The 144,179-nt window shown below is 35.3% G+C and overlaps 1 protein-coding gene and 1 pseudogene across 1 annotated transcript; both read left to right on the top strand.

The window, feature by feature from the left end:
• Positions 1–44,033: 44,033 nt before the first annotated feature.
• LOC149261467 (uncharacterized) lies at positions 44,034–44,864 on the top strand. The gene has a single exon (XM_089369330.1). The coding sequence runs from the start codon at positions 44,034–44,036 to the stop codon at positions 44,862–44,864; it is 831 nt and encodes a 276-aa protein (XP_089225456.1).
• Positions 44,865–45,664: 800 nt separating this feature from the next.
• On the top strand, positions 45,665–98,147 carry LOC149261466 (endoglucanase 3-like; annotated as a pseudogene).
• The last annotated feature ends 46,032 nt before the right edge of the window (positions 98,148–144,179 follow it).

Below are 144,179 nucleotides of genomic sequence, written 5' to 3'. Positions count from 1 at the left end.
TTGGAAACCCATTTTTATACGATTTATTTTGTTGCCAAAAGTATAAGGCATATATTAATAGATTTCACACAAAAACTAATCGAACACCCATTGTCTTTCGAGTAGAGAATTTATTTATGTCAAATTGAAACTCAAATTTATAGAGAAAGGGGGATTTTATGTCGTGGGATTCACTCAAATTAGTGAATATTTCGTTGCTGAAAAAATTAACAAATAGAGATTGGATTTTATGTCTATCTCAAATGAACAGAAATTTTGTTACATTTCAATTGTTTTATTCCAATTTATATATCAGATTCATCTTTAGACACCAATGTATGCAAGCATAATGAAAGTATGGAAAATCCCGTGAAAGTTATGTTCCATAACATACGAAATAATTGATGTATTGAAATACTGAATGTAAATGCATGGAGTTATTTACTGAAATTAAAGGACAATTCAAACAAATTAGAGAAATCAGCAAACATATCCTGCCCACCTATCAAACATACATGAACATATTCAACAAAACTATAATACATCAAATGCATGTAATACAGTAATAAATATTAAAATTAAATTGAAAACAAATGCATCACAACAAACCTAGAAAGACATGCATTATTGGAGCGAGGGTGACCTCGCTTGTTTAGTTGATAAAACTCAAATGGTTCATCTTCATCTACAATGATACTGAAGTAAATTTCCAATCTTGCATTTTGTTTTCATGTTTTTCTTCTCTTTTTGGGGCTCAGGAAACTCTTCTTCCTCTTCAAAGATGTCTCAAAAGCACCCAACCCACACGTGAATTCATAATCCATAATATGAAGATTGTTAGCATCATCCAACATTTTTTTAAACAAAGCAATCAACTGTTAAATCTTGGTTAAAGTAGCAAGAGGACTTCTTCAAACAAGGTTTATGTAGCCAAATAACTCCTCTTTGGCTAACTCAATTCCTTCAACATTGTGACTATCCATGGAAAATGTGTTTTCATTTTCACCAAGATTCGACATTTCCTCTATATTTATCTCCAGAGGGTCATTGTATGATTCAATTGTGCTTTGATGATTTAATACTTGGTTACAAGGGTCATTGCATGAATTAGTTGTGCTTTGATGCTTTAGTAATCGGTTTGAATCTATTGAACGGGAAGACAACCGACCCACCTTTATGGTATACTTGCAAATGTTGCCACGAATAGACCATGGGAAATCACAAGTTAGGAAATTTGTGCGAAAAAAAGTGACAAGATATTTCTTATTAGGTTTAGATTGACTCCTCACCGAAAAAGCATGAGACATTTTCTCATGAGGGCTACAATCACTATCTGGAATTATTTTTTCTTTTTTCCATTGATGATTCAAATTGTTTCTCTTTCTTGAAATTATTCAAAAAACCTTCCTTTTTTAGAATTTCCTTAAACCGGTAATAGGGTTCAACATTTTTTAGAAGAACATATATCAACCAATCCATCCTACGAGAACATTTCTTTCTTCTATCAGATAGAAAGTTTGTATTTAGGTAATGGTGATATGACTCCACAACATTCTTTGTTTCATGATTTTCATGGGGAAAATCATGACAACATTTTACCCACATCCCTAATTGCATAAAAATTGGGTTAATGAAGATATTTCATCCGTATGAAAACCAAAAAGAGAAATGTAAGAAAGAGTTTGTCAACTTACAAATCTTGTCACCAGTAACCCAATTCTTGTGGAAATAGTGTAAGAAATTCTCCTCATTAACAAATTTGTTGAAGAAAGCATTAATTGCATTTCTCACTTCAACACTGGAACAATAATTCATAATTAAACCCAAATCACTAAACATCTCTTTTGTTATTTTTGGACTACTAGCCAATCGATTCACATTTTTTAGCCATGCTCGACATATGTGCCAAACACACAAGATAACATTGCACCTTGTGATTCTCTTGCCACATTCAATTCATTTCAAGCATGTTATTTTTGTAATAAATGCAAGTTGTATTGTTAAATAAGAAGATTGACGTTGCCTTAAAGCACTGATTTCAGCTAATGCAACATCAACCATGAAGGCATTAACTTTCCAACTATGATAAACTTGGTGACACCTATGCATGAGGTGCTCCAACCATAGTGAAGTGTCATGTGATGTATTACGTGAGGCTACTACCCATGCAACTAGCACCCCACTTTGTTTCTCATCAAACACCAAAAGTGTGTACAACTCATACTATTGCATTCAAAAAACATTTGAAGTCAACTTCAACTCATTAATTATTGTCAATCATTATTAATCAAATTATTGTGCTAGATCAATCATTCTTAATACACTCACCCCATATTTATTTGATAGCTTCACCATGGTCTCCAACATCCACTTCATCTGAATTCCAACTATAAGAGGGATCTCTCCATCATTGGGATTTTGATAAAAGAAAAAATCATTTGGGTGTTTTCTATACCAAAGGTTCACATTGATTTCATCCTTCTTATGCAACTGATAATTTCATTTCATTAGGCAATTATATATGCTAACATATTTCCTACACAAAAAGAAATCCTTATCTCGAGTTGCAACATCCATGTCAACATATTTTTTAACATGCCTTTTGCAAATCGAGTTAATTGGCACTTACAAGAAGAAACAACACTCTACATAGGAAATGATGTCCCTTGATAACTTTGGTTGATGCAGGGACCTATCATGACCCGAAGTGTCATTTTTTCCATGACAAGGCCATCCTTGGCTATCTACATGCTCATACATGTTATATGTTATTATCGTTATCTCATGGATTTGAATTGTAACTTTTACAATGAAATGGCATTGGGAACCTCTCTTTTTCACAAATTAGTATCTACGCTTCATTTCATCTTGTCCTTTTTTTTCCTTAGGACCATATGTACAAGCATAACTGCATAAAAATGTTTGAAAAGTCAATACATATGAATCCATGAAAATTGGTTGAGCATTGTTAATACCAACATCTAAACAATGCATCTCAAAAAAATGTACATTTCATAATCCTAGGGGATGTTCATTTGGTTGTTTATGGCTAAGTAAATTGGCAAAGGCAATGGATAAGGATTTGGGAAGGAAAAATGTCATTTTTGGCACATTTATTTATGAAAATAATGGGATTAGGAGAAAATGAAGTTGGAAGGTTACAGGTTGCATGTAAGGAGGAAATTGGAGGAAAATAATGGAAAATGAAGAAAATAGAGGCCTCATTGATAAAAAGGATTATGAGGATCAGTTGGCAAGCTTGGTCAATTCAATGTTGGAGCTCCCCCGTTATTCTCTCTCTCTCTCATACTCTTGGAAATTTAGAGTTTTCTTGGAGCACATTGGCATTTGAGAAATAAAGGTAAAGACGACAAGAGGAAGCAAAGATCAAGCAAGGAAAGGTAGGATCAAGCAACTACAAAAAGCTTCATTGTAGGTATCGAATTGCATGTGTATTTTCCTTGCTATATTTAGAATTCATGGGTTGCTACCATGGCATGGGTTTTGCCAGGTGTGACAGTATTTTCAATCTAGCCTTGCCATTTCCTGATTGATTTGATGAGATGGGTTCTCTCATTCGGTTTATGTGCGATGGCCGGATTGTATTCGAATGTGAGTGGGGTGGATCTATGAATTGACAAACACATGATCTAGTGGTCCCTGAACCAGACTATGGATCACGAAGCCACTAGCCTAGTAACCCCTGAATACTAGACTGTGGGTTGTGGTAAAGCCAAATTGTGTGCCTCAATGGGCCTAGGAATCCTTGTCGGTGAATGGTGGGATATGCGTTAAAGCCAAGAGGTGGATTTTCTCTCTGTTGAGCCTAGTGGTCCCGGGATGGTGTGCATGGTAAAGCCTGGACAGTATGTCTCGGTGTAGGGCATGTTAGCTCTGCGACATATTTCTAGTATTCGAGGAGGAGAAGTGGGATCGATCCTTGGTTTTGCTCAAAGGAGGCCCATACCGGTCGCTCTCACCTTCCCCTTCACCCCATCCATCCTCCTTTCACCTCCATTTACCGAGACTTGTTGTTAAAAGTTATATAAAAAGCCTTCTACTCTTAAGCCCGAGCGCAAAGCCTAAACCCTCATATAACTGTGTTCACACGACCGCGCGCCTTCATAAGCTCTTTCCATATCACATTCGATGAAAACCCGTGCAGTCCCCCTCCCGCCGTCTGATCATCTCCGCCACGATCGGATCGCATTCGCTCTCCCCGCTCCCGCGAACCGACGACATGTTAACGCGCGATGGGAGGGTGGTTTTCCCTTTCCCCGCTGCCACGTGTCGCGCTCCGAGTGGTATCGCATGCCAATGTACGATTACCGCCCAACCCTCAATGATGGTGTGAGCAATACCATTTACTGCCGAAACCGTTTTCCCCGATCGTTAACCCCCGCGCGTCTCCTCCGCCCGATGGCCATCGGATTTTCTCACCCGAGATCCGACGACTCACAATCACCTTGTTCCCGATACCTCCCGCTGAATGATCTCCACCGTTTATTCGTTGGATCTGACGGCTGCTTTCCTCCTTCCGTCCCGCTCATACATCCGCCATGCACTCCCCTCGCCCTGATCTTTTCGTGCGTCCGAAGGACGAAGATGACCGTCTACCTGTACCTGGTGCATTTCTTCCTCAACCACCGCATTCAACAAACTGTATACCCGAGAAGGAAAAGGACAGAGCTGAGCAGGTGAATGCATTTAACAGTTATGGGACTTTATCCCATATGAGACTCCACCTGCCCGAGAAGGACAACAGAGCACCTGAGAAGATCAGATTTGTTCACTGAAGCAGGCAAATTGCACCAAAGACTCCATCAGGCAGTTAAAGCGGTTGGTGGTTGATTATGACCTCCTCATACTTAGAATGGCCGAGTGCCTTTGTATTCAAACTCTATAAATACCCAGAAAGAAGATGTAATCAGGGTTGATGGTTGTTGTTTTGATGTAAGGTTCAACTTCTAGAGACTGTAACTGCTTTGATACTTGCAGTGTCTCGTCTTCATTTTCAGCTAATACAAGCTTCTTTTGCTGTTAATTGCTCACTTTCCATTTCTATTTTGTTCTAGGTTGTGCCTGTTATGCAGTTTTCCTGAACTCTTGATGTTTAGCATTAGAGGAGCTGTCATCCTACCTCTGTGTTAGAATCTTGTATGTATCAGTGAATGTGTTATTCAGGTTTCTTTTCACCTAATGCCAGAGAGCTGTCATCCTGTCTGTGCCTTAGGGAATTAGATTTGTAGACCTCTTTACTGGTTGCAGTCAGCCATCACAAGGTCTTGTGCATCTGCTGGTGTGGTCAGTATTCTCCATATTCACCCAATCCTTAAACTGTGAGTAATTGGTGGTCTAAAGCCTTGTAGTCTAGGGGTGTTCACGCATGTCTGGAGTTAAGCATAGTAGAAGTGGTTATCTAGCTTGAACAAGCATCATTCCTTCCATTCATCCATTTCCAACATTAAGCTGAGTTTGCAATGTTCCCGAGCATCTCCGATCTACAACCTAGGAGAGTTTCTTGGGGTGATAACATGAATTGGCACCATTGCTGGGGAGAGGAGATTGAAGTTCAGCTTCCCTGGGAGAACGACACAGATCCATCTTTGATGATAGACAAAGTCTGGACACATTTCTGGTTGTAATCATCTATCTAGCTACTCTACTGGAGAACTTACCTGGTGGCGACTCCGCGTACCAGTTCTGGCTCAGTTTGTGAGGCACGCCCGGAGAAATCCTCAAAAATCACCAGCTGACCCAGTGCTTGACCTTGACAAGATTGCTAAGCAAAGGAAAACATCACATAAAGGAGCATCAAGATTAGGTAAGCCTAAGAAATCTTATGCATCTCTGAAAGAGAAGGTTATAGTTGAGGGTATACAGTTTGAAGATTTGGAGCCTAGCATTGTTAGTAAAGAAATACCTTTAGAGATTCATAAAGCTCCTTGTTCAGTCAGTGCCCCTTTGGATCTCAGTCCAAAGAAAGCCTCCCATATAGTCCATCATTTTCCTTCATTTCTGTCATCTATTCCATTACTTCCTACCATTCAATCTGCCAGTTTCCTTCCACCTATCCCAGTCATGGCAGGCCAGCAAGCTCCCACAAAGATGGAAAGAATCATAACTGCTAGGTATGGACCCCTGGTATTGCCTGTTCCTTTGAATGCCATGTCTGCAGGAGAATATCAGAAATATATGCCCAAATTCACTGGTACAAAGGGAGTAACAGCTAAAGAACACCTTGAATCTTTTTATAGCTATGCTGATAGCCTAGATATCAGTGAGGATGATGTGTGGATGAGAGTGTTTGTCTAGAGCCTTGATGGAGAGGCTAGAAAGTGGTTCAGAGAATTGCCCCATAGGTCCATAGCAGACATTGAAGCATTGGATGATGCATTCCTGAAACAATGGGGGGATAGGAAAGATCTGCTCTATTACCATATAGAGTTTGGAATCCTAAAGAGGGAAAATGGGGAATCATTGCCTAATTTTAATAAAAGATTTAACTGTATGTATGGTAAGATACCAGCTGAAGTGAATACTACCCCTACCTCTGCCAAGATCACTTATCCTAATGATTTTGACTCAGACTTTTGTCTGCTTTTGAGAGAAAGAAGATGTGCCACTTTAGCTGATATGCAAGATGCAGCATTGGAGGTGGAATCAAATATTATAGCTGCAAAAAAGCTTAAAATTCATGCTGACAGAAGGAGGCAGAGATGTGAGGCTTCTTCTTCCTCTGCTTCATCTTCAGAACCCAAATTAGATAATATGACTAAAATGATAGAGTCCTTGGTTGTTGAGATATCTAAGCTGAAGGTTGAGTAGAGCTCTGGAAAGACAAGGCTTCCAAACACATTTGCTCCAAGAAACCCAAATCCATTCAGAAGAGCAAATGAACAGTTGCAAATCATTCAAAGGGGTAAAGAAGCAAATGAAGAACAAGGAGTTAAGGCTCCTTTCTAGAACGTAGTCATGGAGGAGTAGCAGTTTGAAAAAGAGGATGAAATTCATTACATGGAAGATAAAGGCAGTGTTGTGTTTTTTACGTTGATTGCAAATGAAGAATCATTGTTGTAGGACCAAACCAGTCAAATATGGGATAGAGAGGCTGTTCTACAGACTGGCGAATAACAAAGATACAATCTAAGGTCAAAAGTAAACAATGTCAAGGAGAACCCTACCCAAAGTGCTGCTATCCCAATAGAGCAACAGAATATCAGATAGAAGAGGTTAGCAGCTGATCCAGTCATCCTCAAAGCACCAACACAAGAGGTAAGAGGTCCTGATAAATCCGCTTCCCCTTTTAGTTTTGAATCAGAAGTCTAGAAGTTAAAAATATCTATACCTCTAATAGAACTAGTAAAGAGTGAAGTTTTTAGAAAGCCTATCCTTGATGCCCTTGAGCTGAAAGCCATACAAACCCCCACCGACTACGTCAATTTGCAAGATGATAAGTCTGCAGTTGTGCTTAGCCCCATGATCAAACCTGCTGATAATAATTCTCCATCATTTTATGTCTCCTTGACCATTCATGACAAAATCCTCCACAATTTCCTACTAGACACAGGGGCCAGCCACAATTTGATGCCTAAAGCTGTCATGGAAGAGTTAGGCCTTGATATCACTAGACCATATCATGACTTATTCTCATTTGATTTAAGAAAGGTAAAGTGTCTAGGATTAATCAAAGACTTGGCCATTACCCTAACTCAGTTGCCCACGAAGAGCATGATGATGGATATTATGGTAGCAGATGTCCCTCCCAAGTTTGGCATGCTGTTGTCCATGGGATGGATTAATAGACTAGGTGGGACACTACAAAATGATTTATCTTATGCCATTGTCCGAGTCTTTGGAGGGGAAATCAGGAGATTGTACAGAGAATCACGGCTGGCCTACATCATTAGTGATGAGAGGAATCCTTCTAATCATCCCATATATGCTGTGGACACTGACTTTGGATCTTGTATTCTCCAAATTGAAGAATCCCAGAAGGCCTCAATGCAGATCAAGAAACCAGTGAATCGGGCCAAGGGAGAGCAAGGAAGTCAGGTTTGGGAAATGTTCTTTAAAGGAGCATGTTCTAGGGAGACAGCAGAAGCAGGGGTGGTGCTGATATCTCTAAAACAGGAAAGCACACACCTGTCTTTTAAGCTAGCCTTTCAAGTCACGACCAATATAGCAAAATATGAAGCTCTGATATTGGGTCTCAATGCAGCCAAAGACAGAGGAATCAAGAACATAAAGGTGTTTGGAGATGCTGATATGATCATTCAACAAGTGAATAAAACATACAAAGAAAAGCACCCAACGCTGAAAGCATACAGAGATGAGGTATGGAGACTCAAAGATTCTTTTGATAATTTTTGTATCTCATATATCCCTAGAGTAAAAAATCAGCTTATCGATTCCCTTGCTATGTCTACTAACATATTTATCCCTCCCATGCCTCCCATACTAGTTTATGAAGTTCAAATGAAATATAGACCATCCTTGCCTGATAATGTCCAGCATTGGAAAGTCTTTGAAGATGATGATGAAGTAAATGGGTTCCTGCAAGTCATTGACGAATTCTCTGAGATGCAAATTGACCAAGAAAATGAAGCCTCGGAAGAAAATCCCCAATCCTAGCTTAGCAACAGAATTGGTAAAGATAGCATTGTCCAACTGCCCAACAATCATATACCTAAGGGTTTGGTTCCATTAGAAAAGTTGTTTGACCAAAATGATGTGCCTTATAAGGCTGCCCAAAAAGAAGACAAATCTGCAGTCTGTAAGCATAATATAGGGAGTCCAGGTCAGCCCAGATACATAAATCTATCCACTCATCTGTTTGCTGCCCATAGTGCTGAATACTGCAATTTAATGAAGCAATTTGTTGATGTCTTTGCCTAGGAATATAGTGACCTGAAAACATATGACAAAAAGATCATCCAGCATAAAATTCCTTTAGAGAAAGACACCATCCCTTTTAAGAAAAAGCTGAGACCAATAAATCCTTTGCTCCTTCCTCTAATTGAAAAAGAAATCAAGAAGTTACTGGCTACCAAAATCATAGTCCCTCTCAGATATTCAAAATGGGTAGCCAATTTGGTAGTGGTGAGGAAGAAAAGTGGAGAAATCAGGCTATGTGTTGATTTCAAAAACTTGAACAAATGCTCTAAAAAAGACAATTATCCTCTACCCAAGATGGAGCATTTGCTGCAGAAGGTCTCAGGGGCCAAAGTGATGTCTTTCCTGGATGGATTTTCAGGGTACAATCAGGTTGTTGTACATCCAGATGACCAAGAAAAGACTGCATTCACCACTCCTTGGGGCACTTTTATGTATTCTAAGATGCCTTTTGGACTGATGAATGTTGGAGCCACCTTTCAGAGAGCTATGGATATAGCATTTGTGGGAGAGAAGGATAAGTTTGTCCTTGTTTACCTTGATGATATAACAATGTACTCCAGCAGCCATCAAGACCATTTACAGCATTTAAAGAAAGTGTTCCTGAAGTGCAAAAGGTTTGGGATTTTAATCAATCCTAAGAAGTCACAGTTTGCTTTAGAAGAGTGCAAGCTGTTATGACATGTTGTTTCTACTGCAGGTGTCTGAATTGACCCAGAAAGAGTAAGAGCAATACAGACCCTGTCTGTTCCAAGATCAAAGAAGGATATACAGTCCTTTCTGGGCAAAATAAATTTTGTAAGGAGGCTTATCCCAAATTTTATAGAACTTGTAAAGCATATTACCTCCATGCTGAGAAAGGGGTCGGAGATAAAATGGACTGATGCAGTAAGAAGATCCTTTGAGTCCATTAAGAAAGCTATTATGGAAGCTCCCACTTTAAGAAGTCAAGATTACAGCAAGGAGTTCCATATATTTTCATTTGCCTCTGAAGATACCCTTGTAGCAGTTTTATTGCAAGTAGATGAGGAAGGCTTAGAGCATCCAGTGGCCTTTTTTAGCAAAACATTAAGGGATGCTAAGCTGAACTATGATATCATCGAAAAACAAGCATATTCTCTTATCAAATCTTTAAAATCCTTCAGAATTTACATTCTACATTCCAAGATAATTGCACACGTACCCTCTGCTTCAATAAAAGATGTCCTAACGCAGCCTGATGCTGATGGAAGAAGGGCTAAATGGATTGCAAAGCTGATTGAATTTAACATAGAATTAAAGCCCACCAAACTGGTCAGAGGTTAGGGCCTTGCCAAACTAATGGCAGAAGAAAATTGCAGAACGGTGGACATAAATCTAATGAGAACAATTTTAGAAAATGGTCAGATAAAAGAAGAAACAGCTGAACCAAGAAAAAATCAGTCATTGGAAGAAAATCTAGCTTCTTGTGATTGGTACTATGCAATAGCTCAATTTTTTCTGAAGCTAGAAATTCCTCCAGGCCTTAGTTTAAGTCAGGCCAGAACTATTAAACTTAGGGTAGCCAAATACTGCATTCATGAAAATCTACTCTACTGGAGGGATCCCTCTGGAATTCTGCTAAGGTGTCTAGACAAAGAACAATCCATAGAAATCATGTAGCAGTTCCATTCCAGTATATGTGGAGGGCATCATTATTGGAAAACTAGAGCCCACAAAATCCTTAGAGCTAGGTATTATTGGCCCACCTTGTTTCCTGATGTCTTTTCATTTGTTAAATCTTGTGACAGCTGCCAAAGATTTGAAGGAAAATAGCAATTGAAGTCCCTGCCCTTAAAACCCATACATGCTAATGGACCTTTTCAGCAGTGGGGCTTGGATTTCATTGGAGAAATCAATCCACATTCCAGTGGCTAGCACAGATGGATATTAGTTGCCACTGATTACTTCACTAAATGGATTGAAGCAATCCCTACCAGAAAGGCTGATCATAATGTGGTCATGAGGTTCTTGACAGAGAATATCTTCACCAGATTTGGTTGTCCACATAAATTGATCATAGACAATGCAGCAGCCTTCAGGGCAAAAGAATTGGTGGACATGTGTGACTCAATGGGCATTAAGCTGGTTCATTCCACCTCATATTACCCTTAAGGCAATGGTCTAGCAGAATCTTCAAACAAAAGCCTGATAAGGATAATTAAAAAGCTGCTAGAAGACAACAAAAAGAATTGGGACTCTAAACTCAGGTATGCACTATGGGCTAACAAAGTAACCACTAAGAAATACACAGGGAATTCCCCATTCAAGTTGGTATATGGCACTGAAGCTGTATTCCCTATTCAGTTAACCCTCCCTGTGGCAAAGTTCCTACAAGAAGAGCAGAATGAGGAAGAGGACATGGCAAAAAGAATCATTGATTTAGTAGAGGTACACCAAATCAGAGAACAACTGGTGGAGAAGTCTACAGCATATCAAAAGAGGATCAAGGAAGCTTTTGATAGGAGGACAAAAACAGATAATTTTCAGGTTGGAGACTTGGTCCTTAAGTGGGATGCACTGAAATAGAAGAAAGGCAACCATGGGAAGTTCGATGCTTTTTGGACAGAGCCTTTTATCATTTCTCAGATCCAGGGGAACAATACTTTCATACTGCAAATTATGGGAGGGGAGATAGTTTTTTATGGCCCAGTTAATGGGCGTTTTCTGAAAATTTATGTTGCTTAAGGTTTTCTGGCCTTAAGGATGTAAATATGTTAGTTTATCAGTTTTTAGTATAAGCTCAGTTAGACTCCATGCCCAATGGGACACTAGGAAATTTTGCTAATTTGTTTTCATAGGAAAGGCAATGATCTATAGTTCTTGAGACCTCACGGGGAGGATCTCATCCCCAGAAGGAGCCAGTGTAGCTCTATTACATATTGCTAATATTCGAGGAGCAAAGTGGGCTCGGTCCTTGGTTTTTCTCAAAGGAGGCCCATACCGGTCGCTCTCACCTTCCCCTTCACCCCATCCATCCTCCTTTCACCTCCATTTCCTGGGACTTGTTGTTAAAAATTATATAAAAAGCCTTTTGCTCTTAAGCTCGAGCACAAAGCCTAAACCCTCATATAACTGTGTTCACACAACCGCACGCCTTCACAAGCTCTTTCCTTGTCACATGCAACGAAAACCCGTGTGATCCCCCTCCCGTCATCCGATCATCTCCGCCACGATTGGACGACATTCGCTCTCCCCGCTCCTGCGAACTAATGGCATGTTAACGCGCGATGGGAGGGTGGTTTTCCCTTTCCCCACCGCCATGTGTCGCACTCCGAGCGGTATCGCATGCCAATGTAAATTACCGCCCAACCCTTAACGGTGGTGCGGGCAATACCATTTACTGCCGAAACCATTTTCCCCAGCCGTTAACCCCCATGCGTCTCCTTCGCTCGATGGTCGTCGGATCTGCTCACCCGAGATCTGACGGCTCACGATCACCTTGTTCCCGATACCTCCCGCCGAACGATCTCCACCATTTATCCGCTGGATCCGACGGCTGCTTTCCTCCTTCCGTCCTGCTCGTACATCCGCCATGCACTCCCCTCGCCCTGATCTTTCCGTGCGTCTGAAGGACGAAGATGACCGTCTACCTGTACCTGGTGCATTTCTTCCTCAACCACCGCATTCAACAGACTGTATACCCGAGAAGGAAAAGGACAGAGCCGAGCAGGTGAACGCATTTAACAGTTATGGGACTTTATCCCATATGAGACTCCACCTGCCTGAGAAGGACAACAGAGCACCTGAGAAGATCGGATTTGTTCACTGAAGCAGGCAAATTGCACCAGAGACTCCATCAGGCAGTTAAAGCAGTTGGTGGTCAATTATGACCTCCTCATACTTAGAATGGCCAAGTGCCTTTGTATTCAAACTCTATAAATACCCAGAAAGAAGATGTAATCAGGGTTGATGGTTGTTGTTTTGATGTAAGGTTCAACTTCTAGAGACTGTAACTGCTTTGATACTTGCAGCGTCTCGTCTTCATTTTCAGCTAATACAAGCTTCTTTTGTTGTTAATTGCTCACTTTCCATTTCTATTATGTTCTAGGCTGTGCCTGTTATGCAGTTTTCCTGAACTCTTGATGTTTAGCATTAGAGGAGCTGTCATCCTACCTATGTGTTAGAATCTTGTATGTATCAATGAATGTGTTATTCAGGTTTCTTTTCACCTAATTCCAGAGAGATGTCATCTTGTCTGTGCCTTAGGGAATTAGATTTGCAGACCTCTTTACTGGTTGCAGCCGGCCATCACAAGGTCTTGTGCATCTGCTGGTGTGGTCAGTATTCTCCATATTCACCCAATCCTTAAACTGTGAGTAATTGGTGGTCTAAAGCCTTGTAGTCTGGGGGTGTTCACGCATGTCTGGAGTTAAGCATAGTAGAAGTGGTTATCTGGATTGAACAAGCATCATTCCTTCCATTCATCCATTTCCAAAATTAAGTTGAGTTTGTAATGTTCCCGAGCATCTCCGAGCTACAACCTAGGAGAGTTTCTTGGGGTGATAACAGGGCCTAGTGATCCCTGGATCAGATTGTGGATTTTGGTAAAGCCTGAGAGACTAGGAGGCACTCAAATTCCTCACGTTGTAGGCCGAGAACTCTAGTAGCATCCATGTTTATTGGTGTTTTTGGTGTATTCTATGAGTCCCATATTCATGCTTGGAATATGGCATGACGGTGATTGGTTGAAGAGGGACTTGGCTCAGCCAATCTATGGTCAAGTGGAACGTGGTAGTCCCATCTCTGGTTGGTTTATTGCATTCATTAATGAGAAATCCATTACCTTGATTTTCATGTGTAAATGTATTGATGTATATGTGGATTTTATGGCTTATATTTTTATGATATTTCTGTTCCTATTATGTTGGTTATATGTAAGTTTTATGACAACAACTATGTATGGCTCTCAGCATGCTTTTACTTGTATATGAATGGATAATGTGTCTATGACCTAATAGATGATAATGCAGAAAATGACATGAGGGAACAATGGTTCATAGCGATTCTCAAATAAGTATGAGATCCCTACACTTAATTTTGTTGTTTACACCTATAGGTTACATGTTGATGATATATTTGATGAAATGTCTGTCATGGCTAGTAGGGGCATGATTAAGATCTTGTTCAACTTATTGCTTTGGCGTCATTATTTCCCTGTAATTTTACTGATTTTAAGCTATCACTCCATTCTGGACAGTGACCTAGGCTCTGGGCCTAAAAAAATGGCTTAAATCCTGGGGTCGTTGACACAAAACTGGTAATTTTGGTCTCTGGTCACTGGAAAGCAAGCCTGTGAGAGTGACGTTTGGTTTCTGGTCGCTCCATTGCTTATAACATGAGAGCGACTGAGGCCTAAGATGTCTAGAACATCAGTGGGACCCAGGGGCAAGTTGTATGAGTGGCTAACATGTCTCTTGAGGATTCTGAAGCTGATGTTGGATGATTTTGTGTGATTTTTCTATTGATTCCACTTCCTTAAGGTCACATAGGAGGTTGAATCCAATCATAGTGGCCTCTTGTCTCATGTTTATCCTAGTTGGATAGTTACTTGGGTAGATGTGGGAGGAGGGTGTTATAGAGTGGTATCATAGCATGGTTCACCCCTCGGACTGGATGGGTTATGTGTTGGTCATGCATGCATGTCGGTTGCAAGTGTGTCTCTTACACTTGCATTCCATATGTTTGTTGCATTTGCATGATGTTGATAATGGTTGTAGCAAATTTGTCATGAGGAATTTGATATTGATTTTGTGGAATGCATCATCATGAGTATATGACTGGTTACATGTTATATGTTTCTTGATTACATCCTTGTATGTTAGGTTGCATTCTTGTATATTTGATTACATGTATTAGTCTTTTAGGTTTAGTTACAAGTATTGATCGCTTATGCTCAACTATATGTGTTCATGCGTATGTATAGTTGATTATGCATTTCTTATGCATGTTGATGGTTTCATGTGGAAATGTGTATAGTGGAGTAATGGTTGCTGTCATGCATGAGGTCGTGGTTTGTGAAGTTGATATGGTCATGCATTGATGACTTGATTCTAGCTAGAATAATGTGTATATGGTTTGGTACTCATGTGTTATATGTCTATATGCAGTTGTTATGCATGTATGGTCTTGGTTATAGTTATGCATGAATAGTAGGTCAAACATGCCTTGTGAAATCATTGTATGCATTTTAGGTCATCATGGTGTTATTGGTATGTTATGATGATAATGTGTTAAATGAGGTAAAGCAAGATATGCAGATCATCAAAGTGAAGTTGCAGCATTGGGTCTTGCAGCAAGAGCATGTCACCATATAGGTTTGTATGTTGATCATGCATGTACGTAGATTAAGGATTTTTATATGCATTAAGGTTATATACATTAGGTTTACGTACATGTCTTTTTATGTTATGATTACATTCATGATAGATGTTAGTTGATTAGTGTAGTTATATGCACATGTGTCGGATTGTCAAGAATGATAGTAACATGTAGTTGTACGCATTTCTATTGTTGTTTTATATTAGATAACTTAATGATTATGTTACATTTTGTTGATGAAGTATCTTATAGGTTAAATTTTTGTTGTTATATGCTATTAACTTGATGAGTAGGGTTATTTCATTGAGATTTTGATGTTGTAATTTGGATTGGTCATATGCGTGATAGTTATGTGCATTGCATTGAATATATTGATGTTATATGTATTGTGTTAACCTAGTTTGACCTATGCAGATGGTTATGGTTGTGATATTTAGGTATGAGCCGACATATTTGTGATATGGTGTTGTACTAATCTAGACTGATCATGCATATGTAATTGTTATGCATGAACGACAAATGCTTATGAGCTTATGATGTGAACATGTTAGTTAGTTATTGTTATGGATATCTTGATTTATGTTTGAGTTGATATGTTTGAAGTTGTATCGTGATAACCTAGATTGATTGTGCGGACAAGATAGGTTCCCCTAAAATACACTAAGGTATAAGTTTTCTTATGTAGTATATTGGGTGCTTCATTGTTGATTATGTCGTCTAGTTGATTTATCTGACATGGTGTGTTCATTGCTTTCTTGAGTGTTTGATTAATTGCATGATATGAGTATGAGTTTATAGGGATGCATGAAGAAATGATATTTTTTTAAGATGATTGTACTAATACACGTGTCAAGACAGTTGATACGTACTTGCGTGTAAGTAGGTGATAGTTGTAGCATTATGTCTAATGCCTATGAGTTGACTATGGATTACGACATGATTGCTAGTCTTGCTAAATGTTGATTTCAAATTGATAGATATGATTGTCTTGATATTTGAAACATGTGGTTGACATGTGTGAGCAGTTGTAGGAAGCATTCTAGTATTAGCCTAACAAGGTAATAGTTGATGTGTTTATATCACTAACAATCGGGTGATGTGACAGTGCATAGTAACACTCAATTTCCACAAGTAAAAGGTCAAAGAAAGGAATTGGGAAATAATTCCTTTGGATATGTTTAGAAACCCTAATTCCAAACGAATGAGTGCCTTGCCTATAGGAAGTATTCTTAACCTTAATCTTTTCTGACATTATGTGGATACATTTTATATTCATGAACATGTACTTGACAGATATATTAGTTAGTCTTTAGCTACAGGTGGATTTGTCAAAGGATTGGAGTCCCTTGAGAGATGGCATGGATGTGTTCAACTACAAGCAACGTGCTTGGCACAACAAGATGAGGTAACGGGTGTATTTTTATGTTTATTTATGCACTAACAGTTATGTGTTAATGATAGCATGATGCAAGGAGTTGCATGGCAAGAAATTTTGCCACGAAATCTCGAAGAGGGCTCAAGTTGAGCTTTCCTTGGAACCATGGGGATTGAGTCTGATGTCTGTTGTTAGTCTTGTACTTTTGGTCTTTTTTTATTGTTGCACTTGATTTTCGATTTTGATTGTGTCTGGTGCATAGCTATGCCGGTTTGTTGCAGTGTCATATTACTTTTGGTTTTCATGGTCTTCTTATTGTTGTTCCATTCTTTCCTTTTATTGTTTTGATTCTTGGGAATTGGATGGGGAAAGAGGAAAGTTAATGGAGCTCGGGGAGAGTTTTGTGGTACCCAACAGGTAATGTAAGACACGAATGATGCTCGCTGCATGAGTAAGCGCAACGGAAGGTAAGACTATGATAGTTGGTTGTATTGGTTGGGTCCATTGTGGTAAATGGACTGTGGCAGTAAAGTCATGAGAAAGGTAACTGAAAAGGTAAAGTAAATGGATTTGAGGTGTTGGATGCCTTGGCCATGTTGGGAACTATTCTTCTCAATGTCATGCATGTTGTGAATGAATAAAGGAAGTTCTTTTTACCTTGACTTTGATATCTGGTAATTATGTTATGATCGTGATTATGTTGATGTTTATATATGTATACATGTAGGTGTGTATGTAGGTCATGTCTGACAGGGTTATCGTGGATCATGATTAGTTTATGCTAATGTTTATATGTATGATGTTGACTAACAAGATCATTATTATTTTATGTTTATGTTTATGTATATGTATGTATGTATCCATGTATCTATGTCACTGTTTGATAGGGTCATTAGCGATCGTCCTTGTGGAGGAATGATTTATTACATAGGCGAATGACAAGAATATGTTCCTGGCTATGAGGAATCAAGTAGGAAGTGTAGTCATGATGAATATACGAGGTCTGTATCATGGGGTTGTGAATTGATATTATATGCTTGTATTATGCTTATGTTATGTTATGGACAAGTTATACGGAGGGATACATCAGCAAAGTGAAAACAGTGTGGTCTGCGACATGCTAAGATAAGCATGGATAAGGCACTGCAAGCAAGGTTTCTTGGTAGAGATAGTGTGCTTTTAGATGCGAGGTACTATTTTTTTATATGTTGCAACTATGATGTTGTCCGCATGCGGTGTTGTGTATACATAGTGTGTACATGTTGTTTATGAAATGTTATGTACATGATGGTACATATATTGTTCTGTGAATATTATATATGGTGTTGTGCGCATGACTGGATATGAAGTGCTATGTACATACAATGCTCTATTCATATTGTACATATGGTTTTGTGTGCATGATTGTACAAGTATTGTTGTGAGCATGTGGTGTCATGAACATGTTGTACATGTGGCGTTGTGTGAATGTGGTGTTATGTACATGTCACACATGTGATGCTATGTACATATGGTGTCATGTACATGTCGTGCATGTGGTATTGTGTACATGTGGTATTGTGTACACGTTGTATAGGTGGTGCAATGTACATGTGGCATTATGTACACGTTGTTCAGTTGGTTTCATGCACATGTGATGTTGTGCACACATTGTGCAGGTGGTGTGGTGTACAGGTGGTATTGTGTACATAATGTACATATGGCACCGATGTACATGTGGTATTATGTGCATGTTGTACATGTTGTGTTGAGTACATGCGGTACTATGTGTATGTGCACATGGTTGAGGAGAAGACATTTGGTGTTTATTGGGTGTGGAAATTGATCCAGAGTGCATGCAGAATAAGGACAAAGGTAGAAGCTAAGGATTGATTTCTGATTCTGGTTTATGATGATTACATCTGATGTATGATTTTGGTTTATGATGGTTACATGTGATTTATGATTTTGATCTATGATGGTTGTGTTTTGCACTAACATGATGTGATATGTTGTATATGATGATTTGGTAAAGATGCTAGATTGACTTGTTGTGACAGGAAGCGAATAGAGTTGCAAGTGTACCTTATTAACGAGCTACCAATGAGGTATGATGTGAATTTATTTCAATTTATTTTAATCTAATGGAAGTTATTTTCTTGTTATAGGAAGCATGGAAATGCCCAGTTGAGTGGATGAAATTGACTGGAAGAATTAGCAGCAACAGTGAAAAAAATTGGAACATGCAATAGTATGTTGGTAAAGCACTTCAAGAGCAAGGCCATTGTGGGACACTAGTACCCAATAGTGTCCATCGATTTGCATGAGCATGTTATGATCGCTATGATGGTTTTGGGGCAGGGATATGCCTTGGTTTTTGTATCTTTCGATGTGAGGAAGCCTTTCCAAGGGATGGGGGTGCCAATGGAACTTGGAAGGTGAGTGACTTCACAGAAGGGATTGACCAGATTGCCCGAGGGGCTGTGTAGAAGAGAAGGGAAGGCCGTGGATGGAATTTTTTTGTCATTAGCATTGCCATATGGAATTGAATACACATTGGGAGTGTGCCCTGGAACAATGAGTCGATAACTATTCACTGAGAGGACAAATGGCGCGGGATTGTAGCACTGGACATTAGATGCATCTTTGACTATGGCAGTGGATTCTAGACTTCCTGGGAAGGAGGTGAATCCTGGTATTATTTTGAGGGTGGAGGTGTGAGCCTCTAGATTCCCTTGTTGCGGATGCAAGAATCATATCATTTTCTTTGTTGCTTGAGAAAATGTGCATATGTGTGTATTATTGTAAATATTGTATCGATTTGGTTTATAAAGCTCCACAGACAGTATGGTTATTTGTTGGTTGAAGAAAATGTGTATGTGTATATGTGGTTAGTGTAAATACCGTAATGAGTTGTGTTATAAAGCTCTAGTAAACGATATGATTTTCATGTTTTAGCAGTGGTCATTGTAAATGCTACAACGAGCTATGTTATAAAGATCAATGGGCCGTATGTTTTTATTCCAACAGTCTTGTTTGTTATAGGTGCCATTGAACATCGAGGATGGTGTTTCCCCAAGGGGGAGGGCTCTATAACAGCGCTGGTGAAAATTCCATGTAAAAATATATAAGACCACGGCTGATGGGGCACATATTCCAAGCTTAATGTTGGGCAAGACATCCTAGGGGGTGTTCATTTGGTTGTTTATGGCTAAGGAAATTGGCAAAGGCATTGGCTAAGGCTTTGGGAAGACAAAATGGAATTTTTTGCACATTTATTTATGAAAATAATGGAAATTAGGAGAAAAGGAAGGTGAAATGTCACAAGTTGCATGTGAGGAGGAAATTGAAGGAAAATAATGGAAAATGAAGAAAATAGAGGCCTCATTGATAAAAAGGATTTTGAGGATCAGTTGGCAAGCTTGGTCAGTTTAGTGTTGGAGCTCTCTCATTATTCTCTCTCTCTCTCTCTCTCTCATACTCTTGGGAGCTTAGAGTTTTCTTGGAGCACTTTGGAATTTTAGAAATAAAGGAAAATAAGGCAAGAGGAAGCAAAGATCAAGCAAGGAAAGGCAAGATCAAGCAACTACAACAAGCTTCATTGCAGGTATCGACTTGCATGTGTAATTTCCTTGCTATATTTGGCATGCATGGGATTGCATGTGTTTCTTTTCTACCATGGGATGGTTTTTTGTAGGTGTGACAATATTTTCATCCTAGTCTTTCCATTTCCTGATAGCTTTGATGAGATGGGTTCTCTCATTCGGTTTATGTGGGATGTTCATATTAGATTCGAAGATGAGTGGGGTGGATCTCCGAATTGACAAACACATGGTCTAGTGGTCCCTAAATTAGACTATGGATCATGAAGCCATTGGCCTAGTAACCCCTGAACTAAACTGTGGGTTGTCGGTGAATTGTTGGATATACATTAAAGCCAAGAGGTGGATTTTCTCTCTGTTGGGACTAGTGATCCCGAGATGGGATGTGTGGTAAATCCTAGAGATTATGTCTCGGTGTAGGGCTTCGTGATCCTTAGATCAGACTGTGGATTGTGGTAAATCTTGAGAGACTAAGATGCACTCAAATTCCTCACGATCTACATGGATAACTCCAGTCGCATCCATGCTTGTTGGTGTTTTTGGTGTGTTCTATGAGTCCCACATTCATGCTTGAAATATGGAACATGGGTGATTGGCTAAAGAGATACTTGGCTCATTCAATCTATGGTTAGGTGGAACGTGATAGTCCCATCTTTGGTTGGTTTATTGCATTCATTAATGAGAAATCCATTCCCTTGATTTTCATGTGTAAATGTATTGATGTATATGTGGATTTTATGGCTAATATGTTTATGATATTTTTGTTCCTATTATGCTGGTTATATGTATGTTTTATGATAACAACTATGTATGGCTCTTAGCATGTTTTTACTTGAATATAAATGGATAATGTGTCTATGACGTAATAGATGATAATGCAACAAATGTCATGAGGGAAAAATGGTTCATAGCGATTCTCAGATAAGTATGAGATCCATACACTTAATTATGTTGTTTACACATGTAGGTTACAGGTTGATGATATGTTTGACGAAATGTCTATCATGGTTAGTAGGGGTCTGGTCAAGGTCTTGTTCAACTTATTGCTTTGGCATCATTTTTTCCTTGTACCTTTACAGATTTTAAGCTATCACTCCATTCTAGGCAGTGACCTGGGCTCTGGGCCTGAAAAAGTGGCTTAAATCTCGAGGTCACTGGCACATAACTGGGAATTTTGGTCTTTTGTCGCTAGTAGCAAATCTTGTGAGAGAGACTTTGGGTTTCTATTCGCTCCCTTTCAGTGAGCGACTGAGGCCTAATATGTCCAGAACATCAGTGGGACCCAAGGACTGGCTGTTTGATTGGCTGACATGTCTCCTAATGATTCTAAAGCTAATGTTGGATGACTGTGTGTGATGTTTCCATTGATTCCACTTCCTTAAGGTCACATAGGAGGTTGAATCCAATAATAGCAGCATCTCGTCTCATGTTTACCTCGGTTGGCTAGTTACTGGGGTAGATGTGGGGGTAGGGTGTTACACAATGCATCTAATTATTAGTAATGTTTCCAATCACAAATAGTAACTGAAGATAGAACAATATATGCAATGAAAAATAAGACAATAGCCCAACAACAAGAGAAATTGGATTGGTTAAGGACCAAGGAAAAACCCCCCAAGGGGGAAAACCCTTTCAAATATTCTTGTTATTATATTGTCATAAAATGTTTCATCGGAGAGTACAATGAAACCAATACATAATATTTCATCGTAAATTTACCCAATAAAAATCATAAATAGACATTCTGAATCATTGTACTATAGAGAGAAACCTGCTCACCTTTATACATCTATTGTCAATTATAGTTAACTATCAAACCCTATCTCAAAACTTAGGTCACACTCATCAAGAAATTATGTGAGCGATTGTTACCTCCCAGTCGCTCTCTAAGGCACTGCGAGCGAGAAAATTTGACTCCCAGTCGCTCCTTGAGAGACTGTGACTGTGGAGTAGAATAGACTCAATCCCTCGATCACTCCCTTCTACAAGTCATGTGAGTGACTATGATGCCCTAGTCACTCCTAGGGCCACTACAATCAGATCAACCCAGATTTTCCTCAGAGCCTCAGTCACACCCTTCTATATGATATGTGAGTGACTGTGGCTTCCCATTCGCACTCAGAGACATTATGTGTGTGCGACTATAGTCAGATCTGACCTATGGTGAGCATGCGACCGAAAAACAAAAACCCTAATTCAGGAAAGCCTCAGACCGTAAAATTTGGACTGTGAGCAAGCCTCCTCTGACGAACCTATGCGAGCCAAATAATAGACGAATATGCTTAATGATGATGATCAAATGAGCTTGAGGTCCCTTATATTTATAGGATTCCATGAGGGTTCATTTGATGTTGAGGTTGAACTAACTAATTGTATGTGTATAAGGTCGAGCTAATCCAATGTACATCGGTGGGTTCATAAATTCAAAAACCAACTTCTGTTTTTCCAAATGGGGTGATCTTGAGGTTTATTTTGGTCCTCTTGAAAAGAGGAATTAAATGCAATCATCATCTCTATAATCCAAGCTGTCCAAGCTGGAATTTGACCCTAGTTGCACAAATTAACACTCCCTATCGACTAGGAATAATTCCACCTGCCAATATCTATTAAATGATCATCAAAACATCTTGACATGTTATCGTCATGCCATGACCATATCTGCTCAATTCTATTTGCTAAAAAATTATTGAATCTAAAAGAAGAAGAATAGGGGAGCATTAGCTTCCACCATCTACTCGTGGGGGAGTCATATATCTCAACCCCATATCGAGCAATCAGATATCAAACACACACACAAGGGAGCACTTCTCAACCATGGTATCACATTGGAGAGCTTATTCTCAACCCAGAACCACATAGGGGATAAAATATCAACCCAATCTTATTTTTTGTTGATCTTCCCATAGATGACTTTAATTAGTCATGTGGTAGAAAACCTACATCATAATCTACTTGCGTTGTACACCCCAAGTACACTCTCAACCCATTGGCAAAACGGGGAGTGATATTCCCATCAAGCTTGACTTGTGGGTATGATCCCAACTAGGGTATACTCTGCATTGACCAAATAGGGGAGAAACATTTCCAACCCTATGTAGATAGGGGAGAAACATCTCAACCTTGTGGGTAACAGATAGGGGTGATCCCCTATTGTCTAGAGATCCATCGACCCCAAGAGCCCTCTATCTCAATTCCTCACCCTGGGAGCTCAACAAGGGGTGAGAGTTTGCTTAGTGTCCTCAATCAACACTACTAATTATCAGGAGGGGTTACATCCATCAGTTTAACCTGATCTCTAAAGACCAAGAACTTCCCTTTCTGTAAAGCATTAGTGAGAATATTTGCAATTTATTCATTTGTCGATATGTGATGGAGTCTAATATCTCCTCTTTGCACCATGTCTCGAATAAAGTGATATTGAATCTCTATGTGCTTGGATTTCTCATGAAATACAAGATTCTCTGCCAAACGGATCCCACTCCTGTTGTCACAATATATCACTGTAGTGTCTAGGACCTACTCAAATAGCTCTCTAAAGAGATTCCTCAACTAAACTTCTTCGTAACTATCCTTGTTAGCGGAAATATAGTTTGCCTCGACATTACCTAATGCTACAGACTTCTATTTCCTTCTCATCTAGAATATCATGGCATATCCAAGAAGAAAACAACATCCAGATGTACTCTTCTTATCGATAACATTTCCTGCCTAGTCATCATTGGTGTATCCATGAAGTCGAACATCTCCGGTAGAATATCTCAGACCAAGTGTGATCGTCCCATGCAAATATCTCAATATATGTTTGGCAACGATCCAATGTGCGTGGAGGGGCTCGGTCATGAATTGACTCAACGTGTTCACTACATAGCATATGTTTGGACGAGTGTTCACAAGGAACATCAAAGCCCCAATCAATTGTCTAAACTTGGATGGATTCACCAAATCAAGTCCTAAAGCTTCTCCACATAACTTCTTGAAGTTCATTTCCATTGGTGTAGCCATGGATTCGCATTTTGTCATTCAAAATATTTCTAGCAGCTTCACAACATATTTTCCTTGTGAAAGGAAAATCTCACTAGGTATTTGCCACACCTCAAGACCTAGGAAGTAGTGCATGAGTCCAAGGTCCTTCATCTCGAATTCAGAGGCTAGATCCCTCTTACACTTGATCATTAGATGCTCATTACCTATTAAGAATAGATCGTCAACATACAAAACCAAAATCAATGGCATATCTTGGACTACCTTGAAGTAGAGATTTGGATCGACATTTCTTCTTGTGAATCCTAGTTTCATCAAAAAACTATCTATGCGGGCATGCCAAGCTCTGGGGGCTTGCTTTAAGCCATACAATGCCTTCTTCAACCTGCAAACATGTGTTCTTCGATCCTCCACTTCAAATCCTTGTGGTTTCTCAACATAGACTTCTTCCTGTAATATGCCATGAAGAAATGCAGTCTTTACGTCCATATGCTAAAGAGTCCATCCTTGACTTGTGGCAAGGGCTACTATCGAACAAATAGTAGTGTATCGAGCCAAATGTACAAAAATCAGATACATATATTTCACACCTTGCTAACATATATTTTGCACCTTGCCTTATATTTCTCAATGCTACCATCAACTCCATGTTTAATCTTGAATAGCTACTTTGAAGTCACCACAAATTTCCCCTTCGATCTCAGCACAACATCCCATACATCATTCTTCATAGTCAATTCATATTCCTCAGCAATAACATCTTTCCAAACTTGTTCTTTTATGGCTTCTTCGAATGTATAAGGTTCGGCTTGAATCATAGTGCTCATGGATGAAAGATATCCCTGGTACCTACATGGATGCTTCCTTTCTCTAAATGATCTTCAATTTATGAGAACATGTCTCTTAGCATCTTGTAGAGTGTGATGGAGCCAAAGTGGTCTCTTGCTAGAAGGGGAATCACTTGGAGGAGGATCTAAGGGACCCATATGAATCACTTGGAGGAGGATCTAAGGGATCCATAGGCTCCATGGTCTCATCAAAAATTTCAGTCTCAAACTCAGGCACGGAAGGGCCATCTAGAATATCTGTGTCATCATTCTTCTTCTAAGGAGGAGGAGTTGGAGGAATGTCTCTTGCTTTTCCAAGAGCAGCATCTTCGTCCAATATAGTTACATCTCTGCTAATTTCAACCTTCCTTTGACCAAGAATATATATTCTATATGCTTTAAAATTTTCACGATAACCAACAAACATAGCTTATCTTCCTATAGCTTTCAACTTGTTCATTTTGTCCTTCAGCACATGAAAATATATAGGGCATCCAAAGATACGAAGATGGATAACATTGGGCTTAACACATGTGAACACTTCTTCGAGGGTCTTATTTTCCAAAGCTTGATGAGGTACCCTATTTTGAACACTTCTTCGAGGGTCTTATTTTCCAAAGCTTGATGAGGTACCCTATTTTGAACATGCACAACAACATGTGTGGCTTCTCCCCAAAGAAACTTTGGCACCTTTTGATCATGGAGCATGGCACGGGAAGCTTGTAATATAGATATGTTCTTCATTTCTGCTAATCCATTTTGTTTGGGTGTATATGAAACAATTGTTCCCTTCTTGATTCCTTATTTCTTGCAAAATGCTATGAATTCATTTGACATGTATTCCCCACCATTGTCAGACTTGAATACTTGGATTTTGTTCCTTGTTTGATTTTCAATCAAAGCTTTGAATTCCTTGAACATTTCAAAGTCTTCATCATTTTGCTTCAAATAGTATATCCATGTCTTTCTTGAAAATTCATCAATGAAGGTGATCTAGTAGAGATAACCAACAATAGAATGCATGGGCATCAGACCACATATATCATAATGAATGAGATGGAGGATGTCATTTGTCTTGTTCTCATTAGAGGGGGTTTGTCCCCTTGTTTTCTTTCCACTCACACAACCTAGACATACTCCATCATGATAGGATTGAACATTAAGAATACCTAAGACCAATTTCTTCAATTTCAAAAGAGCATCATAATGTAGGTGAGACAATCTTCGGTGCCAAAACTCACACAAATTATTGGTGTTATGAACCAATGCTAGAAGTGGCCTTCCAGTGACTCTACAAAGTCCTTTTAATCTTGATCCTAATGTGAATACATCTCTCATAGGTGAACTAGCAGACCAAGTCAGAACTTTTCCTTTGATGAAGGCGACCCTCATCCCATTATCTTCCAATGCGGATATAGATACCAATTTTTTCATTAATCCCAACACGTACATAACATCATGTAGAAAAACTAATTCCCTAGAATTCAAATGAAATTTGACAGACCCAAAACCTTTCATCTGGTGAGTGGAGTTGTCTCCAAGAATAATCCTCATCTTAGTCTCCATCTCTACTATATTAGAGAGGCCTTCCTTATATACAAAGAAATGATGAGTGGCCCCATTATCAACCAACCAACTATCCCACGAATGTAGAGGAGAAGAACTAGTAAGGGAATTAATAAGAATGTATTTAGATTTATTTACAGCATTATTGTCATACCTCGGAAATATTGACTTCTTTTGAGGATGATGACCTTCTTCACGATCGCTTGAGGTATCTCTTCTTCTTCTCTCATATTTTCTATCGCGGTTATTTATTCGATCATCTTTCCTTCTTTGATTATTGTATTTGTTGTTGTTGCTTCTTGTGTTGTAATGTGGTCCTTTTCTCTTCTCGGGACAATCTCGTGCATAATGGCCCTTCTTGTGAAAATTATAGCATTCAATATGAGATGAAGATCTATCATTCCTTCCTTTTGCATTTTGAGAAGGAGGCTTCCTTGATGGACCTCCTTTTCATTTCTTATTCTTTTGGTCATGAGAGATATATGCAGCGGGCTCTCCCTCTTCATGATTTTGAATTCTTTCTCTTGATATCATCCTTGATTCTTCTTGAGTAATCTTTCCAACAATTTCATCAAATAATGGGAGGACATTTTTGTTGCTTATCATCATAATGAAGGTTTCCCAAATAGGAGGGAGACCTCTAAGAGTCACAATAACTAATTCCCTGTCAGACACATTTTCCCCAACTCTTTGCAATTGATCTCTAAGGCGAGATATCCTCATGATATAGGATTTTACAACTTCTCCTTTGTTCATCTTGGTGTCTTTGAGTTGATCTTTCAAAGTGAAGATCTCATTCAAATTGTTGATTTCATACATGTTGGTTAGCTTATCATACATGTCTTTAGACTTCCTTAAATTCCAAACACATGCAAGTAAATGATCTTGGAAACCATCAGTTACAATTTTCTTTGCTTTGGACTCACCTTCCTTGTACTCATTTTTTAGGGAAGTGGAAGCATTTTTTGGTGGCTCGAGCATTCTTCCTTTAATGTATTCCAACACATCATTGTTTTTAGTTATGATCTCCAACCTAACTTTCCATGCAACAAAGTTTGATGTGTCACCCAACTTTTCATGCTCCTTGAATGTAGAGGAAGACATATTGACTTTGACTAGAAAAGCTCCTTCAAATTTCCAAGGAAGATAGCTTCAATGCTTGTCTCATTTTTGGCTTGTCCTTCACCTTAGCTTTGATACCATGTTAATTTTTCAAATTGTTCTATGTTGTTTGAATTACTTCAACCCAATTTAATTCTTCATTAAGAAATGCATCCAATTATTAGTAATGTTTCCAATCACAAATAGTAACTGAAGATAGAAAAATATATGCAATGATAAAGGAGACAATAGAACAATGACAAGAGACACAAGATTGGTCAAATATCAGAGAAAAATCCCACAAGGGGGAACACCCTTTCAAATCTTCTTATTATTATATTTTCATAAAATGCTTCAGCAAAGAGTACAATGAGCCCAATACATAATCTTTCAGCAGAAATTTACCCAATACAAATCAGAAACAAACATCTAAAATCATTGTATTGCAGAGAGAAACCTTTTCACCTTCAAACATTTTGTGGTCATATGTAGTCAACTGTCAAACCCTAGCTCAAAACCCAAGTTGCACTGATCAAGAAATTATGCGATTGATTGTGACCTCCCAGTCACTCTCTGAGGCACTATGAGTGAGCGAATTTGACTCCCAATCGCTCCTTGAGATACTGTGAGCATGCGACTGTGGAGAAAAATAGACTCAAGCCCTCAGTCGCTCCCTTCTAAAATTTATGCCACCGACTTAGATGCCCTAGTCGGTCCCAGAGGCACTGCGTGCGTGCAAATGCGGTAAGATCAGCTCAGACTTTCCTCAGAGCCTCGGTTGCACCCTTCTATATGATATGCAAGTGACTGTGACTTCCCAGTCGCACTCAGAGACACTGTGTGTGTGTGTGTGTGTGTGTGCGACTGCAGTTGGATCGGACCTGTGGCGAACAAGTGACCGGAAAACATAAACCCTAATTCGTGCGAGCTTCAGCCAGAAACTTCAAACCCTGAGTGAGCCTCCTTCGATGAACCTATGTGAGCTAAACAATAGACGAATAGAGAAGAAGATGCTTAATGATGATGATCAAATGAGCTTGAGGTCTCTTATATTTATAGGCTTCCATGAGGGTCCATTTTATGTTGAGGCCGACCCGACTAATTGTACAGGTGTATAGGGTTGACCTAATCCAATGTACATGAGTGGGTTCATAAATCCAAAAACCAACTTTTGCTTGTCCAAATGAGGTGATCTTTAGGTCAATTTTGGTCCTATCAAAAAGAGGAATTCAATGCAATCATCATCTTTTTCATATGAGTTGTCCAAGGTGGAATTGACCCTAGTTGCACAAATTAACACCAAAAGTTGTAAAGAGAATTTATGAGCTTCTAATTTTGCATGGCCACTTTGACCATTAACTTAAAGAGTGGTACTTCCCTCTTTTGTAAATGGAGTGTCTCTTTCAAATTTAACACACTAAGAACATTTTATCATCCTGTTACCATTACAATCTTTTATAAAATAAGCCCATGGAAATCTTGTCTTCCATTTAGATTTGAATATTCTTTTGCATTTCTTTGACGAGTTTTCTCTTTCAACAAGCTCTACGCTATCTAATTCATCATCTTCATGTGAATGGGCATCAAATTCATTTTGAATATTACATGGTTGATTAGAATATTGTGGGAGACCATATGCATCAATAATTGTCAATTAGTTTTTATCTTTACTAAAGTGACAAATAAGAGACACTTTTCAAGATTTACACATACTCATTCAATAAAAGCAATAGAATAAGTAAATACATAAATTAAAAAGAAATAACATATTTATAGGTGAAAGAAATAAAAACAACTTCACATTAATACAAAATAATTATAATTTTTTTAATTATGGTCAATGAGTTGATGGACATGGTATGATCACCTAACAAGATCAGTTCCTGTTAGGGTTCCAATTTCAAAATCTATTTGTTTGTCTCCCTTTACATGACGAAAGATAAGTTTCAAAAAGATCTATCACACAAGCAAAAAGAGTATAGGACTTTATTGATTTTTTCAAAAAGATCTATCAGACAAGCAAAAAGAGTATAAGACTTTATTGATTTCTTCTCCATATATGAAGTAGCTACACTTTTTTCCTTTTCATTAATATAAAAAATTAAATTAAATTAAAAAATCCATAGATTACCTTGCCAAACTTCAAAACTTCAATTTTATTTTTTTGCAAGTGTTTATTTTCTAATGTTTCCTCATTTGAAAATATGGGCTCTCATTAATAATGTTTTCAACACTAGCATGGCCAAATTATCATTTATCACTAACTGACCACATTCAAAGACCAAAGAAGGTAGAGATGAATGGGTACATGCCTCACCAATGAAGGACAATGCTAGCAGCCATGACTCTTTCTTAAATTATACTATTCACAACATTGTTATTGTTGTGCTACGAGTGATCTGTTCATTCCTTGTGAATGCAAAACTTCCTCACGCATGCAAAAAAATAAAAAACCAAAAGTAAACGTTGTAGTGCCCGCATCCATCTGATGTTCAATCCACTAACCACTGCAAGCCCACCATCAATGGTTAATTTCTTCCTATCAAGTTAAAGAACTTTAAAACAAATATTAACGGGTTATTAAAAATGTTTTCCTTCTTTCGCTTTTTAAATATATTTTACTATTTTTTTTTGGTAAAAGAACTTTTAGTAATTAAAATACAGATGTACATAGATTACAATCAGGAGATGGCTTGACCAAACTGAACTGACAGTTTTTAAAAATATGTTCCAATTATTGACTGTCTGACTGAGACAAAAATGACGGTCACCCTGTGATTACAAATCCTGAAGGTCCCAAATTTATGATTACATATCAGAACCATGATGTCCAAACTGTGATTATAGACCTGTTACATTTGGCATTGACAAAATGCATGGAGGAGACTTGGGGAGCCTGAGAGAGAACAAAAAAGCTGCTGCGAGCACGGGCCTATACTAGCTAGCCAACGCGTTGGGAGACTATTCATTAACAATGGGAACACGGCCAAAGTAGATTGGGTCTACCGAAGGTTGAGAAGGTGCAGAAGATGGCGCGTTGCTTCTCTCTAGAGGAGGTGCTGCCATGCAGTGTTACCTGAAGAATGCTTGGACCAAAGCAGTCTTTGTCGCTATCGTGTCAGGATGGGAGCGAAGGCCATCCACGACCTCGACTTGCTCGGTGAGCTCTGGTTCATTCTTGAACCATGATGCTGCGATTGGGGAGGATCTTGATGGGTGAAATTGAGAGGGTGGATGGAAATACCGGAGGGAGTGAAAGGGGTTCAGAGCGGCGCAAGGGAGCAATGCACAGGGCAGACTGAACAGGAGGGCGATACTCAAAAGCATGATGTCGAGGTGAGCGCCAGGGAAGGGATTTAATGCTGAGGGTTGTTGTCGAGGTGAGCGCGCCAGGGAGGGGATTTAATGTCGAGGGTTGTTGTCGAGGTGAGCGCGCCAGGGAGGGGATTTAATGCCGGAGTTGTCTATAATGCGACTTTTTGGAGATTCCGGTGACGGAATCAGGCGGAAGAAATTGAGGTTAAATCTTGATTTGTTGCAGTTAAAATGGTTTTTTAACTGCATATTTGGATTCAGCACTCTGGAAAACCCCTGGGACGCTTTCATTGTGCAGAAACTAACTATCAAACTTGCGATTCCAATAAATTCCTGCCGGATTTCGACCGGAAAAACCCGCCAGAAAGGCTTTCAAAAAGTCGCCTTATAGACAACTGCTTTAATGCCGAGGGTTGTTGTCGAGGTGAGCGCGCCAGGGAGGGGATTTAATGCCGAGGGTTGTTGTCGAGGTGAGCGCCGCCAGGGGGAGGTTTAATGCTGCTAGCCAAATGCCTATACGTGGAGCAATGTAGGAATGGATGCAGGAGCATTACAAATATGCCCATGGATTTTACCACTAGAGATAGAGATAGAGATAGAGATAGAGATAGGAGTCGTTTGAGAGGCTGAGGGATTTTTTAGACGGTTTTGGGTTAAAAAATTTCAAAAAATTTTGTAAAGACAGTGTTTGAATCGTATTTTTGATGGTGGAAATATATTCAACACCATCAAAAACATCTAAAACATCTAAAGTTTTGAAGTTTAACAACTATACCTTAAATTTACGAAAATCCTTGTCGAATTTTCTCTAAATATAACTGAAATTTCTATAACTTTCTCAACAACTCCTCCAGCTGGTTACTTAAAAGCTGCGGTTCTCATACACCGATGTTCATATCCTTTAATTCTTTAAGCATGGTAGTTATCCTTTAATTCTTTAAGCATGGTAGTTATGACTGCCTTGGGATTGGAAGCCACACGCATCTAGGGAAAAAATATTAAAATGTTAACAAGGAGAAGTGAAAAAAAAATAATAATCATTAGATGATAAAATTGAAGAATAAACATTTAAGTTAACTTTCCTAAATTCCAATCGCTATATAAATATATACTTTGATTTTGGATAAAACATTCCATTCTTTAGAGAAGAAGATTCGTTTATAAAGATGATTTATTATGTTTTCTTAATATTAACAAAACCTCTTTTGTTGATCTATATTTTTTAGTAGTAAATATTTTTTTGTCAAACATTATATTATATTATGAGAGGAAATTTGAGTACAAATTTTTTTTCCATGGTCTTATTTTAATTTTTCAACCAGGGTTTGGCACCTTAGAGCTAGAGAGAAGTTCATTACAATCACCATTTACATTTATGTTAGGCTTGAAGGCCATACCATACTAACATCAAAATTGAAATACATAACCAAGAAAAGACACCTGTCAAGGAGGCTGGTTTGGTGGAAAAGTGGGGGTGGAACAAAAATGGTAGTCCATTCATGCATATGGAAGTCGATATGCTCGACTCGCTCCTCCAAGGAGCGAAGATGCTCGTTAGTGCGATGGTGGTGGCGACACATACTTTCTAGATTATCCAATATTTTAGTTTGAACATGCTGCACATTGTTAATGTAGGCCACTAGCTCATTCTGGTCCTTGTAGCATTGGTCCCTCATAATGTCGATATTTAGTTGTATATGGTGCAGTTGATTAGCGATTGAGTCTAGGGTGGCCAGAGAAACAATTCGTCTTGGGGAGCGGGTCGACGAACTATCCACTGCTGCTACAGAGTCCCGACTTGTATTTGAAGAGGATTGGTTGTCAGAATCATTGGCTTGATGGCCTTCAGGGCAAGGAGCCCCTCCCCCATGTTGCGGACGACCCCTTTGATGGGGCATACTATCGAACCGAAAATGGCTAACCTGAACCGTGTGGACACGCTTGAGCCCCCAAGGCTACTCATTGAACTAGCAGAGGGTGCCAAAAGGCAAGAAAAACCAAATAGGAATAGTCAGGGGGGAGGGAAAACCGATACCGGAAATGATCACCGCGAACCCAAGGATGTGGGCTATCAAGCGTTTGCTCTCTTTTATGCCACCTCCCAACCTCTGCACACAGAGCTTGCTCCAGAGAAGAGTAGTAAGAGCTGCTTGAAACTTCAACCCCGAGGAGAAGCCAAAGACCAAGAGGCCAAGCACTAGAACATCAATGCCCACAGAGTTATTCTGAGGTTGTCCCTCTCGCAATCCCTAGCAGAAAGAGAGCCACGACCGAGTCAATTCCTCTTGCTAAGACAAGAAACCAAAGATGAGGAAGCAAACACTCTAGTCGCAAAGCTTATCCTCGATTGTCAGCAACGTACTAGGATCTCACAGGTCACCCCATAGAGAAGGCACGCCACAAGCCAACTCAAATCATTCCTCCTCCCCCTCACCGGCCTAGAGCCATACACGCTGTTGAGTGATCCAGATCTCAACCCTCCAATACACAATACACCAAACCTTCATCACCCACTACAATTCACTGTGCAAAACCTCAAGAGATACAAAATTTATAATATCGACGCTCGCGAACAAAGAATCTACATGCCACACATTAATTCATGTACCTACCACCATAATAAAACTTAAACATTTAACCTTGAGTGCGTAAATGTAAAATGTACATCATACGCCAACCTATCCAGCGTTCTATCCATCAGTCGATCACCCCATCAAAGATTCTCATTCGTAAATATTAATTTATATTTAATTCATTTTAATTCTCAATAGAATTTCTTAATGTTGAGATCCAACTTTGAAATTTTTGAATGTAAAATGTTGTTACCTAAAACTTGCCTATAAAACATTTTAACACTTATACATATGCCTAAAGCTTAAAATAGCAAACATGAAAAACAAGTAACCATCATTAAAAATTGAAAATTCACAGGCAGCACAAATTTCAATTTCCAGGCTTGACACGGAGTCAGAACGGTTTCGTTGTACTGACTCCACAAGTCAAGGGAACTTGCGTTAACGCAGTGAGCTGCGGGGAACTTAGGGATTGGTATCCGAAGAGGATGTTATAAATCAGACTCGGCCATTACTAATAAACTTCATGTTGCAAATGAGTATGAATAACTATACTCATCATTTTTTTCTTAAAATAATTAAATTAAACATTAACATGGAATTCTTTTATTAAAATGATTAAAACTAATATTAATGTTGGATAAACCATCACATTTGGCAGCTATTTCAAATACAAAATTCCTCTCCTACTTGGTATACCATATCCAAAACTAACATTAAAATCGGGGTTTGGAGATGCTCACACGCGAAGTGAATATGAAAAAAACTCGCGAGCCATACTCATCCGTATTCGACTCTACCCAAGTAAATATAAAGTTTCAGATTTTAATATTAAATATATTAATCTTAAGATTTATTAATCAGATTCAATAATAATAATATTTTTATAAATTTTTTTGAATAGTGTAATCACATTTAATCATTGTCCAATTATTTTAGTTATTGTTAATTATGGTCATTCATGAACATCGTCACCCATGTTTATCTATAGTCAAACATTGACACCTATGCTCAGTAATATCACAAATAAATAATAGTGTCTCAATGTATCAAACAAAAATCTTTCAATCTTTATGTACATAGATGTTGTCAAAAGGTCGTGAAATAGATAATATTGAGGAAAGTAAGTAGTTTTCAATTTAGAATAACTGAGTTTTATGTTTTAAAAACTTATAGCATTCTATTTATTATACACACTATTGTTTTAATGTACTAAGTATGCATTCATGCTTTCACAATATAAAATACACATCGAGACTTCATAACGTATACAATGCACATCGATGTATATCATAAATGTAGTGCACCAATGTGTATTATTGATATAATTCCTCTGTGCTTTGCATATCTAAAATGTTGATAAAGGTGATTAAAATATCTCACATGCATTGGTGCCTCATCGAGTGAAATAGATAAGGAGATGGATATAGCTAGTGAGTGTTCTAGTGTAGCTCCTAAATGTTGATAGAGGTGATTAAAATATCTCACATGCATTGGTGCTTCACTTAGTGCAATAGATAAGGAGATGGATATAGCTAGTGGGTGTTTTGGTATAGCTCCTTCTCAGTGTGACATCTATATTGGGCAAGAAAGTTACTTACCTATCTGGCTAGAGAATCACTTATGTCATAAGAGGGCTAGACATACCTTCGATATTAAAACTTTATAGACAGAAATAAAGACTTCACCAAGTGAGGGAGACATTGGTTCTGAGATACTTGCCTTGGCTCTCTTCTCTCTTGGCTCTAGTTCAAGTTTAAGATTTCCTAGAGGAGATATTTCAAGACTTTACATCAATATTTTTTATCAATTTAAGAACATTGTGGAAAAAACTTCTACTAGAATTTATCTAGATTTTTTACTTATAGTGAAAATCAATAAAACCTTCAGTATCAAGAGTGGATTTCTTTTAATAATTTTATCCAATCTCATAACACTATAAATCTTCACAAAAACCTCTCCTAAAAGGTGTTTTCATTGTAATGTTTATTTAATATTTATTATATCATATAAAATTTAGAAGATAAATAAGTGAGGTTTATATTGACCATTAGATGAAATTTTAGCCTAAAAGTGCCAATGAAATTTTCATGTAATTTCCATGTCATAATATGTAAACCAATCAAAATCCTTTAAATTTAAAAAGAGGTACATGTAAATATTTTGGAGGGGAAAAGAAAAAAAACTACTTTTTTTTACTTGTATTTTTAGCTTATCTCCTTATATGTTTACCCAAATTTCAAGCCCAGAGACTCATTGGATGTAGAATGAAATCCAACATCCAATGATCGCCCATTATGCATACTTTTGGGAAGACCCACATTGACAAAAATTGAATATACATTAAAAAAGTATGTTTAATGTATCTTCAATTTTTGTCAATTTGGGTCTTCTCAAAAGTATGCATAATGGATACTCGTTGGATGTGGAATTTAATTCTGCATCTAACGCGTGTCTACACTTGGAATTTAGATAAATTGATAAGTAGATAAGCCAAAAATACAAGTGAAAAAAATAGTTTTGTTCTTTTCTCTTCAAAATTCATAACTATTATTTTATTAGTTTTTCTTGGGAGGCCACTTTAAGGCTGAAATTTCCTATAATGAAAATAAGCAACATTGTAATAATTATCACATATAGTATTGACACTTAATAACCATGTCTCTTTGGGAAGGTGAACTATCTTGATACAACTTTAATTCAAACATGTTTAACCATAGTGATTTCCCCTAGAGTAAAGTTCTCATAACTTGCTACCTTGTTTGCAAAACATTGATAAGTATTGTAACTTGTTATGCCTAGAGAAGCCCCAAGGATGCTTCTTGGACAATTTGTTGCCTTTTTCTTCCATCATGTCCCTATACTCCTCAAATTTGTTAATGATAGTTTGCTTATTGTGGACATTCAATATTCTCTAGATTAGATGGAATTTTTCTTTTTCAACCACCTTGTTTAGAATATGACCTCAACCATGGTGCAAGCCAAATCTTCTTTACCTAGCTTTGGTATTATTTAAGATCACAATGCCAACAACAAAGGCTTTCATAAATAACTATTCCATGCTACCAAAATAAAATGATTGACATTCACAATTTAAGTAGCCCAAATTAAAATAAAATCATATCATAATTAACTCTCATAATAATATATAACAGGCATGCTATAAATTTTTGATATTCACAATGGAGACAACTCAAAGTAAGAAATTCTTAATTTTATGAATATTGGATAAATTATTGATATTCACAATGGAGGGAGTTCAAAGTAAGTCCAAGTAAAAATTTCTTAATTTTATGAATATTAGATTAGATTTGGATTACTTTAAGGAACATGTTCTCACACAGTGACGGTAATTTAATTTATGGTTTAGATGTTTTCAATATCTTAATTTAAAAGAGAAAACCCAAAATTCTATAAATATCAACCTTATTAAGTTCAACCTTATAACTTAATAAGACCAAACCCCCCCTCGACATATCAACCTTGTAACTCAATAAAATGAGTAACTTATCCATCATTAGAAAAATATTAAAAAGTCATAGTGCATATCAATGGATGATGCTTCAATGACCTACCACTTTCTACTCAACCAGAGAAAATGAACCTAACAAATAACCCACTTTTAAAGATTGGTTTAAAATATCAATTGGATCAAACACTAGATCCAACACCCCTGGTGTGGGAAGAAAATGTCAACACTACCAGTGGGGACCCAACAATGAAAGCAAGAGATAGATCTCCTAGACCCACGAAGACATTAAGTTGGCCACATTTGTCAATTGATTTTAGGGTTTAGATCAAACTCCCGATACAACTTGATTTTAATGTAATTAAAAATATAATTAAATTAATTTGAAGAAGAAAATTTCTCTAGAAAAAGTTTAGCTGAGTGATTAGGCTATTCTTGTTGTAGAATTCTATAGTGACTAATACCCATCCTTGGAAACCCATTTTTATACGATTTATTTTGTTGCCAAAAGTATAAGGCATATATTAATAGATTTCACACAAAAACTAATCGAACACCCATTGTCTTTCGAGTAGAGAATTTATTTATGTCAAATTGAAACTCAAATTTATAGAGAAAGGGGGATTTTATGTCGTGGGATTCACTCAAATTAGTGAATATTTCGTTGCTGAAAAAATTAACAAATAGAGATTGGATTTTATGTCTATCTCAAATGAACAGAAATTTTGTTACATTTCAATTGTTTTATTCCAATTTATATATCATATTCATCTTTAGACACCAATGTATGCAAGCATAATGAAAGTATGGAAAATCCTGTGAAAGTTATGTTCCATAACATACGAAATAATTGATGTATTGAAATACTGAGTGTAAATGCATGGAGTTATTTACTGAAATTAAATGACAATTCAAACAAATTAGAGAAATCAACAAACATATCCTGACCACCTATCAAACATACATGAACATATTCAACAAAACTATAATACATCAAATACATGTAATACACTAATAAATATTAAAATTAAATTGAAAACAAATGCATCACAACAAACCTAGAAAGCCATGCATTATTGGAGCGAGGGTGACCTCGCTTGTTTAGTTGATCAAACTCAAATGGTTCATCTTCATCTACAATGATATTCAAGTAAATTTCCAATCTTGCATTTTGTTTTCTTGTTTTTCTTCTCTTTTTGGGGCTCAGGAAACTCTTCTTCCTCTTCAAAGATGTCTCAAAAGCACCCAACCCACACGTGAATTCATAATCCATAATATGAATATTGTTAGCATCATCCAACATTTTTTTAAACAAAGCAATCAACTGTTAAATCTTGGTTATAGTAGCAAGAGGACTTCTTCGAAGAAGGTTTATGTAGCCAAATAACTCCTCTTTGGCCAACTCAATTCCTTCAACATTTACATCAACATTGTGACTATCCATGGCAAATGTGTTTTCATTTTCACCAAGATTCGACATTTCCTTCATATTTATCTCAAGAGGGTCATTGTATGATTCAATTGTGCTTTGATGATTTAATACTTGGTTACAAGGGTCATTGCATGAATTAGTTGTGCTTTGATGCTTTAGTAATCAGTTTGAATCTATTGAACGGGAAGACAACCAACCCACCTTTATGGTATACTTGCAAATGTTGCCATGAATAGACCATGGGAAATCACAAGTTAAGAAATTTTTGCGACAAAAAGTGACAAGATATTTCTTATTAGGTTTAGATTGACTCCTCACCGAAAAAGCATGAGACATTTCCTCAAGAGGGCTACAATCACTATCTGGAATTATTTTTTCTTTTTTCCATTGATGATTCAAATTGTTTCTCTTTCTTGAAATTATTCAAAAAACCTTCCTTTTTTAGAATTTCCTTAAACCGGTAATAGGGTTCAACATTTGTTAGAAGAACATATATCAACCAATCCATCCTACGAGAACATTTCTTTCTTCTATCAGATAGAAAGTTTGTATTTAGGTAATAGTGATATGACTCCACAACATTGTTTGTCTCCTGATTTTCATGGGGAAAATCATGACAACATTTTACCCACATCCCTAATTGCATAAAAATTGGGTTAATGAAGATATTTCATCCGTATGAAAACCAAAAAGAGAAATGTAAGAAAGAGTTTGTCAACTTACAAATCTTGTCACCAGTAACCCAATTCTTGTGGAAATAGTGTAATAAATTCTCCTCATTAACAAATTTGTTGAAGAAAGCATTAATTACATTTCTCACTTCAACACTGGAACAATAATTCATAATTAAACCCAAATCACTAAACATCTCTTTTGTTATTTTTGGACTACTGGCCAATCGATTCAGATTTTTTAGCCATGCTCGACATATGTGCCAAACACACAAGATAACATTGCACCTTGTGATTCTCCTGCCACATTCAATTATTTCAAGCATGTTATTTTTGTAATAAATGCAAGTTGTATTGTTAAATAAGAATATTGACGTTGCCTTAAAGCACTGATTTCAGCTAATGCATCATCAACCATGAAGGCATTAACTTTCCAACTATGATAAACTTGGTGACACCTATGCATGAGGTGCTCCAACCATAGTGAAGTGTCATGTGATGTATTACGTGAGGCTACTACCCATGCAACTGGCACCCCACTTTGTTTCTCATCAAACACCAAAAGTGTGTACAACTCATACTATTGCATTCAAAAAACATTTGAAGTCAACTTCAACTCATTAATTATTGTAAATCATTATTAATCAAATTATTGTGCTAGATCAATCATTCTTAATACACTCACCCCATATTTATTTGATAGCTTCACCATGGTCTCAACATCCACTTCGTCTGAATTCCAACTATAAAAGGGATCTCTCCATCATTGGGATTTTGATAAAAGAAAAATCATCTGGGTGTTTTCTATACCAAAGGTTCACATTCATTTCATCCTTCTTATGCGACTGATAATTTCATTTCATTAGGAAATTATATATGCTAACATATTTCCTACACAAAAAGAAATCCTTATCTCGAGTTGCAACATCCATGTCAACATATTTTTTAACATGCCTTTTGCAAATCGAGTCAATTGGCACTTCCAAGAAGAAACAACTCTCTACATAGGAAATGATGTCCCTTGATAACTTTGGTTGATGCAGGGACCTATCATGACCCGAAGTGTCATTTTTTCCATGACAAGGCCATCCTTGGCTATCTACATGCTCATACATGTTATATGTTATTATCGTTATCTCATGGATTTGAATTGTAACTTTTACAATGAAATGGCTTTGGGAACCTCTCTTTTTCACAAATTAGTATCTACGCTTCATTTCATCTTGTCCTTTTTTGTCCTTAGGACCATATGTACAAGCATAACTGCATAAAAATGTTTGAAAAGTCAATACATATGAATCCATGAAAATTGGTTGAGCATTGTTAATACCAACATCTAAACAATGCATCTCAAAAAAATGTACATTTCATATAGAAAGGAAGTAGTAGGCCTTGATCCTAGGCATTTATTTTGTACCCGGGTGAAAGAACATGGAGCATCTGAGTTCATTTCCTCTCCTCTAATAAAGTCTCCAACTCTAGTTGAAGGGATTTTTGCAATCTGATCAATCTCCATGTGTTTTCCATGTATTTCAGACCAATCTAAATATGTTCTAGGAAATATATTTTCTTTAGGGTCTTGCACCGGAAGGGCAATTATTGTTTCCCATTTGACTTGCTTTACCATTTTCTGACCCAATGAATTGTTACAACGATGAGACAACAACAATGGTTAACCAACATTAACAAGTGAGTTTCCGCAATGGTGAACAACGAGTTGTCACAATGGTTAATGAATGTTAACAAGCGAGTTGCCGCAATGGTTGACTAGCGAGTTGCCACAATAGTTGAACAAAAAATTTTGGGTCAAAACTAGTGGTGTGCAACCCAGAACAACATTTCCTTTATATAATAGTCTCAATAAATTTTGGTGCTCTCCTAACCTTGATAGACAAGCAACAACCAACTGTGTGTAACCCAGAACACCATTTCCTTTATATAATAGTCTGAATAAATTTGGTTTTAGTAATGTGTAGGATTCCGAGTTTTACAAGTTGTGTTTTGACCAACACCATAAAAAACAAAAACCACAACAACCAAACCACGAATCTGTGTAGATTTTGACATTTCCTATTTTGAACTTACAATATGGGCGATGTCCGGGTAGAGACGTTTGTCGTGCTATTTAAGCTCCATTCGCATTGAACTTTAGACTGATCTTTGCAATCTGATCAACACAGGTTGTTTAAATGTTTCAGTTTAAAAGAGAATATGATGAACACTGATAGTTTATGTATATTGGACTGATATTTGCAGTTCTTGAAAGATTCAACATTGATTAGAATGATATTTTCAATTCCTGAAATATTAACAAGACCATCAATTTATTAACCAGACCATCAATCTGCAATCCTCCCAATTTCCGTCATGTTGAATATTGGACCAATATTTGTAGGTGTTTTCAAGAAGCTCAGTTTGAGGGTGCAGGGGAATTCAAAATGATCCCAGATCAAATGGAATTCAGATAGACGAAGGCGTGAATTCCTATTGTGCAGTGGTTGCATGAGTTAGGTGACAAGTCATGTCGTTTGTAATCCAACAAGCTGGTTCACAAATGGGAGCTTCGCAAACAGAGTATCCGGACGAGCCACGAGGAGACAAAATTGTTAATGTTAACAGACAGGACGAAGTTGATCGCTATTAACATCGGCGAGGGATAAGACCTGGTCGTTGGAAAGACCTTGCTGGGAGTGAGAAGACATGAAACCCAAAAGATTTTTCGTCAACCCATTATCTTCCTCCAAAAGTAGGTAACCATCATGAAAATTTGAATTAACAAGAAGAACAAATTTGAAATTCCGGGCTTGACACAAAGAGAGAACGGTTTAATTGCACTGACTGCACATGAAAATGGAACTTAGGTTAACGGAGTAAGTTGTGAGGAACTTAAGGGAATGGTATCCAAAGAGGATGTCATGAAAGGGCCAATGGAATAAGCGTCCCTATTTTTAATTTTATTTAAAAAACATGAGAGGATTTAACCTTTATCCATTCTTCCTCATCCCACATCCTACATCTAGTATTGAAATTTATTTCAAAACCTTTGAGATTTTTCACTTTAATTTTAATTTAATAAATTTAATTTGGATGGTATTTTCTCTTAATCACAAGGCATGCAATCACTTGATGACTGGCACAATATTCTGGGGGATGACTGTGACAGATGGTGGCCATGCATCCCTGGATCCAAGGGGTGGCATGCATGCAAGGCATGAACAACGATCTGGACATCGCTTCTATTGTATTAAAAATACGTCCCCACCACTTGCCCTGGTTTTTGACATTGGGAGGTTAAACGATCGCATTACAAGCTTGTAGAAATGCACACTAGTTGGGCATTGGCATTTCTATGTGTGGAGAGATTCTGACATGAGAAAATGGGTAGAATTGAAGTGGAAGTCTATCCTGGGTTACATGCCGATGGTTGTGAGGTTGCTCCGGGGCTGGTATAGCTTCCACTTCCTTAGCCAAGAAGACCTGCAGAAGATAAAGGCTATTCCGTGGATTGATGGGCGCAGCTTTCTGGAACTCCACTCTTGGTTTATTGGATTCAATTCCCTCAACAACACCCCACAGAATAAGTTAATTTGGGTGAAGTTGCCTGGCCTGCCTATCGAGCTATGGACAAAGCAGGCTTTTGAGGATATTGGCAACGCTATTGGGAAATTTGTGTATGTGGATCCACATTGCCTTGGGGCCCTTGATAAGCGGGTTGCATGTATTCCTATTGAGAAAGAATACAGAGGTGGTTTCCCAGATCATATTGGGCTCCATTGGGGAGAGACTTACCTCACACAGAGGTTGGATTACTGGGGGGTTCCATTTTGGTGCTCTCTTTTCCACCACACTAGGCATGTCCTAGAAAATTTTCCGTGGCACATGGGTGGAAAATATAATGGATGGAAATGTATGGGGGTGCCGAAAAAGCCACATCAGGGTTATGCTTTCTCACGGGATAAAGGACCTCATCGTTTTTCAGGTATTCATCAAGGTTCCCATCCTCCACGTTTTTCTATTCATACATCTTCACGAAATGGAACATCTCCCATCACCACCCTGTCATCCCATTTTTCATCTGAGAAATCAGACTTACCTAGATCTTGTTGGCCTCGTCAGACCTCTCGACCTCCATCCTCAGGTTTCTCCCCCCTTGTCATGACAATCCCAAATTGTATCAGCCTCATGACATCCCATCCTCTTCATATGTGACCTATATTCTGTCCCCTTCGTGTATGCCTAAAATGCTGGGTCACCGTCCTAGTAGTAGCCCTACTAATACCTCGTTGGCATCTCCCACCAATTCTGTGGGTAGTGATCTGGATTACCTTCTCCAAAGGAAAACCCTTGATTTGAGGTCCCTTACCATCCATAAGCCATCGGGTTTATCCTCTCCTCATATCAGCCCCACCTCTGTTGGAAATATTACGGTCAGACGTAAGAAGAATAGTGGGAGTCGCCATTTTAGGGGTCGGGCCAAACTGAATATATCAAATTCTCTTATAGACAGATTTCTAGTTGACGTGCCTATTGATGATGTACCTTCCTCTTGGGCCCTTGGAGCATAGATGCCCACACAAGGTGTACCATGATTGCCATTCTATCGCTTAATATTTTGGGATTGGGAACGCCCTCTAAGTTCTCGCCTCTTAAGCATCTTTTTCTCTCTATGCATCCGTGTATCATTTTGCTTCAAGAAACTATGCATTTAGTTTCTCAAGTTATTGTATATTTCCAAAAAATGTTCCTGGAATGGTATATTGCAGCCATGGCTACAGCTGGTCTTTCTAGTGGTCTTGTGGTATTATGGAACCCACAATGGGTTCGGGAAAAGCTTTCTCCTGTTCGGCGGGAATCCTAATTGAAGGTTATTTTCGTGGGCATCGGGACCATATCCACATTTTGAACCTATATGGCCCATATAGGAACAGGATGGTATTCTGGGATGAACTGTTTGCATCTGGCATTATGGATCTTGCCTCTCTTATTATCGCAGGGGATTTCAATTGTATTGTTGGTCTGGATGAAGTATGGGGGATGTCGAGAAAAATAGACCCAATGGCGGGTATGATCCGTGAGGCTATTATTGAACACAATTTTATTGATATATGCCCATCGAAGTTGGTCCCCACCTGGGATAATGGTAGGAAAGGTGCGACATACATTGCGAAAAGGCTGGATAGGTTTATTATTCATGAGCGCTTGATGGAGCGTCTAGGAAATGTTCATACGGAAGTCATTAGCAATTATCTATCTAATCATAGGCCAATAACATTGCATTGGCAAGTGGGAGGATATAGGCACGGGTTTCCTTTTAAATTTAATCATACATGGCTAGAAGACCAGGACTTTAATGATTTTGTTCATATGATATGGACTCGGGCAAATGTTTCGGGGTCCTCTCCTATGGAAAACATTCTAGAAAAATTGGGCATCCTTCGGAATGAAGTAAAAACATGGCAAAAAAATAAAGTTAAGGCTCAACAGAAGGAATTGAAGGATATCCAACAGGAACTGGATGCCTTATTGCCATGGATGATATCGCAGTTTCTTCCAGTAGATATCAGGTCCCGTATTCATGAATTAGAACTCAAGAAAAAGGGAATCTTATCTGCTTTGGAAGCCACTTGGCACTTGAAGAGCAGGGCAATTTGGATAAAAGAAGGTGACAGAAACACAAAGTTCTTCCATCGCTATGCTAATCATAGGCGCAATATTAATTCTATTTGGGAAATACATGATGCAGATGGTGTGTGCTTCTAGTCACAAGAGGACATAAGTGGAGCCGCTGTGGATCACTTCTAAAATGCTTACAATCGAAAGGGGGAGGTTGATGTAGATGCTATGTTATGGGTTGTTGATATGTATCCTACTATGTTTGATGGCGGTGATAATGAACATCTCTTCAAGGCTATCACAGAAGTTGAGTTACTGGAGGTGTTAAAAGATTTCAAGAGGGATAAGAGCCCGGGCCTGGATGGATAGTCGGCTAAAATATTCACACATTTTTTTGATATTTTTAAAAGTGATCTTCTAAATATGGTGGAGGAGTCAAGGATGAAAGGGAAAATCCATCCTTGCATAAATTCGACTTATATAACTCTCATTCCTAAGTGTCGGCCATCATTGACTTTCAATGACTATAGGCCCATTTCGTTACATAATCTTATTTATAAGATCATTTCCAAAACCATTGTCGGCCGGATGCAAAATATACTGTCTAAATTTATATCTCCTGAGAAATATGGGTTTTTACAAGACCAACAAATACATGAAGCAATCTCCATTGCTCAGGAATGTATGCATTCGATACATTCAAAGCACATTAATGCTGCCATTATGAAGGTGGATCTGCAGAAGGCATTTTATTGTGTTGATTGGGGATATTTGCATTTGGTTTTACATAAGATTGGGGTGCAGCCCAGATTTGTGAATTGGGTCACGGCATGTGTTTTGAATATTAATTATGCAGTGATTATCAATGGATACCCTACTCGCTTTTTCAAGGTTGGATGGGACTGCGTCAAGGTTGTTCGCTATTACCCCTCATGTTCATCCTGGCTATGGATGACTTGAGTTTGCGGATCAAAAAAGCGGTGGTGGATGACCAATTTCAGGCTCTGGTAATGGGGATCAATATCAAAATTTCACATGGTTTTTTTGTTGATGATGTGCTCATCATGGGTATGCTAAATCGTCTCTCATGGCTGAATCTTTTTCATATATTTAAAAAATTTGAAAATGCTTCTGGTTTGGGTATGAATTTGCAAAAATCAATTGTATATCATGATATGGGGGATATGGAAGTCATCGATTATATTAAGAATCTGTTCAGTATTGAGGCGGAGTCGATGCAGAATGGTTTGCAGTATCTCAGTTATCACATTAAACCAAACTGCTATAGAAACATAGGTTGGCAATGGTTAATTGATCAATTTTTAAAACAAATTTCTAGATGGGAATTTCGTTGTTTATCATTGGGCGAACATGTGACTCTCACACAGGTTGTTCTTACACAACTGGGGGTATATTGGGCACATTTATTTCACATTACTATGGCAATAATTAATATCATATATGGGCTGGTGGCAATAGATAGAACAAATTCTACCTCACCAAATTGTCACATATTGCTTGCCCAAAAAGAATGGGGGGTGGGGTATTATGAATCTTAAATATTTTGGAGCTTCTTTGCTGATTAAATACTTATGGCAACCTATCATTAGGTCTGGTATATGGTGCAAGGTGATCAGACAAAAATATATGAAAGATCAGCATTTTCTATATTGGTTTCACAAGCACAGTATTGGAATTTCATGTGGATCGTCCATATGGCGTAGTTTTCAAAAGGTTACAAATTATTTTTTACAACATTTTGTGTGGAATATGGGTACTGGTCAGTGTATCATTATTGGGGTGGATCAGATTCAAGGAGCTGGTGGATTAATGTCTATCTGAATCTTTATTTGCTTTTTTATATCGAGAAGGCATAATATTCTGGAACCAACTAATCAATACATGGTGGGAAAGGTTCCCCATATGGAAGACATCACAAGATCCGGGGATGGTTGGTAATCTGGCTATGGAATGGATACAAATTTTTTCTTGCTTAAAAGCACTGGGTATATGCAGGGAGGTACAATGTGATAGACTAATGTGGTCGAGCAAAATGAAGTTCGGAAATGTTATGGTGGCTGGTGTATATAGTAAGCTGTGTGGTAGTGATGGCAGGTATATGGAGGATCCGACAATGTATGCCCTCTGGAAAAATCACATTCCTATCAAAATCATTTGTTTCTCATGGTTAGTATACCACAACAAGATTCTCACATGGGAGAACCTGAAAAAGCATCAATGGCACGGGCCAAGTATGTGTGTGATATGCAAGCAGGAGGAGGAAAACAATGACCATCTATTCCTCAAGTGTCACAACATAATCCAGGTATGAGAAAAATTAGCTTTGCATTTTGATTTCCCTTATAAACAATTTCTTGACATTGCAGATTGTATGGGGTGGTGGAGTAAACAAAAGCCTACCTGGAGGAATATTCCACTCTTTCTTTTCTAGTCCATATGGAAATGGAGGAATAAATTCATTTTTGAAGACTTGGCTGAAGACTTTGGACTGATACATGAGAAGATCATATCGTTATACTCATTGTATCCTGTTCAAGACATTGTACCAAAAAAAAAATCATCTTTCAAGGAGAAATTTCCCTCATATGGTGTTCCCAATTGCTTTCTTCGATGGTGCGCCACAAAACAATGTTTGCGGTTGTGGTATTTGGTTAGTAATGTCAAATGAACTACAAGGCTAAGGCAATGGCACTATGGGGTATCTTATGGCTTATAAAGTTTCTCAACATCCCCGAGATCCATATATATGGGGATTCTAAGATCATCTTGGATCATGTAAATGGCAAGGCACAGATCAAACAACCAACTCTTCTTGGCTGGTTAAGGAGAATTGATAGTCTTTGGTCTAAGCTCGGGAGACCTCCAATCAACCATACTGGTAGAGAACATAATCAGATTGTGGATGCGCTCTCAAAGAAAGGACTGCAAGGAAATGTGGGAGAAGTGAAGATGGACATAATTATGGAGGAGAATACTATGGCTACCGTGGAGTTCATGTTTCCGGGATAGTATTACATATAGAATTTGGCTTTTTTGTATAAAAGCTTTCACTTTTTTGTATGACAACAGGTAAAAATTGAACTCAGGATGATATGTTTTCTTATATGTTCCACTGTGAATATGGGCTAACGGTTTCATCAGAAAGTTTATATTTGATGAAATCTCTGTGGTGACTCCCTTTCATATCTGCTATACTCCATATGCAGCTCGCTCTTGTTTTTTCTCTCACTGGATGTACATGACTATAAATGGTCTGTTTAATGGGGTTAACTATCATAGCAACTTGGATTATCTGGTTTTATGATGAACATGCTAAGGAATGTTACTATGATATATATGATCCAACAGATTAATATAAATCATAGCAACTTGGATTATCTGGTTTTATGATGAACATGCTAAGGAATGTTACTATGATATATATGATCCAACAGATTAATATAAATATAGCTTTTTTCATACTGAAGAAAAAAAGAAAAAAAAAAAGAAAAAGAGAAAGAAAGAAGAAGAAGGGGAGAAAAAAAAATGAAAAAACATTTGAAAATGTGCTATTGCCAAATATGACAATAAAATCCTTTGTTAAGAGGTTAGAAAATAGTTGGAATTTATTTTTATTTTTATTTTTTTTAACTCAAAAAATTTAATTTAATTCATTCAAAATATTGAAATTTAATAATTGTAACTAAAATTTAATAAAATTCCTATGAAATTTTATCAAAAATTTACTGAAATTTCCATTATTTTCTAAATAAATTTAAACCCTAATTAGATTATTCACAGTAAAATAGTATTGAGAGGATTTTTGAGCATGTTAACTGTGTTTGTGATAGCCCATGCTTAGCTTCGTTCAATTCCATGCACAATTCCGCATCACGTCGGTTAACATCCACAGGCGGGCTCATCACCACTGTCATGGTGGCTTCCAAGTAAGCTAATTCCCCGAAGTCCGGTAAGCTAATTCTCTATTCACTACTCTAATTACCATATGCGGTCCTTTATTTCTTGTGTTTATAAAACCCATTATTTTCGAACATTAGTCTACGAATTCCTATGAGGCATGTAGGAGGTGTGATCAGCAAAATATATATGGAATTTTTATTTTAAAAAAGAATATATTTTTCAAAGAATAAATAGTATTTTTAATTAATAGTTATATGAAATTATATTTTTTTTGTTATTTAAAATATATTTTTGAATACATAAATATATCTAATATTTAAAAACATTCTAATTTTATAAATTAAATAATTTAAACATATTTTTTTAAAAATTTAGGTGATTTTTTAAAAAATATTTTAAATATAATCATCTAATTTATTAATCAAACTACATTATTACTGATGAACTTCATATTGCAGGGGAGTGTGAATGTATTTGAGAGTTATTGTAACCATTTGGAAAAAGAGGTGGCATTGGGAGCATGATTCCAAATAAAGAGAAACCTTTTTCCATACCATATCCAAAAATAACATTAGAATCGGAGTTTGGAGATGCTCAGAGGCCATATTCATTTGTATTTGACTCTTGTTAGGATATTCCGACACATAGGATATAGTTAAGTTCAACTTGGTCTAGTTTAGAGTTAGGTAAAGTGTGTTTCTTTACCGTTGTACATATTGTAACTTACAATCCGACGGTCACGATATGTAGTGTCCGACGGTTCACTCTCACCTCGGTATTATCGACACTTGATCCGTGGCTTGACACCCGATTGGTCCATGAGTTCTATTTAAAGCGCATGGAGGGTCATTGTTCGTGTAATCCGTGCATGAGAGAAGCTTATGTAAATTTTCATTCTTTGATTAATAAATTGCCTGTAGTACCCACGTTGGGACAGGCCGTGGACTGTTTCCCTCCTTGCACTCTGAGGGTTTTAACCACGTCAAAAATACTGGTGTATTGATTTGAGATCTGGTTGTGAGCGGTGTCCTTTTGGTATTCTTTCTGTGGAACTTACCCTGTAAATTCTTACATGGTATCAGAGCTATTTGAGGGCCGCGTCCGTTGGTGATCCAAATCTGAAGCCGGTAGAACTGCATGCGGCTGTTGTTTCCTAGATCTGCTGTTTCTGACTGCTTTCGGGCCGAGAGGACTGCTCTGTTGCGTTCGGAGCATCTGTTTCAGTGAGGAACCCCTTTCGTTTCACGCGAAAAGGTTTCTGGTAGCCCTAGCTGCGTCATTTTTCAGATCGGGAGGTATACAGTGTTTTTTGCAGTTTACTGTTATTTTCTCTCTGCTTATTTCGGTTTCGGTTTATTTAGCCTTTTTTTTTACCCGGATCTATACCTTTCATTTCTGCGTATGCTCTTTGCCCTGCGACTCTGTGCGATCTGGGCAAATCAGAAACAGAAAGGAAGGATTTTTCTCATGCGTATGCTCTTTTCCCTGCACCTTAGTGTGATCTCGGAAAATCAGAAACATTGAGAAAAATATTTAGTTTTTCGGCTAAAGCTAACTTTGAGATTTTTTTAAAATTTCTAGTTTTTTGGCTAAAGCTAACTTCGAGCCGCAAGGTTCGTTTTTCTTTGCATATTCGTGTTGGGTTTTGTGTTTTGTAGGGAAAAAGAGCTTTTCAAGGCAAGCACGCAAATCAAGGCCCCCCCCCGAAAAAGAGCTTTCTCAAGGCAAGCACGCAAATCAAGGCCCCCCCCCCCCCCCCCCCCCCCCTCTCTCTCTCTCTCTCTCTCTCTCTCAAATTTTTTGTATAGATCAATTGGTTCAAAGCTATCTTAAGAGAGTAGAGGTCTTGGGTTCAAGTCTCCATTTTGTGGGGGCGGATTTTTTCATTCCCGCACATTCGCGCACTTTGCCGGCAACGTCAACAATTTTTTTTAAAAAAAGCCATAACTTCTTCATCCGGAAGCCTTTTTCAGAGCCGTTTTTTTTAAAACCGCCTATTTTTTCGAGATCTATCCATTGGACCACTTACTTTCAGCATCTTCAGCTTCAGTTTTTTTTCAAAAAATGGAAAGTCCATGCCAAGTCATTCTTGACAGCACTAACTACTTCCAATGGGTAGCCTACATGGGAGATTTACTTAGAAGTAAAGGTCTCTTCAGAATAGCCACAGACCAAGAGAAGAAACCAAAAGATGAAGACAAGGCTGAAAAATGGGAAAATAGAAAAGATCAAGCACGTGGTTTGATAGGAATGTCTATTTCTCCTGATCTTAGATTCCACATTGCAGAACTTGAAACTCCTCATGAAGCATTAGAAAAACTTGCTAAAGTTTTTGGGATTAAAAATGAAATTAGAGCCCATCAACTTGAGAATGAGTTGCTTACTTTGGATCCTAATAATTTTTCTTGCATTGAAGATTTCTTGTCCAAATTCAAGACCCTTAGATATCTCTTGGAAGGTGTTAAAGTTAAGAAAGAAGATGGTAACCTTATTTATTCCATCCTTACTAAGTTGGGACCAGCCTACTCTGTATTTGTTTCCACTTTCCATTCTACAAGGGAAGCTTTCATTTGTCAAGGCAAAGACTACAAGCCCCCTTCCTTTGACTCCTTTTGTGATTCCTTAATAAGAGAACAAGAAAAACTCTTACACCTTGGTCTTCTTAATCTTGGAAACTCTTCCTCGAAAGCGTTAGCCGCCCAGCAGCAACCAAATTCAAAGAATCCTAAGAAGTCATATCCTCAAAAGAATGGTCCTAAACCAACTCAGCCTCAAAATGAAAGATCATTTCAGCAAAATGATAAGACCAATAAAAACAAATGGAAGAAGACTGATAGACATTGTAACTTTTGTAATCGAGATGGCCACTTAGAATCTAAATGCTTTAAGAAGATGGAAGCCTTGGAAGCCGCAATGAAGAAACATAACATCCATGTGGAGCCTACTTCAACTTCAACTTCCGGAATGGCACTTTCTGCATGTCATTGTCAATCATCTCAGTCTGGTTATGCATTAAATGTATCTTCTTCTTCTTCTCATTCTCATGAGTGGCTCATTGATTCTGGAGCCTCTTGTCACATGGCCAAAAACCAAGCCATGTTTTCTTCTTTAAATGATTGTAACACCAAAAATATATATATTGGTGATGATAGATCTTTTAATGTTGTAGGGACTGGAACTGTTCATCTAGACAATGGTCAGTTTAATGATGTATTATGTGTTCCAACCTTATCCTGCAACCTTCTATCTGTCTATCAGATAACTCATTCAGGTGAAGGTAAAATTGTTGAATTTTCACCTCATGATGTTGTAATCAAGGATCTAAAAGATCCTAAACAGATTCTAGCTACTGGTCTTGCTGATGATTCCAAAAGGTTGTATAAGTTTCACAACTTTGGGTCATCAAATCTTCCCTCAGTATTTGTTGCTCATAATGATGAAGTGAGCAAACTTTGGCATGAGCGATTTGGTCACTTAAACTATCGCTCCCTTCAGCATCTATGTAAAGAAAATATGGTGACAGGTCTTCCTATGGTATCTTGCAGAGATGGTGTTTGTTCCGGATGTGTACTCGGAAAACATCATCGGGACAGTTTTGACAAACGTGCCTCTTGGCACGCCTCAGCCCCTTTACAGCTTGTGCACAGTGATTTATGTGGTCCTCTTCCTGTTGCTTCATTCTCTGGCTGCAAGTACTTCTTAACTTTCATTGATGATTTCTCCAGACGCACTTGGGTATACTTCTTAAAACTCAAGAGCGAAGTATTTAACACCTTTTTGGCCTTCAAAGCCTTTGTTGAAAAACAATCTGGACATCAAATTCTTAAGCTAAGAACTGATAATGGTGGAGAATATGTTAAAAACACATTCATCAACTTTTGCACTGAAAATGGAATTCAAATGCAACATACTGTTCCATACACTCCACAACAAAATGGTGTAGCTGAAAGGAAAAATCGCACCTTAAAGGAAATGGCTAATTGTATGCTGCAATCTAAAGGACTCAGTCTTAGTTTTTGGGCCGAAGCAATTAATTGTGCAAATTATATAATCAATCGCACTCCTACTAAGGTTCTAGAGAATATCACTCCAGAAGAAGCTTGGAGTTCCATTAAACCAGATGTAAGTCACTTTCGTGTGTTTGGAAGTGAAGCATGGGCCCATATTCCAGATGAAAAGCATAAAGCTTTAGAACCTAAGAGTGAGAAATGTACTTTTGTTGGATATTCTGAAGATGTAAAAGGTTATAGACTTATTCCATTTAAGTCCAAAAATGTTATCATTAGAAGAGATGTAAAATTTGATGAAAATAAATCGGCCTGCGAGCCTAGTCCGGCGGATGTGCCACCTCTTCCTATCTCTTCTACTTTTGAAAACATTTCTTCTTCAGATGATGAAAGTGAGGATGACATTCCTCCCCCACCTTCTCAGGATCCTCAACTTCCAAGATGGGTCGTGCTACTCGAGATGCAGCAGGTGATCTTGCCGGTGATCCTACAGATCAGCGACGTACACGTTCTCAGTTTGAAAGAGCCTCTTCTTTACTGGCTCAAGCTCCAGTAAATCATGATCCTGACACTTTTGCAGAAGCTTCAGGCCATCCACATTGGGAAGCAGCTATGAATGAAGAATATCATTCATTGATGACAAATGATACATGGGATCTTGTTCCTCTACCAAAGGGACGAAAACTTGTTAGATGTAAATGGGTTTACAGAACCAAGTATGGACCAGATGGGAAAATTGATAAACATAAAGCTCGTCTTGTTGCTAAGGGCTTTTCACAGGTTGAAGGCATTGACTACACTGAAACCTTCTCCCCTGTTGCCAAAATGAACTCTATCCGCCTTGTTCTTTCCCTTGCTGCCTCTTTAAAATGGGAAGTCCATCAGATGGATGTTAAATCTGCCTTCTTGCATGGGGACTTGCAGGAAGAAATCTATATGGAACAACCCATTGGCTTCATACAAACAGACTCCAGCCTTGTGTGTCGACTTAAGAAATCCCTTTATGGTCTCAAGCAAGCTCCTCGGGCTTGGTATGCCAAAATGGATAGCTTTCTTTTAGAATCTGGCTTTTCTAGGTGTCATTCTGACAATACTGTCTACACCAAGAAAGTGGGTGACTCTCTTATCATCCTTGTTCTTTATGTTGATGATCTTATCCTTACTGGTAGTGATCCCAACCTTATAAACCATGTGAAGTCCAGCCTTAAAAAGAAATTTGAAATGACAGACTTAGGACACTTACACTATTTTCTCGGTCTTCAAGTCTTGCAATCCAAGGAGGGTATTTCCCTTTCCCAGTCCAAGTATGCTTGTGATATTCTTCGTCATTTTCACATGGAAGACTGTAAGCCAGCCCCTTCTCCCTTTCAGTCTGGAGTCAAACTTTCAGTCTCTTGTACTTCTCCTGAAGTTGATGCTACCTTATACCGTCAACTTGTAGGAAAACTCTTGTACTTAACCCATACTCGTCCTGATCTTTCCTTTGTTGTTGGCCTTGTTGCTCGTTTTATGCAAAACCCCCGTGAAAGTCATTGGAAAGCAGCCAAAAGAATACTTCGTTATGTTCGAGGTACAGTACAGTTTGGGATTCATTACAGTGCCAAAGCAGCTCCTCTGTTAGTTGGTTTCACTGATTCTGATTGGGCTGGTGACCCTGATGATCGGAAGTCTACTGCCGGTTATGTCTTCACTCTTGGTTCAGGACCTATTACATGGGCTTGTAAGAAACAGGCTGCCATTTCTCTTTCGTCAGCAGAAGCAGAGTATCGTGGTGCCGTGGAAGCTAGTAAGGAAGCCTTGTGGCTTCGTCAGATCCTATCAGAGTTTGGCTTTGAGCAGCAGCATCCAACCACACTTTGGTGTGATAATCAAAGTGCCATTCAGCTATGCAAAGATCCAGTCCAGCATCAGCGCAGCAAACACATTGAACTACACATGCACTTCATCAGAAAGCTCATTCATGACCATGTTCTTGAAGTGCAATATTGTCCAACAGATGATCAGGTTGCAGACATCTTCACAAAGGCTCTCACAGAGGCGAAGTTCACTAAACTTCGATATATGCTTGGAGTTCAGGAAGTTGTCACTAAGGGGGGATAGGCTCTAGTGCCTCCTTCCTTCTCCTATTGTGTCATATTTGTAAATCCTTCAATCCTATCCCAAGTTGTTCTTAAGGGGGGATGTTAGGATATTCCGACACATAGGATATAGTTAAGTTCAACTTGGTCTAGTTTAGAGTTAGGTATAGAGTTAGGTAAAGTGTGTTTCTTTACCGTTGTACATATTGTAACTTACAATCCGACGGTCACGATATGTAGTGATCCGACGGTTCACTCTCACCTCGGTATTATCGACACTTGATCCGTGGCTTGACACCCGATTGGTCCATGAGTTCTATTTAAAGCGCATGGAGGGTCATTGTTCGTGTAATCCGTGCATGAGAGAAGCTTATGTAAATTTTCATTCTTTGATTAATAAATTGCCTGTAGTACCCACGTTGGGACAGGCCGTGGACTGTTTCCCTCCTTGCACTCTGAGGGTTTTAACCACGTCAAAAATACTGGTGTATTGATTTGAGATCTGGTTGTGAGCGGTGTCCTTTTGGTATTCTTTCTGTGGAACTTACCCTGTAAATTCTTACAACTCTGCATTGAGTAAATATAACGTTTGAGTGAAATTTTATAATAATATTTTATAATATTTTAAAATAAATATTTTAATAATTTTATGAATCGTAGTTATAAAGTTTGAGTCAAATTTTATAGTTGAGAGGAAAGTTAATATTAAAAAAAAGGACTAAACTTTAAATAATATCAACATAGATCCATCTTAAATACGGCATGAGCTAAGAGGGATCCAATTCAATTTCTTTACATGCAAAGTTTTTTATGAGCCAAAATTATTTAAATGTTTTGTATAGCTATCTATTTATTTATTTATTTTTAGATTTTTTTTTTAAATTTATTTTGATCCACATGAACAAAATTTCAACTTTGATGATGTACGAATACCCTTACTCATCATACTCGGTAGAATGAGCCTCTCGGTTCAATAATATATTAAAAGAAAAAAAGATAGTAAAATGTATTATAACTTGTAAAATTTATTATAACTTAATTTTTAGTTAATAGTAATTAATTTTAAAGAAAAAAAATGAATGGTATGTAATTTGTTAATAGTAATGCAAAAAACAATCCTTATATTCATAGTTAGAACTATCTTCAATAAAATTATATTTTTCTGATAATATTTACATTTAATTTTATATATACATCAATACAAGAATAAGAAAAGAAATTAATATGAAGAATAGGAAGGTATAGTTGCAGAAAAGGAAAATCCTTGAATGGGGTTGAAGATCATGCAACATTCATAGCATCCTGACTGTCTCGCCAAATGCATTCCCCAACAAAAACACAATGATGATGATCTTGTAGCCAATACTTGATGATTGGAGTAATTATTATGAGTATAGCTACAACTGCCATGTTCATTAGATGAGATTTCTCTTTTAGATCTATGCATAACCCTCATGTTCCCATGGGCAACATCTGTAATATTGTACAAGCCTAACCCATAAGAGTCTATTCATGACCTCCTTTGAAACTACCCTTTGGAACTCACTACACTTGGATTAGTGGGCTCCTGAAACTTACCACCATCAAGCATCCATGTTACTGATTTTTTGAACTTTAATGTCCATGAAGATACATGATGAGGATGAGGAGGTGGATTCAAAGGAAGGACTTGTCTTTTATTTTTTTGGGTGTTAATAATGTTGTAGGAATGATGTTGGGCACTAAGAAGAAATATGAAATATGCATAATCATCTTTCCTAAAGCAAGATGGAATCTTTTGAGAAAAATAGTATAATTTGATCCCATTCCTAAAGTAAAATGGAATCTTTTGAGAAAAGTAATTGTATTATTTGATCCCATTGATTCAGTAGCTCCTACCGCTCTTCTACTTTATGAGCCTAATTAATTTTTTGTTGTCCAATCAAACCAAGAAGTAAACTACCACATCCATCTCATCCCATCCTAGTCCTATTTATTCAACTCATCTAGCATGGAAAATTGTGTTTATCCTCTCCATCCTAGAACCTATGGTCACAAAATCCCCATTAAGTTTCACTTGTACTTTTCCTTCTACACCACACTAATGTAGGTTCTTAGGGTTGCAATGTATTCATATTCAAAATCAATAATGCTAAATAATATATGAGTGTCAAGATAAAACATAGAATGGGATATAATCAATGAGCGTGGTTTGGGAATCTAGCAAAACATAGACAATTTTTTGGGGTGTGTGTTAAGTCGGGACTCAATGATTATGAGTTGAACCCCAACCTCAAATCTTGATACCATGGTAACTTTGTAAAGGAGTATAAGTTGTTCCAGTTGGGGACTTCAAATTTGGAGCATACATTTTTTCAATACACTTAACTAATATTTTATGTTTAGAATTGTCGAGGGACATAATATTTTATTTTTAGAATTGTCTGGGGACGTAGAACAGATGGTGACAGATGTTTTGTTAAGGTGCTCTGTGGTGTAAAGGTCATTAATTCGAAACTTTGTGGACAAAAATCCAACCATACTAAGTGCTAGTGTGGCCCAAGTCAGGTACGGTCATTGGGTGATTATAACAAGGTCATTAGTTCGAAACTTTGTGGATAAAAATCCAACCATACTAAGTGCTAGTGTGGCCCAAGTTAGGTATGATTATTGGGTGATTATAATGTCTTAGATGCCCCTAGAAGGTTAGGTATGTTAGTAATCTCGAGACTTATAACGTCTTAGAAGGTTAGGTATGTTGGTAATCTTAAGACTTATAACATCTTAGGTACAATCATTGAGTGATTATAATGTCTTAGATGCCCCTAGAAAGTTAAGTATGTTAGTAATCTTGAGACTTATAACGTCTTAGATGCCGCTAAAAAATTAGATGTACTAATAATCTCAAAACTTACTTAAACTAACAAACAAACAAAATTATATAATACTTTATTAAATTTAATAAAAATAATATATTTTATTGAGATCTTCATATAAAAATGAATTCTTGTTAATTTTACTTTATTTATCAAAATAAATATACAAACGTTTCTCTTTATGTTTTTCCAATTTTATATTTAAATTTAATACAAATTGATAATTTTTATGTTTTTTTTTAATAAAATATTCTCTTCCCAATAATGTTGTCGCTCGGACATACCCGTAGTTTACTATGTTGGATTGTGTGTACATTAGATGCAGACAGAAATGGGAATGGTTGTGGTTATGGTGTATTGGGGCTTAAAAGGTCAAATTAAAAATAAAGAAATAAGTGATTCCATTTTCTAAATCATCGGACCTCGACGTGCGCACCCGTTAGGCCTCCGACGACCCTTCCAAACGCCGGCAACGTCCGCCTCCTACTTTTGCCGACATCCGTTTCCGTTTCATGAAAAATTAACGTTCGTGCCTCTCATGTTAGGCCCGTCAGTGTATGTGTGTGCACGTTGAGAATATCACTTTTTCAACCCCACCATATCGGATTTTAACCTTGCCGAGAAAATCACGCTTTCAAACCCCACCATATCGGATTTCAACGTTGCTGAGAATCTCACGCCTTCAACACCACCATATCGGATTTTAACGTTCCCTGAAGCTACTTTTATGTGGTGGTGTTATTTTTTTGGAAGTTTTTTTTTATAGTTTTTTGTTTAATTTTTTTAAAATTTGGTAAGAATTTGTTGAAATCATAAATTTGATTTCAACCCTATAATATCTGATTTTAATGTGTGATTTTTTGAAAGTTTTTTTTTGAATTTTTGCGTTTAATTTCTTTAAATTCTGATAGGAATTTGTTGAAATCACAAGTTTGATAATAAACCTTACACAATCCAAGTGCCCCAAAAGTTTTTCAAGGTGTTGAATCTATATACGGTCAAAAAAACCAGTTTAAATAACACAAATTAAAATTTCACATCCCACTTTTCCAAATTCAAAAAATCACACTAAAAATAACTACTAAAGCAAATAATTATCTAGAAAATAATTTTATTATTTAATTTATAAAATAATTTTACTAAACACTTAATATATAAGGGGTATTAGACTACCACTACACAGGTATGTGATATCGTTTAAAGTAAGTACACATTTCAAAGAACTTGATTCCTTAGTATGTGATATCGTTTAAAGTAAGTACACATTTCAAAGAACTTGATTCCTTAATATGTGATATCGTTTAAAGTAAGTACACATTTCAAAGAACTTGATTCCTTATCATGTGTATTCATATGATTAATAATTGAAGTGTTCGAATGTTTTTAAGACGGTTTTAAATGATGAAATCGATTTCGTAAACATTAAGTTTAGAATATGTAATTATACATACATTATTTACATAATTATCATAATATTTAAAATAATACATTAAACCAAACCAAAAAATTATTTTCAATGATTTTGACTTTTTAAATACGTGTATATCATCATGTAATTATTAAAAAAATGGAAAGAGAAAATAATATTGTGATAATAGTTTTTATTTATTGTCTTTCAAATGTTATTTAACATAATTTCTTTACACGTAAAGACATAACCATTATATAAAAAACGATTTATTGTGTGAAGAATAGCTAAAAACCTTCTGACTTTTTCCTTTTTCATTTTTAAATTTTTAAAATATTTTTTTATATTATTATAAAATAATTTATAGTTTTAAAATATCTAAATTATTTAAAAAATAATATTATTTTCTAATTTATCTGTAAAGAAATTTAAATATTGTTTTAAGAATAGTAAAAACCTATAACTTTTTGTCTTTAAATTTTTTATTTTTTAATTTTTTTATATTATTATAAAATTAATAAAAATTAAAAATTATTTAATTAAATATTTGTTAAATGATAAAATTTAATCAATAAATAATTGACAACAAAATAATAATTTTCTATATATAAATCAATCCAAATCCCCATCTATATATAGTCTTTATATAATAATATGATTAATACTAAAATATTTGAAAAGTCAATGAATAAAAACTATTATCACATTATTATTTTTTCTTTCTATCTTCTTCGTAATTACAAACATGATATACAAATATTTAAAAATTCAAAATCATTAAAAGTAGGGGTTACATAATAGCTAGTCTTAGCATTTAGTTTAAAAATAGCTAAATTAAAGTAAAAATATTGAATTCAAATTAGTGGCAAGGCGAACATAGCTTTAAAATACTATAATATGTTATAGGTGCCTTTATATTTGAACTACATTAATTATACAAGTCAAAGTTGTCTCCCCCAATTAAAATTATATATATATATATATATTTTAAATTTGAACTAAAATATTTAATAAAAAAATTCTTTTAATATAATTATTAGTTTATAAAAATACATGTTTTATTTTATTAAAATTTGAATTTAAATTTTAACCCAGAAAAAATGATATATATATATATATATATATATATAATAATAAAAATATATTTTTATTTATTAAAATTTGAATTAATATTAAAAAATATTTTAATATATTTATTAGCTTATAAAACATATATTTTAATATAATTATCAGTTTATAAAATATATTGATATGATAAAAATGAATAAAATGTATTACTTGAAAATAATAATTATAAACACACAATTTATAATGTATTGTACAATAAAATGTTTGAATTTGTATCTAATAATAATAGAAATAAATATTAATAAAAAAATATAAAATAATATAATTAAATTTTATTAAATTAATTAATTATATATATATATATATATATATATATATATATATATATATATATATTGTTTAAATTCTTATTTAATAATAATAGAAATAAATATTAATAAAAAATATAAAATAATATAATATAATATAATATAATTTTATTAAATTAAAAATATATATATATATATATATATATATTCTTATTTAATAATAATAGAAATAAATATTAATTAAAAAAATATACAATAATATAATATAATTATATTATATTATATTAAAAAAAAAACAAACATATATTTGACTTAACTAATTGCAAATCAGCCCATACCCATTGCGTTATCCTACCGGCCGCAAATAATAATTTATTTGGTTCGTTTTAATGTATAATTTTAAATATTATTATAAAGTATAAGTCATTAGAATTAATAAATATTAAATTAATTTAAAATTATGTGAATAATGTAGGTAACATGTTCTAAACTTAATGTTTATGGGTTGATTCATGCCGAAAATAAAACGAGTAATGAATCTGAACGCAACATGTACATATAAAATCAATTTCGCGATATAACACCGTCTTAAAAACATTCAACCCTTAAATTATTAGGGCATATGAATACACATGGTAGGGAATTAAGTTCCTTGAGATGTGTGCTTACTTTAGACGATATCACATACCTGTGTAGTGGTGGTCTAATAGCCTTTATTTTATTAAGCTTCATAAAATGGGCACTATCCCATAAAAGTATTTTACAAATTCAACAATAAAATTTTATTACAAATAATTATTGGTTAAAGGGTCAGCAACTAGAACCAAATGGGTACAAGAGGATACATTTATTACCCCATTCATATTTAGATAAAGATATTTTTCTAATTATTGGTTAAAGGGTCAGCAACTAGAACCAAATGGGTACAAGAGGATACATTTATTACCCCATTCATATTTAGATAAAGATATTTTTCGGCCTGATGAGCCCTTATTCAGCGACAAAGAGGTTGGCGCAAGGTTGAGCTCTTGTCACTACTATTTAGCGACAAAGAGGCTGGCGCAAGGTTGAGCTCTTGTCACTACTATTTAGCGACAAAGAGGCTGGCGCGACAAAGAGGTTGGCGCAAGGTTGAGAAGAATAAAAGTGAAATTTAATTTTCCGTTCATTGTATATCAATTTTTATTTATTTTTGAATGTTTTTGCGCTTTTGGCTCAGTGATGCTGAGTTATCTGCAATTTACGACCTGTAATTTTATTTTTCTATATTAATAATATTACGCCTTTTTTCTTTGAAAAAAAAATTAACAATGTTAAAATCGGATATGGTGGCGGTTGAGAGCGCGATATTCTGAGGCGCACATACATATAGTGACGGGGGTAATATGTCGGACACGGACGTTAATTCTTCATGAAACGGAAACGGAGGTCGAAAAAAGCAGGTGGCAGACGTTGCCGGCGTTTGGAAGGTTCGTCGGGGCCCGGAGGGGTGCGATTGCGCATGTCGAGGTCTCCAAAAATTCGCATGTTTAGACCATGCCTTCTCAAAGTAGATGAAATTGATAGAGATAAGCTTAACCTCTCACATGGTCATGTCATTCAGATGGTGAATGATTACAAAATTTAATGTAAAAGGACATAGCATTTACGCGGCACATGATTTAAAAAATATTAAAAATTTTAATTTTTTACTATTAATAAATAGTGTTTTCAGGTTAATTTATTTAATTAATTAGAAAAATTAGAAAATTATAATAAAATATTAAGAAAATTATAATTATAATGAATTAATTTATTTAATTAATTAGAAAAATTAGAAAATTATAATAAAATATTAAGAAAATTATAATTATAATGAATTAATTATGATTGTGGTGATTAATATCCATTAAGACTAAATTTTGGTCTCCTCACATGTTTAGACTATGCCAATGGATAGAGATAAGCTTAACCTCTCACATGGTCATGTCATTCAGATAGTGAATGATTACAAAATTAATGTAAAAGGACAACACTTACGTGAGAGATGATTAAAAATATTAATTTTTTTTATTTTTAACTGTTAATAAATAGTTTTAATCGAGTTAAAAATATTCACGTTAATTTATTTAATTAATTAGAAAAATTAGAAAATTATAATAAAATTATATATATATATATATATATATATATATATATATATATTAAAATTATTATTATATATAATAATTTTTTAATTTAAATTAATTAATTGAAATTTAAATTAATTTGACTCTAAACAAATTAGAATATATCTATGGAAGGTAGATATAATAAGAAAAAAAGAAAAAGTTAGATGTACAACCATGTATTGTTTTATGAAATAAAATCTTAAAATGTGTAAAAAATAATAGTGGATATTAATAATATGTTAGTTTATACATTATTTTAGATATTAATTCACACGTAACACATGATAATATATTAAATCTACATTAATCTATACATTAACACATGTTACTTATGGTCGACTATACTATAGTTGATTCGTCAACTATTGTCAACATGAGAATCAAAGTCAACCATAGTCACCATGGGAAATAAATTTAATATTATTCCCGATGTGACAAACAACAAACAACATCACAATATAACAAACAATAAACAATGTTGCAATGTGACAAACAAGCAAAGCCGTAATGTGTTGAACAACAAACATCGCAATGTGATAAACATTAAACAATTTTGTAATTTAATGAACAAGAAATGACATTGCATCATGACAAACAACAAAAAATCCCATAATGCTCTACAACAAAACAGGGAATTTGCGCCAGATTTAGCACCAGATTTTATTGCATTTTTTTCTCAATTGGGATGAGCAGTCTGGCGCTAAATCTGGCTCTATTGTACAATTTTTAAAGCGTCCTTTTTTGCACCAAATTTTGAATCTTTTTTACGCCAAATTTTCCATCATTTTTTGCATCATATTTTGCATCAAGATTTTCATTTGGTTTTACAACAGGTTTTGCTTCTAGTTTTGTGCCATTTTTTGCATCTATTTTTGCATTATTTTTTCTTCCTCTTTTGTGGCATTTTTTGCTTCTAGTTTTGTGTCATAATTTGCATCGATTTTTACACCATCTTTGGCCTCTGATTTAGTGCCTTTTTTTTACATCCAGTTTGTGCCAATTTTTACATCTAGCCTTATGCCATTTTTTGCTTCTAATTTTGTACTTATTTTTACATCTATTTTTGTGCTAGTTTTTCTCCCTTTTTTTACACCATTTTTTCCATCCAATTTTGCACCATATGTTGAATCTGATTTAGTTTCAAATTTTGCATGCATTTTTGCACAATTTTTTGCATCGACTTTTGCGTTTTATTTATCTCCATTTTTTGCATCCTATTTTGCACCATATTCTGCATTTAATTTTGCATCATTTGTTTCATCCAATTTAGCATCATTTTTAACACCATTTCTTGCATCCAATTTTGCATCCTTTTAAGCATCTAAATTTGCATCCTATGTTGAACCATATTTTGCATCCACCTTTGCATCTTATTTTGTGTCTATTGTTACGTTCAATTTTGAGCCATTTTTTTGTCTACTTTTGCATTTGTTTTTGCACCAAGTTTTGAATGATTTGTTGCACCTCATTTTACATCCAATGTTGCATCTCAATTTGCATCCAAATTTGAGCCATTTTTATGCCCATTTTTGCACCTTTTTTCTTCTTTTGTGTCCAATTTTGTACCATTTTTTATGTCCAAATTTGCATCATTTTTTCTGCCACATTTTGTGTCCATATTTTCATCTCATTTTGCACCTAGATTTTAGTTTGAGTTTTCATCTAGTTATGCATCATTTTTGACATCCTTGGTTTCACCCTTTTTTAGTCCCATTTTGCATCTTGTTTTGTGTCTTTTCTTACATCCTTTTTTCTTCCTAATTTTACACCATTTTTTGAATCCTCATTTTGGTGTCCATTTTTGCATCCTTGTTTGTGCCCAATTCGGTATCCTTTCAAATTCCCTATTTTGTTCCCTTCTTTGTCTCTAGTGTTGCACCATTTTTTGATTTTACTTTAAAACCCTTTTTGTGTCATTGTTTGCATCTTGTTTTTATGACTAGTTTAACATCAAATTCTACTCCCAATTTTGCATCCATGGTTAAATCCATTTTTGGCTTCTTGTTTAGAGTTTTACTTTTATTTCCATTTATGACCCCCTCTATGGGTTCATTTTACTAAGTTCATTTACATAGTGAAATATATTAAAGTTTCTAAATATCATTTTGTTGTAGGATTTAATGCACGGTTAGATGAAAATAAAAACCTCTCAGTTTATCCCGGAAACCTAGGATAAACCAATTAAGAAAAAGGTTGTTCTAAGGCTTAGGATTCTTAGTAGATCAAGATGTAGAGTATAGATTAAGAAAAAGAGAATGAATTCTTGTGAGTCCTCGCATGCAAGTCTTCTTGGAGTTTTTAGTATAGCTAGGAAGCGCTCCTAGCTAGCTCCAAAGCTTGGTCCTACACATAAGAGAGAGAATAAATCAACCTTCACAGCATAATATCTTGATAATCGAAACTATCATAAACATATAAATATTATTGAATAAATAAATACAAACCAAAATTCTATACATCCATTAGTTAAATAGAAGAAGTAAAGAATGAATAGAAACATATGGAAGGAAGAACAATTGATCTATATGAATAAAGGAGTTGGAGGAAAGCTACAACAATCAGATGTAGTTGCAACAACAACTCCCCCAACTCATAGCTCCAAAACTCTCCCTCTCAAGATAGATCTTAGCAGCGTGACAATACAAGAATTCCCATCATTTTTTCAATGGCCAAGCCTCCAATATATAGGAAAGTGAAGGCTATGAAGATTTCCCAAATTCCTCATTAGTTCAATTTAGGAAAAATCTTTTGGGTGAATAATGTTTCCTCATATAAAAATGGCCTTTTCCACATTTTAGATGCTTTTGTGCTTAGGAAAAAGCTTCCTGATGCTTTATGGCTCTTTCCCGCTTTTGTATGCTTTTATTTTTTAGGAAAAAGCTAAAGATGAGGATAAAGAGATCACATTCCACCATATGAGTTTCCGGTGTCAAATTCAAATTCTAGTTTGGTTATGTTTTAGTTTTTTTTTAATATATATTTAGTTTTAGTATTTTTTATTTTCTAAAAAAATATATTTAGTTTTTGGTATTTTTTTTCCATAAGAAAAATTATATTTTGTTTTTATAAAAATGGATTTTAAACATTCCATTCATGCTAAATTTGTGATTTTATGATAGGAGTTTAAATTATATATAAAAAAGTAACTCAATGCCATGTGTTGTGTCGTTGACATGGGTGTTATACATCTCTTCCTTGCTAAGTTATAGAATGTGCTTGGTTTTTCTTAATGTAATAAAACTAATTATGTTCTCCATGATATCTTGAAATGTTAATCTTGAACCAGGCTAAAAAAACAATAAAGTTAAAATAGGTTTTCCTTTGTCCTTTGTAGATATTTGTCCCCACTAATCTTGATCTTAATAGATTAATTGTCTTATGGTGGCGTTGAGTGGTCACTTCCATTAGTTGCATGCTTTATAGTTTTCTATTAGTGACATTTTTTAGGCTTGATAATATGCTATTTAATTTATCAAAATGTGTTATTGTCCATATTATTGTTAAATATGTTGGGTTTTGAGCATGTTTTAGCAAAACGTTCCCAAAATGTTTATAGATTGTATTTTATAATGCAATGATTCATTGCTTGATGAAATTGTTTTGGATATTTTTTTTAATGATTCATTGATTGATGAAATTGTTATGGATTTTTTTTTTAGTATATTAAATTGTATGTGATAAAGTCAAAAGTCACCTCTTTTTTATATTTTCATTGGTCAATTTCCCTTAAGGCCATCAAGTTCACCATTTGGTCCGAGGTTAAGGAAATATAGGAGTCATGAAGTGGAATTGTCCAAGCACATAAATCTTGAGACATGTTTTTTTTAGTCACATTATACTTCCTTTCTATGTAAATTCTCGATGAAAATAGTCTCATGGAACATGAGGGGCCTCAATAGTAAAGGAAAACAAAGACTCCTAAAAGAAAAATGGTACACAAAGCACCCATCAATAATGTTGATATAAGAAGCAAAAATATTAAGTGAGGTTCTACCTCATATAATTAGAAAATGGGGGAGGAATTTCCAAGTAGTACTGATTGATGCTTAGAGATACTTGGGTGGAATGGTTATTATTTGAAATGATCAAGACATCAAGGTTACCAATATGTTTACCTCTTTTCACATTATGACAATACAATTTTAGTTAATTGACATTGAGGACTACTAACATGTATCCAATGTCTACGACTCCAATATCACAAATGGAAAACCTCTATTTCTCAATTCTATTTCTAGCACAAGTAATTTATACTCCCCATCTCCATGGATTATTGGGAGTGACTTCAATATTATCAAGTGTCTCGAGGAAAAGAAAGGATGAATCGCAATGTTTAACAAGATATTTTGTAAGCTATACCATTAAAGCCATAAAGTAGTCTCCATTAAAGTTGTCAAGCAATGAGTCTCCAACCCACATATGTGGATCAATGAGATGTAATACATGTGTGTGTGGTGACTAACTTAATACACCACTCTAATAACTCCACAAACTTATGTATTTCACTCCGTCACATAAATTGACAGTAGTGTGAAATAAGTAAACCAAGAGTAGACATGAAAGCCTTAGGCAACAAACATTCCCTACATCCTAAATTAGGTGCTTAAATGATGAAATGAAAATGCAAGGAGAAAAGAGGAATTCATGATTTAACCATCACAAACATGTGATCAAGTGTGACTAGGAGTGTATATATTCATATATTTTCCAAAGAGGGAATGAATACATGAGTTATCATTCATTAGCCCTTATTTTTCTTTCTTTTTCATTTTCTTAAATATAGGACTTAGGGAATAAGGTTTTCATAAGTTTGGCACAACTCGTAGATATAAGATTTACATGAATTTTCACTCCAACCTTAGAGTTTGAACTTAGATAAATCAATATAGTGTATCTTTAATGATTTTGGCTTTCACTTTTTGACTTTATTTCATCACAAATGACAAAAGGGGAAATATTTTGCCACAAATCTATGAATGCTTAATCATAAAGGCATCATGTGATGAAAACAAATTAATGATGTTATTCTCTATGAAAATGATGGGTATTCTTGAGAAAATCTTATGCTTGTGGATGTCTCCTCTTTGGTTGAGAGGGAGTGAGGGTAGACACCATATTATCCATGTGTCATGTACTATGGCCAGGACTAACAATTGTAAGCCTAGTAAAGACACTAGTAGGGAGAATGGTGGATTGGATAAACATCTGGGACCAATATTCTTTAAAAATTTGGACTTTGACTAGGACTAATCGCCATAAGTCAAGTACATTAATCCAAGATAAGAATAGTCATGAGGATTGACATTTCCTAGTGTCAAATATTATGATAGTGGATTAGGAAATGATCATGTGAGGACATACTTGGTGAACATCCTGGTGGGGTAAGCGCCTAAAGAGGTAGTGGTGTCCAAATTTATGCGTCCCAACATTGTGCTCTGATCTAATGGAGAGATAAACTTGTTAGTCAAGGCCATACTATTTTGACAATGTTGGCTATGATGATGTAAGTCATCATTGATGCTTATCAATCCAGATCCCTTCTTATATGAATATTTCAACTTGAGAGTACTTTTTTGTCTCATTATGAGTACCTCCCTAGTTTAGAGGGAGGGTCATCATCTTCATTATCACCATCATCACCACCATCAATGTCATCATTTCATTATCGTCATAATCACCATTCATGTCTTTATCATCATCATCATCATGATTATGGATATTGTCATCAATTGTTCATAATTATAGGCATCATAAGAAACATCATCAACCTAAAAAATGTTGCGAGTGCTCGAAAAGGGTCGTTAGGACACATGATATATGCAAGAAAAATAACAACTTTATTTTTTAGAGATGATCGATGATCATCATCATTACTACCATTATCATCATCATTATAATTGTCATCATCCCCATCATCATAACTAATATAGTTTTTATCATAATTGTTGTCATCTTCATCATGAACATCATAATCATCATTCATGCCATTATTATTCTTGACGATGACCAAGATGAAAATAATGATAATGATGATCAGATGATGATGACTTGGAAGATGACGCCAAAGATAATTATTATGATTTTGAGTCTTGACCATGACAACATTTAAAAATTGGGAAGAATGGCCAAGGTCATTAGCATAATCATCATCATCATTGTCATTGTAACTCTCATCGTCTTTATCATCATTGTCATTATCATAACAATCACAATTCATGTCATCGTCATCATCTTCATTATCATCATCATTATAATTATTGACATTGTCATTAGTTGTTCATAATTTTCAATGTCATAAGAAATATCATCAACGCAAAAAATATGATGTGTGTTGGAAAAAGGATGCAAAAGTGAACAAAAAAAATGGGGGTAAAAATAGACGTAAATTTGGATGAAGAGTGGACACAACATGAGTAGATGTAGAACAAGACAGAAAAATTGACACAAAAGTGGATGAAAAAATAGATGTAATAGTTGATGCAAACTTGAACACAAAATAGGATTCAAACATGGATGAAAAAGTGGAATAAAACATGGGCACGATAGTAGGCATAAAACTTAGCATGAATTGTGGTGAAAAAAATGTGGATACTACAATGAATGTAAAAAAAAAGACACAAACTTGAATGCAAAAAGGAGGAAAAATTGGATGAAAAAATGGATGTAAACATGGGCCAAACATGGGTGCAATAGTGAACACAAAATTAGTTGCAAAATTGGACGAATCAAAAGTGGATGTAAAAGTAGATTCGAAATGGGATGCAAAAAACATAAACAATATTGGATGCAAACTTGGACACAAAATAGGATGCAAATGTGGATGCAATAGTGGAAGAAACTGTGGGTTGCAACGATAGGCATAAGATATGGCACAAATCATAGCACAAAAAAAGTGGATGAGAAAGTGGATGTAATAATAGACAAAAAAAAGATGCAAACTTAGATGCAAGACAAGATGCTATAAGGGATGTAAAAGTGGATGCAAACATGGGTGCAACATGAAAAACAAAATTGGATGCAAAATATGGATGCAATGGAAGTACATTCAAAAGAAGATACAAAATGAGATGCAAAACCCAACAAAAAAGTGGATGCAAAAAAAGATGCAATGTTTTATGCAAAAGAGGATGCGAATATGGATGCAAAATTGAAAGAAAACGTGGGTACAATAGTAAGTACAAAACATGGCACAAATTGTGTCACAACAAAAGTGGATGTAATGATAGATACAAAAAAAGAAGCAAATGAAGATGAAAAATAGGACGCAAAAAGGGATGTAAAAATGGGCGTAAACATGGGTGCAACAATGGATGTAAAATATGATGCAAAAGTTGATGCAACAAAATTCTATGCAAAAGTAGATGCAATACAAGACACAAAACCTGATGCAAATCTTGACACAAAAGTGGATATAAAAAGGGATTAAAAATATATGTAAAAGTCGATGAAAACCTAGATGTATATGAGGATGCAATCGTGGATACAAATTTAGAAACAAAAAAGGGTGCAAATGGAGGTGTCAAACTAGGTGCAAATTATGGCACAAGAAAAAAGGATGCAATAGTGGACACAATAACAGATGAAAAAGAGGATGTAAATATGGATGCAAAACAAGATGTAAAAGTTAATGCAACAAAAGTAGATGCAAAATTAGATGCAAAAACTAGACACAAACCTCGATTCCAAACTTGGAACAAAGGGGATGCAAAAAATATGCAAAAGTGGATGCAAAAAATGATTTTAAAAATGATGCAAAAGAGGATGCAAGAGATGATGCAAAAGTTGATGCAAGTGTAGGCGCAAAAAGTGGATGCAATAGAGGATGCAAAAGATGGTGAAACAAAATTATATGCCAAACTTGATGCAAAACATGGTGCAAAGGATGGCACAAAACTTGGCCTAAAACATGGCATAAAACTTGATGTAAAATCTGGTGCAAAACCTATTACAATACCTGGTGCTAAACTTGATGTAAGACTTGGTGCAAAACTCGTTGAAAACTTTGCATCAAGTTTTGCACCATATTTGATAAATGGACACAAATAGCACCAAAAATGGTCTGTAGATGCAAAAAAGGAAGCAAAAAGGGATGCTAATCACAGGGTTTTGTTGTAGTGATGCGACAATCAACCATCCATGTCATAATGTGATAGTATTGAAATATGAAAGCAACAAAAACAACATTTCAAAATAAAAAAGAATAATGATGTTGCAATATGATGAACAAATGACATCAAAATTTCCCAAATAATAAATTTTGTCACAATCTGAACTAGGTTTACTAGGTTGACCTAGGTCAAACATAGTTAACTAGGTCAACCTAGTTTGACAAGGTCTGTTATACAATGATAAAATATTAATTATACATTAATATATACATTAACACATGTCACCTATGGTTAGTTATGGTTAACATGGTCAACCATAGTCAACATGAGCACCAAAGTCAACCATAGTAGAGTAGCTTCAATTCTTGTGATCTAGTAAATTTCATAAGCAATTTTGAATCTACACATTAAATTTCTACACAACGACCACTAGATTTTGTGCTCGACTTTTAGGAACCACAAAATTATTGTACCCATTAATAACAACGCTACCTGGAAGCTTGTACAAAGTTCCAATCTGAACTCCTCGCATCAATACGAGTGCTCCTCCAACCATCTTGCAGGTATCATTCTCGAACATTGTTTTTGCACCTGCATCATCCATCTTGCTTACATAAATCAAATTTCTAGCCAATGTAGGAATATTCAGAACACCAAGAAGTGTTTCAATCCTTGCACCTTGCAACTTCAGTTTGAATTTTCCATGTTCGATGATTATGGCCTTCCCGTTATCCCCTAAGAAGACATCACCACCATCATACTTATCATACTCGCAAAACCACTCCCCATAGGATGCACCTGAGTCAATCAACCATGCCTCATGTTCTAAATGTGTACTTCAAGAAGAAGCCAATTACACATCCCCACCTTCATCTGAGATGGTTTTCGCCTCTGTAAAAGGAGCATCATCAGATCCCTTTCCTTTCTTAGGAGTTTTTGATTTACAGTCCTTTTTGTAGTGCCCTTCTTTTCCACATTTCCAGCATACCTTTACAGGTTTTCCTAGAGATTTAAATCTCCCTCTAGATTTAGATCTCCTACTTGAGGACTTATTTATATTTCTATTATGAGACCTTCCTCTTACAAATAAGGCATATCCATTCTGACTCTCCATATCTTTCGTTTCATCTCCTCTGACAACAAGGATGAGACTATTTCATCAAAATTCAAGGTAGTTGTATTCCTACCTATAGCAACAACCAGACTATCCCATAATTCTAGTAGAGAATACAACAAACTGATGCACTTATCTTCATTTGGAATTTTTTTATCAACGTATAACAATTAGCTTAACACAATATTAAAGGCATTCAAATGCTCTGTTACCAAGTCTCCATCCTTCATTCTCAGGTTATACAATTTTTCTAAAGGAACAGTTTATTCACTAGAGACTTAGATCGGTATAAATTCCCTAACTTGTCCCACATATCCTTCATTGTAGCTTCCCCTAACACATTCAACAATACTGAATCTAAGATATACAACCATATTGTTCTATTTTCCTTCTGATCCAACTTTGTCCAATCCTTTGCTGACATTGCCATTGGTTTAGTACCTGCATCTACCGCAATCCATTGATCTTTATCCACCAAGATATCCTCCATCTTAAGCTTCCACAACTCAAAACTTTTTCCATTGAATTTCGCGATCTCTATCTTTCCATTGTTTGTCATCTTCTTTCACCACAAGAATCAATCCTGCAGATCTCCCACTATAACAGGGTCTACCACAGGCCCGAGAAAGACACATCAGCAACAAAGGAATCCCCTTGTAGCCAAAACAACTCTGATACCAAATGTAGGTTTTAAACCTGTACTTAAATTACTTGCAAATGAATTCTTAAAAATAGAAAAATATACAATGGCGAGAACATAAAACAAATATACACAAACATTTTCCCTTGGATCCAAAAACTGGGGGTACAAGAATGAAATTTTATTATATTCTTTTCAAATTTGTTAAAATACATATATATACATGCTGAAGCATTCAGAAACCCCAATCCATAACCCTGGATTAGAACATTGCCATAGCTCCCTTGACCAGATCTACAAAAATACCATGGGCAAAAAACCATCATGCCCAAAACCATGTGTAAAACTCGTGCATCACAATACCATGGGTAGGTCTACCTGCCATCTTTGGGTCTGTCCCCATCCTTGGGTCCACATAAAAAAATTTCTGATGCACTGCACCTGGCACAACGTCGAATGCATCATGCTAATTGTGGAAAGAATATAACACACAACCAACAAATCTAAACATTCTTACACATTATTTTTGAGTGTGGAGATATAGAAAATCAAAGAGAAGATGCGTACCTCAAGGTGATATCGATTGTTCAGGAATTAAATGGTCCATGTATTACATAAGAATCTAGATTGCTACTTCTACAACATAGGGTGGTGGAAGTAGCAGTCTCTCTTTTGGTGTCTTTATTGAGTGTAAAAAGGGACAAAATGTCTCAAGAGGTGCAAACCACTTTTCACTTCCAGTTTAGATTATTTCCTTTTTTATTTTGCAGCTGGACTTGGTTGGAGGATACTATGATGCAGGATACAACGTTAAATTTGGGTTTCCAATGGCATTCACCACAACAACGCTGCCATGGAGTGTTTTGGAATTCGGTGGGTTAATGGGTGGTGAGCTAGCCAACTCAAAGGATGCCATTCATTGGGCCATAGATAACCTGCTGAAAGCAACTGCGCATCCAAGCACCATATATGTCCAGGTAAATGCATATATAGTGCACAATGGTTCAACTCTCTACAAACTAACCCATGTCATGCTCTGTATCTATAACCACTATTTATATGATTAACAATACAAGATACATCACTTGTTTTGCATCTTATGGATAAAATCTATTCAATGTTCAAACTTGTGTCAGGTAGAGGATCCCAACACTAATCACAAATGCTAGGAAAGGCCAGAAGATATTGACACAACTCACACTATTTATAAAATTCACAGCCAACATCATGGTTCAAATGTTGAGGTTGAAATAGCTATGGCACTTGTAACTGCATCCGTTGTATTTCGCAAATCCGATCCTTCATATTCCAAATGACTTATTCATACTGCCATGAGGGTAAGTAGTAAAATGGTTACTTCTTTTAAGTTTACATTGTAGGAATTCACTGTAAATCCCCATAGCTGACGTTGTTGCCTTGGGATTCTTAGGTATTTGATTTTGCTGATAAGCACATAGGAACTTATAGTGACTCACTTAGATCTTGAATCTGTCCATTCTATTGCTCATACTATGGATATGTGGTACTGTTAAATATAATGTCAAATTTTGAGCTGATTCTTAGCCTGCTAGATGAGGTTGAAGATTTATGACTGACTTGCTTTTTGGATCATCTCAGGATGAACTACTCTGGGGAGCTACTTGGCTGCATAAGGCAACGCAAACCCAACTTATCTAAATTACATTCAATCAAAAGGTCATTCATTAGGAGCTAATGAATCAGACAATATATTTGGGTGGGACAATAAACATGCAGGTGCTAGAGTCCTCCTATCAAAGGTATAACAACATTTATTTTTTTTGTTGGGTAGTGATTTAGTGATTGTTAGAACATTCACTAAAATTCGGTTGGAAGTTTTGAAAGTTTTTTTTAGTGGGTTTTTCCGTTTAATTTTTCTAAAATTCAGTTGGAATTTGCTGAAATCACAAGTTTGATTTCAACCCTACCATATCTGATTTAACGTGTTATTTTTTGGAGGTTTTTTTTATGAGTTTTTCAGTTTAATTTCTTTAAAATACGGTAGGAATTTTTTGAAATCACAAGTTTGACGGTAAATCTTACACAATCCAAGTGCCCCAGAGGTTTTTCAAGGTGTTGAATCCATATATATAGTCAAAAAACTAGTTTAAATAACACAAATTAAAATTTCACATCAAATTTTTCCACCGGATTCAAGCACCAAAAAATTCAAAAAATCACACTAAAAACAACTACTAAAACAAATAATTATCTGAATAATAATTTTATTATTTAATTTATAAAATACTTTTACTAAATAATGCCATGTTAGGACACTTAATATATAAGGGGTATTAGACTACCACTACACAGGTATGTGATATCGTTTAAAGTAAGTACACATTTCAAAGAACTTAATCCCCTATTATGTGTATTCATATGCTTAATAATTTAAGTGTTGAATGTTTTTACAACGGTCTTAAATGATGAAATTGATCTCGTAACTAGCAATTGTTCCAAAAGGTACAAAGAGAGGCCGATAGGATTATTAAATTAGAATTGTTGAATTTCTCTAGAAGAGATGTTGGTTCAAGTCTAACGGATGAGCAATTTGAGCTGGCTAAACGCCTTCTAATTGTTTGTTTATTATGGTAAAATTATATTGATAATTCATTAGTTTTGCTTTCAAAAGCTTCACAGGAATTTGAAGAGCAGGTATAGAATTGCTTTGTGGGATTTGATCTTAAAATCACCGATTTGTAGATATATACTCAATGAAATGTTAATTGGTTGAAACCCTGCAAAAATGTTTGATATAAGCAAATAGGCTGAAAAGGTTGAAAGGCTTAATTGGTTTGTGGAAAACCTCGTTTTCTTGGACTGGATTATTATGCAATTACTTTTCTTTAGATGTTTTGTTTATATCTATATTACAATGAACACATTGAATGTCTTATTTCATTTTAGAGTAAGTTAATTACCCAAAATTAAGAAACCTCTATAGATGGCCAAGCATCTACGAAGCTTTCTAGTGACCAAGGCAATAACCACCATGACTATCCCCTACCATTTGACAATGTTTCTCTACCCAACCAGATTGAATACTTAGGGAGGGAGAAGCAAGCCAATTACACAAATAAATTTCCTTTGGAAAGAATTATGCACATACATAGAGCAAAATCCAAATACTCTACCAAGAAGAAAGAAAGTTGTCCACACAAATTTGTTAAATGGATCCACTTTGTATGCTCGTTCAAAGTGAAAATAATGAAGAGTGGTTTATATGTAAAGGCAAAGAAACTGAAATGTATTTCAATAATGAAGAAATAAATCTCACGTTTCTTGTCTCATGTAATGAAAAATGGCTTTATGTAAAGAAATAAACATTAAAAAAATAAGAAATCTTGATGAAAAATTAATAAAAATATAAATACTCATTTGTTTAAGTGGAATGCATTTGTAGACATGATTTGTATTGTTAAGACACTCCTAAATGTGTGTATAATTTTCAAATTTTGGTTGTTTTTTGAGATTTACAAGCCTGAATTGATCTTGAATTAGAGTTGTCAATACGAGCATAAGGAAATTGGTTAAATAATAGGTCAATGAAAAAATTGACATTATCTACTCCATTCAATTAGATAGGTGTGAAATGAAGCCAAACCCCGGAGTAGCAAACTTAGTAGATTTTATTATAGATTTGAAGAGGAGAAATGATGATAGATCTTGTATAGAATTGGTATGGTAGATATTTGTACAGGTTCAAGAAGAGTTACAAACAGGGAAATAGCATGAGGTACAAGGACAAAACACATGTGCACCAAATTAAGTCCTTTGGCGTTGTCAATCAAGTGATTCTACAATTGAGGAAAGAGCATTATCCCATATAAGGTACATGCATTAAGTTCAACCTGGAGAAGATAAGATCATGTAGGATCTGAAGGAAGTTTGGTGAAAATGCACATGAGGTGGAGTAACCAAGAGTTTGATATTTCACTTATTTTTTATGATGTGAACTTGCATTTATAGAAGGAAGTGAAAATAACACAAATGAAATATAAGAGAGTGTTTAGATCGATTGAATGAAGTGAATGCCAAGAAAGAAGCTAGAAGATATAGAAAATATTGTGAAGAAAGGAAATTTCAAAGATGGATTGTTCATTGTAAGTAATGTTTGATAAAAAGGAAGGCTAAAACCATTGACATCAACACAAAGGTACTTGAGAGGTTGCATAAGAAATAATGAAGAGGAAAGAGTAGGAATGATGATGTAGAAATAATGAAGAGGAAAGAGTAGGAATGATGATGTAGAAATAATGAAGAGGAAAGAGTAGGAATCAGGATGTAGAATTAGTGTAAGGACAAACCAAGTTTTCCATATAAGACCAAGTTGGCATAGGAGAATCCATGACAAGTTTCATTATAAGCATAGAAATCATGTTATATAGGGAGATTATACAGGGTGAGAACCAAAGTGCAAAGATAAGATAGGAAGGAATAGTGTGGGTGCCATAACATTTATATGCATAGAAGCAAATAGTTATAGCATGCAATTTTGCTTAGAGGAAAAAATGCAACAAATATTTGGATAAGGTCAATAAATTATGTGTATAAAAATTAGGTGATTTATAGATCGAGTGCATAAAAAGGTAATGAGAAAATGAAAGTGTGTAGATTAAGGCTAAAAAAATATTATATACACAAATTGGCATGAAAAATGTAACATAGGAGGAAGCCAAACAAACATGTACATAAAAATGAAGAATCAAAATTAAGTTGAAGATTGATGAGGTGATGAAAAGATTGAAAAACTAAAAGTTAAAGACTACTTGAGATGTGCATGGAGTTGAAAGATTAAAAGTTGAATATAAATATTAATAGAGATAAAGTAAATTATAAGCTAAAATCAATCAAATTTAAAAATTAAAAATTGAAATAATATTTAATTAAAAAAATATCATAAAAAAGTTTTTAAATAATCACATAAATGATTATGAACCACAATTAGTGGTTCAAAACCAGTTAACCTAAAAAATGTCTATATAATTTCTCAAAAAAAAACTTTTTATAAATCATAAATGACAGACACTCACTTTTAAAAACATATTAATACAAATAAAGTAATAATAATAATAAAATATTAAAATGATTATCAATTTTAATATTTATTATTTCCTATTTAAATTATCTCTGATAATAATAATAAAAATAAAATATAATTTAAATTATAGTTTTATATAATTTTCGAGACCTTTTGACTGCGAATACGAGGACCCGGAAACATTTCAGATCAGATGGAATCTTCCCCTGCTTATACAGTGCAAATTGTATGAGCATTATATTTTGCAATACCATTTCCATCTATCTACAATGCATATCTATTATTTCTTGTTACAGACAATGGCTAACGGTGGAAATAAGGACAGGTCTCTAATTCTGGAGTCTACTCAGTCAAACTTATATCACAGTTTGTCTTGCTATCTTGATGAAAAAGACAGGAAGGCGTGTGCTGTGTGCTTTCTTTCACGTCCAGCTATCAAATGGTTGCCTATGAAATCAAATCTTACCTTTCTTTTACTAAAAATTAGAATATAATAGCCCTGTAAGTTGAAATAATGTAAACAACTTGCATGTGTTAGAAATTTTCTTTATGGAACTCGAATTTAGTGTTCATTTTGTGGTTGTAATCTTTGGCGATGGCTCTCAGCTCCTTGGCCAAAATTAGAGGCCCGCAACAGAAAACCCTTGCATTCAACCAACGTTAATATAAGTAGGTGATTCTCAAAGGAGCCATAATTCCCTACGTTTGTCAGAAATTTTGAAAGCTTGACTTACCAATTCTGGCGTCTTTGTCTTTATTAGCAGAAGCAACTTTTGAGAAAACCTATTTCCAATTTGGACTGGCAAAGTGAGTCTTGACCTGCAGACCAGCGGGTGTTTCAAACAATGGCTTCCTACAGCCCCCAGGTAATGTAATACTACAGCGATAATGGAAAAAATATATATATATGTACCCTGGTTCCTGAGAGAATATCGACTCCAGCCTTGGCATGATTCAGAGCTTGCACCATTGTAATTAAAGCCAACCTGACATCGCCTTATTCATAAACGCTCGTCAGATAGTTGTGCATTTCAATAGCAGCCTGGATTCACAAACATCCAACATTCGTTTATATTTTTCAATTCGGCAAAATTTGGTATTCCTTTATATAACCCTGTCGTCCATCTCTGCTATTTCGTTCATGACCCCCTTGAACCAGTCGAAGGAGCCTTGCTCCCTTGTGACCCAGTAGAAATAAGTGTTCGTCAGACCCCGGTCCTTCCTTTTCCTTTTGGAAGCAGAATCTGCGATTTTCATGTGATTTAACATGTCTTTGAGAATGCTTATGAAGGGAGTAGCGCCAATTTCGAGCCCTATCAACAACAACACATCATATTTCTTGTAATTTTGTGTCGGAACCTCCATTGTCTTTCAAAGATATGTGATTAGAACTTACAGCCGACAAAGAAACTTCACGCTCCGCTCTCAGAAGTCCGCTTTTTCCCTCCATTGTCTTTCAAAGATCTGTGATTAGAACTTACAGCCGACAAAGAAACTTCACGCTCCGCTCTCAGAAGTCCGCTTTTTCCAGCTGTAGGGGCCTCCATTGTCTGCAAAGATCTGTGATTAGAACTTACGGCTGACAAAGAAACTTCATCTTAAAGCTAAAGGAAATAAATTAGTAATCACCTGCGAGAAAACTCTTTTCATCTCCTGTGTCCAGTCTCCAACTGTTCTGATATGCACGCTAATGTGTTCATCATCAGGAGCAGAGGTGATCGAGAATGGATTCTTGCATGTAGAAAGTTCAGAAAAAAAAATGTAAGAATCGTGGAAGAAACACTAAAAGATCTTATCAATTGATAAATTCTAATGTATGTTCTAAAATTACCATTCGAAAGGCGAGATCTTGGGGCACTGGAGAAATAAATACATTCCACTCTTGTACTCGAAGCCTATAGGTTTTGACATATGCAAAGCCAAGACATTTCTGCAATAAACTACCACCTGCAAAATAAATAAAGCAGATATGTTGATTGCGCTTGCAAAGGATTTCAAGATACAGATAATACAAGAAAATTGCATATCTGAAGTAGAAATTACATGACCTTGACAATATTGACAGTATAATTCCCTGCTCTGAATGCTCTCAATGTGCGCTCACCACAATATAAAAGCACCTGAACAGCAATATACATCCAAATCTGCATGTTCAAATCACATCAAAATTAAGACCTGAATTTTCTGAGAGGATAAACATCATCAAATTCTGAAGCAAATTGTCTATGTTTCTTTTCATTTAAGCTAAATTCTCAAGCATTTTAGAACGAAATTAGATATTCATTTCTTACTTTCAATCTTTTAGGGAATAAATTTCGAGGCGTTTTACTTCGAAGTTAGACATGTAGTTTAGAATTAACAGAAAACAAGTTGAAATGTCCTTATGGTTTTCTCCCTCCAATCTCGCACGAAGAAAAGGTGAATGGAATGACAATGAGAAGCAGGTAAATCACGACAAATGCATGATGTGAATACCAGGAAGCGTTGAATTCGGTCAGTTTATCAAATTGTCGAGAAAGTTTCACTGAACTCCTTCTAAACCACGTGGTTGCGAGAACGAAGGCAATTGTTCTAGTAGTGAATGGGCCCTTCCAACACTTGTCTCCCGCTCCCTTCCTCTTGCATTTTTGAGCTGTCTTGTGACGCCATTTTCCAAGCCCGAGTCTGAAGATGCAAAAAAGAAAAAGAAAAACCCTGAGATAACTCTTGCCAAACTGAGCCAAGCCCTGCCCTCAGCCCTCCTCCTGCGCGGACAATTTCACCAAAGCAACCCCGAGCAGAAGAAGAAGAATTGCAAAGAAAAGGCTAGTAGATTTTGTTTTCAAACTCTCCGCCCATAACTAAAATGCCCACCATTCCATCTGCCTGTAACTGAAGACCATGACAAATACAGTTAAACACATGTCAATGAGGTGGAATAGTTCTGCTCGTCATCGATTTGTCTCATCGCCCCAGGCGCGCCACAACTCCCTCACCTTCCACAAATTTTCGGTCTCAATCACGCTGGAGTGGGGTTCGATTCCTTAGGTACTAATCCTGGAGATCATCTAGAGAGGAGCATGCACGCAGCCTGGGCACACGTTCACCGCACCACACGCAGGTTGGGCACACGTTCCACAATCCACGTATTAACAGTGCACACAGTGGCATTAACAAATGCGAAACTGCAAGATGCAAAATACCAAGATGTCAATTTGGCTGTTGTTGAAAAAAATGCCAGGTGTCAACCTTAGAATGAAAAAGACGACGAAATTCTCTTTCAAAAGAAGGCTTATCGACCTAAACATTAAATTTAGAATATATAATTATACCTACATTATTCACATAATTATCATAATATTTAAAATTATAAATTAAACCAAACCAAATAAATTATTTTTTAACGATTTTGACTTTTTAAATATTTATATATCAGCTATGTAATTATTAAAAAGATGGAAAGAGAAAATAATATTGTGATAATAGTTTTTGTTTATTGCCTTTCAAATATTATTTAACATAATTTCTTTAGATGTAAAGACATTCGACCATGATATCAAAAACGATTTATTGTTTGAAGAATACCTAAAAACCTTCTGACATTTTCATTTTTCATTTTTAATTTTTTAAAATATTTTTTTATATTATTATAAAATAATTTATAATTTAAAAATATCTAAATTATTTAAAAAATAATATTATTTTCTAATTTATATGTAAACAAGTTTAAATATTGTTTTAAGAATAGAACAAACCTATAACTTTTTTATCTTTAATTTAATTTATTTATTTTTATTTTTTATTTTTTTAAATATTTTTATATTATTATAAAATTATTTAAAAATTTAAAATTATTTAAAATAAAAATGAAAATTATTATTTTCTATTTATTTCTTTAAAAAAAAAAAATATTTGTTAAATGATAAAATTTAATCAATGAATAATTCACAACAAAATAAATAACCTCATATATATAAATTAATTCAAATCCACATCTATATAGTCTTTATATAATAATATGATTAATACTAAAATATTTGAAAAGTCAATGAATAAAAACTATTATCACATTATTATTTTTTCTTTCTATCTTCCTGGTAATTACAAACATGATATACAAATATTTAAAAAGTCAAAATCATTAAAAGCAGGGGTTACATAATAGCTAATCTTACCGTTTAGTTTAAATATAGCTAAATTAAAGTAAAAATCTTGAATTCAAATTAGTGGCAAAGCAAACATAGTTTTAAAAAACTATAATATGTTATAGGTGACTTTACATTTGAACTACATTAATTATACAAGTCAAAATTGTCTCCCCAAGTTAAAATTATACATTTTATTTCTTAAAATTTAAACTAAAATATTCAATAAAAAAAGTTGTTTTAATATAATTATTAATTTATATATATATATATATATATATATATATATATATATATTTTATTTCTAAAATTAAAACATAATTATAATATATATATATATATATATATATATATATATTTTATTTCTAAAATTTAAATTTATATTTGAAAAAAATAATAATAAGATTGATTTATAATTTAGTTTATAAAAATACATGTTTTATTTTATTAAAATTTGAATTTGAATTTTAACCCAAAAAATGGTATATATATATATATAGTGTATATATATAAAATAAAATAAAATAAAATAAAAATTATTTATTAAAATTTGAATTACTATTCAATAAAAAAATTATTCTAATATATTTATTAGCTTATAAAACATATATTTTAATATAATTATTAGTTTATAAAATATATTGATATGATAAAAATGAGTAAAATGCATTAATAGAAAATAATGATTATAAACTCACAATTTAAAATTTATTTTACAATAAAATGTTTAAATTCTTATTAATAAATATTAATTAAAAAATGTAAAATAAAATAAAATTATATAATTAAATCTTAAAAAAAAAAAAAAACATGTATTTGAATGAACTAATTGCAAATCAGCCCGTACCCATTGCGTTATCCTGCCCGCTGCAAATAATAATTTATTTGGTTCGGTTTAATGTATAATTTTAAATATTATTATAAAATATAAGTCATTAGAATTAATAAATATTAAATTAATTTAAAATTATGTGAATAATGTATGTATGATTACATGTTCTAAACTTAATGTTTATGGGTTGATTCATGCCAAAAATAAAATAGTAATGAATCTGAACACAACATGTACATATAAAATCAATTTCATGATTTAACACCATCTTAAAAACATTCAACGCTTAAATTATTAGGGCATATGAATACACATGGTAGGGAATTAAGTTCCTTACTTTAGACGATATCACATATCTCTGTAGTGGTAGTCTAATAGCCTTTATTAGTCCCTGCCATCTGACAATGGCCAAGGACTATAGGAATCGAAAACCTCGATGTTAGTATTAATTGAGCTGTCTGTGAGCTGCTTGTTACTATCTGTTCGTGGATTATAACGAAAGTTTTTAAATACATAATCATCTACTATCTTATTTAGCCTCTTCCCGAGGCGGGGAGGCAAAAACTTAGGTTATATGTATTTATGTTTTTCTTATCAGCTATAGATAAGCTTAATGCTAGCATTAATGCTTGGGATTGGGATGTTCATGCTTGCCTAATGCTTGGGATGATGTTCAATTGTCTTATTATTGACAGACAGGTGGTCTGTTGGGCTGCATGAAGATGAGCGTGGCAAGATGGCGGAAGGAGAGGAGGACTGCATGAAGATGTGCGTGGCCACAATCTCAGGTACGTTCGAGCTGGGCGGTGGAGAGTTTGATAAGCAATAGCACCAGCTCTAGTTCTTTCACCGTCGATAATGAAAAAGTCGATCAATCGTTTTCTGCAACAACTCTCTGCAACAGCTATGGATACTGAATTGTTGTGCAACAGCTATGGATACCGAATTGTTGTGGGTTCTGTAGCATACTACAGTCACCTCTTCTTCATTCTTATTATGTGCTTCTGCCCATCACCTCTTCTTCATTCTTATTATGTGCTTCTGCTATGGGCTGTTCTTACTGCTGCCTTTTCCTCTTCTTCATTCTTGTTATGTGCTTCTGATATGGGCTGATGTTGCTGTGGACATAGTCTGCTGTGTTTCTGCGGTGAGATACAATGAACCTACAATGAACAAGGTGAGATAAAACTGAAATGGTTACTAGCTATGGATACAAAAGCAAGGCGGTGGAAGCTAGCCTCACCTCTTCGAAAACGTTTACTGCCGGTGGTGGATCTGGCTTCTCCACTGCAACCAATCTGTGATTCGAATCCCTATTCATGGTAGAGTTGACACCAATATGTTATTTGAATCCCCATTCATAGCATCCCCATTCAGTAGAGTTGAACAGTCCCAAGTACTGCCCATAACTATTCTCAGGGAAATCATGTTTCTCATTTGTTACAATGAAAGCCAGGCCATCGCCACCATTTCCACTCTTGTTTTGTTTAGCTTGACATGCTTCTCCAACTTCGTCTGACTCTAAAGACAGTGTTCCAACGAGAGGTTTAGAGAGTAATAGCAGGAGCTGAGTCGACTGAGCTACTCAACTGTGGATGCTGTGCATTTTGGCATCAAAAAATTTAATACTATATCTTTCGCTGCCCCTCGAATGACGGATTCGAGCACCCTTGGCGACAGAGCGCCACGATTCCTCGGGTGTTCTTGTTGTGCAGCCCTCTGACGGTGTTGTTTTTGTCTGTCAGTGAGCTTGCCTCTGCTAGCCACGATTCCTCGGGGGTTCTTGTTGTGCAGGCCTCTGACGGTGTTGTTTTTTCTGTCTTTGTTGCTAGTGAGGCTGTCTCTGCTGTTGCCTTTGCTGCGGTTGCGCATCCTTAGGCAGATATCCAGAACTTCCGCTTATATTGTTGAACTGCTGCATGACTTGATTATTGTCCATAAGAGAGTCGGACGGGCTTCAGCCATTCATAGGACTAATCATGACTTGATTATTGTCCATAAGAAAGCCGGACGGGCTTCAGACATTCATAGGACTAATCAAAAACAGTATACAGGGTAAGACTACCAATCCATAAAGGGGAGTATCCAGGGCATGAAGCTACTACCTCTACCAGGACAAAGATTAGATGCAGGAGTAGGATCCCTTCGATATGGAGCCCGAGATGCACGAGTAGCAGATGGAGTAGCACTAGTACAAGGAAGGGCAGATCCTGAATATCCAGACGCAAAAACGCAGGGCAGGCAAGCTTAAACAACCGTTGTTGTTGCGATTTTCATGAGCTGGTGTTTTTAGGATTTTTATTTTCTCTTACCACGTGCTGGTCTTCTTCAGAGACATGAAGATAAGTTTCATTTTCATGTGACATGTTTCATTTTCCTTACGCATGTTTACAGGTTTCGTTTTCTATGGGCATGCCATGTTTCATTTTCTTTCACTGACCACATGGTTTCTTCGGCCAGCGGGAGTCTACTTTATTTGTGTTGAGATTTCTGGGATTCTGCAACCGAAAGCAAAAATCATTAAAAAAGAGGTAGCAGGAAAGTTAATTTTGTTTAATTCTTCATTTATACATTATTATTAAAACAACGTTTTCAATTTACGATAATGTTGTGGTTGAGAATGTGTAGAAAAGCCCACAGAGTTAATTTTGATGCGTGGTTGAACGTGGCACATCAATGGCTCTCCTTGGTTTTGTACATCGGACAGTGGAGGTTCGACTTCGGCCCCTATGTGGAGTTTTTCGCCTGTGAGTAAACCTATGCCCATGTCTAATGTCGATTTGTATGTAGATTTGGACTGGTGTGATTTCTCCACTAACCCAATGACTTGTCTCACCCTACAGCCCTCTGTTATGGATATTCTTGCTATGGATGGATTTTCTGAGAAGATCTCTGCCATTCCAGGTAAGTGTCCTCCATAAAAATCTTTTCCTCTTGCAAACTTGTTTCTCTTTTGGCTATAGATTTTCCTAATAGGTTGTTTGGCAAGTGTTGCAGGTTAAGACGCTAGAACACCAGGTGGATTGGCTCTTGATGTAGGCTTCCCAAACACTCGAGACAAATCCCATCAGCTATGCAAATGGGTTCTCGACTTGACCTAAAAGAGATGAATGAGTTCGAGAAATTCTTTTGGCTATGAGTACTGTATATTTTATTTAATTTCGACCTAAGGGTCTCTAGCTTCTCTCATATCTTTTATTTACTTTAAATTTTCAATAATAATTCATTTCAAATCACATAGATGATACTGTATACTACAAATTGCCACGGAATTTGGACAATTGACAGGTCTGATAGTAGTTTGTTGTGAAATCAGCTCAGGAAAAACAAAAAATGCGTGTTGCTTCTTTTTGTGCCCTTTATCTGTGAGGGTTGTGGTTTAGTAGTTGGGATTGGGGGATGTTATGCAAAGAGCCCAGGTTCAAACCCTAGTGGGTGTAGAGTCGTTCCTATTAGACTACCTAAAAATTAGGGAAACTTCTATTAGTACAGTTATGAATTTGAGAAAGATACCCACAACTATCACAACTACTACAGCACAATGTCACAGTGTGTGCATAGAAATTTTAAATATAAGTGACCAAAGCAAATAGCTACTCTACCACCATACTCTCAATGGGATCCCTCACTACTTTCTTCAAGTAGTGAGGATTCCAGGTGTCTAGCTTTGTTCTCAAGGGAGGTATTAGATCCTAGGGGCAATTCTACAAGGTTCACCAGTTTAAACACTGTTTGGATTTCCCTTTTCCTCAAGCTCGAAGAGTTGGGCAAGGACACCAAGCCAAGCTAAGCCTTATGTTCGCAAACTTGTGCTTGTTTATCACAACCTTGGAAATTGGTCCTCTAATTATTGCAATAATATTGGGTTTGGGTTTAAGCTCAGACTTAATCTTGTGGCACCTATTTTAGGACTTCTAATGTGCATTTCGTTTCATTTGAATGGAACTGTGAGTGTAAGCAATGTTTCTGGCTATCCCAATTTCTGTACTACTTATAATCAAGGGCATTTCTCTCTGGCTGTTGAGTCTCTGGTTTCTGCTCCCGCACCTTCTACAGAGCCAATTCAAGTTTCTGGTTTTTCTCCTTCACCATCAAAGCAGGTTCCAAACAACATCCCTCATGTGGTTGTAGAAATTCCTAAGAAACAGAAAACAAGTACTTTAAGAGCTGCACTTGGGCCTTTTCTTGGAGGGTTTACACTACTAGGAATGGTGGGCTTTTTGGGTTACTGGTTAATGAGGCGCAGGGAGATGTCAATGATTACAAAACTAGAATATCAGGCTGACAAAGGAGAGGCATTGCAGACTGCCCTGATTGGAAATAGCAGGGCTCCAGTGGTAGCTGGTGTTCGAACGAAGCCAAAGCTTGAGAGTGAAAATGTCACATAGGATGACAGAGTTAAAGATAATTTTAAGATCGTTGAATCTAAACTCAGGACTGATAAATGTATCATTGATGCCAATATTCCTTTCAGGGAAAGTATCGTATGCAAGTTTCCAGTTTTGTTTGGCAGCAGTTGCAGTTTAGTGGTTTGCACTTGTTTTTCTCCATATGCATATAACCAAGAATATCTAAACCTACTAGGTGAAGGGAAATATTTTATGGACATATGCTTGTTCCTTTGGGTTGAAGAGGCTATCTTGCAACATGAAGATTTCCTGGACTCATTAACTTTATTAACAGACCATCTGTGTTTTCACTGGGAGTGGATGCGTTTGAGATCTATGTTTTTCATTGGGAGTGGATGCATTTGAGGGCTCTTTTGATCATTTTCTGTCTTGCATAAGGATAAATCTCATACTTGGATATTCACTGTAAGTCATTTAGAGTTGTCATTGCAAGAAGCTTTGCTGTTATCAATTGTTTGAGACAGTTTTCTATATATATGAAAACTTTCTGAAAAGAGTATCAGCCTGCTTGATAGGTCTAATGTCTTAATTGTTAGCATTTATTTTGTATGGGGTCTATTTTATGTTTGTGTCTAACCTGAAATGTTTGATAAGTGATTTTCTCAATTGGAAGTCATTGAATTGTTGGTCAAATTACTGTCCCATTTGTTCAGAGCCTCAATATGTGTCTTGCACAAACTATATATTTGTGGAATCTCTTGTTATAGAAGACAAATGCACAAATTCTAGATACATGAAAAAGGGATTTCTTGGAATTTTGTTAGGGTATTCAAACATACAAGTGCTCGAATATTGATATTCATTTTATACAAAGACAAATATTGTCAATGATATTCTGCAGAGACCTTATGGATTGTATTGGTCTGTGAGTTGATTGTGTTGCCACCCTAACCTGCCATGAACATGTTTCAAGTAAAACAATGCATGAAGATGTTTTATTAAAAGCATTACTGTTGAAATGATCCACAGCTAGTTTTTCCCCAATTATAACTCTGATTACAACTGGAATCAATGGCCATGTAAATTCTTCTTTTAGTTCGCTAATGTGTTTCATTATTCTGAGCACTAGATTTTCAAGCTTGAAACTTGCATCTCAGTATATTTGTAGTTAGTGTATGGCCTACTTATATCCACTAACTTGCTATTGTTTCAAATGAATTTCAAGGCAGTGGATTCTTTAAATGTTATGGTTGTCCCTTCAAGCTTGCTAGCCATGGCTTATCGTTAGGACCAATCTCTTAAAAACAGAGTTCCCTTGCTCTAGCTTCTGAATCATAACATTGATGAGAAATATAGAAGGCTGGCAAACCCTTAAAATAATAAAAACAGAGTTTCCTTGCTCTGAATCATACCATTGGTGTATTTCTCTCCTTTTTTACACTGAAATTTGTGAATTGCCATGGCCTTCCTACAATAATTTAGAATAGTGACAAGATATTTGTCCTCCTCTCCTACCTCCTCATCCTTGTCAAAGACAAGCTAGGTTGCATTGTTGAGATATCATGGTGTGAGGGTTGTTTGTCACACTATGAACTCCTGCTAAAACTCAATTATGGAAATACGGCTTTTCTACACATTCTCAACCTTGATATTCAATCTCACTTGTGCAGTTTCACAAGTGCAGTTTTTCCAAAAGAATTGACACCAATGTGCATTTCGTTTCATTTGAATGGAACTGTGAGTGTAAGCAATGTTTCTGGTTATCCCAATGTCTGTACTACTTATAATCAAGGGAATTTCTCTCTAGCTGTTGAGTCTCTGGTTTCTGCTCCCGCACCTTCTACAGAGCCAATTCAAGTTTCTGGTATAGCATGGTAAAAGTCTGCAATTTATATATGGCCTATGTTAAACACTCATATAGCATGGTCAAAGTCTGAAATTTATATGGCGTATGCGTATGTTAAACAGTCGTATAGCATGGTAAAAGTCTCAAATTTATATATGGCGTATGTTAAACACTCGTCCTGCTAGGTAAAGGGAAATATTTTATGGACATATGCTTGTTCCTTTGGGTTGAAGACGCTATCTTACAACATGAAGATTGCCTGGACTCATTAACTTTGTTAACAGACCATCTGTGTTTTCACTGCGAGTGGATGCATTTGAGATCTATGTTTTTCATTGGGAGTGGATGCATTTGAGGGCTCTTTTGATCATTTTTTGTCTTGCATAAGGATAAATCTCATACTTGGAGATTCACTGTAAGTCATTTAGAGTTGTCATTGCAAGAAGCTTTGTGGTTATCAATTGTTTGAGACAGTTTTCTATATATATGAAAACTTTCTGAAAAGAGTATCAACCTGCTTGATAGGTCTAATGTCTTAATTGTTACAATTTATTTTGTATGGGGTCTATTTTATGTTTGTGTCTAACCTGAAATGTTTGATAAGTGATTTTTTCAATTGGAAGTCATTGAATTGTTGGTCAAATTACTGTCCCATTTGTTCAGAGCCTCAATATGTGTCTTGCACAAACTATATATTTGTGGAGTCTCTTGTTATAGAAGACAAATGCACAAATTCTAGATACATGAAAAAGGGATTTCTTGGAATTTTGTTAGGGTATTCAAACATACAAGTGCTCGAATATTGATATTCATTTTACGCGCCCTATAAATGAGAAAGGGCCCCTCTTCTTCCGATCGACGGGTGACCTTATCCAAAACGGCTGATGCACTCCTCTCATTAAATGAATTCTTTTCTGGCTGGAAAATGTAAATGAATCAGATCTTTACCTGGAGGCAAATGCTGTGATCAAGGTTTTAGTTGCAGGAATGAGTGCCCCTTTTTCGACTGTGTACAGGAGTTTAGCATGCTCCTTCTTAACTGTAACTGGCAAATGCTTAAAAACAGAGTTCCCTTGCTCTAGCTTCTGAATCATAACATTGATGAGCAATGGAACAGCTAGCATGCAGGAGTGGCACTTTCTCAGTCAATGCAGGTGCAGGTGCATTCTCAGGCTGAACTTAATGCAGGGGCAGGATGAGCAATGGAACAGCTAGCATTACTGGAGTTTGTCCCTGAATCTTTTGTTTGACTAGTTAGCTACAGTGGACTGATTTTCTTCACAGTGGTATTTTTTTATTCTCTCTGAGGTCTGATGCACTCCTCTCATTAAATGAATTCTTTTCTGGCTGGAAAATGTAAATGAATCAGATCTTTACCTGGAGGCAAATGCTGTGATCAAGGTTTTTTGCCATGATGTTGCTGGCTTGGTTTGGACCACCACTACACAACAAGTTTCGAGCAGTGTTGTGAGACCTGGTTAAGATCCCTGAGACTTTCTATGTGTCTCCAGCTCAATCCTGAAATGGGTAATCAATATAAGCTGTATTTGCTTCTTACAAGGTCATTCCCATTAAGATCTGGTATGCATGGCAGTAGTTGAAACTTGAAAATCCCCAAGGCAGGGACTAGCTGCGATGCAGCCTCCCTTGTTTTATTAAGTTTCATAAAATGGGCACTATCCCATAAAAGTATTTTACAAATTCAAAAATAAAATTATATTACAAATAATTACGGGTTAAAGGGTTAGCAACTAGAACCAAGCGGGTACAAGAGGATATATTTATTAGACAATGTAGATTTAGATAAAGACATTTTTTGATTTGATGAGCTCTTGCTTGCTCTTGTCATCACCACTCAGTAGCAAGGAGGTTGGCGCAATGTTGAGAAGAAAAAAAGAGGAAAACTTAGTTTTCCTTTCATTGTATATTAGTTTCTTTTTCTGTGAATGTTTTTGCTTACCACCAGCCTTTGGCTGAGTGATGCTTGGTTATTTTCAATTTACAACATGTAATTTTATTTTTCTATATTAATAAAATTGCATCTGTTTCCTGGGAAAAAATGTTAGCAACATAAAAATAAGATATGGTGGCGGTTGAGAGCGCGATATTATGAGGCGTGCACACATATCGGACACTGACGTTAATTCTTCATGAAACGGAAATAGAGGTCGACAAAAGTAAGTGGCAGACGTTGCCACCGTTTGGAAGGTTCGTCGGAGCCCGGAGGGGTGCACATGTCGAGGTCTCCAAAAATTTGCATGTTTAGACTATGCCAGGTTCGTCGGAGCCCAGAGGAGTGTGCATGTCGAGGTCTCCAAAAATTCCCATCTCCCATCCAGGCCTAGAATTTGACATCCTGTAGTACGTATTTTGGGTTTCAGGACGTATAGAAAATTTTACATGTCAGATTTGACGTTCCTTTTATATCTACGACCTGTCAAAATGACGTCTGATTTTAAATTTAAACCGTAAAAAAATATGATACCTCTACTGTGTGAGGGATTCTACTTAGTATAGCTTTAAATCCAACAAGGATGTCGTACTCTCAATCTCTCCGGCATCCCTGTATTAAATCTACAACTCCTCGATAAAGCATAATTCCATTAAACATTTATTTATGGGCATCCATGTTTCCAACTAGACTCTCAAGCTCTCTTGGCATGGCCGTATTGACTCCAATACAATGAAAGTTGATTAGTGAATATTCAATGCCATATCACAATAATTTAGTGCACCCAGATCGTATTCCAATGTAACTGCGGAAACGGGGTTCCCCAATCCCATCTTCAACTACACCTTTCACCCAGGCCCCCTTCCATTTCCCACAAGATACCTGCACCGCTGTCACCTCATCTCATCCAGGGAAATTCCCTTTGGGGTTGCAGGAATCGTTTCACGAGCCTTTTGATTGTGGTCTACATAGTAAGTGTATATCATAGCATACCATCAAGTTAAGGTATATACACACAAAATTTATGCGCTAAGTCGATGTTCATATGGAGGTGAATGTTGGCGAGGATGGCATGGGGGACTCATCCTACTCTGCCATAGCCAAATGGAAGAGCAGCATTTGGAGAGGTTTTCAGTGTTATTTGGACAAATCTACTTGGCACAAATTGGGTAGATGGTTGGGCCTTGACATGCTGGCAGCCATTTATGTTTTGAGGGATTTTTCCAAAGATGGGTTTTAGAATGTCTCTTATAAACTAAGAATTTATATATTGAATTTATTGATAGGTTCATGGACTAGGAATTCATATATTGAATTTATTAATAAGGTCATGGAGGGTCAGTGGCTCCCTACCAAGCAGTCCTACCAATTCAGGCCATGCATCCAGCACCTACCATAGTTTAAATTATGGTACTCTATAACAAAGGTATTTTGTATTTCTTTTGCAATGACATTCTTCCTGACGTGTTGGTATTTTCAGAAAAACCTCCCTCTATGCTCGTAGGTTTTGTATTGATTGATTTTACGCTTTGTTATCTACAAGTGAAAGCGCTCACTGATGTTGTTCGCATTATGGGTGTTGCCGGTTCATACCTCTAAAAGGCCTCTTCTGATCTGCCCAATGTTTTTAGCATTGTGGGTATTGTGTAGAAATAGAACTAGAAGAGGAAACAAGAAGAAATAATTTTTTAAAATTAAGGTATATTTATATTGTTAAAACATGATTTATTTTGTTAATGCAAATAAAAAATTAGAAAAGGTACATTTCTATTGTCAAAACATGATTTATTTTGTTAATACAAAATGAAAATTAAAGAGCTTGGTTTATTATGAATGGTTCAGATGGGATTTTCTTCATGCACATGTATCCCCTTTTATTGTTTTTTTCATTTTTTCAATACAATATGTGGTATAACATTTTACATACTATTTTTGGAACACTCATAATTTTTTTGGTAAAATATTTTTATTTTTTAGAAACCCAAATGTCACTGATCTTTTATCTAGATGATTCATTTCAATTTGTTATATAATTCAATGTCCTATTAATAATGTGTTAAAAAAGACAATATATGAAGATAAGTTTTTAGAATAGTTATTATATAATACAAGTCCAAACCTATCTATATTATGGTTGATTGCATATCTCAAATTTCAAATATAATATGTTGTTAATCTGTATGAACGCATTTTGGAACTTCACATATCCACATTTAAATGGATTCAGATAGCGTGTATACTAATTATACATGAATGCACCCTCTAAAATTTAGATTTATTGACCTAAACTTGCCTACGCACTTCCTAACCGCAACCACAATTTAAAATCTTCTATAGTTTACATAGTTGCTATTGGTGCAATAAACAACTGAAGTATTTTGAGGTGTTCTTGACTTATGAAAGAAATGTTAGGACTTATTCCTAATGAGATCATTGAGGTTTGTAAGTTTGATAGCCTTGGCCAACTTTATGATTGTACATGGTTTGAGGCTAATGAAAATTTAGTTGTTTTAGTTGTTTCAACTAGTGGTAGCGGAAGTGTTAAAATTTGGGATATATTACTTTGACTTGTAGGCAGAGTATGCACCTGAGGTTAGAGGCGTTTTTTATAAATTTGATTTTTTTTTTTCAAAACACTAGTGCCCTTTTTTTTAATAATTTAATTGTTTTTTTTTTTTATTTAATTAAACATGATATTTTTTTTTTTATCAATTAATTGTTTTATTGGTTAAATGAAATTTAAGTTCAATTTAATATAATTATAACACCATTCTAAAATAAGAGGTAAGGATTAGTTGTTTTATTTAGGTTTTCAAATAGTTTGTTTTCTTGTTTATGATTTAGATATTTTATTTAAAGAAAAATATAAATTCATTAAAAATAAATAAATATGACATCAGTAACACTAGAGACTGTAAAATTTGAGGAATCTATAATGTTCTATACTAGTAAGAGTCAGAATAAATCATGGATATCTCATTAATATAGATCTTTTGGCCAAAAACATCGAGGATGAGTCTTAATAGTTTCTTTATTTATCAACTCATATATATATATATATATATATATATATATATATATATATATATATATATATATATATCAATGGAATTAAGGTCTAATTATTTTTCATTTTATAAATAGGAAGTTATCATATAAACAACAAAAGTTATGCAAATTGAAATACTTTGTAATGCCCAAAATATTTTATAACATAAAATAAAATTGAGAATGAAATAAATTATTATTTCATTTGAAAATAAAAGACTATATGATCAAAATGAGAGAAAGAACTAAACAAAATATATTACTATGGAATAAAATTGCAACAATTAATATGTTTATGTTAACTTAGGAAAAACAAGGACTCTTAGAGGAAGATTAATGAAAGTTGAAATGGAAGAGAAGTTAATTGAAAGAGAGTTTCCAGATAAGGGGAGGTTGACATTCACAAATTTGTGTAAAACGTAAAATGAAAGGAATGAAAAATGCAAAAACGTCATCAAATTTTCGTTTGATGGGAAAAAGGGATTTGAAATTCCAGGCATGTTCGCATGTTTAGACTATTCCTTCTCAAAGTAGATGAAATTGATAGAGATAAGCTTAACCTCTCACATCGTCATGTCATTAAGATGGTGAATGATTACAAAATTTAATGTAAGAGGACAACATTTATGTGACAGATGATTGAAAATATTAAAAAAATTATTTTTTTACTATTAACCAATAGTTTTCAATCGAGTTAAAAATAAAATATTCACTTTAATTTATTTAACTAATTAGAAAATTATATATATATATATATATATGTATTTTTAAAAATTATTATTATTATATATAATAAATTTTTAAATTTAAATTAATTAATTGAAATTCAAATGAATTTGACTCCAAACAGAACCACTCCCTATGAAGAGTGAAATGAAAGGATGCACCTGAGTCAATCAACCACGTCTCATGATCTAAATGTGTACTTCAAGAAGAAGCCAAGTACACATCCCCACCTTCATCTGAGGTGGTTTTTGCCTCTGCAAAAGGAGCATCATCAGATCCCTTTCCTTTCTTAGGAGTTTTAGATTTACAATCCTTTTTGTAGTGCCCTTCTTTTCCACATTTCTAGCATACCTTTATAGGTTTTCCTAGAGATTTATATCTCCCTCTAGATTTAGATCTCCCACTTGAGGACTTATTTCTATTTCTATTATGAGACCTTCCTCTTACAGATAAGTCATATCCATTATGGCTCTCCATATTTTTATGTTTCATCTCCTCTGACAACAAGGATGAGACTATTTCATCAAACTTCAAGGTAGTTGTATTCCTACCTATAGCAACAACCAGATTATCCCATAATTCTAGTAGAGAATACAACAAACTGATGCACTTATCTTCATCTGGAATTTTTATATCAACATATAACAATTGGCTTAACACAATATTAAAGGCATTCAAATGCTCTGTTATTGAGTCTCCATCCTTCATTCTCAGGTTATACAGTTTTTTCTGCAGGAACAGTTTATTCACAAGAGAATTAGATGATATAAATTCCCTAACTTGTCCCACATAACCTTCATTGTAGCTTCCCCTAACACATTCAACAATACTAAATCTGAGATACACAACCATATTGTTCTCTTTTCCTTCTGATCCAACATCGCCTAGTCCTCTACTAACATTGCCATTGGTTTAGTACCTGCATCTACAACAATCCATTGATCTTTATCCACCAAGATATCCTCCATCTTGAGCTTCCACAACTCAAAACTTTGTCCATTGAATTTCGCAATCTCTATCTTTCCATCGTTCGTCATCTTCTTTCACCACAAGAATTGATCCTGTAGATCTCCCACTATAATAGGGTCTACCACAGGCCCGAGAAAAACACCTCAGCAACAAAGACATCCCCTTGAAGCGAAAACAACTCTGATACCAAATGTAGGTTTTAACCCTGTACTTAAATTACTTGCAAACGAATTCTTAAAAATAGAAAAATATACAATGGCAAGAACATAAAACAAATATACACAGAGATTTTCACTTGGATCCAAAAACTGGGAGTATGAGAATGATTTTTTATTATATTCTTTTCAATGTTAAAATACATATATATACATGCTGAAGGATTCACAAGCCCTAATCCATAACCCTTGATTAGAACATTACCATACTTCCCTTGACCAGATCTACAAAAATACCATGGGCAGAAAACCATCATGCCCAAAACCATGTGTAAAACCCATGCATCACAAAACCATGGGTAGGTCTGCTCGCCATCTTTGGGTCTTCCCCCATCCTTGGTTCCGCATAAAAAAAATCCCTGAGGCACTGCACCCGGCGCAACATCGATTACATCATGCTAATCGTGGAAAGAATACAACACACAACCAACAAATCTAAACATTCCTACACATTATTTCTGAGTGTGGAGGTATAGAAAATAAAAAAGAAGATGCGTACCTCAAGGTGATATCGATTGTTCAGGAATTAAATGGTCCATGTATTACATAAGAATCTAGACTGCTACTTCTACAACATAGGGTGGTGGAAGTAACAGTCTCTCTTTTGCTGTCTTTATTGTGTAAAACGAGACAAAATGTCTCAAGAGGTGCAAACCACTTTGCACTTCCTGTTTAGATTGTTTCCTTTTTTATTTTGTAGGTGGACTTGGTTGGAGGATACTATGATGCAGGATACAACGTTAAATTTGGGTTTCCAATGGCATTCACCACAACAATGTTGCCATGGAGTGTTTTGGAATTCGGTGGGTTAATGGTTGGTGAGCTAGCCAACTCAAAGGATGCCATTCGTTGGGCCACAGATAACCTGCTGAAAGCAACTGCACATCCAGGCACCATATATGCCCAAGTAAATGCATATATAGTGCACAATGATTCAACTCTCTACAAACTAACCCAAGTCATGCTCTGTATCTATAGCCACTATTTATATGATTAACAATACAAGATACATCACTTGTTTTGCATCTTATGGATAAAATATATTCAATGTTCAAACTTGTGTCAGGTAGGGGATCCCAACACTGATCACAAATGTTGGGAAGGGCTAGAACATATTGACACAACTCATACTATTTATAAAATTCACAGCCAACATCATGGTTCATATGTTGAGGCTGAAATAGCTACAGCACTTGCAATTGCATCCCTTGTATTTCGCAAATCCGATCCTTCATATTCCAAACGACTTATTCATACTTCCATGAGGGTAAGTACTAAAATTGTTACTTCTTTTAAGTTTACATTGTAGGAATTCACTGTAAATCCCCACAACTGACCTTGTTGCCTTGGGATTCTTAGTTATTTGATTTCGTTGATAAGCACATAGGAACTTATAGTGACTCACTTAGATCTTGAATCTATCCATTCTATTGCTCATATTATGGATATGTGGTATTGTTAAATATAATGTCAAATTTTGAGCTGATTCTTAACCTGCTAGATGAGGTTGAAGATTTATAACTGACTTGCTTTTGGGATCATCTTAGGATGAACTACTCTGGGGAGCTGCTTGGCTGCATAAGGCAATGCAAACCCAACTTATCTAAATTACATTCAATCAAAAGGCTAGTCATTAGGAGCTAATGAATTGGACAATATATTTGGGTGGGACAATAAACATGCAAGTGCTTGAGTCCTATTATCAAAGCTATAACAACATTTTTATTTTTTTTGTTGGGTAGTGATTTAGTGACTGTTAGAACATTCTTATATACTCAATGGGTTTCAATTTGATTCTTTACCTACTGGGTTTGAATTTGTGAGCTATTGCATGGTTTGAATGTGTGCAGGAGTTCTTGCTACGAAAAGTGAAGTCTCTTCATGACTACAAAGGACATGCTGACAATTATATCTTCTCTCTTCTCCCTGGAGTATCTTATTCACATGCTAAATATACTCTAAGTCTCTGCTTTTTTCATTGGTTTTGAATGGTATACATGCTTTCTCCTTAGCATTTTATTCTGATTCTAACTTTGGGTATATTCTTGTGTAAGAAGGAGGACTTCTTTACACAATGCCTGATAGAAATTTGTAATATGTTACATCTTCTTCCTTCTTGCTCTTCACTTATGCTAAATACCTGAGCTCCTCCAAACAAGTAGTAACTTGTGGGTTAATGAATTTTAGTCCAAAGAGACTAAGAACTATTGCAAAACACCAGGTATATATTCATAGAAACCCACTAATTAAGTTTTGTAACCTTTTAATCCAGATTTTGGTATATGGGGTTTGATTCAATCCCGTGTTTTTGTTTTTTTAATAAGGTTGATTACATATTGGGGGATAATCCTCTCAAGATGTCATACATGGTTGGATATGGTTCCCACTATCCAAAACACATTCATCACATAGGCTTTTCTCTTCCCTTGAAGGCAAATCATCCTCAGCCCATTCGATGCAATGCAGGCTTCCAATCTATGTACAACAATGCACCCAATCACAACATCTTGGTGGGAGCTGTGGTGGGAGGCCGGGATAGCATGGATCGATTTCCTGATGACCAAAATGATTACGCGTAATCATAACCTTCTACATATATCAATGCACCTTTAGTAGGATCCCTTTCTTGTTTGGCTCATTCCACCATGTCCTAAAGTACCTTGCCCTCTGTACCTCCTTATGTAAACCAGACAAGGAGGATGGATAGAAGAACTATTTTCATGTTCAACTATTTGGTTTTAGTTCTGTGTCGTAGTGAAGTAACTATATATCTATAGTAATGTTGTAAAAGAAGCATTCTAAGAAATCCAGGCTATCTCTTGAAGTATCTTACCCTCTGGACCTCCTTATCTAAACCAGAGGAGGAGGATGATAGATGGAACTTTGAATTGTAGTGAAGTAACTATATATCTATGGTAGTGCCCCTGGAACAAGTGTTCTAAGTAATTATATATATATAGTGTAGTCCCCTTGGAACAAGTGTTCTAATTGGGCCACAACAGAGTCTGACACTGTATTTATTGCTAATTAATGAAATGGATCAAGTCAAGACTTTACTCGTTCAGAATTCTCACTCGTTAATGCCAGAATTTGTGACATGGTGCAGAGCCACGAGACAATGCACTGACAGTTCTTTAAATTGGGGAAGTTTGTTCCCTCATCATCTACAAAAATTTCATGCTTAAAATCATCTACAATACCTACTATCTTCATCCCATAAATCTTTAGGGGAAAGATTCCATTTCATTTCAGTAATACTTTGGAGTTTTGGTGTTTGGAATTGATTTTCAATAGTCCCACTCGTGTTGTGTTCTATCCTTAATATTTGCAATGTGGATAAGTGTTTGTATTCTTCTTTGCCTTAGAAATAGGACCAGGTTGAACTATAACTTATTTTTTTAGTAAGGAGCCAAAGAGATTCAAAAACTCGAGCTGGGTGTTTATAGACAGTTGGTTTTATTTCAGTTCTCATTGCTGTAGAGTTTGTTTTTTCATGCATTGGACTGTGAAATCTAACATTCAGAAGAGACATCTTGCTTGTACTTCCTTGGACTTCCCTATAGTGTTATTAACAAGTCAATTCCTGTGAAGATCATGAAATTTTCCATGGATAATCAGAATCATGTTGTCATTGTTGTGGTGAGAAGAGCATTCTACAACACAGGGTGGTGGAAGTAGAAGTCTCTCTTTTGGTGTCTTTATTGAGTGTAAAAAGGGACAAAATGTCTCAAGAGGTGCAAACCACTTTTACATTCAATAAAAAGGTCAGTCATTAGGAGCTGATGAATCAGACAATATATATTATGTCATTTCCTTACGGTGTTTCCTTTCCAACATGTGGTGCAAATGCTACGTATGTTACGGTTAAAAAAAAATTAAATGAATCTCTAGATATTACTATCCTCAAACATTCATGTCGTCAAAGTTGAAGTGATGGTTTCTACCTTTGAAACCGTCATGTACTCACTGAAGAAAGGTATGTCATGTGGCACATTAGATTGCAGGTGTAAGTGACTTGGATCACGAGGAAAAATAATAAGCTTTTCATTTTCATGATACATTCAATACTCGACCACTGATAGTAGGTATGCAACTTAAAGGTTGCATTAGCCACTTGCAAAAGGGATGTACCTCATGGGACTTGCAGCCAATGCATTGGGTGGGTACGTATGGAGTTGGTGACAAGTGCATGCAGGTTATGGGATTCTTGTCATGGCACTCTTGTCATCCCAAATCGTTTGTTAAACATCATTGGGATTCCAAAATTTAGAGCAGTTTTTAGAAACTAAAGGAACCACTGTAAAACCAGAAAGTGAAAGGAGGTTTGTGACGTTGAGTTTTTTTTGGAGGCGAAATCCTTCATGAGGGTGATCGCATTTGAGGTGGGAGATGGGAGATTCATAATGGTCATGTTTTGTGTGACAAATTTCAGAATATCCCTATGCCCCATAGGCACTCGATACATTGGCCTTCAACCTAATCACAATGCTAATATTAAACAAACTGATTGAATTGACCCAAAATAGACCATAATACAAGGAAATAAAAGAGATTTATAGTGGCTCACCACCCTGACTGACTCACAAGTTGAAAGAACAATGACGTCTAGGCAAGAGACAACGTCTCTACAAGCCTTTTGTACCTGACTCTTAATGTCGTTTATGATGATTTCAAAGGCTTTCGCTCTCAGCCTTAAGTTGGGTGGGGCATATTATTGGCTAGGACCGCTTGTTGAATCGTACAACATAATTGATCCATCGTCGTCCTCTGCAATTTCATAGACACAACCAACATGGCACCAAATTGTAATAGATAGGGCTTGTAGTTTTTGGAAAATTTTGGAATAACCAATTGAGGTTATGTTGCACGGTTGCAGCACCAATATATTGACATGCATTTTGACACCAACCATTAGAAAAACCAAAATAGGTGGAGGAAACCTTCAAATTCGAAGGATTAGTCTTAGTTTAATTTGGAAAGGTGTATATTCATTTACCCTTTTAAGATGAAATTTTATTAAAAAATTATACTTTTATTGACAAGTGTACAAAAAAATAAAATGAAATAATGTTCTTCTAAATCTTTAAAGTCTTAAAAATTTAAAGAGTTGCTAGAATAAACCACTATTAAATCTCAATAGATCTTAGTAAATAAGTAAACATTTTTCTCGAATTCCAAGAAAAAAAGGTACACATATGTTTTTCTATTTGTTTTATGATCAAAAATATTTGGACTTACATCATTGAAAATATAAATCATATATTTTCCTATTGGAAAAGACTTTTTAGTTTTCATTTGTTTCCATATGTTGTTTTTCCACGACACGGGAATCTAGGTTAGGATCTTAGAATCTCTCACACTACCAATCCAAATCCCACAACAAACTACTTTGCACGACAGAACAAATACAATTGTGAATCAACTAGTGCAAAAAATAAACAATTTTTTATTATTTTCAATAACCCAACTTCGTTATATTAACAAATTATAATACAATTGTCTAGGGCTCCTGTTCCAGGGATAATGGCCCTCATACATCCATTGATATAAGAATACAAACTAGGGCTTGTTGTCAACAACTATTGCAACCAAAATGCCCTGAAAAACATACACTAACCATCTAGCTAATGTACTAAATTGTACCTGAACATAACAGTAGATCCTTCTGCTCCCAACCTATAAAATTTTGTCTATAATGGTCCTTCTCCTTTAGGTCACTGAACACATCTCACTAATTTTCCTTCTAGTTGATCATTCATCCATCAATGACTCAAAACATAGGAACTTCTGTTGAGTTGTTCACAACTCCGTTTGTGAAAAAATCTAGACTTCCCACTACTACTCCTCAGCTTCTTTGGGACTTCTTCCCTCTATTTCCTTTCTAAGTTGCTCCAATGAAGACAAACTTTGGTCCAAAGGGCTACCACCTATCACTGCCAAACATCCTTCTCCAATAGAAAACTTTGGTTGATCCAACTGCTCACTTAGTTGTCCTTTGTACTTCAAGATATCAACACTTAAGTTGCTCCAAACTTCACCCTCCTTACAATTGTTAATATCCTTCTTGCTAACTGATATAGGTTTATTTTGGGTGCCTATTTATTTCCCTCCAACATCCTTAAGACACCCTATACAAACATGTCCTATCCTAAGACAACTATCCTCTAACAATCATTCAACTCAAACACATCAACATACCTTATAGGCTAGTGTACTTCTGTTGTAGGGTATACGACCTAATTAGGGATAATATCAGTCCATGTCAGCCCTAGTTTCTTGCCTCAAAACCCTCTCTACAGTTGCGGCTCTCTTCACTTTGTAAGTTGCTCCCACTCGTTGCTACTTGAAGACTAATCTAAATTGGTTTAGGCCTTTCAGCCCCTCCAAATAACCACTACAGACTCCAACGTCTCTACAATGATTATAAGGACCTTCAGCTTACAAATCAAAGAAATAACCACACCAGAAACCTCACGCAACAACCCATATTTTCTCCCAAAGGAATCGTGCCTTCTACATCCTCCTTGAATCTGCCCAATAGGCAAGAAAATTAGCCCTAGATGTCTCCCTTTTCTTCTTCATTGAAGCTCCAAGGTCTACAACCTATTTTAGAATATATGTTACCATGAATGTTGCACTTGGATGCTCTCCATTTGAGGTCTAATCATCCTTTATTTACATGTTTTTATGGGTGTCATGAACAACCCTTGAAAGGGCATCACTAACCATTAGGGGATTTTTGAGGTCTAAAGTGGGTCTCCTAAGAAAAATGTACAACTAAAATAAAATTTATAAGAACCAATAAGATTCGAGATGATGATGTCAATCATGGGGGATGATTCCTCATCCAAGGAGTACCCATGTTTAATACTTTCAATGGACCCTACCCACGAAAAATGAGAAATACATGAAAAACGTGATTGCAATCATGTATTTCATGTATGATTGCAATCACGTTTTTCATGTATTTCTAATTTTCATGTGGCAGGGTTCATTGAAAGTATGCAACATGTGTACTCCTTGGATGAGGAATCAAATTTTGCATCCAATGAGTGTTTCCTCTTGAAATTTGAGTAAAACCAAAGGGAGATAAGTTGAAAATACGAGTTGAAAAAATAGTTTATTCTTTTTTCCCTCGAAAATTTGATGATGTAATTTAATATTATTTTATTATTTCCACTATTATTTTATAATTTCTTTAGGAGGCCCATTTTAGACCTCAAAATTCCCCTAATGACAAGGCCGACCTGAACTTAGTGTCACTTTTTCCCACCTAAACATATAAAAATTTATATCTCGCTTTCTAGACCTCCGATCTTGGTGCTTGAAGTTGCCTCTTTCTTCTCTAAGAGTTATCTTCCATATCCAAGAGTAAAACCAACAAAAATCCTCATGGTTTTGGCCTCGCACCTTTGGGTACAAAATCCCAAGCTTGGGTTCTAAGCCCACAAAGCACATTTGTGGTGCTCCTTTCTCCAAGCCTCAAACCCTAGGGCTTGGAGTACCTCCCAAGCTACAAATATCAACACCATACATCATAAATAACATTCCAATATACCCCATTTAGAGCATGAGGTGCACTAAGAGATAAAAACATTAACATATCTAATGTCTCCAATTAAATCCTTGATCCACCATCATTTTTATCATGTTTAATTATGAGAAGCCTCTTTCACACATTGTTGTGCTTGTTGGGATAACGAGAATAACTTTCCATAATTGCATCAAATATGGAATGCCTTCAAAACATTTAGGTCCATCTCCAGATAGATCATATGCTCCATACATATGTTTTTTGGGGTATGATTTAGAAATACTGCAAATAAGTTCATCCATTTCACTCAAACATCTAGTAGTATCCATGGTTATTCCCCAACACTAAAATTTTCACATAAACATTTCAACTATATTTTTGTTTGAGAGTCTCGATCATTCACTTTTGCATAACAATGGCAAGGACTTTAAAAAATTAGTAGCATTAAATATATGTAAATATGGGAATCTCCTATCTAAAGATTCAATCACCTTTACAACAAAACATTTTCCCAAAAGAATACAATCATCTAGTGTCCTCAATCTTTGCATATCTAGAAAATTTTGGAACCTCAATGGTTGGGAATGTACCATACATGTGCTATCGGAAAAAGGGTTCCCCCTTATTCTTTAACTAAAAAAGAGGACATGCACTGCACCTACCCTAAAAATGCTTCCCAAAAATCGTTTGCCAAGCATGCTAATAGAAACATCTAAAGTAGTGCCAACAAATGTAATATCAGCATGATCCTCTTTGAACTTGTGATTCAAATTATTTAATTTAATGAGCATATTTGCAAGTAGATGGATGCAAAATTGCACTTTAAATATTGTTTCTAACTCATACATTTTTTTCTCCCCTAACCCCCAATCCTAAATGGACAAATGCTTTGGAAGCCCTGTAACATCTTGGGTTGAGTTACTTGTCCTTGAAGCCTTGGATGGAAACATGCTTTGGAATCCCTTGATGGGTTGAGTTACTAGTCCTGGAAGCCTTGGTTGGAAAAATGCTTTGGAATCTTGGTAAAAGTTGTGGGTTGAGTTACTAGTCCTGGAAGCCTTGGTTGGACAAATGCTCTGGAAGCCCTAGAAGGCTTGGATAGAGACCAATCTGATGATGGTTTTGTGATGTCCGACTGTGAGGTGGAATCACTGTTGATGGGTTGAGGTGGATGGCCTCTAGAATCCTTGGATGGTTTTGGATTGATGTGTTCTATGAGATCCCACATTCATGCTTGGAATATGGCACATGGTTGAATGGCTGAAGAGAGATTTGGCTCATCCATTCTATGGGTGGGTGAAACATGGAAGTCCCATCCTGGGTTTGGATTTTGCATCATCAATATGAGGTTATTTATCCTTATATTTCTATGAGTATTATGCTGGAATATATGTGGTTTATATGGTTGTGATTTCATTGGTATTTTTGTTGCTATTATGTTGGTTATATATGTGTTTTATGACAGTAGCCATGTATGGCTCTCATCATGTTTTTACTTGTAAATGAATGATGAATGTATATATGACCTAATGGATGAAATGGAAGTTAATATGCTGAGGCATCAATGTATCTTAGTGATTATCATCTAAGTATGAGACCCCTATGCTTAGATATGTTATTTTACACATGTATATTACATATTCATTATATGTTTGGAGAAATGTCTGTCATGGCTAGTAGGAGTCTAGTCAAGGTCTCATTCAATTGATTGCATTTATACTGTCATTTCCTCGTTATTTTATTGCTCTGAAGATGTGATTCAATTTTGGGCAGTGACCGGGCTATGGGCTTGAAAAAGTGGCTCAAATCCTAGGGACATTGGCACAACGCTGACAAAAAGAGTCCTTGGAAGCTGGCTCGCAAGCCTGTGAGAGGGTCCAAAGGTCCCTCGATGCTGGCATGCCCATAGCATGAGAGCGTCCAGAGGTCAAGTAGTCCAAAATGTCTGTGGGACCTAAGGGTTAGTTGGCAGAAAGGTTGGGTTGGTTCCTGAGGGTCCTAAATTATGCTGATGTTGGATGTTTGTATGGTGTGTTTCCGTCAGTTTGACTTCTTTAACATGACTTAGGAGGTTGAATCATATCATAGTTGCCTATCATCGGATGTTTACCCTGGCTGGCTGATTGCTTGGGTGGATGTGGGAGGAGGGTGTTACATAGTGGTATCAAAGCATGGCTCACCCCTTGGACTAGATGGGTTGTGTGTTGGTCATGCATACATGTCAGTTGCATGTGTGTCTCTTACACTTGCATTCCGTGTGCTTGTTGCATTTGCATAATGTTGATCATGGTTGTAGTGATGTCATCATGAGGAACTTGATGTTGTTATTGTGGAGTGCATAATCATGAGTGTATGATTGGTTACATGTTGTTATATGTTGCTTGGTTGCATTCTTGTATGTTTGGTTACCTATATCATTCTTGTAGTTCTGGTTACATGTATTGTTCATTTATGCTTGATTACATGTGTTTATGCATGTGTATGGTTGGTTATGCATTGCTTATGCATGCTAATGTTTGCATGTGGTTAAGTGTATAGTGATGTAGTGGTTGTTGTCATGCATGAGGTCGTGGTATGAGTTGTTGATAAGGTCATGCATTGATGATTGGACCCTAGCTAGAATGATGGTTTCATGGTTATATGCTTATGTGTTATGTTTCTTATGGTGTCATGATTATGTTATACATGTATCATATTGATTTTTTGATCTTACAGACAAAGTATCCTCCTCGAGCTATACTAAGGTACGTTGGTTTATTGTGATTTGGTTTAGTTGGCCTTATATACCTTGCAAAAAGAAATATCAAATAGCTAGCAAGATGGTAGACTACAAAGACTCTCCCTATGAATCAAATGAGTAGTATGGTGTTGGGAACTCTTCCGATTTGGAAAATACATTGAGAAGCTTAAAGAAAGAAATAAGGTTTTGTAACGCAGATAATGATAGAATCATGCATGCATAAGAGAAGTTAGCAGAGGTAAATGCAGTGATACTTCATAGTTTTTCATATTTGCAATGATAGGGACCACTTCGGAGCAGCCATGAGCAGGAGGAAAAAACTAATGGGGCATATGGTAGTAGGTCGCATGGTGGTCACAGGTCAGATGGTAGTGACATGGTCAAATATGGAAGATTGTTGGACACTCTGCATAGGAGGAGGGATAGACACATGTAACATTCTAGTTTTGGTTCTGACATTCATGATGATCGGTATCATTATCATCCTTATAAGAGGCGTGATAGGGGATACTTGACAGATGAGTTTAAGAAAGTAGAGGCACCTACTTTTGGTGGAGAGATGAAGAAGTCGCAGGATGCAAAGGCATGGTTGCTTGTTATGAGGAAGTTCTTCTGGTTGCATGATTATTCAGAGAACTTGTAAGCCACAGTAGCTACATTTAGTATCAAAGGTAAAACCGACATTTGGTGGGAAGATGTGAAGAATTTCAAAGGTATACATGAGGAAGATTTTACTTGGAGTGAGTTTGAGCAGCTATTCAAGAAGAAGTATTTGTCAGAGAGATACTTTGATGACAGGGAAAAATAATTCTATGAGCTAAAGATGGGGTCTATGATAGATGATGAGTACACTAGCAAGTTCTTGGAGCTACTGAGGTATGTGCCTTACCTCAAGGAGGAGAAGGCCAATATTTAGAGATTCACCAATGGGTTACCAATGGCATTCAAAGATAGGATTGATTTCGATGAACCTAGATCATTGGAGGAGGCTTTTGGAAGATAAATCATTTCTATGAACAAATGAAGCGCAGATTTGAGACTCAGACAGACTGGAAGGGAAATGTAAAGAACAAAGGAAAATGGGACAAGAAGCGAGTAAGACGATAGGATTTAGGTAAAAAGGAGAAATTTGCACCACCTAAGAGATTCAATGCATCAGATAGAGGACAGGGACATCGATCTGAGGAGCAGAATAAGGGTGCAAGATGGAAGCCTATAGAGCGTTGGACTTGTGGCAAAGATCATCACAGGAGAGATTGTCCGCAAAATCACGGTAGTATGCCTCTGATATATAGTGCACATGATGTTGAGACTATTGGAGATGTTGGTCAGAGCATTCCTCGTATTTATGCAGCATTGGATAACAAACAGGCAAACCGTCAAACATATATCATTGAGATGGATGGTAAGATTTGTGATCAAGTTATTTTTATTTTGATTGACCTTGGATATAATTATAGCTATGTTAGTCATGACTTGGTGGATAAGTGTGGTTTGATTAAGGAATTACATGCAAAATCTTGGTTAGTGCAGTTGGCTACAGGTAAGAAGAAGCAAGTTCATCATTGGGTGAGAGCTTGTGCATTTGATTTGAATGATATGCCTACCACAACACATTTGAATGTATTACTGTTGGGATCATACAATATGTTTATGGGCAAGGATTGGTTGTATCTTCATAGAACCAGCGTGGATTGTTATGACAAAGTTATTGAGTGTTTGGATGACAATGGGGAACCAAGAGTCTTACAGAGAAATAATAAATCCACATTGGTTAGGATGGTGACAATTATGCAAGCAAAGTGCATCTGCAGAAAAGGGTGTGTGTTATTTGTTGTACACATTTCTATTGATAAAGGTAAGGAAGTTGAGGATGCAGATGCGTTGAGTAGGTATCTAGTTTTACAACAGTTCAAGAATGTATTTCTTGAGGATATTTCAGAGTTGTCACCTCACAAGGAGGTATAATTTTCTATTGAGTTGGTGTTAGGGGAAGCTTCAGCATCAAAATCACCTTACAGGATGAGCACACCTGAGTTCATGGAGTTGAAGCTACAGTTGAAGGAAATGTTTGAAAATGGGTACATTATGCCAAGTCTATCACCATCGGGCACACCTGTATTGTTTGTGAAGAAGAAAGATGGTACTCTTAGATTATGCATTGACTACATGCAGTTGAACAAAGTGACAATCAAGAATAGGTATCTATTATCAAGGAATGATGACTTGCTCGATCAGTTGAAGGGAGCAGTAGTGTTCTTGAAGATTCATCTGAGATCCAACTATCATTAGGTATGCATCAAGGAGGAGGACATCTATAAGATGGCTTTCCGGACAAGGTATAGTAATTATGAGTTTTTTGTAGTTCCATTTGGTTTGACTAATGCTCCAACTACATTTATGAGCTTGATGAATAGTGTGTTGTGTCCGTAGTTGGATAACTTAGTTATTGTGTTCATTGATGACGTATTGGTATATTATAAAAATGAGGAAGTTCATGATGAGCATTCAACAACAGTGTTGAGATTGTTGAGAGAGCATTAGTTATATGCTAAGCTTAGCAAGTGTAGTTTCTTTCATACCGAGGTACATTACTTGGGACATGTTGTTTCCAAGGAGGGCATTGCAGTAAATCCAGAAACGTTAAGGGCCATCATGGAGTGGGTAGCTCCTAAGAATGTAGATGAGGTGAGATATTTTATGGGGTTGGAAGAATATTATAGGAGGTTCATCAGGAACTCCTCACAAATTTCTTATCCTATCACATCGTTGCAGAGGAAAGGTAAGAAGTTCAAATGGACAGCAGAGTGTGAGGCTAGTTTTGAGAAGCTTAAGCAATTGTTGACACATGCACTAGTGTTAAAGATTGCAACTCTGGACAAAGAGTTTGTGGTATGCACATATGCTTTCAAGAAAGGACTTGGTGGATTCCTTATGCAAGATGGACATGTGGTATGTTATGAGTCGTGAAAACTGAATGAGCACGAGTAGAACTACCCCACACGTGATATTGAGTTGGCAACGCTTATACATCCATTGAATATGTGGAGACGCTATCTTTTGATTAGGAGGTTTAGATTGATGAGTGATCACAGTGGTTTTCAGTATCTATTTGACCAACCGAATCTGAATGGTAGGCAGGATCGGTGGCTAGCTACGATCAGTGAGTTCGATTTTGAGATCAAATACATCAAAGGTAAAGAGAACAAAGTGGCAGATGCTCTCAGCAAGGGGATACAGGTAAATCACTTAACAACTATGAGCTCCTATGGGACAGACTTATAGGATAGGATCTTGTAGGCAGGTTAGCTGGATATCAGATATATGGAGATTATGCACAAGTTGTAGCAGAGTACTGGCACAAGTACAGGTACAGGTACAGGTCCAGGTGCATAGGATGTGGATTATTGCCTTATAATAGACGGATTGTTCAGATTCAGAGACAAGATATATGTGTCGGACAATAGTGAGCTCAATAAGGTGATCTTGAGAGGGTTTCATGCAAAGCAATAATTGGGTCACCCAAGTTATCAGAAGACGCTGATCGCAGTGAAGATATTTTATTATTAGCCGAACCTACAGAGGGATGTAGCAGAGTTTGTGGCTAGGTGTTTTTATTTTCATCATGTGAAGGAAGAGTGTAAACATCTAGGTGGACAACTATAGTCGATTACAATTCCAAATTGGAAATAAGAGGTCATTTCCATGGACTTCATCATAGGTTTTCCAAGGACAGTGAGACAAAACGCTTCTATCATGGTTATTGTGGATAGGTTGACAAAGGTTGCACATTTCATTCCAGTGAAGTCTACATTCTCAGCTAACGATGTAGCATAATTATTCATCAAAGATGTGGTTAGATTGCATGGTGTTCCGAAGAAGATTGTGTCAGACAGGGATGCAAAGTTCACTTCCAAGTTTTGGAAGGATTTGTTTGCATATTTTGGCACAAATTTGGCCTTCATAACAACTTATCATCCGCAGACAGATGGAGAGACAAAGAAGGTCGATAGGGTATTGGAGGACATGTTGAGGATGTATGTGATGCATCAACATCAGAAGTGGGAAGAGTACCTTCCATTGGTAGATTTTTATTACAATACTGAGTATCAATAATCTTTGAGGATGAGTCCGTTTAAGGCATTATATGGGCTGCATTTCAATACTCCTATCAGTTGGAGTGATCCAGTTAACAGGGTGTTGATTGGACCAGACATGTTGGTAGACATGGAACACAAAATGTAGGTGATCAAGAAGAATCTAAAGGCAGCATAGGATAGGCAGAAGAGCTATGGAGATCAGAACAAGTTTTTCAAGGAGTTCCAGGCTGGGGAATAGGTGTACTTACAAATTGGATCATGTGCCAAGTTTGCACTGCGGTTTTGTGGACCCTTCAGTATCATTGAGAGGATTTGGCCAGTAGCATATCGACTTGCACTGCCCCTGACAGTGAAAGTCCATGATTTTTTTTATGTGTCATTGCTTAAGAAGTATGTTGGAGATGTTCCTCATGTGATTAACTGCTCTGTTGTGCAGGTGGAACCAGATAGAGAATTCCAGCCAGAGCCTCAATGTATATTGCAGAAAAAGGTGCTCATGCTCTGGAACCGAGTAATTGAGCAAGTTAAGGTGCAACGGAAGCACTTTGGGCCCGCTGAAGCTACATGGGAGATGGCGAATTAGATGTGGGCTATGTAGCATTCCTTGTTTTCTGGTTGAGGCAAAGAAGTTTTGGCATGGTGTTTTGGTATATGTCTTGGTATATGTTTTGATATATGTTTGGTGATTTTGTTATATGTACATATGTATATGGATGTAAATAGCACCATGAGCTATGTTATAAAACTCCAATAAGCGGTATGAGTGTCATGTCATTATGATGTTATGTTTGTTATGTTTTCATGTTGGTTTGCTTCTTAGCAAGTTGATCATTTTAAATACTGCAACAAGCTAAGTTATAAAGCTCCATCAGCACTATGATTTGCTTACAATAGTTTTGTGGTTATAGGTGTTGTTGAACACCAAGGACGGTGTTCCCTCAAGGGGGAGGGTTCTGTAACAGCCCTAGTGAAAATTTCATGTAATAAAAGTTAATAAAGGCAAAATAATAACCATGGTTGATGGAACACTTATTGCAAGCTGAATGTTGGGCAAGACATCCTAGTGTGGGTGTTCATTTGGTTATTAATGGCTAAGGAAATTGGCAAAGGCAACGGCTAAGGCTTTGGAAAGGAAAAATGGCATTTTGACACATTTATTTATGGAAATAATGGAAAATGAAGAAAATAGAGGCCTCATTCATAAAAATTCTTTGGAGGATCAGTTGGTAACCTTTTGTCAATTCAGTTTTGGAGCTCTCTCATTATTCTCTCTCTCTCTCATACTCTTGGATCCTTAGATTTTTCTTGGAGCACTCTTGGAGGGCATGGCATACTTGGATTCTGGAGCAAGAAGGAAAAGGAAGACCAGGAAAGCGCAAGAGGACATCGAGATCAACAACTACATTAGATTTTTCTTGTAGGTACCGAGTTGCATGTATGTTTTTCCTCACTAGTTTTGGCATGCATGGCATATGCATGTGGTTTGTTGATTGTGATCTGGCATGGGCATCGAGGATGGACATGATTGACAGTTGATTTCCTAGCCTTACCATTTCCTGGATATCCATGGTGATTGTGGATTTGTTTCCTTGTTTTTTTTTTGGTTGGTTCTCATGTTTCCTTAGCTCGGGTTGAGTTATTAATCCTGGAAGCCCTGTAATAGCCTGGTTTGAGTTATTAATCCTGGAAGCCCTGTAATAGCCTGGTTTGAGTTATTAATCCTGGAAGCCTTGTAACAGCTTGGGTTGAGTTACTAGTCCTGGAAACCTTAGTTGGAAAAACACTCCGAAATCCTTTGGTGGGTTGAGTTACTAGTCCTAGAAGTCCTGGTTGGACAAACACTCAAGAAGCTCGGTAAAATATTTAGGTTGAGTTACTAGTCCTAGAAGCCCTGGTTGGACAAATGCTCTAGAAGCTCAGTAAAATCTTTGGGTTGAGTTACTAGTCCTGGAAGCCTTGGTTCGAAAAATGCTCTGGAAGCCCTGGAAGGCTTGGATAGAGACCAATCTAATGATGGTTTTGTGATGTTCGACCATGAGGTGGAATCATTGTTGATGCATTGAGGTGGATGGCCTCTAGAAGCCCTAGATGGTTTTGGATTAATGTGTTCTATGAGATCCCACATTCATGCTTGAAATATGACATGGGGGTGAATGGCTAAAGAGAGATTTGGCTCAACTATTCTATGGTCAGGTGGAATGTGGAAATCCCATCCCGGGTTTGGATTTTGCATCATCAATATGAGTTTATTTCTCCTTGTATTTCTATGAGTATTATACTGGATTATATGTGGTTTATACATTGGTATTTATGCTGATATTATGTTGGTTATATATGTGTTTTATGACACTGGCCATGTATGGTTCTCATCATATTTTTACTTGTAAATGAATGCTCAATGTATATATGACCTAATGGATGAAATGGAAGTTACTATGTTGAGGCATCAATGTCTCTTAGTGATTCTCAACTAAGTATGAGACCCCTATGCATCTATTATTTACACCTGTAGATTACATATTTGTGATATGTTTGACGAAATGTCTGTCATGGAAACTAGGGGTGTAGTCAAGGTCTCATTCAAATGGTTGCATTTATATTGTCATTTCCTTGTTATTTTATTGTTCTGAAGATTTCATTCAATTATGGGTAGTGACCTTGGCTATGGGCCTAAAAAAGTGGCTCAAATCCCTGGGATGCTGGCACAACACTGACAAAATGAGTCCCTGGACGCTGACTCGTAGACCTGTAAGAGCGTACACAGGTCCCTAGACGTTGGCATGCCCATAGCATGAGAGCGTCTAGAGGTCAAGTAGTTGAAAATGTCAGTAGGACCCAGGGGTCGGTTGGGTTGGCTCCTGAGGATCCTAATGCTGTTGTTGGATGTATGTATTGTGTGTTTCCATTGGTTCTACTTCCTTAATGTGACTTAGGAGGTCGAATCATATCATAGTGGTCTCTCGTCGCATGTTTACCCTGGTTGGCTGATTACTTGGGTAGATGTGGGAGGAGGGTGTTACATATAAAAGTTGTTACAAAGTGACCTCTTTATTTGTTAGATATGTAATATAAATAATAAAATGGTGTTTCATAGTTCAATCAATGCTTTCATCTACTAAAATTGAATAAAATGGACTACGTAAAATCTCCTCTTTTAGTTTGTTCCAATACACCTCTTTAGCATCTTAAAGAAACTCTTTTCCTGATGATGTATTTGTATATGCAAAATTTTCATATGTTAGAGGCATGTGTGGAGTGCATTTATACATATTCAAGTCACATATTGACTTATGCATTTCTAAAGATAAATCATGTATAGCAACAAAATACATGTTTTGAATCAATGATATAATTCTCTCCTTCTCAGCATCTACCATTAGTTCGACATGGTTAGTGATTGGAATATTACTTAGTTTGTTTTCTCCCTCCAAAAGTTGTAAAAAAAAATTATGAGCTTATGATTCTGCAAGGCCACTTATACCATTAACTTAAAGAGTGGTACTTCCCTCTTTTGCAAATGAAGTGTTTCTTTTAAATTTAACACACCAAGAACATTTTATCATTTTGTTACTATTACAATATTTTATAACATAAGCCCATGGAAATCTTGTCTTCCATTTAGATTTGAATATTCTTTTGCATTTCTTTGACCAGGTTTCTCTTTCAACAAGCTCTACACTATCCAATTCATCATATTCATCTAGTTGAGCATCAAATTCATTTTGAAGATTACATGGTTGATTAAAATGTTGTGGGAGATCAAATGCATCAATAATTGACAATTAGTTTTTATCCTTCCTAAAGCGACCAATAAGAGACATTTTTCAAAATTTACACATATTCAAATCAATTAAAATAATAGAATAAGTAAATACATAATTTAAAAAGCAATAACATATTTACGGATGAAAGAAATAAAAAACTTCATATTAATACAAAATAATTACAATATTTTTAATTATGGTCAATAAATTATTAAACATGGTATAATGGTCTAACAAGATCACTTTCAGTGAAAGTTCCAATTTCAAAATCTATCTAATTGTCTATAAGACAAGCAAAAAGATTATGAAACTTTATTGATTTCATCTCCATATTTGAGATGGTCACACCTTTTCTCTTTTCATTAATGTAAAAAAATAAAATAAAATAAAAAATCCATGGATTACATTTTCAATTTCAAAGCTTAAAAACTTTTTGTGTAAGTGCTTATTTTCATCTGTATATATGGGCTTTCATTAATAATGGCTTCAACACTAACATGGCCAAACTATCATTTATCACTAACTAACCACCATTCAAAGACCAAAGAAAGTGGAGATAATGGGTACATGCTTCACTAATGAAGGCCAACGCTAGCAGCCATGCCTCTTTCTTAAATTATACTATTCACAAGTTAGAACATTATTATTGTTGTGCTACGAGTGATCTGTTCATTCCTTGTGAATGTAAGAAAAACCCGAAAGTAAACGTTGTAGTGGCTCGCAGTCATCTATAGTTCAGTGCATTTAACAATAGTCTATTTAACAACTGCAAGCCCGGGTGGTTGAGATGGTTTATTAATGATTTCCCCACCTCGATTCAATCGTGATATATACAATATGTTGTTATTTGTTGACTCAATGATGATGTTGTTATGATAATGTAATAGATGTGTTTCTTTTTAAGGAATCGCACTTCTTTCTTTCACAATATAAAATACACATGGATGTTTTATAACATATACAATACACATCAATATATATCATAAATGTAATGCACCAATGTGTATTATTGATATAATTTCTCTATGCTTTTAATATCTAAAATGTTGATAAAGGTGATTAAAATATCTCACATGCATTGGTGCTTCATTGAGTGCAATGGGTAAGGAGATGGATATAGGTAATGAGTGTTATGGCATAGCTCCTTCTCAGTATGACATCCATATTTGGCAAGCAAGTTACTTACCTACTTGGCTAGAGAATCACTTATGTCATAAGAAGGATATCCATACCTTGATATTAAGACATTATAGATAGAAAATAAAGACTTCACCAAGTGCGAGGGAAGCATTGGTTCCGAGATACTTGGCATAGACTCTCCTCTCTCCTAGATTTGTTTCAAGTCTAGGCTTTCCTAGAGGAGATATTTCAAGACTTTACATCAATATGTTTCATTAATTTAAGTACATTGTGGAAAAAACTTCTACTAAAATCTGTCTAGATTTTTTACTCATGAAAATCAGTAAAACCTTTAGTATCAATAGTGGATTTTTTTTTTTAATTTTGTCCAATCTCATAACACTAGAAATATTTACAAAATCCTCTCCGAGAAGGTGTTTTAATTGTAGTGTTTATTTAATATTTATTATATCACATAAAGTTTAGAAGGTAAATAAGTGAGGGTTATATTGACAAAATGAACAACATAGGTGATAATTTTTGCTATGTTGTTCAATCACTTTTTGAGAAGGTGAACTATATTGATAAAACTTTAATTCAAACATGTTTAACCATAATGATTTCCCCTAGAGTAAAGTCCTCATAACTTGCTACCCTATTTGCAAAACATTGATGAGTATTGTACCTTGCTATGCCTATAGAAGCCCGAGGATGCTTCTTGGACACTTCGTTGCCTTCTTCTTTCACCATCTCCCTATACTCCTCAAATTTGTTAATGATATTTTTCTTATTGTGGATCTTCAGTATTCTCTAGATTTTGCAAATGGGATTTTCCCTTTTCAGCCAGCTTGTTTAGAATATAATCTCAACCATGGTGCCGTCCAAATCTTCTTCACCTAGCTCTGATATTATTTATGATTACAACACCAACAACAAAAGAATTTCATATTTATGATCACAACACCAACAACAAAAGCATTTCATAAATAACTATTCCATGCTACCAAAAATGAAATTATTGACATTCACAATCTAGATAGCCGAAGTAAAAATAAAATTATATCGTAATTAACTCTCATAATAATATATAATACATAACAATCATACTACAAATGATTGATATTCACAATGGAGGCAGCTCAAAATAAATCTAAGAAAGAAATTCTTAATTTTATAAATTTTGGATAAATTGATATTCACAATAGAAATAACTCAAGGTAAATCTAAGTAAGAAATTTTTAATTTTATGAATATTAAATTATTTTAAAGAATAAGTTCATACATAACTGTAATTTTATTTATAATTTAGATATTATCATCTCAATTTAAAAAAGAAAACCCAAAATTCTACAAATATCAACCTTATAACTTAATAACACCCTCCGAGACTCAATAAATAATCTGCCCATCGTTAACAAAATATTAAAAACTCATAGTGCATTGAAAACTCATAGTGCATATCAATGGATGATGCTTCAATGACCTACCACTTTCTACTCAACCAGAAAAAAATGAACATAACAGACAATCTACTTTTAATAAAGGTCGGTCTAAAATATGAGTTGGATCAAACACCCCTGGTGTGCGAAGAAAATGTCAACACTACCAATGGGTACCCAATAATCTGTCAATCGATTTTAGAATTTAGATCAAACTCCTAATACAGCTTGATTTTAATGTGATTAAGAATATAATTAAATTAATTTAATGAAAAAAAAATCCTATAGAAAAAGTTTAGCTGAAGTGATTAGGCTATTCATGCTCTAGAATTCTTGATCAATACCCATCCTTGGAAACCCATTTTTATATAATTTATTTTGTTGCCAAAAGTATAAGACTATATTACTAGATTTCACATAAAAACTAATCGTACACCCATTGTATTTCGAGTAGAAAGTAGAATTTATTTATGTGGGAATTGAAACTCAAATTTATAGAGAAAGGGGGCTTTTATGTCATTTTGGAGTGAGATTCAAAATTTTGTTTAGATGCGCAAAATATTTTATAATAATTTAAAATGAACATTTTAATAATTTTACGATAGGTTAGATATAAAGTTTGAGTCAAACTTTATCTCTGAGAGGAGGCTAATATTAAAAAAACAGGACTAAACCCTAAATCAATCTAACTCATTTTTTTAATTAATTTTTTAAAAAATAATATAATATATAAGAAAAGAAAGAGAGTAAAATTTATTAGAACTTAATTTATTTAAAAAAAATAATATAATATATCAAAAAACTAAAAGAGAAGCAAAAGTCATTATAACTTAATTTTTAATTAATAGTGAAGATAGTTGTTTTTATTGATTTATTATTTATATAAAAAAAAATAAAAATGAATGATATGTAATTTGTAAGTGAGTGATTTTTTTTGGCTGGCTTTAGGGTGTTGGGTTAAAATAAATAAATTATTTTATATTCATAATTAGAACTATTTTCAAAAAAATTATATTTTTTCCTAATAATATTTATATATATATATATATATATATATATATATATATATGAAAGGAAATTAATATGAAGAATAGAAAAATATAATTGTAGAAAAAGAGAAGGCTTGAATAAGGTTGAAGATTATGCATCATTCATAGCATCTAGACTATCTCGTCAAATGCATTCCCCAGTCAAAACACAATGATGATGATCTTGTAGCCAATACATGATTATTGAAGTAATCATTATGGATGTAGCTACAATTGGCAGGTTCATCAGATGAGATTTCTCCTTTAGATATATGCATAACCCTCATGTTCTCATGGGAAACATCTCTAATATTGTACAAACTTGACCCATGATAGTATTGATGACCTCCTTTGAAAATACCCTTTGGAACTCACTACACTTGGATTAGTGGGCTCCTGAAACTTACCACCATCAAACATGCATGTTACTAATTTTTTTTAACTTTAATGCCTATGAAGATACGTGATGAGGACAAGGAGGTGGATTCAAAGGAGGGCCTTGTATTTTTTTTTTGGTGTTATTAATGTTGTAGGAATGATGTTGGGCACTAAGAAGAAATCTACAATATGCAGAATCATCATTCCTAAAGTAAGATGGAATCTTTTGAGAAAAATAATTGTATTATTTGATCCCATTGATTTAGTAATTCCTAAAGTAAGATGGAATCCTTTGAGAAAAATGATTGTATTATTTGATCCCATTTAATTCACTAGTAGTTGCCCATGGGGCTTTGGATTGATGGTGAATGGGTGCACTGTTAAGACACTCCTTGCGATAGGTTACTAGTTCAAATCCCCCGTGGGTGCTTACCTACCAAAAAAAAAAATCACTAGTAGTTCCTACGCTCTTCTACTTTATGAGCCGTAATTTTCCCAATCAAATCAAGAAGTAGTCTGCAACATCCCATGCCCATCCCATCCCATCCCATCCCAGTCCCATTTATTCTACTCATCTAGCATGGAAAATTGTTTGATGTTCTCCATCCTAAAACCTATGGTCACAAAATCCCCATTAAGTTTCACTTATACTTTTCCTTCTACACGACACTAATGTAGGTTCTTAGGGTTGCAACATATTCATATTCAAAATCAATAATCATAAATAAGATATGAGTGTCAAGATAAAAATAGAATGAGATATAATCACTGAGCTTGGTTTGGGAATCAAGCAAAACATAGACAATTTTTTGGGGTTTGTGTTAAGTCGAGACTTAATGATCATGAGTTGAACCCCAACCTCAAATCTCGATACCATGGTAAATTTGTAAAGGAGTATAAATAGTTCCAATTGGGGACTTCAAATTTGGAGCATAAATTTTTCTAGTACACTTAATTAATATTTTCTTTTTAGAATTGTTTAGGGATATAACATTTTATTTTTAGAATTGTCTATGAATTTAAAGTAGATGGTAACAGGTGTTTTGTGAAGGCGCCTAGTGATGTAAAGGTCACTAGTTCAAAACTTTGTGGACAAAAATCTGACCATACGAAGTGCTAGTGTGGCCCAAGTAGAGTACGATCCCCGGATGATTATAACGTCTTAAATGCCCCTAAAAGTAAGTGTGCTAATCATCTAGAAACTTACCTAACTTAACAAACAAAAAATTTATATAATACTTCATCTATTTAGTTATCAAATTTAATAAAAATAATATATGTTTGGCGAAATGTCTATCATGGCTAGTAGGAGTCCAGTCAAGGTCTCATTCAAGTGATTGCATTTGTACTGTCATTTCCTCGTTCTTTTATTGTTCTGAAGATGTGATTCAATTATTGGCAGTGACCTGGGCTATGGGCTTGAAAAAGTGGCTCAAATCCCAGGTACATTGGCACAACATTGACAAAAAGAGTCCCTAGAAGCTGGCTGGCAGGCCCATGAGAGGGTCCAAAGGTCCCTCGATGCTGGCATGCCCATAGCATGAGAAAGTCCAGAGGTCAAGTAGTCCAAAATGTTTGTGGGACCCAAGGGTTAGTTGGCAAAAAGGTTGGGGTGGTTCCTGAGGGTCCTAAATTATGCTGATGTTAGATGTCTGTATGGTGTGTTTCCGTCAATTCGACTTCTTTAACGTGACTTCGGAGGTCGAATCATATCATAGTTGCCTATCATCGCATGTTTACCCTGGCTGGCTGATTGCTTGGGTAGATGTGGGAGGAGGGTGCTACATAGTGGTATCAGAGCATGTCTCACCCCTCGGACTAGATGGGTTGTGTGTTGGTCATGCATGCATGTCAGTTGCATGTGTGTCTCTTACACTTGCATTCCATGTGCTTGTTGCATTTGCATAATGTTGATCATGGTTGTAGTGATGTCGTCATGAGGAACTTGATGTTGTTATTGTGGAGTGCATCATCATGAGTGTATGATTGGTTACATGTTGTTATATGTTGCTTGGTTGCATTCTTGTATGTTTGGTTACATGTATCATTCTTGTAGGTTTGGTTACAAGTATTGTTCATTTATGCTTGATTACATGTGTTTATGCATGTGTATGGTTGGTTACGCATTGCTTATGCATGTTAATGTTTGCATGTGGTCAAGTGTATAGTGATGTAGTGGTTGTTGTCATGCATGAGGTCGTGGTATGAGTTGTTGATAAGGTCATGCATTGATGATTGGACCCTAGCTAGAATGATGGTTTCATGGTTATATGCTTATGTGTTATGTTTCTATATGTTGTCATGATTATGTTATACATGTATCATGTTGATTTTTTGATCTTGCAGACAAGGTATCCTCCCCGAGCTATACTAAGGTACGTTGGTTTATTTTGATTTGGTTTAGCTAGCCTTATATACCTTGTAGAAAGAAATATCAAATAGCTAGCAAGATGGTAGACTAGAAAGACTCTCCCTATGAATCAAATGAGTAGTATGGTGTTGGGAACTCTTCCGATTTGGAAAATACATTAAGAAGCTTAAAGAAAGAAATAAGGTGTTGTAAGGCAGATAATGATAGAATCATGCATGCACAAGAGAAGTTAGCAGAGGTAAATGTAGTGATACTTCATATTTTTTCATATTTGCAGTGATAGGGACCACTTTGGAGTAGCCATGAGCAGAAGGAAAAATCTAATAGGGCATATGGTAGTAGGTCGCCTGGTGGTCACAGGTCAGATGGTGGTGACACGGTCAAAGATGGAATATTGTTGGACACTCCTCATAGGAGGAGGGATAGACACATGTACCATTCTAGTTCTGGTTATGACATTCATGATGATCAGTATCGTTATCATCCTTATAAGAGGAGTGATAGGGGATACTTGACAAATGAGTTTAAGAAAGTAGAGGCACCTACTTTTGGTGGAGAGATGAAGAAGTCGCAGGATGCAAAGGCATGGTTACTTGTTATGAAGAAGTTCTTATGGTTGCATGATTATTCAGAGAACTTGTAAGCCATAGTAGCTACATTTAGTATCAAAGGTAAAATAGACATTTGGTGGGACGATGTGAAGAGTTTCAAAGGTATACATGAGGAAGATTTTACTTGGAGTGAGTTTGAGCAGCTATTCAAGAAGAAGTATTTGTCAGAGAGATACTTTGATGATAGGGAAAAATAATTCTATGAGCTAAAGATGGGATCTATGAGAGATGATGAGTACACTAGCAAGTCCTTGGAGCTACTGAGGTATGTTCCTTACCTCAAGGAGGAGAAGGCCAATATTAAGAGATTCACCAATGGGTTACCAATGGCATTCAAAGATAGGATTAATTTCGATGAACCTAGATCATTGGAGGAGGATTTTGGAAGATAAATCATTTATATGAACAAACGAAGCGCAGATTCGAGACTAAGGCAGACTGGAAGGGAAATGCAAAGAACAAAGGAAAATGGGACAAGAAGGAAGTAAGATTATAGGATTTAGGTAAAAAGGAGAAATTTGCACCACCTAAGAGATTCAATGCATCAGGTAGAGGATAAGGACATCAATCCGAGGAGCAGAATAAGGGTGCAGGTTGGAAGCCTATAGAGCGTTAGACTTGTGGCGAAGATCATCACAGGAGAGATTGTCTGCAAAATCATAGCGGTATGCCTCTGATATATAGTGCACATGACATTAAGACTATTGGAGATGTTGGTCAGAGCATTCCTCGTACTTATGTAGCTTTGGATAACAAATAGGTAGACCATCAAACATATATCATTGAGATGGATGGTAAGATTTGTGATCAAGTTATTTTTATTTTGATTGACCTTGGATATAATTATAGCTATGTTAGTCATGACTTGGTGGATAAGTGTGGTTTGAGTAAGGAATTACATGCAGAATCTTGGTTAGTGCAGTTGGCTACAGGTACGAAGAAGCAAGTTCATCATTGGGTACGAGCTTGTGCATTTGATTTGAATGATATGCCTACCAAAACACATTTGAATGTATTACTGTTGGGATCATACAATATGTTGATGGGCAAGGATTGGTTGTATCTTCATAGAACCAGGGTGGATTGTTATGACAAAGCTATTGAGTGTTTGGATGACAATGGGGAACCAAGAGTCTTACAGGGAAAGATTAAATACACATCGGTTAGGATGGCAACAATTATGCAAGCAAAGTGCATCTGCAGAAAAGGGTGTGTGTTATTTGTTGTACACATTTCTATTGATAAAGGTAAGGAAGTTGAGGATGTAGATGTGTTGAGTAGGTATCTAGTTTTACAACAGTTCAAGAATGTATTTCTTGAGGATATTTCAGTGTTGTCACCTCACAAGGAGGTATAATTTTCTATTGAGTTGGTGTCAGGGGAAGCTCCAACATCAAAATCACCTTACAGGATGAGCACAGCTAATTTCATGGAGTTGAAGCTACAGTTGAAGGAAATATTTGAAATGGGTACATTAGGCCAAGTCTATTACCATGGGGTGCACCTGTATTGTTTGTGAAGAAGAAAGATGGTACTCTTAGATTATGCATTGACTACATGTAGTTGAACAAAGTGAAAATCAAGAACGGGTATCTATTACCGAGGAATGATGACTTGCTCGATCAGTTGAAGGGAGTAGCAACGTTCTCGAAGATTCATCTGAGATTCGGCTATCATTAGGTATGCATCAAAGAGGAGGACATCTATAAGATGGCGTTCCAGACTAGCTATAGTAATTATGAGTTTGTTGTAGTTCCATTCGGTTTGACTAATGCTCCAACTACATTTATGAGCTTGATGAATAGTGTGTTGTGTCCGTACTTGGATAACTTAGTTATTGTGTTCATTGATTACATATTGGTATATTATAAAAATGAGGAAGATCATGATGAGCATTTAGCAATAGTGTTGAGATTATTGAGAGAGAATTAGTTGTATGCTAAGCTTAGCAAGTGTAGTTTCTTTCATACCGAGGTACATTACTTGGGACATGTTGTTTCCAAGGAGGGCATTGCAGTAGATCCAGAAAAGTTAAGGGCCATCATGGATTGGGTAGCTCCTAAGAATGTAGATGAGGTGAGATATTTTATGGGGTTGGAAGGAAATTATAGGAGGTTCATCATGAACTCCTCACAAATTGCTTATCCTATCACATCATTGTAGAGGAAAGGTAGGATGTTCGAATGGACAGTAGAGTGTGAGGCTAGTTTTGAGAAGCTTAAGCAGTTGTTGAAACATGCACTTGTGTTAAAGATTGCAGCTCTGGACAAAGAGTTTGAGGTATGCACAGATGCTTTCAAGAAAGGACTTGGTGGATTCCTTATGCAAGATGGACATGTGGTATGTTATGAGTCGTGAAAACTGAATGAGCATGAGCAGAACTACCCCACACGTGATATTGAGTTGGCAACGATTATACATCCGTTGAATATGTGGAGACACTATCTTTTGGCTAGGAGGTTTACATTGATGAGTGATCACTGTGGTTTTTGGTATCTATTTGACCAACCGAATTTGAATGGTAGGCAGGATCGGCGGCTAGCTACGATCAATGAGTTCGATTTTGAGGTCAAATACATCAAAGGTAAAGAAAACAAAATGGCAGATGCTCTCAGCAAGGGGATATAGGTAAATCACTTAAAAACTATGAGCTCCTATGGGACAAACTTACAAGATAGGATCTTGTAGGCAGGTTAGCTGGATATCAGATATATGGAGATTATGCACAAGTTGCAGTAGAGTACTGGTACAGGTCCAGGTGCATAGGATGTGGATTATTGCCTTACAACAGACAGATTGTTCAGATTCAGAGACAAGATATATGTGTCGGACGATAGTGAGCTCAATAAGGCGGTCTTGAGAGAGTTTCAAGAGAAACCATATTCGGGTCACCCAGGTTATCATAAGACACTGATCGCAGTTAAGATATTTTATTATTGGCCTAATCTAAAGAGGGATGTAGCAGAGTTTGTGTCTAGGTGTTTTCATTTTCAGCATGTGAAGGTAGAGTGTAAACATCCAGGTGGACAACTATAGTTGATTACAATTCCAAATTGGAAATACGAGGTCATTTCCATGGACTTCATCATAGGTTTTCCGAGGACAGTGAGACAAAATGATTCTATCATGGTTATTGTCGATAGGTTGACAAAGGTTGCACATTTCATTCCAGTGAAGTCTACATTCTCAGCTAACAATGTAGCACAGTTATTCATCAAAGATGTGGTCAGATTGCATGGTGTTCTGAAGAATATTGTGTCAGACAGGGATGCAAAGTTCACTTCCAAGTTTTGGAAGGAGTTGTTTGCATATTTTGGCCCAAATTTGGCCTTCATAACAACATATCATCTGCAGACAGATGGAGAGAAAAAGAAGCTCAATAGGGTATTGGAGGACATGTTGAGGATGTATGTGATGTATCAACATCAAAAGTGGGAAGAGTACCTTCCATTGGTAGATTTTTATTACAATACTAAGTATCAGTAATCTTTGAGGATGAGTCTGTTTAAGGCATTATATGGGCTGCATTTCAATACTCCTATCAGTTGGAGTGATCCAGTTAACAAGGTGTTGATTGGACCAGACATGTTGGTAGACATGGAACATGAAATGTAGGTGATCAAGAAGAATCTAAAGGCAACATAGGATAGGCAGAAGAGCTATGTAGATCGTAACAAGTTTTTCAAGGAGTTCCGGGCTGGGGAATAGGTGTACTTATGAATTGGATCATGTGCCAAGTTTGCACTGTGGTTTTGTGGACCCTTCAGTATCATTGAGAGGATTGGGCCAGTAGCATATCAACTTGCACTACCCCCGACAGTGAAAGTCCATGATGTTTTTTATGTGTCATTTCTTAAGAAGTATGTTAGAGATGTTCCTCATGTGATTAATAGCTCTGTATTGCAGGTGGAACCAGATGGAGAATTCCAGCCAGAGCCTCAATGTATATTGTAGAAAAGGGTGCTCATGATCCCGAACCGAGCAATCGAGCAAGTTAAGGTGCAATGGATGCACTTTGGGCATGATGAATCTAAATGGGAGATGGCGGATGAGATGCGGGCTATGTAGCATTCCCTGTTTTCCTATTGAGGCAAAGAAGTTTTGGCATGGTGTTTTGGTATATGTCTTGGTATATGTTTTGATATATGTTTGGTGATTTTGTTATATGTACATATGTATATAGATGTAAATACCACCATGAGCTATGTTATAAAACTCCAATAAGTGGTATGAGCGTCATGTCATTATGATGTTATATTTGTTATGTTTTCATGTTGGTTTGGTTCTTAGCAAGTTGATCATTGTAAATACTGCAACAAGCTAAGTTATAAAGCTCCATCAACACTATGATTTTCTTACAGTAGTTTTGTGGTTATAGGTGTTGTTGAACACCAAGGAAAGTTGAATCTTGGGCAAGACATCCTAGTATGGGTATTCATTTGGTTATTAATGGCTAAGGAAATTGGCAAAGGCAATGGCTAAGGCTTTGGAAAGGAAAAATGAAATTTTGACACATTTATTTATGAAAATAATGGAAAATGAAGAAAATAGAGGCCTCATTCATAAAAATTCTTTTGAGGATCAGTTGGTAACATTTTGTCAATTTAGTTTTGGAGCTCTCTCATTATTCTTTCTCTCTCATACTCTTGGATCATTAGAGTTTTCTTTGATAACTCTTGGAGGGCATGGCATACTTGGATTTTGGAACAAAAAGGAAAAGGAAGACCAAGAAAGCACAAGAGGACATCGGGATCAACAACTACATCAGCTTTTTCTTATAGGTACCGAGTTGCATGTATGTTTTTCCTCACTAGTTTTTGCATGCATGGCATATGCATGTGGTTTGTTGATTGTGATCTAGCATGGGCATTGAGGATGGACATGATTGAGAGTGGATTGCCTAGCCTTACCATTTCCTGGATATCCATGGTGATTGTGGATTTGTTTCCTTGTTTTGTTTTGGTTGGTTCTCATGTTTCCTTAGCTTGGGTTGAGTTATTAATCCTAGAAGCCCTGTAATAGCCTAGTTTGAGTTATTAATCCTAGAAGCCTTGTAACAGCTTGGGTTGAGTTACTAGTCCTAGAAACCTTATTTGGACAAACACTCTGAAATCCTTTGGTGGGCTAAGTTACTAGTCCTGGAAGCCTGGTTGGACAAACACTCAAGAAGCTCGGTAAAATCTTTAGGTTGAGTTACTAGTCCTAGAAGCCTTGGTTGGACAAACGCTCTAGAAGCTTAGTAAAATATTTGGGTTGAGTTACTAGTCCTGGAAGCCTTAGTTGGAAAAATGCTCTGGAAGCCCTGGGAGGCTTGGATAAAGACCAATCTAATGATGGTTTTGTGATGTTCGACCATGAGGTGGAATCATTGTTGATGCATTGAGGTGGATGGCCTCTAGAAGCCCTGGATGGTTTTGGATTAATGTGTTCTATGAGATCCAACATTCATGCTTGAAATATGACATGGTGGTGAATGACTGAAGAGAGTTTTGGCTCAACCATTCTATGGTCGGGTGGAATGTGGAAGTCCCATCCCGGGTTTGGATTTTGCATCATCAATATGAGTTTATTTCTCCTTGTATTTCTATGAGTATTATACTGGATTATATGTGGTTTATACATTGGTATTTATGTTGATATTATGTTGGTTATATATGTGTTTTATGACACTAGCCATGTATGGTTCTCATCATGTTTTTACTTGTAAATGAATGCTCAATGTATCTATTACCTAATGGATGAAATGGAAGTTAATATGTTGAGGCATCAATGTCTCTTAGTGATTCTCAACTAACTATGAGACCCCTATGCATCTATTATTTACACCTGTAGATTATATATTTGTGATATGTTTGACAAAATGTCTGTCATGGCAAGTAGGTGTGTAGTCAAGGTCTCATTCAGATGATTGCATTTATATTGTCATTTCCTTGTTATTTTATTGTTCTGAAGATGTCATTCAATTATGGGCAGTGACCTTGGCTCTGGGCCTTAAAAAGTGCTCAAATCCCTGAGACACTGACACAACACTAACAAAACGAGTCCCTAGACGCTGGCTTGCAGACCTGTAAGAGCATACACAGGTCCCTAGACGTTGGCATGCCCATAACATGAGAGTGTCTAGAGGTCAAGTAGTCGAAAATGTCAGTAGGACCCAGGGGCCAGTTGGGTTGGCTCCTGAGGATCCTAATGTTGTTGTTGGATGTATGTATTGTGTATTTCCATCGGTTCCACTTCCTTAATGTGACTTAGGAGGTCAAATCATATCATAGTGGTCTCTCGTTGCATGTTTACCCTGGTTGGCTGATTTCTTGGGTAGATGTGGGAGGAGGGTTTACATATAAAATTTGTTACAAAATGACATCTTCATTTGTTAGATATGTAATATAAATAATCAAATGGTGTTTCATAGTTTGATCAATGCTTTCATCTACTAAAATTGAGTAAAATGGGCTACGTAAAATCTCCTCTTTTAGTTTGTTCCAATACACCTCTTTAGCAGCTTGAAGAAACTCTTTTCCTAAAGATGTATTTGTGTATGCAAAATTTTCATCTGTTAGATGCATGTGTGGAGTGCATTTATACATATTCAAGTCACATATTGACTTATACATTTTTAAAGATAAATCATGTATAGCAACAAAATACATGTTTTGAATCACTGATATAATTCTCTCCTTCTCAACATCTATCATTAGTTCGACATGTTTAGTGATTGGAATATTACTTAGTTTGTTTTCTCCTTCCAAAAGTTGTAAAAATAATTTATGAGCTAATGATTCTGCATGGCCACTTATACCATTAACTTAAAGAGTGGTACTTCCCTCTTTTGCAAATGGAGTGGTTCTTTTAAATTTAACACACCAAGAACATTTTATCATTTCATTACTATTACAATATTTTATAACATAAGCCCATGGAAATCTTGTCTTCCATTTAGATTTGAATATTCTTTTGCATTTCTTTGACGTTTTTTCTCTTTCAACAAGCTCTACACTATCTGATTCATCATATTCATCTAGATGAGCATCAACTTCATTTTGAAGATTACATGGTTGATTAAAATGTTGTGGGAGACCAAATGCATCAATAATTTACAATTATTTTTTATCCTTCCTAAAGCGACCAATAAGAGACATTTTTCAAAATTTACACTTATTCAATCAATGAAAATAATAGAATAAGTGAATACATAAATTAAAAAGCAATAACATATTTACGGATGAAAGAAATAAAAAAACTTCATATTAATACAAAATAATTACAATATTTTTAATTATGATCAATAAATTGTTAAACATGGTATGATGGTCTAACAAAATCACTTTCAGTCAAGGTTCCAATTTCCAAATCTATCTAATTGTCTATAATACAAACAAAAAGATTATAAGACTTTATTGATTTCATCTCCATATCTGAGATGGTTACACCTTTTTCTCTTCATTAAAAGAAAAAAAAAAAAAAATCCATAGATTACATTGTCAAATTTCAAAGATTCAAAAACCTTTTGTGTAAGTGCTTATTTTCCAATGTTGGCTCATCTGAAAATATGGGCTTTCATTAATATGAAAATATGGGCTTTCATTAATAATGCCTTCAACACTAGCATGGGCCAAACTATCATTTATCACTAACTAACCACCTTTCAAAGACCAAAGAAAGTGGAGATAATGGGTACATGCCTCACTAATGAAGGCCAACGCTAGCAGCCATGCCTCTCTCTTAAATTATACTATTCACAAGTTACAACATTATTATTGTTGTGCTACGAGTGATCTGTTCATTCCTTGTGAATGTAAAACGAAAGCCGAAACTGGGGTTCCTTAGGCATGTAAAAAAATCCCGAAAGTAAACGTTGTAGTGGCTCGCAGTCATCTATAGTTCAGTGCATTTAACAACAGTCCATTTAACAACTAGAGTTCAGTCCATTTAACAACTGCAAACCCGGGTGGTTGGCATGGTTTATTAATGACCTTCTCACGTTGATTCGAATCGTGATATATTATAGGTTGTCATTTGTTGACATAACGATGATGTAATGATGTTGTTATGATAATGTAATATATGTCTTTCTTCCCACAAAATCGCACCTCTTTTTTAAAAAACAACTGCAAGCCGCTCTCAATAGTTAACTTTAAAATATATATATCAATGGGTTTAAAGGCTAATATCTTTTAACCCTCCTAAGATCAGCCAGAAGACCGAGGAAAGGCTAGGACAGAGCTTGTTTTCTTTCTTTTCTTTTTCGCTTTTTAAATGTATTTTACTGTTTTTTGGTAAGAGGTCTATCAGCAATTAAAACACAGATGTACATAGATTACAGTTACGAGATGGCTTGACCAAACTGGTTCTGGTGATGAAAAAAATTCAAAAGAATTAACACTTTCAAGAAATTTGTTCCCATTTGTGACCACAAATCCTGGAGGTCTCAAAATTCTGATTACATATCAGAACCATGATGTACAAACCGTGATTATAGACCTGATACATTTGACATTGAGAAAATGCATGCAGGAGACAAGTGATGTGGTCGTCTTCAAGCGCCTAGGGATGATATTCTCTGTTAGAATCTCCACCGTCACCCACGTCTGCCATGAAAGAATCTCCACCGTCACCCACGTCTGCCATGAAACCTGTGTCTATCGGAGATTAATATAGAGATGTAATGTTTCATATAAGAAGGGAATATTATTGTCACGAATGACCGTAATGCATTGCAAGTATGTTGGCCTTACACCTTATAATATATCTATATCTATATATATATATAATCTATTTTAATTTTAATACACACTATCTTTTTCACAAGGTCTGCATGCATATATTTTAAAACATTCGCACTCTAACGAATATATTAAACGTTTTCGGAAATGTAAGATTTATTAATAACATTTAAGAATAAATATATTAATATTAAGATCTATTAATAAGATTCGAAAATAAATTTATTTTTATAATTTTTTTCAATAGTATAATTATATTTAATCATTGTCAAATTACATTAGTTATTTTTAATTATGATCATCTATAATTAATATTGTTAACTAAAATGAACATCGTTAACTATGTTCATTTATAGTTAAACATTAACAATCATGGTAGGTAATGTTTATCCATTATTGACCATTGTTGCCCATAAACAACAATGTTCAAAAATTGACATTGCAATATCACAAATAAATATCAATATCTCAATGTGTCAAACAAAAATTCTTCAATCTTTATGTACATGGATGTTGTCAAAAGATTGTGAAATATATAACATTAAAGAAAGTAAACAATTTTCAATTTAGAATAACTGAAATTAACAACAAATTTGTGTTTTATGTTTTAAAAACTTACAACATTCAACTTGTTAAACACACTATTGGTTTAATGTACCAAGTATTCATCCATTCTTTCACAATATAAAATACACATGGATGCTTCATAACATATACAATACACATCAATATATATCATAAATGTAATGCACCAATGTCTATTATTGATATAATTCCTTTGTGCTTTCAATATCTAAAATGTTGATAAAGGTGATTAAAATATCTCACATGCATTGGTGCTTCATCGAGTGCAATGGATAAGGAGATGGATATAGGTAATGAGTGTTATGACATAGCTCCTTCTCAGTATGACATCCATATTAGGCACGCAAGTTACTTACCTGCCTGGCTAGAGAATCACTTATGTCATAAGAGGGCTATCCATACCTTCATATTAAGACATTATAGATAGAAAATAAAGACTTCACCAAGTGAGAGGGAAGCATTGGTTCCAAGATACTTGGCATAGACTCTCCTCTTTCCTCGATTTGGTTCAAGTCTAGGCTTTCCTAGAGGAGATATCACAAGACTTTACATCAATATGTTTTATCAATTTAAGTACATTGTGGAAAAAACTTCTACTAGAATCTGTCTAGATTTTTTACTTATGAAAATCAGTAAAACCTTTAGTATCAATAGTGGATTATTTTTTGATAATTTTGTCCAATCTCATAACACTAGAAATATTTGCAAAAACCTCTCCTAGAAGGTGTTTTCATTGTAGTGTTTATTTAATATTTGTTATCTCACATAATGTTTAGGAGGTAAATAAGTGAGGGTTATATTGACAAAATGAACATAGGTGATAATTTTTTCTATGTTGTTCAATCACTTTTTAAGAAGGTGAACTATATTGATAAAACTTTAATTCAAACATGTTTAACCATAGTGATTTCCCCTAGAGTAAAGTCCTCATAACTTGCTACCCTATTTGCAAAACATTGATGAGTATTGTACCTTGCTATGCCTAGAGAAGCCCGAGGATGCTTCCTGGACACTTTGTTGCCTTTTTCTTTCACCATGTCCCTATACTCCTCAAATTTGTTAATGATATTTTTCTTATTGTGGATCTTCAGTATTATCTATATTTTGCAGATGGGATTTTCCCTTTTCAGCCAGCTTGTTTAGAATATAATTTCAACCATGGTGCGGTCCAAATCTTCTTCACCTAGCTTTGATATTATTTATGATCACAACACCAACAACAAAAACATTTCATAAATAACTATTCCATGCTACCAAAATGAAATTGTTGACATTCACAATCTAAGTAACCCAGGTAAAAATAAAATTATATCATAATTAACTCTCATAATAATATATAAAACATAACAATCATACTATAAATGATTGATATTCACAATAGAGGCGGCTCAAAATAATTCTAAGAAAGAAATTTTTAATTTTATGAATTTTGGATAAATTGATAGAGGTAGCTGCGTCAGAGAGATTGGGTACATCTCACATCATGACCCAGCAAATGAGGCAAGTGTTAATGAAGGCGACAGGCGGACTCGAAGCTTTAAGACGAAAGGGTGGCGGATTAGCGAGATATTATGGTTTGCATGCGATCGTGTGGAGAGAAGGAAGAAATTCGGGGTCAATTGCTGTAAACAGAGGAAGCGAGATATGAGTATGCAGGAGTCTCCGATACCAAGCATGGCTGTGAGTCAAGAGCAGGGAGAAGGACGCTGGACGCGGAGCAAGGGGATGCCTATAGATCAGAAAGGAAAGGGTCTTGCAGAGGTAGATATAAAAGGAAAGAGTGTTGCAGAGGAATCCTTACCGCGGATTTATCTGGATCTCACGGATGAATCAGAGAAGGAGTTTGATATAAGAGACTACTTGGTAGAGGAGGAACCGCGTCGGACAATAGGAGGGAAAGTAGGTAAGTGGAGGTGTCGAAGTAATGAAACGGAGGATTCGGAAGAGAAGCTTGAGGATCAGGAGGGTAATGACGAGGATGCGGGTGGAAGGCGCGGAAGAAGCAGACGAGCGAGAGGTCGTGGGAAACAGAGGGGTTGAGGAAGGAACGGGGGAGGAGGTGGTAGAGGGAGCAGGACCCACAGAACCGACGTTGAGGAAGGATTAGCTCGTGAAAGCAGAGGTAGGAAAAGAGGGAAGCGAGACATGAGGAGAAAATTGAATGAAGCAGAGGACGCCTATATTCAGGAGATAAACCCTCACATTAGAAGAATTATAGATCACTTAGAAGAGGAGGCTATGCAGGAAGCTTCAGACCCTGAAATGGAGGACTGGGAGAGGTTTATCCCTGATCCAGGACACACAAGAGGGAGAATGTCGCTGTATAAGCAGTCTTTGCATGCTTACTGGGGCATGAAGCGACTATTGGCTAAAGCCATGGAACAGGTAGCCGTTGAGATGGTGGAATTGGCCCAAGGTTTCCCCACCTTCAAAAGGGAACTAAGGAACATCCAGATGACTCTGATTATGCAGGATAGAAAGATGGATAAAATTCTGCAGCTGTTTAAAGAAAATGGAATGGAGATCAAGACAGAAAGCGGACCCAAGCCAGACACCCTGAATAAGTAGGATATGGACACTGTTGTAAAGAGGTTTTTATCATTTTCAGTTTTGATTTTTTGTAATCTTGAATGGTAATGTCTCAAAGGCGGAATAGTTTGCTTGTAGAACTAATAGCTGGAATTTTTGTGTGGTTAGATAGACTGGATATGTATTTTTTGTGGATGGCTGTTAAAAACTATCGGTGGATACCCAGTTTCCCTTAAGGGCGGGTTGTGACCTGCCTCTGGTTGTATATTCCTCTTATTTGAAGTAATAGAATCTTGCCTTAGTTTACAAAAAAAAAAAACTCAAAGTAAATCTAAATAAGAAATTTTTAATTTTATGAATATTAAATTATTTTAAAAAAATAAGTTCACACATAACTCTAATTTAATTTATAATTTAGATATTATCATCTCAATTTAGAAAAGAAAATCCAAAATTCTACCAATATCAACCTTATAACTTAATAACACCAAACTCCCCAAACTCAATAAAACAAGTAATATGTCCATCGTTAACAAAATATTAAAAACTCATAGTGCATATCAATGGATGATGCTTCAATGACCTACCACTTTCTACTCAACCAGAGAAAATGAACATAACAGACAATCCACTTTTAATAAAGATGGGTCTAAAATATGAGTTGGATCAAACACCCCTGGTGTGGGAAGAAAATGTTAACCGTATCAGTGGGTACCCAACAATCTGTCAATAAATTTTAGGGTTTAGATCAAACTCCTAATACAACTTGATTTTAATCTGATTAAAAATATAATTAAATTAATTTAATGAAAAAAATCCTCCAAAATGTCAACAGTACCAGTGGGTACCCAACAATCTGTCAATCGATTTTAGGGTTTAGATCAAACTCCTAATACAACTTGATTTTAATGTGATTAAAAATATAATTAAATTAATTTAACGAAAAAAAATCCTCCAGAAAAAGTTGAGCTGAAGTGATTAGGCTATTCATGCTGTAGAATTCTTGACCAATACCAATCTTTGGAAACCCATTTTTATATAATTTATTTTGTTGCCAAAAGTATAAGACATATATTACTAGATTTCATGCAAAAACTAATCGCACACCCATTGTATTCGAGTAGAAAGTAGAATTTATTTATGTGGGAATTGAAACTCAAATTTATAGAGAAAGGGGGCTTTTATGTCATTTTGGAGTGAGATTCAAATAAACAGAAATTTTGTTTAGATGCCCAAAATATTTTATAATAATTTAAAATGAACATTTTAATAATTTTACGATAGGTTAGCTATAAAGTTTGAGTCAAACTTTATATCTGAGAGGAGGCTAGTATTAAAAAAACAGGACTAAACCCTAAATCAACCCAACTATTTTTTTAATTAATTTTTAAAAGAATAATATAATATATTAAAAAAATAAAAGAGAGAGTAAAATTTATTATAACTTAATTTATTTAAAAAATTAATATAATATATCAAAAAATTAAAATAATATAATATATCAAAAAATTAAAAGGGAGCAAAAGTTATTATGACTTGATTTTTAATTAATAGTGAAGATAGTTGTTTTTATTGATTTATTATTTATATTAAAAAAAATAAAAATGAATGATATGTAATTTGTATGAGATTATATTTTTTTGGGTTTTATGTTTAAAATAAAAAATAAAAAATAAAAAATATTTTGTATTCATAGTTAGAATTATTTTCAATAAAATTATATTTTTTCCAGAGAATATATATATATATATATATATATATATATATATATATATATAGTAAGAAAGGAAATTAATATGAAGAATAGGAAAATATAACTGCAGAAAAAGAGAAAGCTTGAATAAGGTTGAAGATTATGCATCATTCATAGCATCTAGACTACCTCGTCAAATGCATTCCCCAGTTAAAACGCAATGATGATGATCACGTATTGTAGTCAATACGTGATTATTGAAGTAACCATTATGGATGTAGCTACAATTGGTAGGTTTATTAGATGAGATTTCTCCTTTAGATATATGCATAACCCTCATGTTCTCATGGGAAACATCTCTAATATTGCACAAACTTGACCCATGATAGTATTGATGACCTCCTTTGAAAATACCCTTTGGAACTCACTACACTTGGATTAGTGGGCTCCTGAAACTTATCACCATCAAACATGCATGTTACTAATGTTATTAATGTTGGAGGGCCTTGTCTTTTTTTTGGTGTTATTAATGTTGTAGGAATGATGTTGGGCACTAAGAAGAAATCTACAATATGCAGAATCATCATTCCTAAAGTAAGATGGAATCTTTTGAGAAAAATAATTGCATTATTTGACCCCATTGATTCAGTAATTCCTAAAGTAAGATGGAATCCTTTGAGAAAAATAATTGTATTATTTGATCCCATTTAATTCACTAGTAGTTCCTACGCTTTTCTACCTTATGAGCTGTGATTAATCCTTTGTTGCCCAATCAAATCAAGAAGTAGTTTGCCACATCCATGTCCATCCCATCCCATCCCATTATGGAAAATTGTTTGATGTTCTCCATCCTAAAAGTTATGGTCACAAAATCCCCATTAAGTTTCACTTATACTTTTCCTTCTACACCACACTATTGTAGGTTCTTAGGGTTGCAACGTATTCATATTCAAAATCAATAATCATAAATAAGATATGAGTGTCAAGATAAAACATAGAATGAGATGTAATCACTGAGCTTGGTTTGGGAATCAAGCAAAACATAGACAATTTTTTGGGGTTTGTATTAAGTCGGGACTTAATGATCATGAGTTGAACTCCAACCTCAAATCTCGATACCATGGTAAATTTGTAAAGGAGTATAAATAGTTCGAGTTAGGGACTTCAAATTTGGAGCATAAATTTTTCTAGTACACTTAATTAATATTTTATTTTTAGAATTGTCTATGAATTTAAAGTAGATGGTAACATGTGTTTTGTTAAGGCACTTGGTGGTGTAAAGGTCACTAGTTCAAAACTTTGTGGACAAAAATCTGACCATACTAAGTGCTAGTGTGGCCTACGTAGAGTACGATCCCTAAATAATTATAACGTCTGAGATGCCCCTAAAAAGTTAAGTGTGCTAATCATCTAGACTTATCAAACTTAACAAACAAAATTTTTATATAATACTTTATTTATTTGGTTACCAAATTTAATAAAAATAATATACTTTATTAAATCTTCATATAAAAATAAATTTTATTTTATTTTGTTTATAAATAAGTAACAAAATATTTTAATTTTAATTTATTTATCAAAATAAATATACAAACTTTTCTCCTTATATTTTTCCTATTTTATATTTAAAATTAATACAAAATATTATCTTCTCAATAATGTTATCACTCGGATATACCCGTCGTTTACTATGTTGGATTGTGTTGTCACTCGGATATACCCGTAGTTTACTACGTTGGATTGTGTGTAGATTAGACGGAGACAGAAATTGGAATGGTTATGGTTATTGGGGCTTCACAGGTAAAATTAAATATACAAAAAAAAATGTATAGGCCATATGAGGCGAAGTGATTTCCTCTTTTAAATCATTAAACAAAGTTGTTCCCATTTCCAACACGCAGAGAACAAGGGTCATTAAACAAAGATGTTCCCAATCCAACACGAATAGAACAAGGGTTATTTAATAGCGAATTTTTATTGTTTAATTGTTTCTGTGTATAGAAGATGTATGTATTTTATTTGTTAATGGGTATCTGCTATCTATGTGAGAATAGGAACATCGAGGATGAAAAGCACTTTCTCTTAGAGTGTCCCGCCTACAACCACATTAAATCTCAGTTTCACAATCTTTGTTACAATACTGACCTTCCTAACCTTTTACAATGTCAAAATTATAGTGAGCTTGGGAGGCTTCTCTCCAAGCATTTTGAGCATAGGAATAAAATCTTAAATCAAAATAAATAATTTGTTTCTTAGGTCCAATAGACCAATGTTTGGTCTTATTAACCATCATCATCATGTATTAAAAAAATGTTATTTGAAAAATATTAATTTTAGAACATATTATATCATATATTATTTTGAATTTTGACTTTTTGACAAGAAAAACATACATTACTATCATATTAGTTGGTATAATTTTTTGGTTTTCGGATATGTTTTCGCAAAAGAGTTTGTTTGTTTGTTTTTGTTTTTGTTTTTTTAGAGGTGTAGAGTAGCCAAATCATAGTTTTTAGTTAAGATTAAAAACATACATATTTTACTCACAAAATATGTAAGATATATTTATATTATAATTTATAGTTAATGTTGAATCAATTGTATGTAAATTGAAATCAATGCATTGATGCATGTATATTAAAGTCAATGTATTGATTTCAATTGGGTTGATTGGTGCAAGCAAAAATGCTTTGATTTTATCATAAATAATTTAATAATTGGATATCTATTTGCTTAAAATATCATTACCTAAACACATTAGAATATTGACCCGAACAACATAAATACATAATACAAATTTCAAAATAATAAATAATAAAATGTTAAATTTAATAATCAATCAAATTGTTAATATATATAGATTTTTAATGTTAAACTTTAGAAATTTAAAAAAAAAAAAATCTGATTTTTTTTCTAAACCGAAAATCATATGATTCTGACTAAAAATCCAATGTGTAATCCTACGAGGCGGCGGGGACAATAAGTATATAAACAGTGAATTAATAGGAGTTCTGTTCACATCTAAAGCTTTCTCAAACCAAACGAATGGAAATCAGCATAGCCTCTAAAACGGTCTAACACGGTCATATCATTCGGATGATGAAATAATTGACCGGAGGTTTCCCCAGTGGCATAGTCTAAACATGCGAATTTTTGGAGACCTCGACGTGCGCACCGGTTCGGCCTCCGACGACCCTTCCAAACGCCGGCAACGTCCGCCTCCTACTTTTGTCCACATCCGTTTCCGTTTCACGAAGAATTAACCTCCATGCCAAATAAATTAAACCAAACCAAATAAATTATTTTTAATGATTTTGACTTTTTAAATATTTGTATATCATGTATATAATTACTAGGAAGATGGAAAGAGAAAATAATATTGTGATAATAGTTTTTATTTATTGACTTTCAAATATTATTTAACATAATGTTTTTTAAGATGTAAGGATATTTGATCATTATATTAAAAATGATTTATTGTTTCAAGAATAGCTAAAACTGGACTTTTCATTTTAAATTTTTAAATATTTTTTTATATTATTATAAAATAATTTATAATTTTAAAACATTTAAATTATATATATATATATATATATATATATATATATATATTATTTTCTAATTTATCCGTAAACAAATTTAAATATTGTTTTAAGTATAGCAAAAACCTATAACTTTTCATCTTTAAATTTATGTTTTTTAATATTTTTATATTATTATAAAATTATTTAAAATAAAAATAAAAGTAATTATTTTCTAAAGTATTTCTTTATAAAAATAAATAAATTTAAATATTTGTTAAATGAGAAAATTTAATCAATAAATAATTTACAACAAAATAAATGATCTCTCATATATATATATATATATATAAATCAATTCAAATATACATCCACATATATATAGAGTTTTTATATAATAACATGATTAATACTAAAATATTCAAAAGTCAATGAATAAAAACTATTATCACACTATTATTTTATCTTTCTATTTTTTGAGTAATAACATACATGATATACTAATATTTAAAAAGTCAAAATTATTAAAAACAAGGGTTACATAATAGCTAGTCCGCTACTTAGTTTAAATATAGCTAAATTAAAGTAAAAATGTTGAATTCAAATTAGTGTTAAGGTTTAGAATTCCATCATTTTGAATTTCACTATGTAAAGAAAGAGCAAGGCCCTGATTTCAATGCCTATGCAAACATAGCTTTTAAAAACTATAATATGTTATACTTGCGTTTACATTTGAACTACATTAGTTATACAAGTCAAAATTGTCTCTCCAAATTAAAATTATATATTTTATTTCTTAAAATTTGAATTAAAATATTCAATAAAAAAAATCTTTGGATATAATTATTAGTTTATAAAAATACATATATTTTATTTTTAAAATTTAAATTTATATTTGAAAAAAATTATTAATAACATTGATTATAATTCAGTTTATATAAATGCATATCTTATTTTATTAAAATTTGAATTTAATTTTAACCCAATAAATATATATATATATATATATATATATAATAATAATAATAATAAAATTATTTATTAAAATTTGAATTAATATTCAATAAAAAAATATTTTAATATATTTATTAGTTTATAAAACATATATTTTTATATAATTATTAGTTTAGAAAATATATTGATATGGTAAGAATGAGTACAATGCATTAATAAAAAGTAATAATTGCAAAATTACAATTTATGATGTATTATACAATAAGATTTTAAATTCTCATCCAATAACAATAAAGATAAATATTAATAAAAAAATAAAAAATAAAAATTATATAGTTAAACTTTATTTTATATATATATATATATAACTTAACCAATTGCAAATTAGCCGCATATCATTACGTTATCCTATCAGGCCGCAAATAATAATTTATTTGGTTCATTTAAAGTATAATTTTCAATATTATTATAAAATATAATATTAATAAAAAAATTATATAGTTAAACTTTATTAAATTATATATATATATATAAAACTAATTGCAAGTCAGCCCCATATCATTGGGTTGCGTTATCCTGTCGAGCGGCAAATACAGAATCCGGCGGAAGAAATTGAGATGAAATCATGATTTGTTGCAGTTAAAATGGTTTTTTAACTGCATATTCGGATTCAGCACCCTGAAAAACCCCTGGGACGCTTTCATTGTGCAGAAATTAGCTATCAAACTTGGATTCCAATAAATTACTGCCGGATTTTCACCCGAAAAAATCGCCGCTTTCAAAAAGTCGCGTTAAAGACTACTGCATTTTTTGGTTCATTTAACGTATAATTTTAAATAATATTATAAAATATAAGTCATTAGAATTAGAATTAATAAATATTAAATTAATTCAAATATATATATGAATAATGTATGTATGATTACATGTTCTAAACTTAATGTTTATGGGTTGATTCATGCCAAAAATAAAATGAGTAATGAATCTGAACGCAACATGTACATATAAAATCAATTTCGCGATTTAACACCGTCTTAAAAATATTCAACGCTTAAATTATTAGGGCAAATGAATACACATGGTAGGGAATTAAGTTCTTGAGATGTGGACTTACTTTAGACTATATCACATACCTGTGCAGTGGTAGTTTAATAGCATTTATATATTAAGTTTCATAACATGGATACAATTATGTGCGGTTTGATGGTAAGTTTACTTAGGTGAAGTTCAGAAGATCCTAGTTCAAATCTCATTGAGTACATTGACCTGTTGTGGTGGCGGCTCGAGAAGCAGATTCCCCACCCCCGCCTTGGCGGCACGAGAGTCTAGCTTTGCTAAAACCATAAGATCTTAATATATCGACTTGCAGGTAGTTGGTTGGATGTACTTTTGGTGTTATAGTACTCTTGGTGTTATCTTGGGTCTCCCATAGATTAAGACTGGCAATTACCGATTCACCATGCGATTAAAAAGTAAAACATAGACACTATGCCTTAAAAATATTTTACAAATTAAACAATAAAATTATATTCCAAATAATTCCTTGTTAAAGGGTCAGCCATGTTAAAATAGGATATGGTGTCGGTTGAGAGCGCGATATAGTGACGAGCGTAACATGTCGGACACAGACGTTAATTCTTCGTGAAACGGAAATGGATGTGGACAAAAGTAGGTGGCAGACGTTGTCGGCGTTTGGAAGGGTCGTTGGAGCCCGGAGGGGTGCGCATGTCAAGGTCTCCAAAAATTCGCATGTTTAGACTATGCCTTCTCAAACTAGATGAAATTGATAGAGATAAGCTTAACCTCTCACATGGTCATGTCATTTAGATGGTGAATGATTACAAAATTTAATGTAAAAGGACATAGCATTTACGTGGCAGAGGATTTAAAAAATATTAAAAATTTTAAATTTTTACTATTTAAAAATATGCATGTTAATTTATTTAACTAAATAGAAAAATTAGAAAATTATAATAAAATATTAAAAAATTATAATTATAACGAATTAATTATGATGGTGATGATTAATATCCACCGAGACTAAATTTTGGTCTATCAAACCTAAAGAAACGAATTATTTAGTTTGATTTAAGATTTTATTCCTATGCTCAAAAAACTTGGAGAGAAGCCTCCCGAGCTCACTATAATTTTGACATCGTAAAAGGTTAGGAATGCCAGTATTGCAACAAAGATTATAAAACTGAGATCTAATGTGGTTGTACGCAGGGCATTCTAAGAGGAAGTAATTTTCATCCTTGATGTTCATATTCTCACAAAGATGGTAGATCATTTCCACCCATGGTGTTTTAGGAACTGCCCAACAACTCGTTTCACGATGGAGCTCATGAGATTTCATTCTAATCTTGGCTATATTAATTTTCTTCTTTGAGCTAGTTAAAACAGAGAGATACTTTTGATCTTCTAGGGTGGGGTTGATGACCTCCTTATAATATCTTAAACATTCTCGTCGATCTCCTAATGGTTTAACTAGGCCCTGGTGTCTTTATACCAACCTCGTTTGAGCCTTAAGTGGTCTTGGCTGGAATTTAAAGCTAGCTTAGGAAGTTTATGGTCTCCTATGTTATTGAGTTTGTGCTTGTACAACAAAAGCCTAGTCATAGCTAGGCTCTCAATAGGGGAAAGACCCACTTCTATAAGGAGAATAGGATAGGGTGTATTGCTTTTAATTTTGAGGTTATACGTTATAAAATGCTTTTGGATTTGCTCAAGCTTTCTCTAGGATTCTCTAGAGATGTTGCAACCCCAAACCTCACATCCATATAAGATAACAGGAGTAACTAAAGTTTCAAAGAGGAACTTCTTTCTATCCCACATTATGAGGTTTTCCGTATTACAATTATTTTCGAGACCAAAATAAGCTTTCCACCCCCCACTAATCCTTTTCTCAATGCTATAGTCCCAGTTCAGCTTGTGTTGAATATCAATTCCTAGGTACTTGTAAGAAGACACTTCCTCCAAGTTACTATTGTCATACATAAAATTAGCGTAAGTGTCCTTCTTGGATTTGATAATCATAACTTTTGTTTTGTCAGTGTTAATAGTCATACCCATGGTAGAGCAGAAATCCTTAAGAAGTCGAAGTTTCTTATTAAGATCAGATGGGCACCTTGTGAGAAGAACAATATCGTCAACATAGAGAAGAAGGATGATGACTATCCCATCTAAGATTGTGCTAGCACAGTCTGCTTCCTCTAAATAACCTTATAGCTTATCGACATAAATTCCAAATAGGGTAGGGGAGAGGGGGCAACCTTGTTTAACTCTGATATTACACTTAATATCTTTCGACCACCCCTCATTGCTCTTTAACTTGGCAATTACATTCTCGTATAACCTTATAGCGGCAGCTCTCAACTCAAAAGGAACCTTTAGCTCTTCTAATCTATTCCATAGGTTGTTTCTAGGAACTATATCGAAATCCTTTCTAAAATCCACAAAGCAACAAAAGAGATTGGATTTATCATTGCGGCATTCCTCCATGATGATCCTAAGAGTAATGAGGTGGTCCGTTGTTGAGTGCTGCCTTCTAAAACCCGCTTGGCCTTTAGCCTGCTTACCTTCACTTTCAAGCCATATGCTCAACTTCTTTTCCAAAATAATACCATATAACTTGGCTAAGAGAGGGCCGATCATAATTGTCTGATAATTAGAGGCGTTATTTGTATCCCCACTTTTAAAAATAGGGATAATGAGGCTCTGAGTCCATGGTTTAAGGAACCCTTGCTTGACCGCTTGATTGAAAAGCTTGTGGATGTGGGGGTTGAGGACAGGACCTCCAATTTTTAAGGTTTCCGCCTGGTAACCTTTAATATCCCCATTTGCCAGGTGTTTAACCCCAAAATCAATGTCTTCTAATGAGAAAACGTCTTTCGTTGTGAGCAGGGTTTTATTATTATTACATATAATATTTTTTTTATTTAAATCAATTAATTGAAATTTAAATCAATTTGATTCCAAACAAATTACAATATATCATTTTAATTAGAAAATTATAACAAAATATTAAGAAAATTAGAATTATACTCTCTCTCTCTCTCTCTCTCTCTCTCTCTCTCTCTCTCTCTCTCTATATATATATATATATATATAGTTGAGAATAGCAACAAGAAATGCTAAAAATAGCATTCATTCAGTATATTCTAATTTTAATTTTTCCTTGAATTAAAATTGAGAATTAAAATTCGAATTTAGTCTCACCAACTGCTTGAAAAATAGTTAATTAATTCATCTTGAGTTAATTAGTTGGAGAAATTCAAGCTAGAAGTCTTTGTGAAGTCATGCAACAGTTATCCCTTTGATTGAGGAAGTTATCCCTTAATTAAGGAGATAAGGATGAGTTGTATTTGAGTTGTAATTAGTTAGCTCAGTTAACTGAGTTAAGTCCATTTAAATTAGTTCCAAACAGTTTGAGGAACTAATTGTGAGTTCAGTCAGTTAATGCATGCATGCATCAAACTAGTGTACTCCAGATAACTGAGGATTCTCTCATAAATAACTCATGCATTTCTATTCTGAGAAAGACCCAATTGAGATTAAAGACAGGGACATTGTACTATCAGTTGGAGGAATTTTCCTATAAAGGAAACTCATCCATGCAGAAGGAACAAGTTTCCTTGAGGATTGCACATTTTTACGGGGTGTGAGATCAGTGTGAGTGATTAGTGTTACACTTGGTAACAGTAGGATCACCCAGGAGAAACAACACAAGGAAATAGGAGGTTTGGAGGGCAGAAGAGAAGGTTTGTGAGAAGCCTTGTTTGCCTGTGAGCATGGAGGAGTATTGTATTGAGATCTGGCTAGCTGTGAGAGCTAAAGCTTTGTGTAATCTTGATGTATTTCCACCTTGTATGATAATACAGATAGCGGGGTTTTTAGCTGAGGCTTTCCCTAGAGTATTCTTCTGTGTTTCATGTGCATTGATTCTGCTTCTCGTTATATGTGTTTTGCTTGATCTTGCTCAAATCTATTAAGCTTCCGCAAGTTTGATTGTAGAAGTAGAGTAAGTATTTTGATTTAGTTATATTACATAATCGGATTAATCTACAGTCAGATTTTCTACATAGATCTCAGAAGTAGAATTGTAGAGAATTTGCAGGAATTTCTACATATATATTCAATTTAATATATGTATTTTTCAAAATTATTATTAGTTTTTTTTTTTACAAGAATGGTTATAGTATTTCATTATCTGCTTGGCAAATGGCCACACAATCGGTTACAAAATGAGGAGCAATTTCCAGCATGCCTTTCTACCAGGAGGGAATTGGCTTTTGCTCTTATCCACTTCCTCTTTTTACAATTTTCAAAATGCTCTTTTGTTGCTGATTGTCCTAGGTGAAAGATACAGACAAACTGATTTAAAAGATAGCAGTAAAACATGGCTTTTCACGGTATAGGTGCCCACAGAAATTCCTTATTTTTGAGAATAGTTCCAGCGTCTAAGTGGACTACAATGTTTGCTTGGGTGTCTGCTGCTTTATTATTTGTTCTCAGTATATGAAAATATGTCAAGTGTAGGGATTTTGAAATGCTTTTGATTATGGTAAATAGCCTTTCTAGGTGCAGATCTGTTGGGT

Source organism: Pinus tabuliformis, chromosome 6 (genome assembly GCF_031772625.1).
Source record: "Pinus tabuliformis cultivar Carrire ecotype Pingquan chromosome 6, CPIR1, whole genome shotgun sequence".
Classification (NCBI taxonomy): domain Eukaryota; kingdom Viridiplantae; phylum Streptophyta; class Pinopsida; order Pinales; family Pinaceae; genus Pinus; species Pinus tabuliformis.
Note: the sequence above shows the minus strand (reverse complement) of the source record. Positions and strands in the feature narration are given on the sequence as shown.

Excerpts from the sequence above, each read along its gene's own strand:
- LOC149261467 (XM_089369330.1), top strand. The coding sequence starts at position 44,034 with ATGGTATTCTGGGATGAACTGTTTGCATCTGGCATTATGGATCTTGCC.